The sequence below is a fragment of the Podarcis vaucheri genome (assembly GCF_965113315.1).
Source record: "Podarcis vaucheri genome assembly, chromosome: 6".
In the NCBI taxonomy this organism is placed as follows: Eukaryota; Metazoa; Chordata; class Lepidosauria; order Squamata; family Lacertidae; genus Podarcis; species Podarcis vaucheri.
Window position 1 is genome coordinate 67,112,341 of NC_138764.1, and position 144,179 is coordinate 67,256,519.

At 43.4% G+C, this 144,179-nt stretch overlaps 2 protein-coding genes and 1 long non-coding RNA gene across 3 annotated transcripts; 2 read left to right on the forward strand and 1 right to left on the reverse strand.

Annotated features, from left to right (window-relative positions):
- Nucleotides 1–714: 714 nt before the first annotated feature.
- On the forward strand, nucleotides 715–8,487 carry LOC309533807. Its single transcript, XR_014220479.1, has 3 exons — nucleotides 715–800; nucleotides 1,396–1,515; nucleotides 8,045–8,487. It is a non-coding gene; the product is annotated as an uncharacterized lncRNA (long non-coding RNA).
- Nucleotides 8,488–9,872: 1,385 nt separating this feature from the next.
- On the forward strand, nucleotides 9,873–91,079 carry MAPKAPK2 (MAPK activated protein kinase 2). The gene is made up of 10 exons (XM_082228377.1): nucleotides 9,873–10,450; nucleotides 76,357–76,496; nucleotides 78,846–78,910; nucleotides 79,500–79,579; nucleotides 83,406–83,532; nucleotides 84,789–84,864; nucleotides 86,719–86,843; nucleotides 88,000–88,085; nucleotides 88,531–88,611; nucleotides 89,125–91,079. Exons 1-10 carry the CDS (start codon nucleotides 10,169–10,171, stop codon nucleotides 89,266–89,268), a joined length of 1,206 nt encoding a protein of 401 aa, XP_082084503.1. The 5' UTR covers nucleotides 9,873–10,168; the 3' UTR covers nucleotides 89,269–91,079.
- Nucleotides 91,080–112,385: 21,306 nt separating this feature from the next.
- On the reverse strand, nucleotides 112,386–121,868 carry IL10 (interleukin 10). Its single transcript, XM_082228507.1, has 5 exons — nucleotides 119,321–121,868; nucleotides 118,204–118,266; nucleotides 116,559–116,708; nucleotides 114,861–114,926; nucleotides 112,386–113,567 (listed from the first exon to the last, which is right to left on the reverse strand). Exons 1-5 carry the CDS (start codon nucleotides 119,477–119,479, stop codon nucleotides 113,475–113,477), a joined length of 531 nt encoding a protein of 176 aa, XP_082084633.1. The 5' UTR covers nucleotides 119,480–121,868; the 3' UTR covers nucleotides 112,386–113,474.
- Between the last annotated feature and the right edge of the window lie 22,311 nt (nucleotides 121,869–144,179).

The window sequence follows — 144,179 nt, forward strand, 5'->3', positions numbered from 1 at the left end:
ACAGCACAATAGCAAAGCCTATGCCACTGTTAGCCTGAATAATAATAATAATACTTTATTATTTATATGCGGCCCATCCAACTGGGTGGCCACTCTGGGAGGCTTCCAGCAATAAATATCTCTTCCCTACCTGCAAGTAAGAATCGCTGCCACTGTGTTTTGGAATGGAAGCAGACTTGGACCATGGCATGGGTGGTGGCAAATTAAAATTGCCTCCTGAAGCGACTATTTGACCTGGAAGGGAAGATGCTATTTTTACCTGTTGTGGCTTTCCTGATACTGGTGTGACTTGGTGTGTGTGCGTGATTGATTTTAATTTTAAAAATTGTGCATGTTATCACATTTCTCAAAGCAACCCAAATGGTTCCTCTATATTCCATTTCCAGTTGAGAATATGAAGTTATCAACTAAATTGCCAATAATCTATGCATACGTAACAAGGGTTAAACCTCCATACCACACTCTTGCTTTGGATCAGTGGCTCTCACGGATGATATATTTCCATTGTTAAATATATATGAGGGTGATCACGTGTCTAAATGTACACATAGTGAAAGCCTGAATCTGTACTCAGAGAATAAAAGTCAAGCCACGTTCTCATGACCTTTGGGTGGATCCAGTGAGGAGGCCCATTTGAAGGGGAAAACACTGCCCAAACCTATACAGACCCCTCCCTAACCTCATCTCTTTCAGCTTCAGGGATAGCTGCAGGTTGAAGACAAGGATGCCGCTGAATCAGACTGTCTATTGCAGCATTTTTGCCACTGTAGTCTGCTAGAAACCTCTAGGATGCTTGCAAGGTGGGTATGAAGCATTATTCTGCCTGTGGCAAGGCAGTAAAAGATGCTACTCTCGCCACTCCCCCCACTTCTAGCTAAGGTGTGCAATACTCAAGGCTAGTCAAATTATTTTGGCACCTGAAGCAAATAATTCCACCTCTCCCCCATCCATGGCAGTAATAATGCAGTCATAATAAATTAAATAATAGTTTGATGCCTGTTCACAACATCCACAATCAGCTGCCTGGCTCTGTCTAACAGTAGGGCTGGTTCTATATGAAGCTGATAGTCCATTTATGTCCAGGAGCTGGTATTCAAAGTTATATGGTCCCTAGATTCCATTCAGCTATCATGGTGAACAGCCTTTGATAGGCCTATCCTCTGTGGATTTTTCTAATTCTAAGCTAGGTTTTGGGGTCTCTGGGCATGAGAGGAAAAGCACCACCATTGGCCCACCCTATGCCTTCAGTTGCTTCAAAGAAAGGGAACCAGAACTACTCATCTCCACAGCTGATCTGCATTATAAAAATCCCCCCACTGTTGAATGTGATTTTGAAGCCTTGATTTCACCAGTCATATCTTTGCAGCATAGAAAGTGAAATAAAATATATTGCAGGAGCTGCTGTGCTGAGAGTTTGTTTCTGCAAAAATCGGAAATGGGATTTCTGTGCTATTCACAAGGGAAAAGGAATGTGAAGAGAGGTGGAGGAAACTACAGCTTGCGAAACATTTCAAGGTTGTACTTGGTTTCTCTGTCCTCCACCAGTCGCGGACTGTGGGCCGGGGGGGAGGGGTGGCATTATTAATCCGGGAAGATTGTCCTTTCAGGGCTCTACCATCGCCATCGATCCCCGGCATTGAATGTGTTGGCCTAGTGTGGGGCTCCGAGGAGAGCTTGGCTGTCTGGCTGGTGTACCGGCCACCTAGCGCACCAGCAGCCACCCTGTCAGGCCTGCTGGAGGCGGTGGCCGGCTGGGCCTTGGAGTTCCCTAACCTATTGGTATTGGGGGACTTCAACATCCATGCCGATGCCACTCCCTCCTCACAGGCTCTGGACCTGGTGTCTTCCATGGCGACACTAGGGCTCTCCCAGTTTGTTTCGGGCCCCACACATCAAGCAGGCCACACGCTGGATTTGATCTTTGGCGTCGGTATAGATGTGATCATGTCTCCTCCGACGAAGGTGCCATGGTCTGATCACTACGCTCTGAAAGCCAGGATTGACTTTCCACCCCCACCCTGCTTAGGTGGCGAGCCAATTTGGGCTCGCCCGCAGAGGCTGATGGACCCCGAGAGATTCCGCCAAGCCTTGCGGGACCTTGCTCCCCCTGGCGACTCATTGACTGAGCTTGTTGAGGGCTGGAATGCCCAGCTCCAGGCAGCCATCGATGAGATCGCACCTAAGCGCCCTCTGCGACCCCGCAGAAACCGGGCTCCCTGGTTTACCGAGGAGCTTCGGAAAATGAAGCGGGACCTCAGACGGCTAGAGCGAGTATGGCGGGGTGCCCGTGACGGAGCCTCAAGAACATCTTATAGGGCTTTTATGAAAACCTACGAGATGGCGGTGAAGGCTGCTAAGAAGTCATACTTCTCGGCCTCCATTGCATCCGCTAGCTCTCGCCCAGCGCAATTATTTAGCATAATCAGGTCTTTAACGTCCCTTGAGGGACAGCCAAATTTAAATAACAAATTGACACACGGCTGTGAGGCATTTGCGAGCTTTTTTGCGGAGAAGGTCTTGTTGCTCCGCCATGACCTCCCTGCCAATTTGGATACAATAAAGGAACTGGAGGCCCCTCGACTGTCCTCGGGTCCAGTATTGGACCACTTCGACCAGATATCCCCAGCCGATGTGGACAGACTCCTCCGAGCTGGAAAGCCCACCACTTGTCCTCTCGACCCGTGCCCGTCTTGGCTGATTAGAGCGTGTCCAGACGAGGTGCGGGCCCTCCTGGGGAATATCATCAATTTGTCCCTTGGCACGGGGACATTCCCAGGGGAACTGAAGGAGGCAGTGGTGCGCCCGCTCTTAAAGAAAACATCATTAGATCCTTTAGATCTATCCAATTACCGCCCGGTTTCGAATCTTCCGTTCCTGGGTAAGGTGATTGAGAGAGCGGTTGCTGAACAGCTTGGTGGGTTTCTGGATGAAACATTGGCTCTGGATCCATTCCAGTCTGGCTTCCGCGCTGGTCATGGGACCGAGACGGCTCTGGTCGCCCTAACAGATGACCTTCGTAGACAGCTGGATCGAGGCGGGTCAGGGCTGCTGATTCTTTTAGATCTATCAGCAGCTTTCGACATGGTCGATCACGAACTTTTGGACCACCGCCTTACCGACGTGGGGATCCAGGGCACAGTCCTTCAATGGCTGCGCTCGTTTCTCTCTGGTCGGGGACAGAGGGTGGCGCTTGGGGGGGAATTGTCATCGCGCCACTCCTTGGTGTGTGGAGTACCTCAGGGCGCGATACTCTCCCCGATGCTTTTCAACATCTTTATGCGCCCCCTCGCCCAGCTTGTTCGGAGTTTTGGGCTGGGTTGTCATCAGTATGCCGATGACACCCAACTCTATCTGTTGATGGATGGCCATCCTGACTCGGCCCCAGACACACTGACCAGATGTTTGGAAGCTGTGGCTGGATGGTTACGTGGGAGCCGGTTGAAGCTAAATCCTTCGAAGACAGAGGTCCTGTGGCTGGGACGGGGCGATATGGGATTGGGGGGGGCAACTCCCATCTTTTGCGGGGGCGCAATTAGTGCCAGCACCGTCCGTTAAGAGTTTGGGTGTAATCTTCGACACCTCCCTTTCCATGGAGGCGCAGATTGCAGCTATAACAAAGGCGGCATTTTTCCATCTCCGCCAAGCTAAGCAGTTGGCTCCTTACCTCTCTCGCCCTGACCTAGCCACTGTGATCCACGCGACGGTCACCTCCAGACTGGATTATTGTAACTCGCTCTACGTGGGGCTGCCCTTGAGACTGACCCAGAAACTCCAGCGGGTGCAGAATGCTGCAGCGAGACTCCTTACGAGGTCTTCGCTGCGAGATCACATTCACCCGGTGCTATACCAGCTGCACTGGCTCCCGGTGGAGTACAGGATCAGGTTTAAGGTGCTGGTTTTAACCTTTAAAGCCCTATATGGCCTAGGACCCTCGTACCTACGGGACCGCCTCTCCTGGTATGCCCCACAGAGAAACCTACGGTCTTCAAATAAAAACATCTTGAAGGTCCCAGGCCACAGAGAAGTTAGGCTGGCCTCAACTAGAGCCAGGGCTTTTTCGGCTGTGGCTCCGATCTGGTGGAACACTCTGTCACAAGAGACCAGGGCCCTGCGGGACTTGACATCCTTCCGCAGGGCCTGCAAGACAGAGCTGTTCCACCAGGCCTTTGGCCAGGGCACAGCCTGACTCCCTCCCTCGGCAATCTTCGCAGAGCTCTGGCCCAATGGTTGCTAGTGGCTTGAATTAATTAATTTTTATAATGAATGATTTTAGAATGTTGTTTATGTTGTACCTTTGTACTGTTTTATTGTTGTTAGCCGCCCTGAGCCCGGCTTCGGCTGGGGAGGGCGGGATATAAATAAAATTTATTATTATTATTATTATTATTATTTATATAATGTCAATGCCTCTTAGCCAATAGCAGTATTGAATAGTAATAGTAGTAATAGTAATTTATTATTTATACCCCGCCCATCTGGCTGGGTTTCCCCAGCCACTCTGGGCGGCTTCCAACTGAATATTAAAAACAGTACAGCTTCAAACATTAAAAACTTCCCTAAAGAGGGCTGCCTTCAGATGCCTTTTAAAAGTAAAATAGTTGTTTATTGCTTTGACATCTGCTGGGAGGGCGTTCCACAGGGCAGGCGCCACTACCAAGAAGGCCCTCTGCCTGGTTCCCTGTAACCTTACTTCTCGCAATGAGGGAACCGCCAGAAGGCCCTCGGTGCTGGATCTCAGCGTCCGGGCTGAATGATGGGGGTGGAGACGCTCCTTCAGGTATACTGGACCGAGGCCATTTAGGGCTTTAAAGGTCAGCACCAACACTTTGAATTGTGCTCGGAAACGTACTGGGAGCCAATGCAGATCTCTCAGAACCGGTGTTATGTGGTCCCGGAATGTATGTTCTCCTCCATACTCTGCATTAGTTGGACAAATACTTATTCATTAGTTGGACAAATGAATGAAACCATTATCATGTATCATGTATCAACAGTGCAAATACATTTCCAATCTGCCTTTTGGGGTCTTTCTTGACAGCATGCCAAAAACCAGCGTTACATAAGATGGCTTCATTATAAAAAAAAAAAAGAGGTGTATTTAAATTAAAATATTACAGAACATAGTGTGCGAAAATATGTAACTTGGCACCTAATTGTTATTTATTTTAAAAAGAAGTTGCTAAAAACTAAAAGCATGGTCCAGATACAAATATATCCCTCCTCACGTGGTGGAATGAAGAGTCCATAGACGAGAGGACTCTCAATGGCTACTAGCCATGAGGGCTTTGCTCTACCTCCATGGTTGGAAGCTAGATGGGCCATGGACCTGATCATGCCTGAGAATAGGAAGCTAGGGTCAAAGGGGGTGGGCTTTGGGTGCAGCGAGAAACCTTGAAAGGAAAAGGATTTCTAGTACAGTGGTACCTCAGGTTAAGAACTTAATTCGTTCTGGAGGTCTGTTCTTAACCTGAAACTGTTCTTAACCTGAAGCACCACTTTAGCTAATGGGGCCTCCTGCTGCCGCCAGAGCACGATTTCTGTTCTTCTCCTGAAGCAAATTTCTTAGCCTGAGGTAATATTTCTGGGTTAGTGGAGTCTGTATTTATTTCTGCTCCATCCCATTGTCCCTCATCCCAAAATACACACTCACACAGCTCTTCTCTGCTATTGATCTATGTGCCTGACCTCCAGTAAGAAGGAGAAGGAAAAAAAATTCCTATGCTGGCCAATCCTTCCTCCCTAGAATTCTCCTTCCATCCTCAGTCACATTCCTGACATCCTGGACTCTACATTCTTCCGGGCTTCCACAGTTGTTGTTTTCAAAATGATGACATATGGGAAAGCCCTCAAAGCTTTCCTAACCTATCACAGTTTGGGAATTACTGCTAGAAAGGCTTCTGTGAAGCCTGGAGCAAAAGCATGGGGTTTGGAAAGCAACACTAACATGATAAACCAGCCTCTTGTGTTCTCTTCCTTAGTTTCAGAAGTATTCTCATAGCTTGGTAAAATGCAGCAGGTTCTAAAAGCAGATTTTTCCAACTGCACACATTCCCCATCAGATTTAAAAAAAATAAATAAAAGCTGAACGAGCACAAAGTGTGATTTGATCCTTGCTTATACCCTGTATCAGTGGTGGTGTTTCTCCATAGGAGTCAGTAATTCTTATCTACTATACAGTGGGAATCCATGTATGAACCTGCCTTAGTTCAGTAACGAATGCATGCCAAACCAGGAGTTCTTTAAGGGTGTTTACAAGAATGCAATGACCTGCTGAAAGAGGAAGGCAAAAAAGAGGAGGCTCTGATGAGAAAGAGGAATATGGTTTGGGAAGTTTAAGTATGGGGAAATGACCGGGTACATGCTGTCACTTAACTGCTTAATATGCTTAATAAATACTAGCATCTCTAATACCTGCCCCCAAATATTTCCAACAGCTTCTTATTAGCTTTCCAACTACCCCACTTTTTGTGCCCAACTGCACACTAACAAAAGCCTTAACAACATGAGTTTTGCTAGATCTGACCTTCGGTCCATCTCATCCAGAAACAGTGGCCAACTAGACGCCCATGAGAAGCCCACAAGCAGAACAGGAGGGTGATAGTTCTTCCCCTGCTTTCCTATGCTGCCTCTGATTCTGGAGAGAGTAGCCATTATGACTAGTAGCCACCCTGTATGAATCTGTCTAATCCCATCTTTTTAGTGATTGCAAAAAGCCAAAGATCCACTGTTGATGTGCAGGATGCATACTATATTCTGTACAACAGTGATTTCCATGTACAAATTTTGCCTTCAAAATCTTTGAAATGCCCCTTAGTATCACAGATTCATAGGATTATAGAGTTGGAAGGTACCCCAAGGATCATATTATTATTGGCTTCATTGGCTTGTCAAAAAATAAATAAAAGCTTCAAAATATTACTAGGCCATCTCTCCAGCAGATACTCTTTCAAGTTTGAACTTGGTCACATCAACTTGATTTGTGCAGCCACACAGCTCAGTGTAGGGCCAGCCCAGTTTGACTTAGTCCATGTTTATGGTGCTTAAACTTTAGGTCTTTTTGGACACAGAATCCTGAAGGAACCAACACTAAATTTCTGTAGGCACCATGTAGACTCTTACATAGTGATGAGGCCAGATGTCCACGTGATATGGCTTAGGAGGACACATTTTGCCCACTCGGCTCTCAATATACATACTAGCCATATTCCAAAGGATATTTGGAGACCTGCAGATGTAGGGTGCTATTATTATTATTATTATTATTATTATTATTATTATTATTATTATTATTTTCCCTGCTTCTAGCTCTCCATGCAGAATAAGAAAGCATCTTCCACCCTGGTGGTGTGCTCTTTTGCATGCCTGTTGGCAGCCATGTAAGCTGAAAAGTATCGTTCATGATGGCCAGGGTCATCCCAACCTCCCTATGAAGAACACAAGAAATGCGTGCTGTTTTATTTCACCCTTCATTCTAACTTACGTCAGAAACGAAATTGGCCTTTCAGAAATGCCAAAGGCTGGCCTGACATAGCCTTTAATATTTGCCTTCTGTTTGCTTTGTGGGAACAGAAGGGAAGCATCTACTCATTGTTGGCATTTTCTGCACCAAATATCTGCGTTTTCTTAATCAACGCACTTCAAGTTTGGAACATTTCCATAATTTGTATTGACTCAGCTGTCTCTGTCCATTCTGCTTCTTTTATGCTTGCAAACTGAGCACATTCACGTAGCCTGGGTGAACAGAAGCCAAATCCCAAAGGGATCTTTTTAAAGCCTTGACATATAGACCAATGTTATAAAGTATTGCACAACCCACAGCTGCTTATAGGATTGTGTGACTATATTATGGTACAGTAGCAAGCTATGGCACAGTTGCATTGGTATCCTGTTTTACAGAAAAAGGATTTATGTTGCTAGTGGATGCAGTAACTATCAGCAAATGTTAAAGGCACCGAAAAGATATTCTAATTGGCTCGTTTCAACCCAGGGATTTCACACAACTGTATACTGAATATTTTGTTCTTTCCTGACTTTTCTCATGCAGATCCACAAACATTCATTTCAGTTCTCAAGAGGATGATTTTCCTTACTTCAAAAATATTTAAAGAATCTCTACATCTCTCAACTATTGTTTCTGGCCCAGGAGATCTCAGTCATAAAACCACTTTCCACACTTCCTTTCTGATCTGTGACTCCTGGTAGCCTATGTGTTAGGGAAGGGCCAGAGCTCAGTGGTAGAGGATCAGCATTACATGCAGGCGTTCCCAGGTTTATTCCCTGGAATCTCTGCATGCAGCTGGGAGAGACCCCTGCCTGAGACCCTCTGCCAGTCAGAGATGGATGGATCAATGCTCTGACTCGGTATAAGGCAGTTTCTCAAGTGCCTATGTTCCTGTCTGCACTGGGGCAAATGTGTATCTGAAGCTTCAATACCTTTCCTGTGTAATATTGTAATTCTCATAGGACACAGGACTTTTTATCCTTTAGTCACCATGGTTTACATTTTTAATGTGTTGTTGTAAGCCACCCAGAGAACACTGTTGTGGAAAGTCATACATGATATTATAAATAAAGTCTCTGTAAGTACCTTTAAAAAAATTATTTAGCCCAAAGCTATGTCTTCTGAGATGTCACAGCTTCTTCACACACTGTACGTTCATTTCCATTAATAAGAAAGGGTAAGTCTCACCGTGCCTTTGCTATGATACCAGAGAGTTGAGCCATCAAACACCTGCTTGGAATTGATGTTGCTTGATGGCCAGGGAGAGATCAGCTGCAATAACTACATACTTGAATTTGTACTCTTTCTGGGGGACTCTACTGAAAAATCTCTTCATAAATTCTTGGGTCTCCCAAGCTTTTTAACCATGTAGGAGTACTATACAAATACCTAAGAGGCTCACTTAGTGGAGATTCAACGGAGCTTTCAGCAGCCACAGAATGGATATAGAGTGGTACCTCGGGTTAAGTACTTAATTCGTTCCAGAGGTCCGCACTTAACCTGAAACTGTTCTTAACCTGAAGCACCACTTTAGCTAATGGGGCCTCCTGCTGCGGTCGCACCACCAGAGCACGATTTCTGTTCTCATCCTGAAGCAAAGTTCTTAACCTGAAGCACTATTTCTGGGTTAGCGGAGTCTTTAACCTGAAGCATATGTAACCTGAGGTACCACTGTATTGAAGAGCATAATATGTACCTTTTAAAGTGGCAATGTGCATACTTTCTAATGCCTTTGCATTTAGTAGAGTGGAGGTGCATAAGGGTTTTGCTTTTTTTAACTGAACTGAAACTGACACCAGCAGTTCTTGAAACATTTCCTGAAAATAAAGGAATTATTTACTGAAACTATATAAATGCCAGGTGTTGCTTACTGTTGGGTGCCTTCAGTACGGGAGACTGCCTCTGCCCAGCGTGAATCCACACACCTTGGTCACCATGCGAGGCCCTCGTTTAACTGGGGACCCGCCAAGTGTTTAAAACGCTGGTAAGCAAACTTCCCGGCCACACAGAGCTCTTCTTCAGGCCTGGTGTTCACAGGAAAGGAACACCTGCTCTGCCAGGCTCACTTTCCACCCAGCAAAGCCTGCAAACCAGGGACGACTCAGGGAGAGAGAGGAGTCGCCTTCCAGCAGTTCATCCCGAAGTGTGGCAACTTTCCCTCAGCCTTCAGGCGCCTCGCCTCTCCTTCACTACCTCACACACAAACTCCAGGCCCCGCCTCCCTGGACAGGCCCCGCCCCGGCTCCTCCCACCCTCGTGGCGCAGCCAGTCAACGCGAGGCTGTGACATCAGCGCAGGGAAGCCGACCGGGGAAAGGAGCGAGGTGGATACATTGTAGCGATTCCTTTTCCTGTCTCGGCGCTCGAGAGACGTTCCGCGAGCAGCCGGGCGCTGGGGCCAAGCTGGGGCGGGAGGGGAGCCGCGAGAGAAGGGCGGGCGGCCGCTTCTTCCGGCCGGGAGCTCCGGCGGGCGCGGGTCGCAACAAAGGAGGGATCGCGCCTTTCGCCAGCGCCCAGGAGGATCGGGAAGACCCCTGAATTTCCGACGCGGCTGCCGCGCGCAAAACTTCATACTGTTGGGGGAGAGGGAGGAGGACCAGAAGGAGGGGTGAGACGAGGCGGCCCGGGAGGGAAGCGCTGTGGTGGCCTCGGCTCCCCCGACGGCACGATGCTGTCCAACACCCAGAACCAGAACCCCCAAATACTTTTCCCCAACCCGCCGCCGCCGCCCCCGCCGCCGATCCAGCCGCCCCAACAGCAGCAGCAGCAGCAGCAACAACTGGCCCAGCAACAACAATTCCCCCAGTTCCACATCAAGTCCGTCCTCCCGATCAAGAAAAACGCCATCACGGATGATTACAAGGTCACCACGCAAGTCCTAGGGCTGGGGATTAATGGGAAAGTTTTGGAAATCTTCAACAAGAAAACTGGAGACAAATTCGCTCTGAAGGTAAGGCGGGTTGCCGGCGGTGGGAGCGGAGCGAATCGGGTCGAGGTCCCGGGAGGCCGATTCCGATCCTTTTCTTGATTTAAAAGTTTTCCCTGCCCTCTGTTAGAAGTTTTAAATTCCTGTGGGGCTGTCATTCCCCGTGAAAGCAACCGCCGAAATGAATAGTGGACTTGTTTCCGAGTAAACACCATTAGGATCGGGCTCTTGTAGACCCTGCCTGTGGCAGATCGATCCGTAGCGGCGTAGAACAATAAAACTTGCTCCATTTTGATGCGTGACGTGTGTCTATCGGGGGCGGCTGATCGGGGGTGGAGGTGGGGGTGGCGGGTATTGTGTCTAGTTTAAACCCGCAGGCTGGCGAAGTTGCAATGGAGGCGCCGTGCTTTACGGCCTAGGCAGGAGTTCCGCACTTACTCACCAGTGGAAACTTCTGACCCCCCTTTTTTTAAGGGATGGGGGGCAGCTGATGATGTAATCACGTGGCGGGGTTTGTTTAGTTTACTCTTACTTCTTACTCCTCCTTACCAATGCCGCCTTTTTCAATAGGATTCCGCGTTTGAACGAACTGCGAGGAGTTGCCGGGGGTGGGGGATCCCCAGCGGCTCAAGAGCGCGGGGGGGGGGCTGTAATCTTAGCCCCACTTACCTGGGTGTAAACCCCACTGAACCCATGCTTCTGAGTAGGCACGGGAAAGCTTATGCTGTCCAGCCTTGGAGCCAACTCCTAGGGTCCGACTTCGGCCCCTCCCAATAAAATATTTGAAGGGGCTGCCCCCCCCCCAGTTGATGGGTATTGCCATTCAAATACTGTGCGTGCACCGTGTCATGTGATCGATTATTCGGGGCGGGGCTTCCCTGGGACCCCGGTTATTTTATTCAAGTTGGCAACCCTGTGCCCAGTGTTGTCAATATAGGCTTGGCACTTGACCCTTCTCTCTCTATCTCTGCCCCCCACCCCGCCCTCTGCAGGGGGTTGCAATGTGTTTTGTGACCGGTCCTAGGACTGGGAGAAGGACTTAGCTCGTGTCTCCGGGGCGGGGGGGGTGGGGGTGGCGACAAACAAGAGAATCGAAAGCCATGCGTGGACAGCTGCTGCATCTCACGTGGGGCCGCCGCAGACCGCAGCCCCCGGTGTAGAAGTGGTAAACGAGTGGGGTGGGGGGGACGGCTCCGTAACGACTCGGAGGTGGACCCGCCACCCGCACTCACGAGCCATTAATTTTGGGTCCCGTGGGGGGTTCCCTTCTCTCCCACCCCCTCCCCCGCTTTTATTTAAAGTCCCGCTTCTGTAAAAGCCTCCCAAAGTGGTTCGGGAGGAGGCAGTTCCTGGTCTTTAGGGAAACGGTTAGTTTCGCCATCGCCGGTCCCTCCCCCTCTTTCCCCGCAGGTCTGAGTAGGAGGAGGAGGGACGAGGCGAAATGGACCCTCCGCCGATCTCTGCTCGGCAGGGAAAGGAAGGCGACCGCGTCGGGGAGGAGGGGCTTCCGTGGGGAGTCTTCTCCTCAGGCTGGTCGTCTAGTCACGACAAGGCTTTTTAAAAAGAAAAAGAAAAAAAACGCGCCGCCCACCATGAGCAGCGAACCTCTTGGTGAGGAAAATGGAGATTCGCCAGTGGTCCTCTTAACATGTATGTTGACAGCTCACGTGTTTCCTCAGCTTTGACAAGGGAAAGAGAGCACAGGGCGGCTGGACTTCCTTGGCTGCCCCCTGAGTGTGTGTGTGTGTGGGGGGGTCCTTTTCTGGTAAATGGAAGTCATTTTCAGGCACTAAGGCCGCAATCCTAACCCCACTCACCAGGGAGCAAGCCCTACTTTAGTTCAGTGGGGTTTACTTCCGAGTAAACGTAGTTGGGCTTCTGCTGTAAACCGCCCCCCCCCTAACAGACACACACCACTTTGAGCCTCTCCTGAGTTACTTCTAAGGACATGTCAATTTGTGTAGGAGTAAAACACAGAAGATTAAAAAAACCCCAGTGTACATGTGCGAGACCATATGCGCTACAATTGAAGTGCCCTTTGTATTTCCTATAAAGTGAATGTAAAAAATCTAGCTTTGTTAAAATGTGCGCCCTGTGTAAAAAAAGCATAGCTGTCAACTTTTCCCTTTTTTAAAAGGGAAAGTCCATTATTCCGAATAGGATTCCTCGCAAGAATAGTTGACAGCTATGAAAAAAGGGGTGAACCCCCGCTTCTTTCTGTCCTGCATTCTCAACATTCAGATTTCCACAAATATAGCAGGTGAGAGGCTAAAAGATATTTACAGTGTTATATGTAAAAATCCTTTTGTATTATATTAGTCACAGAGAGCAGCATCATTTGTGAAAGCGTGCTACGGTTGTAGGCGTTCCTAATACAGTTTATGTTCGAACTTTTTATTGGGAATATCTCATTTTGAGTTTAAATGTGAGTTCATTTTACAGGTGGGAACTTAGGCTGTGTGTGTGTGAGCGACTTGTCTACCTAGATAGGAGAAGCATGACTACCTAGATACTGGACCTGAGACTCCCTGTTCCACATCCACCCATTCATCTATGACATCAAGCTGGCAGTGGCTGTTCCGGGAGGTCCACGTGGTATAGAGTGTTGGACTTGGGAGACCTACATTTAAATCCCTGCTCAGCCATGAAGTTGACTGGCTGGCCTTGAGGATGTCTGTCTCAGCCTAACCTTAATACCAATTAATAATAAAGAATACTGGATGGTAACAGCCAAAATAGCTTTGCAACTAAGACTACAGAAGTTATTAGCCCACAATTATCCAGGAGAGTGTGGTTTTTTTACCAGCTTGAGCTAAGAGACAAACATTTTAGATAGTGGCTGAATACTGTGTCATTGTGTCTCTGGTTTTTGTGCACTGAAGCCTGGAAGAATGAGGTGAGAATGAGCAATAGAATCCTGAAGTGGTCAAATGACCTTGGGCAGCAACATCTTAAGTGATAAAAAGATGCAGCAGAAAGCTAAGACATCGGGGAAGTGAGCTGGAATATATATTGTTTCTCTGATAGCCCCCCCCCCCCCGCAAAACTTATAAAGGTTGTATTTTGCCTGCAATGAGATTCAACAGGTAGATCCCTCAAAACCTCCATTTCCCCCCTGTGCTTAAAACCGTACAACCTCAGGGTTCTACTGCTTCATTCTGTTGCATATAAAGATCAGCCCCCACTGGAATGCCAAGGGAGACTGCTGTTTTTCCATCCATGAAATGGAAATAATGGAAACCTATCTTGCAGGTGTGTTGTAAGGGCATAAGAAAGGAATGTGAAGCGCTGCGGTGATTAGTATTCCTCATCTTCTTGACCTTCCTCCTGACATTGGTTTGAATACAGTGGTACCTCAGGATGTGAATGGGATCCGTTCCGGAGCCCCGTTCGCATCCTGAACAGAACGTAATGCGCACGTGCGCAGGTCGCGTTTCACCGCTCCCGCACATGCGCGTGACATCATTTTGACCATCTGCGCATGCGCGAGCGGTGTAACCCGGAAGTAACACGCTCTGTTACTTCCGGGTAGCCGTGGAGTGCAGTGCAACCCGAAAATACTTATCCTGAAGCGTATTTATCCCGAGGTATGACTGTAATTTACATTCTGTGTGACTGGCTGACCTCCTCCAATGGAAACTTTTTAGAAGTAAAACTCTCCACATGGGTCTGAATGATCTCATAATACTTTGCATACAGTCAATGTTTGTTTTGTTCTTTGTTTCGAAACGTACCTTCTCATCACTAGTATTTGTGTAATATTTCTGCGTCAGCTGTCACTGCCTTCTCACTTCAGAAATATTTGGGTGCATGAGGACAGTATGCCATTACAGCACTACTGTCAAAAGGTGCTGGCTTGTGTGGCTGTTGCATATAACTAGGGTGTGACTTTATAAATCTCCTTTATGATGAACACAAATCTAATCTAAACCAACCATGAACAAAAGGCTTAACAAGACTCAAACCCACAGCCTTGTGAGATAAAGTTTAAAGAATGGAGTGAGCGATTCCATAAGATTCTGCCAGTAAGAAAATGGCACCTTCATTGATATTCCTTCATGTGATTCATCATATAATAATAGTTATCTAAAAGTTAACCTGTAGAATGCTTAATTACCCTGACCATTCTCATTTCTAGCGACCCCTTGGGCTTAATTCAATAAGGCTGATTCAATAATTATGTTAGACAGCATTGTGGTGTATTGTTCATTGTGACATAGGTGGTACATATGTGTTTGGAGCAGGAACCCTTTTCTAAATGCCTTTGGAAGTGGTGAACGTGAGATGGATACTGCTGCCTCTTCCAGAAATTTGGAGCAGCCTGTGTCTTAGACATAAATTTGCTCCCACACATTAGCTGTTCAGAAATGCTATACATTATCTTGTTAATTGTAAAGATGGAAAAACAAGAAGTCTCCTTCTGTTGCAATTAAATCTTATTTCCCCTTTTTTTGAAACATCCGTTTTACAAGCAACTGGAAAGAAAAACCCCGGCAATTCTCATGCAAAGCAAATGTCTCTGTGTAGCCATAAATGCTGAGCTTAAAAAGAGCCTGTGGAAAATGCTCTTTTACCTAATCAGCTGAATGGCAGATTCCTGCATTTTGCCGGGGAACATGCCCATTTATCACTATTATTATGTCTGAGACACACTAATTCTACCCCCCCCCCATCTAAGCTGTAAATGAATAGGCTCAGCTTCTATTTTGACAGAACACTCTTAATCAATTCAGCAGTTGCCACAACCACTCTAAATTGTAAGTTTCTAACGCTCCCCTGTGTGAAGCAAGAGGAACGAGGGTTGGGGCGGAAGAGAAGGCGTACACTCCAGTATCTCCATGACCACTCTGCGTTGAAAACATGGGTTGAGATAAGGCATGCAGGTCTCTAAGCGCCATTTATCTTGCCGACAGCAAAGCACAATGCCACAGTCATGCGCTGTATCTCACTTTGACTTTTTTAATAAACTGGAACCAATTAAAGTGACATTTATAGGCTGGGAGTAATACGTTAGTGGTGAATAATACGTCACACAATATTAAACTTTGTTCTTAGAACCTAGGTCTTTTGTTATTTATCAGTATGAGACCTGTACAGATGGAATGTATGTGGCCAAATGTGATATTGCCAGTGTTGACCAGTGGTTAGAGAACTAGACCAGAGACTTGGGATGTGTGTGTGTCTCTGTGTGAATCTATCTCCAGTATTGGCCTTCTGCAGATCAGTTCGCCTCATGTCTGTTACCTTCTTTTCTTCCCATTGGACAGAAATAAATAATGGCATCTATCTTTGAGGGTTCAAAGAGATTTACTTGTGTTGTTTTGGCAATCCAGTTTACATAGGAAGCTGCCTTATACTAAGTCAGACCAGTGGTACATCGATATTGACTACATCAACTAGCAGTGACTTTTCAGGGTTTCAGGCAGGGGTCTCTCCTAGTCCAACCTGGAGATACCAAGGTTGAACCTGGGATCTTATTCAGGCATATATTGTGCCACTGAGTTAGATGGGCTTTTCCTAACTGGTGAGGTCATGGCAGGGATGAGATTATATTGGGGGGCTTGGGTAGACACATGTCACTCATACTAGCCAGAGTGATCTACTGTTGGTAGGACTGATTAGGGTTAAAACAAACACACTTGTACCTAGCACAATGAAGCCCTGATCTAAGCTGGGGCAAATGTTTTGTAAAATCTTGGCTTTCACTGTTTGTAGACATGACGTTCTGTTTCCACTTCTCTCTGGGGGGGGGGGACTCTTACTCTCTCCTCCCTCTCCTTGTGAATGAGCTTAAACCATTTATCAAATGCGTCAATTTCAGTGCAAAGTACAGGTCTGTGACCCTTTCCAGTTTCATTTAAACTGTTGAATTAGTTGTTTGAGAGTTTGAGCAGGTAGCGCTACCTGGTTGTTTACTGATGCCTGGAGTTTTCTTCCAAACTCATCATTTGCTAAACAGGGGCTGAAATGTGGCTTATATATACATTAGAAATATATTGCTTTTGTTTGCTTGTTATCCATATCTGTATATAAACTAAAGGCGACTATTTAGCAACGTCAACACAAAAAAACCAACAACTGAACAAACCAGATATCTGGAAAGAATTGCAACAGAGCTTGTCTTCCTTCCGGTAAGGTTACAAAGGATTGGACTGAGTTGTTGCCAGGAGCTAAAGCTGAAACTTTCCCTGCAATTCTGCCCATTTGACTCTTCCCATTGGTGTTTCTTGTTTCCAGCGGTCATGGGGCATTAATGCAAACTTGGCTCAAAGGGGAAGACAATTGTAAACCTCATAAATATTAGAGTACTGCTTTTAGTTATGCTTGGTCCTGTTGGGAATTCCCTTGAAAGGGCCTGTTGCTAAATCTGCCCTCATTTTAGGTGCTCTTACATTATGATTTGATGATTACTTATCTCCATGATATGAACAGGGGGAAATGGTTTCATTTATTTAAGAACATGGGTTACTACAGACATATCATCATATAACATTAAAACCCAATCAAGCAATTCAAAGCAAATTGAAGGGTGTACATCAAACAATAGAGGTTGTTTCACAAAAACCACACAAATCTTAACAGTCAAAGGTGCATCTTTAGCACATGATAGAAACTACATAATGAGGCTGCTTGACATGCCACCTCCTCTGGGAACTCCATGTTTTGGAAATTGTATTAAGTCCATGTATGTTTAAGCTGAATAAATCTAAGTTTCCCAGCAAAGTGTTTCAAGTAGCCATGGTATATAGGACAACCTTGTCTATGAAATATATTTAGAGCACAAAACAGTGCAGGTCTACTTAGAAGTAAGGTCTATGGAGTTAAGTTGGGCTTACTCCCAAGTAAGTGTGAAGAGGATTTCAGCAGCCATTCATTAAAGAACTAAAACTCAGCAGTATGATAAAATCTTGCAGGTGACTTCCTTTAAAAGATGTTGGCTGGTCACTGATTTCTGCTATACAAAATGAAATTGGAAAAGCAGTCAGTAGTAATTAAACCCTGGCAGGTTGAAAACAGCAAGTTGTCTTTGTATCCATTCAGACCTGGAAACCTTTTCCTCTAGAAAGCAATTTTGTAAAGTGGAAGGAAACTTTCCATTGACAGTGGCAAGTAGCTCAGGAGAAGCACTTTGGCAAAATTTGTACTATACTGTCCTCGTCAAATGGCAGCTTGAAGGTCAATGTTTGTGGCCAGTTATTTGCAGAAATGATTGCTTCCCCCTCAAGCTGCTGAAACATCTTGACAGACAGGAATAAAGTGTACAAACGATGGGAAATCTGGAGTATGTAAATCATTCCTGACTTTACCTGGATCTGTTTATTGCTAATGAGGTCCAGGCATTATGTGACACAGATTGCAGAACTGGGAAAACAACACCTCAGACTGAATATTCAAAGCTGATGGTGTTGATAGTTTTATATGAGATCCAGGGACATGGTATGACTGGCTTCCTTAATTCAACTTTTTATTTAAAAATAGACCAGGTGGCCTTCATCTTGGTATTGGTTGTTGGCATCGCATTCTCCCATACCCTTTTGGAGAGGCGAGCCATTGCTGTAGCTGCCAGTACGCTTGTCCAGCTCAGTGTGGATGGAGAGATTGCTAGTTCTGATGGAGCCCAGGTAGACAGAATCGTCTACAACCTCAAGTGTGTGGTCACCAGTATTGATGTGTTGAGTTTGGGCAATGTTCTGACCCTTTATCTGCCTCAGCTGCAACAAAACATGTCTCTCCCATATTGGCTTCTACAGCCACAGCATGCTGTGTAACTCTCCAAAGGTTTGGCTTTATTTGTGGCAGCACCTACACTTGGAGCCCCCTGCCTATTGACATCAAGCAGGTGCTCTCACTGTACTCTTTTGAACATCTGCTTACAAACATTCTGGTCTAGACAAGTATACCCAGATGCTTAGAAAATGAGGTACTTTTAATCTGTTTAGTACTGTATTTTAACTTTTGTATGCTTTAAAATGTGGTTGTAATTTTTTCTTGTTCTATCTTTTTGTAAACCGCTTTGAGGTTTTCAGTTGTTGGTTTTTTTACAATCAAGCAATGTATACATTTTATTAAATAAATAAATATCCTTTTTTAAAAAAAAAATTGAAACAACTGATGAACTGTTGTCATCAAAAAGCCTTCAAGAGATGTCTGAAAGTTGGCAGCGAAGATCTCTGCTGGCAAAATACTCCACAGAATGGGACCAGTGACACTAAATGTCTGACTTCTTCTTGAAGCCAGAGTCAGGTTTCTGAAACATGAGGAACAACTAACAGCCCTGTTCTGGATGTTCTCAGTAACTGAGTTAGAATATAAGGGCTCAGAGGGTCCTTAGGGCATCCTGTAGCCAAGTTCAGGGCCTTGATTCTTAACACAACCTGGTGGCATAGGGGCAGCCATTGCAGATGTTTTAGCAGAGGTTTTTCATGCTGTCAGCCATCTCTCTTGATCAGCAATCTACCTGCTCCATTCTGTACCAGCTGGAGTGTACTAGTCAAAGGCCACCCCACCTAGAGCATATGCAGCAATCCAATCATGAGGTTACTAACTGCATGGACCGCAGTTGTCATCCAGATATGGCTTGTAAAAAGCACTCATAGCCATAGGAGTTACTTAGAATCATAGAATCGTAGAGTTGAAAGGGAACTCAAGGGTCATCTAGTCCAACCCTCGCATTGTAGGAATCTCAGCTAAACTTGGGTCTCTAATGACAATATATATCCATTCGTACCCCAAAGCTGTGTACCTGCTTTTTCAGAGGGAGTGCAGTCCTATACAGAACAAGCATCATATGTGTTCCTTTGAATGTGGAAAAACAAAACCTGGCCATTATAAGTGTGCAGATTTTTACCCTCCCCCCCCCCCCATTTTGACAGCCTGAGAATAATTCCATTGTTCACAGTGATGGGTGTATGCGTGTTTATTACTCCTTAACTTAAGAGATTCTCATTTAGTCCAGCTGAAAAGATTTTTCACTGGTGTGGTTAACACAGTTGCTATTGATCAGCCTATTTAATGCACATCATAATGGCAGCCAGCCCAATCTATTTCAAAGCTAAGGTACTCTGATTTATGCTGGCTTGCTTCAAAGGGGATTCAATCTGTTTAAATCTGAGGGCATCTTCACAAAGGAAGCAAGGACTCTGTTTTTGGTCTGGAATAGGTCACAAATGTTTTCTAATGTGAGGCAAGCCATTTTGAATTCAAATGGACGTAACAATCAGTGCAGGTTTCTTATTTGATTTTGTCATGGGGGAAATGCAAAAAACTGCTTTAGATGTCATCTGCAAAAATGATGTCACTATTTTGGCTATGCTGGGATTTGGATTGAACTGCTTCTGATTTATTTTATTGGCAAGTTTACATTTGAACAGGACCAAAATTCAAAGCATTGTTTAAATATCACAAATTTATTTAAGGCTCATTTACTCCCACCTCTCCTCACTCATGCAAATACCCCTCTCTCCACATTTTGTTGTAACTATGGTTGAGTGTTCAGAGATTTGGAACTTCACATCGGAACTCAGTTTAGGCAGTCCAATAGGATGGGCTGCTCCTGTCTTCTCCTTAAGTAAAAAGAACTAGAGTTCATTATTCAGATTTCCCTCCCTTCCACCCACCCCCCCACTGCCCAATATTCCTGAGTTACTACTTTGGAGCCAGTTTGGTCATTTATTTAGGAAATTATCTGGATGTCTGCTTCGTATGCAGCTTGAGAACATGGAATAGGTTCAACTTCTCATCCCTTCATCATCTATATTTATTCTCTGTATGCCCCTCTCCCAATCATGTGCTTGGATAAAAGAAGCATTGTGAAATATGATCTGGTCGTTCCGTTGCAACCACAATTAGTTTTCAGGACTTGGGTCCTTTTTTTAGCTGTTATATGTGGAATGCTAACATGAAGGGGCCACCTCTGGTTGTTGTTTATATCTTCTCTGGGAAGAATATCCAAGCATGAGCTTTCTAGTATAAGTGCTTTCAGGCAGGGAGAACTACCAGATTTAGGGCTCAAGTTAATCATTAATTAGGGTGTGTGATTAGATCTCATGAAGACTTCTTCCTAATATATTGAAGCTTCTGCTCTTGGCTGGGATCAGAGATTGCAAGTGGGACAGGCTATGGGCTTTGACTTGTGTTGTTTTGATCTTCAGCCAGAATGACTTGGGTCAAAAGCAATCTTGGTCGGGACAGGAAATGTTGCTGCTACTTTCTTTTCTCTCTTTTGCTGCTACTTTCTTTTCTCTACTTTCTTTTCCCTCAAATGCTAGCTGTTGTGCTTGATACCTGGACAAATGGTCTGACAACTTCCTATGACTTTAGCTAAAAACTTAATGTAGTCCTTGGGGTGTACACCTATGTTCAAACTACCGTCAGGAAAAAAAGTGTGTTATTCTCTCTCTTGCAGTAACTCCAGCTGAAGTGTTAAACTCTACCCACCTAAGTGTTTGCCTGGATTTATGCATATTTCACTATAGTGACACTGTCAGTTCTTCAGATAACTCTTTCTGTTGCCTGTTGGTTATGTATACAGCCTTTGTCTTAAATGCTTTCTGTGGCTACATGGACTCTTCATGTTATCTTCAGTCACAATTTTTCCTGAGAAGTCTAAAGTGGGTCCTTATGCAACAGTTAAAACATCGAAGCAAAATGTTACCAAGGAGACTTTTTTTGCTGACTTTATTTTCCCCCACCCACTCCAAAGGACACATTTTTTTAATTGGCACAGTGTTTGTTTCTGTCTGTACTGGTTTGGAATAAAAATTCCCTGCATTTTAAGCATCTAAAGCAGGCACCCCCAAACTCGGCCCCCCAGATGTTTTGGGACTACAACTTCCATCATCCCTAGCTAACAGGACCAGTGGTCAGGGTTGATGGGAATTGTAGTCTCAAAACATCTGGAGGGCCGAGTTGGGGGCCTGATCTAAGGTCTCTCTATTGGAAAAAATGATATAAATGCAGGTCTCATGAGTTCTAAAAGAGGCTTCTAGGCTGAGTCAAGTCCTAGATTGAGTGTCCCTGTTGTTTCATCTGTGTTCATGCATAATTTCCCTGTTTATTGTGTATTAATACAGGGCTTCTGTGTAGTGTTTTCCACCTGTGGACCTCAAAGTGCTTCACAGAGAGCAGCAAGCTTTCTAGAACATGTGCTGTTGACATTCATTCTTGTAGCACTTTGCTTCATGTAATGAGCCTTCTTCACTCAAGTGCATAGTGAGGCCTTGCCACCCTATGCATCTTTAGTCAGAACCAAGTCCCATCGATTCAATGGAATTACTCCCAGATAAATTCACATAGAATTCTTAGCTACACACTCAGCCCTTCATAACGCAGTGGCTTTCTAGAGTTCTACTGTGGCTCAGCTATATAAATTAAGTAGGCAAATAAATATGGGGAAGTAAGCACTGTAGTTGGGGACACAGATATGGTGCATAGGCTGTAATCCAGGCTTCCTCAGCCTCGGCCCTCCAGATGTTTTTGGCTTACAACTCCCATGATCCCTAGCTAGCAGGACCAGTGGTCAGGGATGATGGGAATTGTAGTCTCAAAACATCTGGAGGGCCGAGGCTGAGGAAGCCTGCTATAATCATTCAAGAATGATGTGGGAAATGCATCAGAATGATAATGTTTGTTTGTGTGTATTTGCCAGGGAGATCCAGTTGACTGTGGTCCTAGTGACACAAGGTAACAGTGCAGGGAGTCTGAGAGAGTGAAACTGTGGATAGCAGGTAGGGAAGGGTTTAGCAAAGGCTGCAACACAGGTGAGTTGTAGGGGGTCAAGAAAGACTTTGTGGAAGAAGTCGATACTGAGGGGAGACTTCAAAGGCAGAGAGAGGAACAGGTTTATTCATTTATAAAAATTATTTATTTACTGCCATTTATATACTGCAGTCCCAGAGTGTTGCACAACAATGAAATGTAACATAAAACAGAACAAAAGCATCATGAAATGACTGGCCAGTCAAAAAAAAGCTTCAAACAGCTGCCTAGGCCTGTTTGCATAAAAAGCAGGATTAAAGAGGCACCTGAGAGTCAAAAGTGAGGATGCGCTGATCCTAGGCTGGAAGAGTGTTTCACAGCATGGGACCAGCAACACTAAATGCCTGGCTTCTGCTTTTAGGCCAATTGAGCTTCTGTATTTTTTTGGAGGGGGGCATTTTTGCTGCTGCTGCTGGTAGATAATCAGTCTGTTGTTTGAATTAGACACTGATTATAGCTCTAGTGGAAAAACAGCCAATACGGAAGAGGGAAAAAGAACTGTAGAGTTGGTTGACTTTTTACTTCTATATTTGACAGTTTGGACTCCAGCAGTATTTCCTGCTAAATGTCTTCAGCTGTGGTTCCAAAAATAGCCCATAGCAAGGTCTCCTTTCCTTGGCATCACAGAGACCCTCTTTATTTATCTCTTTGTTTACAGGCTGCAGTGACGACTTGCTATGATTCCAGCCACTTAGTATTCTAGCCAAGGAATCTTGGAATTTGTGTCTACTTATTTCTTTAAAAAAATGTACTAAGGAAAGCCTTCGTAAACACTGCCTTTAAGAATGTGGTAAATCTGTGAGTAGGCGATTACCCTAGAGTAGCATTAGCATGCAAACAGAAATGTCGCATTGTGGTTTGAGATTGCTGGCAAGCAGCTATGAACCTGTTTTAGAGCAATGTGTAAGGTTGACCAGGATTTTATATTTCATTCATTTTATTTGCCATGCATAAAATGGCTACTTTGGACTAGTGTAGCAAAAAAGAGACTGGGGTTTGTATCCTAAGTAGTGGAAATTAACCATCCTGTTAGCGCAAGGATTTGCACTTGTGCAATAGGGCTTACTGCCCCCCATCCTTTCCCCATGAGCCCATTAAATCTGTCCTGGGTTTTCCCCAAACCCTTCAGAGCAGAGTTGAGAAAGTGCAGGAGGAAGAAAGGTGGGAAGTCCTGTTGCATGAGGTCACCTTCAGACTTCCAAGAATAACTGTCCTGAGCCTGACGTGTATCTTGTTCTAGTGAAGGACGGTCTGAAAGGGTAATATCAACAAGGAACTGTAATTTGAATCTGTTTTAGTTTAACTTTTGTATGTTTTAAAGTAGGTTTGTGAATTTTTCTTGATTTTACTGTTTTATCTTTCGTAAACGGCTTTGATTTTTATTTTTTTTAAAGCAACAGCAACCAAGCAATAATCTTAGATAGGAGTTTTTCATAAGACCTATTCGGACACTGTCAAAATGTGTAAGCCATCATGGAAGGGTGAAGCAATGGGGACCATCATCCTAGCTTTTCCTCCGCCTCATATCTTTTTTGTTGTTGTCTTATATGAGTTGGAATGTGACTGTTGCACTGGGTAGCCCTTTGTCTCCATTGAGATTCCACCTGGAGATCTTGATTTTCCAAGGTATGTAGTTACTTAACTGTATCAGAATCTGGTTATGCATTTCAGTATACTTATTTCCCTGTAAACAAATGCATAGACATGCCCACTAATGCCCTGGAGCAGTTGAACTCAATGTTCTGATGTCGACTCTCCTCACTTAACAGCTAGGTGTGTTATGTAACGTAATTCATTTTCTTTCGTATGCCAGAGATTTGAAACAATTACCTTACAGGCAAATAGTTTTAAAATATGGAAGGCGCAACAGGCAGATGCTGTTCCTAATTTGTAATTCGTTTATGGTAGAATGAAGCGTGAACAGTGCCCTACATAGTATTCACACATAGTAGTAACCCCGAGGCCTGTGTTTTAGGCCCCATCTGCACTATACAATTAAAGCAGTTATCAAACCACTTTAAACAGTGATGACCCCCCCCCAAAAAAAAAGAATCCTGGGAACTGTGGTTTGTAAAGGGTGCTGAGAGTTGTTAGAAAATCCCTATTCCCCCTCAGAACTACAATCCCAAATGGTTTCGCAATCATTTTCTCTTCCCAAGGAACTCTGGAGATTGCAGCCATGTGAGGGGAATAGCAGCCTATAGTGCAGATGGAGCCATAATTGCCAATCACAGCACAGTTGCTATGGCACCCCACATGCCCTCAACTTAGACCATGTTCCAGAAAGACATCAGCAGGCAGGGGGCAGGGACTCTTAACATGCCTTGTAGTGTTGTCCTTTGCTCCCATTAAACCATGTTTACACACCCCATATATTTAAAGCATTCTTACACTGCTTCAATAGTCATGGCTTCCCACGGAGCATCCTGGGGACCGGTAGTTGTTAAGGTTGCTGGCAGTTGTATCTTTTTGCAGTGTTTCCTAACAATTCCCAGCACCCTTAACAATCTACAATTCCCAGGATTCTTTGGGGGAAGCCATTAGTGTTGCCATGGTTTAAGAATGCTTTAAATGTGCCCTGTGATAATATTGTATCTAGTTCTCTAGCAATAAATCATGTGAAACAGTCATACTTGCTGGGAAGACGGAATTATTGCACCAACACTTGCTGATCTGATTGCTGAGAAACCACTGTTCACAGACAACAGGAAAACTTCCTGGGTGGCATCATTTGGGTTGGGTAAAGTCATGATGTCATGGTAAAAGGTGGGTGTTTGGAAAGCCCTAATATAACTACACTTATCACTGCACCTCTCAGAGACCCCACCATTAGGACCACCAAAATATGTGAGACTGAATGCCCGAGAGCCGCTGTAATTGAGTTTTGCTAGGAATTTACAAAACATAACAATGTTGATAATGACTATCAGGCATAGAAAATAGAAAGAACTGAAGGAAGGGGTGGAGTGCCACTTTATATGTTTTGTGTACGCACAAATAGAAATGAATGAGTTGATGGCAGTTGCACAGTGTATGGCTGATCTGTAAATAGAATGGACCAAGCTGGGTGCTTCGTTAAACAATTATTTCCTTTTCTATGTTTATGACTCTAAAGACTAAAAGCATGCTCAGGCTGTGAGTCTCTTTCCAGCTACTTTCTAAAAGAGTTTTGTCCTAAGACTTGGAGAACCTCAAAGCTATGCATCTGTCACCTCCCATGCACCCATGGGGGTCTTTCCTGGCACCCAAAGGGTCCCCTCCTCCTGCTGCAATTTTGCTTAACGAAGCTGTTGTGCGGGGTGCTTACATTTGTTCTCCTGTTTGCAAATGTGCTCAAGGGCCTGAAAAGGCTGACAACCCATACCTAAATTCTCAACAGACTGTGCCTGTTCAATTTCTTTAAGCAGGCTACAGTTGAAATGAGTTTAGTAACAATAGGGACATTTTAAAAGATCCTCCTTATGAATTCAGAAGCATCCACAATATTCAGAGAATTACTTCTAAATGTGATTTCAGGGAAATGCAGTGATAAAACTCTGCTAAGGAAGTCTAACAATATATATCTATTCAGTTCCATTTTAAAAATAGGGTCTATCAATAGATTGACTGCCTGGATTCAAGATTCTGACAGAGCCCTCATCTCAAACTGGGATACAGCGATATTGCTTTAGAAACCCAGCAAGAAGCCTTTGCATAGTCTAGCAAAATCAATCTCTCTTTCTTTCTGTTTTCTTTTTTTCCTCTCTTTAAATGTTGGTCATTAAACAAGTAGTTCAGCAGTCCCGTTAATCTTAACAAAATGAAATACTTTGGAGCAACACTGAAAATTAAGATTTTCGTTATTGGGATGGTCTTAAAGTGAGCTGCAGAGGCATTCGCCAGCACAGACGTTCCGGTTCTCAGTGTCTCTTCTGTATTGCCTTACCTGTTAGAGGTTTTCATTGGTGCTTGTGCATGCCAGTGATGTCAGTGGGTGGCTGATACTTAAAGGCAATCTGTCTGGGCCAAGCATGATTTCCTCCACTGATTTGGGGGCAGAATCAGTAGCTGAATGGGACCAGTAACTGAATGGTAATGTTGTATCTGTGGAATTGCTCCAGCAAGTTTCACCCATGTCTACTTTTTGGTGCTAGATAGATATATAATCCTGGTTGTTGTTCTTCCTGCCCTTCACCCTAAGCTCCCAGGGACCTTAAAATACAGTGTTTAAAACAGTTTAGGATAGGATAGGAGACACATTTCATTATGGCTTGCCAAAAGACATACATTCAAATAGCTGGAGAGAAGACCTGTTCTTCACTTAACACCTGTTTATGTTTTAGTTGCTTGCCTTACAAGAATCAGTGGCAGGATCCTGCTTGTTCAAACAATGAGCTGAACTTGTTCTTATCCTTTGTTCCTCCTCCACTGTATTTCCTCCTTCAGATTTTGCTTCACGTACTTGGTCTTTGCCGCAGTTGCTGGCATCCATCAGATTTTCATTTTCCTTAGAAAGAAGATTTGCCGGAAATAATCAGATTGGGATGCCTCTTTTAAATCCTCGGGACAATGCAGCCAGCTTTCTTTTTTCGGATGAGTAAGGCAAATGCCAAAGTCTGTCTGTCTGCGTGAGCCAGCAAAGCTTGCCAGCATCAGCAGCTGTGTAATTATCCAAATGACATCATCATCATAGTGAAATTGTGACTCAGCAGCTTTTAGCTGATGGGCTTGCCTGCCTTCATCGTGCTCAAGGAATCCAGAATATTGGACTGGCTCTGTGTTGTGGATGAGAGCCATTAGGGAGTAGCCTATACACAGTGCCTATGTTGCAGCAGCAGTAGCACACAGTTGGATTTCCTTCAGGAGGGCGTGCTTTGTGGTTGAGAGTGGCGTTTCCATTACCGACAGCAGTACTTTGATCTTCCAGAGCCATGGAATCTGACACTGGGACAGCCTAGATTCTATTCTTGGGTCTGCCAATATACTATCAGATGACCTGTATGCCACCCCATCCCCCTCACATGAAGTGAGTAAAATGAGAGTGACTGCTGGATGATCTGAGCCGGCTGTCTTATTGCTAATTGGTTTAGTAAGGGTTCATTTTGAAGGTCAGGGTGTTGCTATACAGGACACTGGGTTGTATTCGTTGTGGCTTTCTGAGGCAGAACTGAGCAGTATAGTACATGCTACTTGCTGCTTGTACATTCAGCAAAGTTCTTCCACTCTAGCAGTCAAAAAGTTTCACTGCTTCTCTTGCCGATTTCAGCACTGAAATATGGTGACCAGCCTCTGAATATGAGCAGAGTGTCCACTATTGACGTTCCATACAGATCAGATGATTCTCGGTGGCATTAGTGGAATGAATGCAGAAACTTTCTTTTTCATTTCTTTCCTTTTTTTGTGTGTCATCATACTATTCAGACAAATCTGTTCCATAAAAGCCCTTTCTTCTTGTATCAGTTCTAGGCTACTGTTGCCTGGTGTTGGTTTGTGGTGTTTGTTCTACTTCCCTTACTCCTCAGCAGCTAAGGGTAGTGAAAACAAACAGAAAACAATTTACATGTAAATTGTAACGCATACCAAAATATATTAAATCTTCCAAAAGTGCAAGACGTCCAAACCCTCATATAATGTTAAAATAAGTCATTAGTTTTAGCATTAACAAAGGTGGCGAAATGAAATGGTGGTTCTAGTCTCGGAGTGCTTTCTGTGAGAGGTGGTAGATTTTCATGCACACTTATCAGTTCTATGTGCTTTTATCTTGAGAGAGCCCTCCTAGTATTATCTGGCAGGAGGAAGGCATGTGTTCTGTTTCTATTTTGTGTCACACAGCTGTGAAATCCTGCTGTATCCCATGCTTGACAAAGGATGCCCTTGAGAGAGTCTGTCAGATGACAACAGGTTGCAAGTCTGTCAGGTCATATTAGGATCTCATTTCGATCAGCAAGCTGAACACCTGTAGCTTGCTCTTAAAAAATACCATCTTCTATTACCTGGATTTGAAAGGAAGGAGACAAAAACCCAGATAAAGCTGCAGTAAATTTTAGATTTTTGGTGTTACAGAATGTTACCAGCTAATATCTCTTAATAAATCAAATGTGGATTGAATTGGTGGTTCATACAGTATTAGAACTGAAACATAACTAGCCTTTAAATTTGTATGCTTTTGCAAGCACAACACAAATGATAGAGACCCACGTACCCAACTAATTAAAAATGCATAGCCCCCCTAATATCACCATATGTTTATTTATGAATGTCTTCCCATGAAACATATTGAAGTGAGTCAATACGAGCAGAGGAGCATTATGACACAGTATGTACTAAGTATACAGATTTTGCAACTCTCTTAATCCATTCATTATCGGAATTACCTGTAGCAAAGTATATTTGTTTCAGTAATCCTAATGCTGCTTAGAGTCCACCACTTGTTTTGGTGTAAACTTAACAAATCCTACAAATGGAAATAAGGAATCAGGAGTTGGAGCTGGCGATTACTTGTCTGTCTTATTTTGGGAGATTGACTGTAGTAATTTCTGATGTACAGGTAGCTCAAATATATTAGATCTTCCCATAAATTGTAAGGCTCTGCTTAGCTTCATGCGACTACTGTCCAGGATTCATGAGTCACAATTTTCTGGCTGCCCTCTCCATATACAGAAGTACAGGTGTCTTATAATCTCCAATATATTAATCTTCATGGCTCTTTTCATACAGCTTGCTAGATCATCATCATCACCATCATTTTATTTGTATGCCGCCTTTCCACAGTTAAAAACAATGCTCAAGGCGGCTTACAACATGACAAGATTTACATAATTACAAAAGTCATAAACAATAAATAAACCACATCAAAAAATACACAACCAAATGGAAAATAATTTCCAAATGAATCAAAAACTAAAACTAAGAATAAAGCATTGATATCGCAGTTTAAAATAACAGCAATTTAAATAAATAAAAATACAGAGCCCTCTCTACCCATCAGCAGCAGCAGCAGTCCTTTATGGAGTCCGTCAGGCCCCGCCCTAGGCCAGGTGGTGAGTGACAGGACTGGGGCATTCAGCAGGGGAGTCCTCCTGGGTAGCTTGGCTCCCTACCAGTAAGGGGGGATAGAAACACACTATCGAGCTTGTAAGCGGCAACAGTTGTGCAGCTGGAGTAAGAATGCATTCATATCTGGTTTTTCACACACCTGCTGGTTATGTGAAGGCCTTATGAAGCAAAGTTGCAGTACCTGCACAGCAGATTACCATCACCACTCTGGGATGAGCTTTAAAAAGGTAATTTGTATCTTGCTTCCTCGCCCACAGTGCCAGATCTAGTACTGCAAATGCTGTGCAGAAAGTGCTAGGCTTTGAAGTCACTTGTTGCAGATCTAAGTCAGCACTGAGTAATGCTTTTAAGGTTTGCATACCCTTTTGAAAAGGTCTTTGCTTCTTCTAAATCCCTGAAGTGTTTGACTGGGAATAAAGCTTCGCATCAAAACACGTAAGAGCTGAAGCAAGGAGGGTGAGAATGCCCTTTTAAAATCTCTGCTTAGCACGTTGCCAGCATGCAGACAAACTTTGGCAAGCCCAGGTGACATTCCATTACAATCTGTTAGGTGAGGGTTAGTCCTCACAGCTGTTCCAGCTGCCATATTTGGCTCTTTGATTGTAGAAAAGTCCTTGGGCAGAGCAGTGCTATGCCTCAGGTACACTAGGGTGGGAGAAGAAATACCACTGAGTGACCTATACATGCTCAACCAGGGAGGCAAGGGGATTCAGAAACTCTGGAAAAATGGCTGGCATATCCATTGACACCCTGGAAACCTCAACAGTCAGGGACAAGTGCTGACAGTGATGCCCACATGCTGCTCTTATTGGTGGTGGTGGGAAGCCAATTAAATCATAACAATCAAGACTTTTTTGTGCAGTGATAATGTTCTTAAAGGGACACGGGTGGCGCTGTGGGTTAAACCACAGAGCCTAGGAATTGCCGATCAGAAGGTCGGCGGTTCGAATAACCGCGACGAGGCGAGCTCCCGTTGCTCGATCCCTGCTCCTGCCAACCTAGCAGTTCGAAAGCATGTGAAAGTGCAAGTAGATAAATAGGTACCACTCTGGTGGGAAGGTAAACGGTGTTTCCGTGTGCTGCTCTGGTTCGCCAGAAGCGGCTTAGTCATGCTGGGCGCATGACCCGGAAGCTGTACGCCGGCTCCCTTGGCCAATAAAGCGAGATGAACGTCGCAACTCCAGAGTCGGTCACGACTGGACCTAATGGTCAGGGGTCCCTTTACCCTTAATGTTCTTAAGTATCTTCAGCATGCCAATGGAATTCATACCCAATAAGTGGTAATCAGTGTTCTTCCACGAGTAACAATGAGGGAGGAAGATAAGAAATCCAGGCCCAGGGTTCCGCATGATCAGACCCCTCCCCAGGTCCTTTGGCCAATTATGGTGAAAGAAGCCAATTAGGGAGCTTTCTACAAATAGGATTTCCCAGCAGGAGGAAAATGAATTATCACTTCCAGGTCAGCGTGGCCTCAAACTCCCATAGCAACAAGGTTGATTGGCATTTGTATGAGGGAATTCCAGGAGAACAGGTTTCTAGTCTCCTAGGGGATGCACATACACAAACATCTTCCTGGAAAGGTCTGGTCAAGGAAAGAAATGCAACAGCCCTGGATGGTTTTTGGCAGTGAGCAGCACATGAAGGTAGTGCAGCACACACACACACACACACACACACACACACACACACACTGCTTTGCAAACTTTAGATTGGAATTTGAGCTGTAATAAAAATGGATGCTGGCCAGACTTTAGAAACCAGGGCTAATAAGGAGGCAGCATGTGACGAATGCATTCCTCTCACTACAGTGGCAATTGAATTAAGCTAGAGCACATAAATTGGAATCCAGCATGAGCAGAATAAGAGCAATGCTCTGCACTTACAATGTGACATTTGCAGGAGTGGTTTATGCTCCCAGCATCTACCCAAGACATGTTGTTTTCCTAGATCTACAGTGCATTGCCAGAGAGGTGTATCCTAGGGACTCTTGCTGGGTGGTATAAGATACTAGGCCACAATTCCTGGCTTACACACAGCAAACATTAGTGAAGCAGTGCCAGGTTTTGTTTTTCCATGGTATTGTCTGTGATATCTCAGGGGATCCTGATATACCCTTTCTAGATGCCATGTTGTGTGGGCTTCCTTCGCCCATTATGTACTGAGGGTTAGCTAGTCTCTAGGGGGGACTAGCCCCTACTAGTCACACTGGCCTTGTGCGTACTGTGATAAATGTTACCTAGCCTCCTGAAAAGGGTAGACTAAGCCCAGAAGCTCATAGAAGATGGATTGTTTGAAAGTTGGCTGGGTCCAACATTCCTCAGGCCCTAAGCTCTTTTCATAATACTTCTTGTATAACTGGGATTGGAGAAGCTTAAATTCTTACAGTGCAAGACCTGGGATTTCTCTCTGTCAGATGGGGAGGCATTTAGGTTGTGCCCTCAGGCTGTGAGAATCTGTGTTGCTGTTTGTAACCTCCTGGGACAACTCTGTCTAGTTAAATGCTAGTGCAAATGCAAATAATTAATTGGGTGTCATAAGGCCATCTGTCAGTTTTAAAAAAATATTTTTAAAGGTTACTTATTGGTATTTCTGAGACTTGGTCTCTAGTGGTTAGATGTTGTTGTTAGCAATCTGGTCTGCTGGGTGGCAGAGGCTGACATGGAGTTTTGGGGCATATCATTAAAACTAAAAGATTTCATGTGTACCCACAAAGACATGCAGTTAACCTTTGCCAGCAGCAAAGAAAATAGGCTTATGCTGGCACGAACCAATTAGTCACATGCATTTGAACACATTCCTTTTAAAGAATTGACACATAAAGTACTTCCTTAAGAAGTTCAGTTGACTACCTGTCATAGTAGTTCACTGACCAGGTGCAGGAACACATTAGAGTGCAGCTGGAAAGGTTTGGGAAGAGAACACTGCTCAGTAGTAGATCATGCATTAGGGCCCCAGGTTCAATCCCTGGCCTGTCAAATTAAACACACACACACACACACACACACACACACACTAGGCAACAGCTAATGAGAAACACCTTTGCCCAAGACCCTGAAGAGCCAAGACCAGTCAGAGTAGAGAAGAATCAGCTGAATGGACAAATAGCTTCAACTGATATAACATTGCTTCCTGGCTTCTAGTGTTTCTACAAAGAATGAATTAAATAACATAATGTAAGGCTGCCGTGAGCCCAGAGCACCTGGTCACACTTAGGATAAGGCTGCCCACTGCATCTCTGAAGGAGTTGCTGCTTTGGCACTGCCATCTTTACAATTGGCCTCCATATTCTATCAAATCTTTTCATTGGGTGTACCTCTCAGGAAATGCCCATCTGTAACTTCTTGTGCCAGGGAAGCGGAACCTGTTGCCCGCTGGATGTTGCTGGATCACAACTCTGATCGTGGGCCATGCTGACTGGGGACTGAGAGTAGGTGAAGTCCAACACCTGGAGGACCATAGACCCCCCCCCAGGTGATACTAGTGGTACTAACTCAGGCTTCCTCAACTTTGGCCCTCCAGATGTTTTGAGACTACAATTCCCATCATCCCTGACCACTGGTCCTTCTAGCTAGGGATCATGGGAGTTGTAGGCCAAAAACATCTGGAGGGCCAAGGTTGAGGAAGCCTATACTAACTGAACTCATTTTCCCTTATTCTTCTCCCTCCACTTACTCTCACTGTGGACTGCTTCTCTCATATAAAGTAAAACACACACACTGATTTCAGCTGAGAAACCATCTTTGGTTCAGAAACCTGCCTATTAAAATCTGCACCTGAACTTGTATTTGGAAGGCAGCATATTATTTTTTGTCTCAGAAGCATAAAACAAACTATTCAGGAATAGACGTTACAATCGGGAGGGGAAAATAATATTCCAGGAATATTTGGCAATGTATTAAAAACACATTGTGTTTAGATTCCTGCAGACTTCCACACAGAATTCAAGGTGCTCTGGGGGTTTTTAAACCCAGAATATTCATGTGGAATCTCAAGAGATTTTATATAACTGATGATAATGAAGTCCTGTGGGTTGCATAAAATTAAACACTGCTATTGAATACAGTGGTCCTCAGGTTAAGTACTTAATTCATTCTGGAGGTCCGTTCTTAACCTGAAGCACCACTTTAGCTAATGGGGCCTTCTGTTGTCGCCGCTCCGCCAGAGCACAATTTCTGTTCTCATCCTGAAGCAAAGTTCTTAACCTGAGATAATATTTCTGGGTTAGCGGAGTCTGTAACCTGAAGTTTATGTAACCTGAAGCGTATGTAACCCGAGGTACCACTGTACAAGCTATCAGGGTCAGGGAAATGTATCATAGCTTGTATAGCTAATAACACTCCAAGGCTGGGTCACATAAACTTGTCCATGTAGTACAGCTGCATGGTGTGCCATCAGTAAGAACTGCTATAAAAATGGTCTCCATATGATCTTAGCTGTTTGAGTGGAATGTTTGGAGTCATGCTGATACAGTGGTACCTCTAGTTACGAGCACCTCTGGATACGAATGCTTTGGGCTATGCATGCGGCAAACCTGAAAGTAACAGAAAGGTTTCCGCCTGGATGCAAATGTTTCAGGGTAAGAACGGAACAAATTAAATTCATATCCAGAGGTACCACTGTAATGCCTTTCGATTTAACGAATATTCAAAGTTTGAGAATTACAAATGTCAACCTGCCACACACCTTGGGTGATCTGGTGATTTCTTAAAGTCCTTTATGTTTCTTTTGGTTGGGTTCACAGGGGGATAAATAGTGCATTGACTCAAAATTTAAAAGGAACCTGTTGGCCAATGTTCAAGGGCAACACTAGTTTCAAAGTCCTTTGCTTCTCTTCACCTTCTTTGGATCCTCTCCCTACTTCCCTGCCTTTTGTCACTTCCGTTCCAAGTTCCTGAAACTTCCTACTGAGTTTGGAAAGAGCATAATGGTGACTATCTGAGCTGCTTGATCTGACAGAGAGAGAGTAGTGAAAGTGGAGTGATTTATTATTATTATTTACTCCTGGTGGTGCTGGAAGGTTGGGAGGAGAGGTGTGTGCAGCCATCATAGCACTGTACTGCACTTTCCAGCCCAGTGGAAGGGTAAAGGTGATACAACTGCCCTCTCCACCCTGATCTGGTTACTACACAAACCCAAAATGCTGGGAGAGCTCTCTGAAGAATACCTCACCTCCTCCATTTAGGTTCAACTGCAGGGACAGGGCAGGGCTGCATGCTCCATTCTCTGCTGACCAGAAGGACACTTCAAGGCCAACTTTCCCTTTCAGCATGATGGCGGCTGTCCATGCTATAAGTAGTTGACCTGCAGCCAGCATCTCCCTGGGATCATCACATGGTGGAGGTATTGGGCAGGTTCTCCCCTGCCAAATGTATGGCACATGTTCTTTAGTGAATTTGTGTGTGTTCCTTGCACACACACAGCTTGCATGTGCGGAGGACACTTCCTGTGATGCTGCGGAAGATTTATTATATTTATATTATGCTTTGTTAGATCAGTACACAAAATGTAGAGCCAACCACCGGAAAATATCACCATGGGAACGGAGGGAACAGCTTATTACAAGTGATTACTGTATAAATATTATGCAGCTGAGTTACAGAGCCTTATGGCTGCCTGAGAACAAAACAAAACTGTCCTGATTTTAGCCTTGCCAGTTGTTTGTATTTTTACTTTTAAAATTTATATCCCTCTAGACTAACCAGGCATAGACTCGCAAAGCCCCTAAGAAATATAAAAACTCAGACCTGGATCCATTAGTTAAAATTAGGTCCCACTGAAATACATGAAAGTAAGTTCAACCAGCTTACTTCAGATCAAATTCACAGAGTATAAAAATCTGTCTTAAGAACAATACAGAAAACACAGCAGAAACAAAAGTACCGTATTTTTTGCTCTATAAGACTCACTTTTTCCCTCCTAAAAAGTAAGGGGAAATGTGTGTGCGTCTTATGGAGCGAATGCAGGCTGCGCAGCTATCCCAGAAGCCAGAACAGCAAGAGGGATTGCTGCTTTCACTGTGCAGCGATCCCTCTTGCTGTTCTGGCTTCTGAGATTCAGAATATGTTTTTTCTTGTTTTCCTCCTCCAAAAACTAGGTGCGTCTTGTGGTCTGGTGCGTCTTATAGAGCGAAAAATACGGTAGTTTGTGTAATCCGTAGAACCCAAAAGTTGACTGGGTCAGATCTTGCTGAGCTCATGATGGCTTTGCATAGCAATAAGCATTGGAAGGTGTCCTAGCTGTAAGGCTTCATTTCCATAGGCGATAGGAGTGAACCAGAAACTTTCTTCGAATTTAGGAAATCTGGCTATGAGGAATTAATAGCTTTCTTACCAGTATTCTCCAGTTAATCTTTGTACTGTACTTTACAGTGATCCACCCTTCACTTAAACCATGAACAAGATATTGTGTGTGTGTGTGTGTGTGTGTGTAGTAAAGCACTGCAGTACACAATTTTTATGGGGCTAGTCCCAAATGGATGAAGAGCACAACACAACTTGTCCTGATTTCTGAATGGGAGAATGGTGTTTACTAGGGTTTGGCATCAACTTTGTGTACTACCAGAGTTACAAAGCAGCTTGTGTTGATTCAGATGAGGCTTTCTTGAGTCAGATTGCACAGCTAACAAGGCTTCTCAAGTTGGATCAAAGTTTTGGCATTTTACAAGTGATCAATTTAAAGCCAAGCTAACTAGAGAGCTGTGCTAAATTTGAGTGGGGAGGCAATGGAAGCTTGGGTAAATCTTTCATTTTGACAGGCAGGTCTAGGCTTTTAATCATAGGGAATTATTCTCCCAGATCACAATTATTCTCCCAATCACAGTGATTTGGGAGAGAGATTAAAAGCTGTGGGCCGGATTCAACTAGCAGAAGTAAGTGCACCAAGTTCCATTAGTGCAACAGGATGCCCCCCACTGATTTTATCGTTCTATAATTTGGTAGGCTTAATCTATTTGGGAAGGAGGGGGCTGTTATGCCTGCAAATTTTATCTGCTTCTGTGAAGAAAAACAATGGGAGAGGTGCCATAGCTGATTTTGGATTCCCCATCATAAAACTTCATTTAAAAAAAAAATCTAATTCAGTCCCAAAATACTAAGTCAAATGGAAAGTCATGCAATGACTCTGAAACAGATCAGGCTGCTTTCCAAAGCTACAGAAACAAATTGAATCCTGTGGCTGGTGCACACCCCTAGTGTTTACAACCAGTGCCTATCTCCACTGATATATCACTGGTGGTAATCTTATTACGCTGTATAATATAGAGTTAGAACTTCCAGATTTATATCCTGTAACTTTTTATGCATGCTGTGAACAAAAATATGACTCTCTTATCAGAGGTTTTTGCACATTTATATCTCCGAAACGTGAGACCAAGGTGAGACCTTGCATTCATATCAGAGCTGCCACTCTTCAAGCAAGAAATCTTCAACAGAAATACAAATGAAAGGGGATTCATTTGCTGCAGACCTGTGGTTCAGCATTTCCAATTTTAGAAGAAAAGCTCAATGTGCTTAAAAAATGGTTGTGTTAAATCTTCAGCCAAACTAGCTGGAATTATTAATATGATTTGCTCCAAGGTATACCCACACATTACACATTTGTGGGATAAGTGACAGCTACCTCTATCTCCCAAAGTGTTGTAGATGTATAGCTTTGTTATTCAGTTTAGAGAGGGAAAACTGATACAGCTAACTTCCTGACTCATGTATCCTTTCGCTGTATACCTGACTGGTTGCAGATATGACTAACATAGCAGCACTGAGGGGAAGGTGTGGTGATGATGAGCATCTCATTAGTCATGCAAGTATTGCATGTAATGTTGAGCCTGTCCTTCTTTGGGGAAGGTCTGGGTTACAAATAATATCTCCATAATATTTGGATCGGTGCCAGGGGAATTATTGCAAAGCACCCAGTTAGATTCTTTTGCTTTTCTTGCTTTCCTGTTGAAAAGTTACCTTTCAAAAGCAGGCCCTGAGGCAGGGAAAGTTTGCATCAAAGCAAAATATTCTTATAAGAAGAGTGATATAGGCTTGGGTGCTTGCTTCTACTTTTTAGTGAAGAGACATGGATTGCCCCTGCTTTGAACATCTTTTGTGTACATGACTTTTCATGTGTACATTTTCGGCTTAGTTTGTCTGAAAGGCAATGGTGACAAAAGGCTGCATTGGAATCTTTCAATGACTTTTCATCCCCTTTATGCAGAAAGAGGGAGAAAGAAGCCATATTTGTATTTCACTATGAAACCCTTGATGCCTGCGCTTGTCACTTTAAAATAGTTTCTTATAAGGCTGAATTCTGTTCACAGAGATGTTGATCCTTCTTCTTAGTCTAGGTGCTGGCCTTCCTCTCCTATCCCCACTGCCACAGTTCTGATCATGTCCTGGGAGGCTAGAGTAAGATGTGAACAAGTGTCAGCCAGTGTCTAACTTTCCCTTCCAGAGCAAAATGCTTGGGTGTGTGGTTGATGACCAACTGAAAGCTCTCTTAGATTAAACTGTTTTCTGTTTCAGTTGGGTTTCAGGACTTGTTTTGGCATAGAAACTGCCTTAAGAGTTGCTCTGTGGGAGGACCTCTACCAAGAAAGAGTGACAGTGGCTTTTGATACAATTAGCCATGGTTATTTTCTGGAGAGACCATCCAAACGGGGTGGGGGTGGGGCTACTCTCCAGTGGCTCAGACCTGGATCACAATTTCCCGAAGGTGGTACTTTGGGTCTTGGCTTGGCTCCTTGGCATTAATGCTCTTGGGTCTCACAGGGTTTTATTTTACTCCCCATGTCCTTTAATTTTTACATGAAACCACTGAATGAGGTCACCTGAGGATTTTGAGTGAGGTGTCGTCAATTTGAGGATGACATCTCATTCTGTTTCTTTATATCTAATGTAGATGAGGTAGCAGGAGAATTCAGTCTGTGAGCCATCAGTGGACTGGATGAGGGCCAATAAACTGAAGTTCAGTTCAGACAAGATACGTGGGTAGTTTGTCTGTTTGGGTAAGTGATTTTCAACCTCTTGCAGAAGGGACTGCCCTCCTGCTAAAGGATCAGGTTTATAGTCTGGGAGTGCTCACTGAACCATCTTTGTCACTGGAGATACGAGTAGCCTCTATTTCCCTTTTACCAGCTTAGACTGATATGCCAGCTCTGACCCAACCTGGACAGATATATAGCCTTGCTTTATTTGTCCATTCCCTGGTAACCTCCCACTGCTGTGTTTTACATGAGGCTGCCTTTGAAAATAGTCTGGAAAATAGTCCAGAATATTGCTGTGAGACTGTTAACTGGGCTGGTTGATTTGGTATTATTTTGGTTCCAGGTAAACTACCCTTTTATTTCCCCAAGCATTAATTCTTTTGTCTTTGCTTTAAACAGATTTTACTCTCTGGGACTGTTTTTATTCTGTATTTTCACTAATCCCCATGCAGTCCAAGCACCCCGTTCCATTGTGGTATTCTCCCACAAATAAAATGGCAAAGTGACTGCTTATGTAGTTGGATTGCACTTGAGCTTGTGAATTGGTTAAAGAGAGAGTGAATAGAGATGCACATGGCCAGGCATAGGTTGTGTGAATCTATATCTATCAAGCAAAAACATGGCTGGCAAATGTGTTGTCCACACAGCCCATGTGCTGGTGGTTGAACTAAACAGGTGTTGGAGAGATCAGCTGCCAGTTGTACCATATGGCTCATTTAAATTAGGCTGTACTCAGCTTGGCTGAGGCCACATGGAGAGGATTGGCATTCACTATCACAAAGTTTAGGTAGTTTAAAATGCTATAGAAGTCTCTGGTTTTGAGAACATTCTTTCTTGGATTCTTAGGTGTTCACTATGTGTTGGGTGCAGGGGGTAGAGCATAAATTGTCCAACATAGTTACAAATCACCAGGAGTCTGCTATCCTTTTTGTGCTATTCGGAAGGAACTAGTCTGTGATTCATAAAACATGTACAAAATCATGAGATCTGAGTTGCGTCAGCTGCTCCAGTCAGCAGTGGCCATGGGTGAGTGATTCCCACTTCTCTGTGCTTCTCTGTCCCCAGCTGTAAAAGTAGCAGGTGGGGTGGGGGGTGGGCAGAAGAAAAACACAGTGCCTTCCTGTAATGTACGTAAAAGAGATTGTTCAGTTGAGAAAGTTGCCATGGGAGCAACAAGTGTGGCATGCTGGCTTGAGGAAAGATGTAGCCTTTGCTCCAGTTAGTTTGCAGTCTGCATGAATTGTGAAGTTGGACAATTGTGTTAAGTCATCTTGAAATACTCCTTTGCTCAGTTGTCCCTTTTGCTTGAACATTAAAGTCAGGTTCTTTGGTACTGAATGCCTTGTCACTTTGGGAAAGAAATTTGCATTGCAGGTCTGAGTTTAGGCCCACTTGCATATGGGCAGGTATCTCAAAGCCTAAAAAGCATGGCACTGTTAAGACCAGTGATGTAGCAAACCTTATGTACTAAACTGACTTGAAACTGGAAGTTTATCAGAAATTTGAAGTTTGAACTTGAAGTTTATCAGAAATTTACTTGAAAGCAAGTGTGATTTATAGGAACAGAACTTTCGCTCAAGGATGCATAGGGTCACAGCATGGAATGATTGACTTAATTTGGCTTGGTATTCAAACAGGACCTTTCAGATTAACATGCAGAAGTCTTTGACTTTAAATGCATGATAGCTGATGCTTATAAATTGTGGGATGAGACACTCTGCAATTTGGGTATCATCCAGTCATTCTCATGCCTTGTCACATAAAATCCAAAAACATCCCTTCAGCCCCACAGCGAATTCAACCCTGAAATAAGTATACAAATGCATGGCAGTTGGTGTTTTTGAACGTATTCCCCAGTTTTGCTGTTTTAACTAAATAAGGTCTTCTTCCTCTGCCTAATACAGCTGTTAAGGCATGTCAGTGAAATACTAGTTGCAGTTGAGGGTCTTAGTGTAAAGCGGCAGACAAATTTTCTTCAAAGCAGTATGTGAGGAAGAATCCCCAAACACTTCTATCTCCCTAGCAGCCTGGGGGTTACTAATAAAACGGCTGGAATTTCCAGTAATTAACAGGTTTGGACATCATGTTGCTGAGGTTTGCTGCAGCTAGTAATGGCTGTTACCTGATAGCTTTGCACAGACTTCTTGTTAATGCTAAAGGGATAAAAAAAAAACACTCAAGTAAAGCACTTTAGAGCAACAATAATATAATCTTGTAACACCAAGTACCTTTTATCTCACAGGTGAAGTTGCAGTATATACTCATGAATTATCCATACAAAGCTATCATTTCATGTATACATTATTAAAGTGTTCAGCGTATTAAAATACAATACATGCTCAGTACATAAACCATTCGCCTACCTGTTTGCATGCCTAGCCTGTTATAATATTGTATTACATTCCTGCTGAGAAGACTGATTTTTATAACTTGAAGTATCATTGCAGTGAAAGAGAATGTGCCCCAGTTAGGTATGGCCTTGCTCTGTGAATCTGCATCATTCTGTGTCTCTGAAGAATATCCCACGTGTGTGAGAGAGATCTTTACCTTTACATAAGCCGTCTCACTGTAAGAATAGGAGTCGTGCTGCCTCTTAGGAGCCCACCTCACTATGTTTCAATACCTATGTCAGGCATTCCTTGTGCAAAGAGCTAATGTGAGTAGAAAGGAGCTGCAGGGCCGCATCCCTGCCCTTGCCCCCGGCCATACCTTCTGTGTCGTCATCCCCCCGACCCCATTACTGATCTCCATGCATTAGTGTGGATGTCTAAGTCTGGCAAGCTTACTTGTGCAGACTTCCTTGGATCCGAGAACCCCAATTGTGCAAGGTTCCAGGACCCAGGAAAGCCTTCTCACATAGAGATGCACATGTATAGGGTCCCCTGTCTCAGTCATCCATTCCAAATCTATGGGGAGCTGTGCATTACATCTGTGCTTATGCACATGTGGCTGGTGGGGGGGGGAGCAGAGGCATGGTCCCGCAGTCCCTTTTTCTCTGCATCGCCCTTTCACATGAGTAATGTGTGAGCTGTTGTGCATGTTTTGAACCTATTTCCTTAATGGAAGAAGGTAAACCCGTAGTGTTTGCTATTATTGTTACTACCTTCCTCCTCACCATCACGGCCATTGCTTCCATTGAAGACTAAATTATTTTGCCAGGTCAGTGCTACATTTTCCACTTCTCCTTAGCACCATCCCACACCATTCCAGATAATGAAGAAACCACTTGTACTTGTGAGAAGGTGGAGGTGGTACTGGTGATAGTGGTGGCAGTCGTATTTCCAAATCATGCCATTTCCATATTGTTTCTATATTATGACACTAACCAAGACTGATCCGGGATGGAGCTGTGCAAACACAGCACCTGCTACCAAAGCATAAGAGTACAGGCCTTTGTCTAGGCTGTAAGAACCCATATGTTACATATATTTAAAGCCAAGAAATGTTTATGCTTTTGCATCTCATTTTGCACTCTCCAGACATGCTGTGTATTTCTGACTTGTGCAGGTACCAAAGTGACTTCTTTTTAAGCAGCTTAAGGCTATTGTGACAAGGCAGACGATCTCGTACAATTCTTTATTGTGCCAGGCTAAAAATTGGTTTTGCACATTATCTGAAGAGACAAGGGAAATTGCAACAGGATAATTCCAAGAACAGCAGGAAACAACGCCTACTTGTAGACACATGGGGAGGGCTACTTTTAATCCAGTCTGTGGAGTTACTTAATGTTTTCAAATTATTTAAAAGTGCATATGTATTAGCCATATGCCTGGGTTCATTTTGGCTTGGTTTAATAACCACTATTTTTTTATTCTTCCCTTCTCCACTCCGGCATATGGTGAAATTGGTCTCTCCATTTGCACCAGGCACTTGGAAGAATGAGAAACCGTAAGAGGGAACTTGTGCTGCTTCTTGTTTCCAAGGACCAGTACAAAGACAGTGAGAAGACCCCAGTCCTGTGCACAAACCAGATGACTCTGAGAGCAATGGAGCTGGTCTCTTACAGCTGTTAACTTTAGAACAAGTGGGGGGGGGGGACTTGTGGCCTTCTAGATGTTGTTGGACTCCAGCTCCCCAATGGTCAGGGATTGTGGGAGTTATAGTCCATCAACATCTGGAAGGCCAGAGGTTTCCCACTCCTCAGTTTACAGCACTAGGCAGAGGGAGTATCAGGGCAGCTAGAGCTGTGCTGTTTGCTACTGCTTGTTCCCTCTTGTCTTGTGATGAGGGATCCACCAGGGTGCCTTCCCCAGGGCTCTGTTATGATGTTGTCCTTGTTCTTGTGTCCAGTGCAAACATCCTATTTATGCTCTCTATCCTATGTGGGAAAAGTGGGAGTAGAAGAGGGATCTTTGTACATCCATGGCATCAGAGGTTGCCTGGAATGGAGTTAGGGACAATGTAACAAGCTGTGTTTTAGACCCCTGCAAAGTGATGCTTATTGTGCTCCTTACTTAAATTTAGGCTAGTCGGTGACATGTAAATCCATATCCTCCAAAGAAAGCATGTTCAGCTCTCAGACACAAACTTTTTCAATTAGTTGGACTGCTTCAGGCAAATAAGGAGAAGAATAAACAGCGATGAGCCTCAAAGGATTGTAGACTTGGCATGGGATAAATTAGAGGAAATTTTGCTTGAGACAAGTTCCTAGTATAGGGGAAACCCATAGTTTCTACTGATCCCCCCCCCTCACTCTGACAGTTTAAGGATTGTTTTGATAGTTGTGCAGATTAAAAGGGGACTAGCACCTAAATTGGAAATAAAAGACTCTCATTCTTAATCCTATTGTAGAATTCTGTTGTAAAATTCAACAAAGTTCTAGCATCAGAATCTAGACTAGATTGTAGGTTATTTCTGTAATGTGAACAATCTTTTATTTGGATGCAGCACAGACCACTTTGACTCTACGTGTTGCAACTTTCTCTTTGCTTTTCACTTCACTTTCCCCAGCTCTGTATAACTAGGCAGAATGGTCTTCTGACAGTTCCTTTGGTTGCCTTCCCTCAAAAAATGATATTGTAGAACCTGGGAGAAGGGCAACCAAAATTATCAAGGTGCTGGAGCAACAGCTGTATATGGAAAGGTTACAACCTTTGGGTTTTTTTAGGGGAAAAAGTGACCAAGGGGAAACATTATAGAGCTTTATAATATTATGTGTGGTATAGAGAAAGTTTTTCTCTTTCATAATACAGTAGTACCTCGGGTTAAGAACTTAAATCGTTTTGGAGGTCTGTTCTTAACCTGAAACTGTTCTTAACTTGAAACACCACTTTAGCTAATGGGGCCTCCTGCTGCTGCTACGCCACCGCTGAATGATTTCTGTTCTCATCCTGAAGCAAAGTTCTTAACCCAAGGTAATATTTCTGGGTTAGCGGAGTCTGTAACCTGAAGCGTATGTAACCCGAGGTACCACTTTACTAGAATCCAATGAAACAGAATGCTGGAAGTTTCAGGAAGTGCTTCTTCACACAGTGCATACTTAAACTATGGAATTTGCTCCCAGGAGATGTGGTGAGGAGGACCACCAACTTGGATGGTATTAAAGGAGGATTAGACAAATTCATGGAGCATAAGGCTATCAATGGCTGCTAGCTATGATGACTATGTCCTGCCTCCAGTGACAGCAGCTGAATACCAGCTGTCTGGAATCACACAGTGTGGGAAGGGTGCTGTTCCACTTGGGTCCTGCTAGTGGAATCCCTACAAGCATCTGGTTGGCCACTGTGAGAACAGGATGCTGCCTTTGGCCTGGCCTAGCAAAGCTCTTCTTTTGTTCTGATTTTACACTTCTTTGTGGTCTCCCATGTCTTTGTGCTTGGTCTGACTTCTGTATCCCTGTGCTCTTCCTTTGCTGACAAACTTTCCTTTAACTGTCAGATCCTGACATGCACTGGATGGTCAGCTGTGTCCACTTCTACAGAGTTAAGTGACTTCTTCCTCCTCCCCACCCCCCCCAAAAAAAATCTGAGCCAAAGTAGCACAAGGTTCCTTGGTTATCCTGACCTGTTTAAAAGCTGCCACATTTGATCCTTTGTTCAAATGTAGTGCTTGGAATGTCATACTTGCCACACAATTCACAAGATCTGCTTTGCAGTGCCTTTGTAGTGTCATTGTCTGCTTCTTGAAGCTATTATGATAGCTGAGGAAGTCATTGGGTTCCCAAAGAATTGTGATATTGGGATTGGAAGGAACACCTCACTGCTGTGCCTGCGGCTGTGTGTGCTCTTATCATATCACCTTAGTAACTTGGGTTTATTATATCCTCATTTCATCCTCCAAAAACAGACAGATCGGCAAACAGATCCTGTAAGCTAGGCTGCTGCTCTTCTTTTCTACAGATAGAAGAGAGAAGTTGGGTGAGCTGTAATTTGAAGTTAGCTGATGCTTCTTGCTTTCCTCAAGCCCCTTGAAGATCTGGATTTAAAAACCAGCGGGAAGCAACGGTACCCAAAGCTGTCAGCCAGGAATGACGAGCTGAGGCCCCTCCAGGTGTTGTTGGACTCCTGCTTCCACCAGCCACAGCTCTCATAGCCAATGATCAGTGACAACACCTAGAGGACCACAGGCTGGCCCCCCTGCTGTTAGCCATGGTAGCTAAATTGAGCTTCTCATCTTTCAAGGGCACATGCCTCTGAATACCATATGCTTGGGGGCAAATGACAAGAGATGGCTTTTTGTGACTGGTTTACAACTGCTGGAAACAGTGCTGAAATTACTGGGCCTTTGGTTTGATATAGCTGGGCTTTTGTTTATAGTCAGGATATTTTATCTGTCTGATATTGCACACTAGCACAGCTAGAGGTTATCTGGAGTGCATACCTTTAATACTTTGAATGACTGTCATGTACATAATTGGCAGATGGAGAATTGGAAGATCTTCTTTTTCTTCTTATCTTCCTTTTCTATTATATGTAATCTTTGTTTTCTCCCTGTTAATTTTATCTATATTTATGCTTTGCTTTTTGAAGTCTCCTATTAATGAAGATACACGCAGGAGGGTGATGAATGGAAGCTGAAGCGTCCTGAGTGAGAGGCAGGGTAGAGAGGGTCTTCCAGGGTGGGAGGCTGAGGGAAGAGAGAGAAGCTCCCCTGCAGGTCACTTTTCTCTGCATGGAATAAAGATTAAGATAAAATTGTGATAGAGGGCCTGGTGTTTATTCTCTCTCCCTTCTTTTCTTCTATTTTTCTTTCTTCTCTCCTTTTTCCTATTCTTGCTTCTTACCTATTTATCTTCTTTAGATTAGTTTGCCTTTTATTTTATGTTGAAAATTCTTAATAAAGCTTGATTTTAAAAGAAAACAGCACTTTATGAAGGAGTAAACTGGCAAAGGAGGCTCAGGTGCCTTCCCCATTGTTCACATTTGGCCTTGACATTGCTTCTTCAGTGTGTGTTGGTACAAGTGTTCCATTTTTCAGGTGAATATGCCTTTCTAAAATATATGCTCCTGCTCCTCTCCATTTTTGATTGCCACTCACTAAGTTACCAGCTGACACAACAGCAATTCAATTATTCTGCCTTTGATTGAGACAGTTCCTCTTCCTTTCCTTTGATGGCCCCAATTTGCTCTGATCTATTTGTTTTCCCCTGCCTACTGCGTCCTGTACTATTTCTCTGAAATTTTGTTGACTCATAGCCACCTTGTTTTTGTGTGCTCAATGCCTTCCTACGTAAAATCCACTTATATTGTGGCTGCCTGCTTCTTCCAGGGAAGAGTGATGAACCCTTTGTCCTCTTCCACATTTTGCCTTTTTATAGCAATCTGTGGCTTAGTTACAACTTACAATACTTTGAGTTTATCTGTGTGTACATCTTAAAGATCCTTCAAACTGCCCCACCACTGCTTCTAAAGCAATATTATACTGTTGCCTACCGTGAATATCTTCCATTATCAGCAAGATATGTTCCCACTGACTGGTCCCAGTCAACTTTCTGGCAGCTGTATTTTGAAGGAATGGAAATGCATAAACAGTTTTCAAAGGAAGCCCCATGTAGAACACATTACAGTAGCCAATCTTAGGTGTGAGCATGGATGGCTGTGGGCAAATAATATCTGTCCATGAAAGAGCACAGCTGGTGCACCAGCCAAAGCTGATGAAAAGTACTCCTTGCTATACAAGCTAACTAAGCTTCCAGTAAAAAACTGGATAGAGGGTTTCTCCCAGATTATGAACATGACCCTTTTGTCCAGAACAGGTTCAGCACCATCTCTCCCACTAGGCAAATCACTTACTCATAGAACCTCAGTCTTTCCAGGACTGAGTTCCAGTTTATTTGTTTGTTTGTTTGTTTGTGAAAGTTTTTCTATACCACCATATCCTAAAATGTCAGGGCAGTTTACAATGTGAAAACACAAAATACCATTTAAAATACAAATAAAAAGATAGATAATCACTAAGGTGACCGGCCAACAAAAGTAAAAAACAAGCAACTGCAAAGGTTTGTCAGCAGACAAAGGTCTTCAAGAGATGCCCGAAAGTCCATAAACAAGGATGGTTTCATGGTTCATCAAACATCCACTTGCTGATTTCAGATACTGGTTCAGCATTTCCACTGCCTCACCTGAATACAATTAAAATGAGGAACAGAAATGCCATCAGCACCTGAGTGGCACCTCTCTCCAAATCCCTAAGTGACCTCACATAACTGTTAAAAAGCAGTAGTCCTCCAGCCCCACCTTCTGGAATTAGCCCTCGCTGTGCCTCCACCTTCCAATCCAAAGAAGCTATCCAGAAAGGAGTAATAGACAAGGGTATTGAAAGTCACTGAGAAGTCCCAGGGAATCTAGAAAGACTCATTCTCTATCCTATAGGGCAGCCAAGGCAGTCTCTGTACCAAAACCAGGCCTCAAACTGCATGGAGATAGGTCTGGATATTGTCCATTTCATCCAAAAGCAGCTGGAATTGCGCAAGCACCACCTGCTTAAGTAACTTGCCCAAGAAGGCAGGGTGTATCTCTGTTGCATTCACGTGACTGGGGAGGAGCAGGAGCTGAGCTGGAGGAAAGTTACTGAATGGAGTCTTGAGTGCAAGTTGTCTCTTTAAGCCAAAGAATCATGGCAGCACAAGCTTTCCTTCCAATGCAAAAATCAGGGACACCAATCTGAATTAGGACTATAGGTGGAAAGGTTAAAGCCCCCTTCCCTAACCACCAGGGGCCCTAATTCAGATCATCCTTCCCATAGCTGATAGTTGAACTTATTAAAGAACCATTCGTGCAGCTGCTAATTGCATCACTGATGTCATGTTTAGTTAGGGATGGAGGAGAATTACATTTGGTCTTCATTTTTCACTGAATAGACCATGTCCACTGCCTGATACATGGATTGGAATATAGTTATCCTTCAGATTGTTGCACTTCTAAGATCAAAAAAATTATCTAAATGCATGACAAATAGGATAATGGATAAATTGCATTTATAAATGTTTTTAAAGGGATACATTTGATGAAATACATATTTAAATACTATTTAAACACATTTTTTAAAAAAGAATGTTCATAAGGATTTATTTCTTTTTAAATCAGATTTTTGCAAGGGGACAGAACAAAATGGACACAGAATGAAAAGAGACTGATCTGACCATCCCTATGTATGTTTTTTTCCTAAGTGGAGGTGGTGGAGGTGAGAGTTTATCGGGGGCAAGTGGCTGCAGCATTACTGCCATAGAAACACCTACATTCTTCTTTCTCTCACAGGCACACGTGCAAATAAGCATGCAGCAGTTCTAATGCTCCATGGTACTGGACGTCAGAGAGATGCTAAAGAGGAAGCTTTTCCTCCTTACTTAAATTTAGGCAAAAGCTAGTCAGTTCGGATTATAACCTGGCTTTAAATCACGTGACTTATAGAAGTAACCCTTCTCCCAGCCCAGAATGAGTAAAGAGGCATGTGGGGTTTAATGTGCTGCATTGAACTAGGCTTTGTTTAGCCTTTTGAGAAGATGTAACTAGGAGGATTCTCTAAACTGGAATGATTCCCAACAAATCCATTTCTGAATGAACAAATGAAAACTAATCCTCTCCTTCTACCCTACCTAATGTGAAATGGCAACGATATAATCCACACACTTGTCTCTACGGAAAATTGGAAATTTTATGCATTGTAATATGTTACTTTTGTGTGTGTTGTGGTGCTGGGAAATCTATAAACAAACCTATAAATATCTATATAAATAAACCTATGTCTGTAAATATAAACCTGTCTATAAAAACATCATGTAATCTGGTAGAGCCCTTGTCAGAAACTTGAGAATCTCTCTTTAACTTTGCTTTCAAAAGTGCAAGTTCTTGATTATTATCCCTTCTATCAGCTGGATAAGGATAGTTTAACATTTGTCATCTGTGCTCTGGAAACCTCTAGATTAGATCACTGCAATGCATTATACATGGGGCTACCTCTGAAGATGGTTTGGAAACTTCAGGTGCAGAATTTGGCAGCCAGGTTTCTCACCAGGGCTTTAAGCATATAATGCCAATTCTGGCCCAATTACACTGGCTGTCAATTAGTTTCCGGGCCCAATTCAAAGTGCTGGTTTTGACCCATAAAGCCTTAAACAGCAATATGAGAGTGACCCTTTTCTGCAGTGGCTCCCTACATGTGCAGTGCTCTCCCCAGGAAGGCTTGCCTGGTACCTTCTTTATAAATCTTTTGGTGCCAGGCATGAACATTCCTCTTCTCTCAGGCCTTTGGCTAATTAAACAATCCATGGCCTTTTAAACTGTGTGTGTATGTGTGAGGGGAGATTATTGTTTTTGTTTGTTATTATGGTATGTATTTTTGAGTTTTTGTATTGCAAGCCACCCTGTGATCTTTGGATGAAGGGCAGCATAGACATTTAATAAATAAGAACAACAATAATTGTGCCCAAACAGCTTGAAAACATTTTTGGCAATCCTGTTTGAAGACTCAGACATGAAAATGTAATTGGTGGTGATGGGTGAACTTGCTTTGGCTCAATTCAGAAGAGGCTTTTGATACTTAGGAGTTCTTAGTAGGAAGTGCTTAAGGGTGGTGAGAATTGTCTGTTTTGGAGAGTTCCCTTCCCTGCACTGATGGAGCTGTGTACATGCATTTTATTTTGTTGTCCCCTGCTTGTTTGCACCAATTCACAGAGAAATACAATACTGCATAAATGGAGGTTGTCAGTAGCACTTCCATTTTACAAAGATAGGAGGAGTTCTTCTGGCTCAGATCAAAGGCCTGGCTAGTCCTGTATCTTGTTCCCCACAGTGGCCAACAAGATGCCTCTGGGAAGTCCACGGCCGGGACATGTGTGCTATAGCCCTCTCCTGCTGTAGTTCCTCAGTAACTAGTATTCAGAGGCAAGGAAATAGTACAGAGCCATGGATCATGGAAATAGTACAGAGCCATCACGATTTGCAGCCAGTGACAGCTTTATCATCTGTAAATTAATACAATCCCCTTTTATGTCTGTCTATGTTGGAGGCCATTGCAACATATTGTAGAAGCATGTTCCGTAGTCTAACTATGCACTGGATGAACAAATGCTTTCTTTTATTTGCCCTGAATCTCTCACCATTCAGCTCCACTGGACTACCCTGAGTTGTGGTAGTACAAGAGAGGGAGCAAAACTTTCTCCACCGAATTCTGGGTGTGGTCTTACTACAGATTTGTCTAGTGGCATCATGATGGGGGCAGTTTTGCTTCCGATCTCCAACACAGAATTTGCCTTTTCACAGCTGCAGTGTTTTCACTGAGCTATCCACTATGACCCCAAGATCTCATTCCTGGTCAGTCACTGCCAGCTTAGAGCCCCATCTCTGTATAGGTGATGCTAGGATATTATTTTATTTTTACCCTTAGCCTACCTCGCTCTACACTTACCGGCACTGAATAACATTCTTAATACCCCTTCATCCAGGTCAGAGAGATAGTTTTGGAGCTCTGTTTTTGCCACCCTTTTGAGTCAAACATTTTGACCTTGTCATTTTAACACTACAGCTTTCAGCCCTACCCACCTACTTCCTTTTCCTTCGGGTGAAAGTAGATGTCATAGTCTTCCTTCAATGATTGTGTCCTCTTTTCTCGCCTCCCACAAAATGTTCTTGCTAACCTTTTTGGAATTATGACGTGCTAGTTTGTTTGCTTTTACTTTTAAGATTTTGGTTCAAGGGGGGAGAAACCAATACAGGATGATCTTTGTATATTTTAAAAATATGACTAATGAGTTTTGTACTGAAGCACAGCTTGGACGGAAGCAGCGCCTTGTTTACACAAGCTGTTTTCAATGCAGGGATGCTGGGTTCCCCCACCCACGCACCCACCCAAATGAAGGGGGGCAAGCAAGGGGCCCCTGGCAGGTGGCTCCTATTTAAGCACAACTCACTTTCTGCCTTTGTGCTTCTGGAGGGGGCTTTTGTTCCCAGCTGAAAAGCCTGAATAGCTGCCACAGCTGTCATTCTGGAAGAGTGACCATTTGCACTTGTTTGAATAAATACACAGCAGATGCCCTACTTGGCTGAGGGCCTCCAAATTCCCTGCGTTCCATGTGCACCTTAGGGAGTGTATGCTTCACTGTGTGGATGCAGGAGTGCCAGAGCTTAATATTGTGCCCTTATCGATACTGTGTATGCATCTCTGCCCCTTTACGAAGCCTATAATATACTTCAGCTACCGTGTACCTCTCAGAGGTAGATGTGCTGATTCTGGGCACATCTACATGAAGTTGAAAACAAGTGAACATTAAAGAATTTGTTTTAAGCTGACTTACCATATGCTACACCATGGATATTGCTGTGGTCCTAAACCAAGGGTAGATGCGGGTGGCGCTGTGGGTTAAACCACAGAGCCTAGGACTTGCTGATCAGAAGGTCAGCAGTTTGAATCCCTGCGATGGGGTGAGCTCCCGTTGCTCGGTCCCTGCTCCTGACAACCTAGCAGTTCGAAAGCACGTCAAAGTGCAAGTAGATAAGTAGGTACCACTCCGGCGAGAAGGTAAACGGCATTTCCATGCGCTGCTCTGGTTCGCCAGAAACAGCTTAGTCATGCTGGTCACATGACCTGGAAGCTGTACGCCGGCTCCCTCAGCCAATAAAGCGAGATGAGTGCCGCAACCCCAGAGTCATCTGCGACTGGACCTAATGGTCAGGGGTCCCTTTACCTTTAAACTAAGGGTAGCCAACATGATGCCCTCCAGAAGTTGCCGGATTACAATTCCGACCCCCCCTGAGCATTGGCCATGCTGAATGGGGCTGATTGGATTCGGAGTCCAACAACATCTGGAGGTCAATACATTGGCCACCTCGCTCTACACAGTTCAGATGTGCATGGTTAAGGCTTCTCCCCAAACTGAGATTAATTAGGTGCTGTACTTCTTAATTCTAAGGGAAACATAGGTTGCCATTCCATACAAACTGGCAATGGCCCTCCAAACCCAGATCTCAAGCGATGTTTTTAAGCTGGTTTGCAATCCTGATTTGAAGAGCAAGTGTAAAACCATATAATGCAGATTTCAATGTAACTGCAAATTATTCATTGCTGCAAGCCAAAAATGAACTGTTTGGAGGGAGGGGGGAATTAGCATGTTCATTGCCCTCTGCTTGTTCATGGGGAGTTTGCAGGCAAATTGACCTATTGAAAAAAGGCAGAACTGACCTAGGATGCAGTGTTGGACCTCGGTTCTTATCTCATGCAGCATTCCAGCTTGCTAGGTGGTCCTGGTCTCTACCTAACCTGGACACAGAGTTGCAGATGATTGCAAATATAAGAGAGAAAACTACCCTGAACACACTGAAGGAAAGGTGGAACACAAATGCAAAACTTAAATAGACCTTTGGAGGCTTGTATAAGGAAAGGAAATTGGAAATTATCACTGATGAGACAGACAGACATATTTTAAGGAAAAACTGTAGCTAAAATGTATTTCATTGGCAATTATGTAATCACAGATACCTAAAGTAAAGAAAAACATACCCATGGAACTGTTACTGTGCCCCTCAAATAACCAGTGAATACTATGTTCCAAGACATGGGTATGAATATCTAGGTTGCACTCCTTGACATTGTTAGCTGACCTTGAAAGAAAACTGCGGCTGCGGTGGATGTGAGTGCTTCTATGCTCTGCACAAAATAGACAAGAAACCCAAAGCTATGGAAGAAAGATAAATGAGAAATGACTTATACAAGACAGATAAGCAGCAGAGCTGATAATGGAACCATGATTCCCTGACTATGAATCTATCAGCCTAGAAATTTCCCAACAGCATTTACTTTCAGTAAACATTGGCCGGTGAGTGGTGGGCTGTACTGAAATCTTGCTATGTATGCATTTGACAATATTCACCACAATAGCCACACTGGTCTGGCAATCAGCATGTTGCTGCTAATAATAATACTTTATAAATAAATTAAGCTTCTCCTAAATGCTCCACAGATATCCGAAAGTAGTGGAATCCTACATAACACACAATGGTGCTACTGAACCTGGCACACCGTGGGTTGTTTGTGGTTGAGATAAGGTTTCACCCAGAGAGCCTACAGGCCCAAATCACTATGATACACACTTTCCCGCTGTCCAGTACTATATCAGTTCAGCAAATAACAGTGTGGAAAGCAGACAGCAAATGTGGGAGAGGGGTCCCACTTAAAATTCAACCAAAAAGCAACAAGAGTCAGACTTCACTTTTCTGAGCATTATGGGAGAGGTGTTCAGATCCATCAATCCTTCTTTGACCCAAGTTGGAAGGCTGAGTTCTGCTTCCAGCTGACAGTCTTGTAGTGAAACATTAGGTCTCTTTCCCTGAACGTGATCTGCAAGCTACTGGTTTATGGGCCAATGATTTAAAATCTCTCTCTTGTGTGACATAAATAGGAGGATTAGCTGGAGCAGGTGAAAACATTTACGTGTGGTAGAACCCACGTGCCTTTACCAAAGAGCTGTGTGTGTGAGAGAGAGAGAGAGAGAGAGATGGGGGATGTTGTGAGTTGATACATGGTAGGATGGGGCTTGTACAGACTCTGCTGTGAGCTCTGAAAATATTAGTTGGGTGTTGGCAAAACTACTTTTGCAGTACAGTGGTATCTCTGGTTACGAACCTAATTCGTTCCGGAGGTCTGTTCTTAACCTGAAACCGTTCTTAACCTGAGGTACCACATTAGCTAATGGGGCCTCCCACTGCCAACGCGCCACTGGCGTGCCATTTCTGTTCTCATCCTGAGGTAAAGTTCTTAACCTGAGGTGCTACTAACCCGAGGTACCACTGTACTTACTGCCTGCCCATCTGTGCTGCTGAATATTTCTGCTGCTTTTTACCTATGCCCACATCAGCCTGTCATCTTCTGAACATACAATCTTTTACAAGGAAATTCCCATAGATGCTTTTTGTGCTGCTAAGCCCTTCCTGATAGATCTCTCCCCCCCCCCCCGATCTTATCAAGCCTGATGGTGACATCAGCTTAATTTATCATATACTTGTGTTGAAGTTGTTTTGTGGTCTTGAAAAAGACGTTGAAGTCTGATTTTTGTTTGTGTCGCTCAAGATGATATCTTATCTATCTTGCAGATGTGAAAGCCCTTCATCTGCCTGTTATTGGATGAACCAAGAAGTCCAGTCTTAACATTATCAAACTATTGCCCAAGTGTTGCCATATGAGGCTGCTTCCTCTTAAAGCCCCGTACTTCCAGGCTACCCTTAGCTACCCTTCACCTCTTTGTGAAATGCCACCACCATTTATGGTAACATGTTAGTAGAGGGTGGGATTAAACTTGGTGAAGTGTTGCAAACTCACAGTTTGGTTGTGTTGAGACCAAGGTTAGGTCAGCAACTGTGGCGGCATAGGTTTTTATGAAAAACAAAAAACAACCCTGCTTCCCTCCCCAATCCAATCTTACACAGAGATTCTGGAGAATCCTTTAACTGCAGACTTTTGCAAGCTGGTTCACATATACCCAGCAATTGTTTTTACTGAATGCAGCTCAGTCTTTATGATGGTGACCATTGCAGAGTGTCCATGGTGGACACACCTTTCTCTTTCTTTCTTTCTTTCTCTCTCTCTCTCTCTCTCTCTCTCTCTCTCTCTTTCTCTCTCTCTCCTGGGTAGCCACAATGGGCTGCAGCTCCTTGTTGCATTTCTGTCCACTGCATGTTTACAAAACCTGCATCTTCCAATCAGAGGTTTGCTGTAGTGAACACCCAAACATCTGTGAACACATGAGGAAAATCTGGTGCAGGTTGGATTCTTCCAATTTCTTGGAGAGGTTCCTTTGGGTGCTCTTCCAGAGGCTAGCATCATATATGTCCCTGGAGCCATCCATTAATGACATGGAGCTTTCCAGGTGATGATATGACATTACAGATGGGGATATATCAAGGCACCATACTTAAGCAGCCTCCCATGCAGCTAGTCTACGTGCTACCTTAAGAGTGTATATTGCATTTACTCATAAAAATACCTAGCACTTAAACAGGGCACTCAAGTATTCTCAGTCATTTCCAGCATTAAAGTGAAGCTGCTTTCGAGATGCATACTCTCAGACTATGACAGCGTTTCCAGTAATCTGAGGGCCACTTACCACATGAAAGTCAAATTGTACATAGTGATTCCCCGATTCTATAATATGAGCAAATAAAAACATGCACCATCCTTCAGAAGTGAACAGTGTACATGATTCCCCCCCCACAAATACCAATTTCTGTCTAGGATCACATTTTGAATGAGAAATGGTCTGAGTGCTAAGTTCTTCTTCCTGAGATGTGAGGTGTTCTTTCCATCAGCAACGGTTAAATCATAACCTTTTTTTAATGGGAGAAAAGCAAACAATAGCACAAAGCCCTGTAAACAGCTGTTGCACTAACGTACGACACCTGATGAAGTCACAGCAACCAGAGAAACAGGAAGCCAGAATGTGCTCAAGCTGCCTGTGCAGATGTTCCACTTGGACAAGGGCAAAGTGGTGGCCTTGGCCATCACATGTCGGAAGATAGGAAGACTACTTGCTGCTCCACCTTGCTCAGTATTGTCTACACTGACCGGCAGCTGTTCTCCAAGGTTTCAGGCAGGGGTCTTTCCTGACTGTTCTTGGAGATACCAGGAACTGAACCTGTGACCTTCTGCATGCAAAGCAGTTGCTTTACCACTGAGCTATGACCCTTCCCCAAATGGAAAATGCTGAACCTTGAACAGCTGCTTCCTTGTATTTTAGTGCAAACCATCTATCTTCATATTTGTCATTTTTCTTCCCTGTCCTGTCTCTCTACCCTTAGCTCGGGAGGTTATTTATGACACTCAGTGCTTTTCTTTACATTCCACTCTGACGCTGGATCATTTGTGTATGTACACACCTAGAGTGCCTCCTTTCTAGCCAAATGTGAGATGTTATGAGAGCTGGTATAGTGTAGCAAGAAAGAGTGGCCCAGTTTCTACATCACAGTAAACTGTAGTTTAAAATAAATTACTGGACCCCTCCTCCCAATCCCAACACAGGGATTGAAATGCTGACTGACATGACTGGTTTGTTGTATGGTTTTGGTGAAATAATGTTTTTGAAGCACTACGAAAATTCCAAACATATAGGTCTCACTCACCAAACACAAAGCATTCCCTGGAAATTGTTAGTTAGGCGAGTGTTCACATAACGAGTCCACGATTTCCAGTGAATTCTATGGGAAATTTTCTAATGCATTCCTGAGCATGGAATTTTGACACACACACACACACACCACAAACAAAACAAAAACCCTTGGGGAAACCCAGGAAAACTGCTTTCTGATTTGTCCCAATTGTCCCCTTCCCCCCATTCTTCAACCAACCAGCAAAAGGCAAACATGGAAGTAAAAAAATGCTCTCTGTATAGATATCTGAATCTGCTGTGTGTATAGCATGGTATGCATACTAATTCCTCACGTTTGGATTAATGAATTTAGTGAATGTTGATAGAGAAGGACCTGCATGTATAAGATACAACATATCTTATGGAACATGTTGATCATTAGTGGGCTAGGCTGTTAGCATTTTACCATCATCTAGTGAGAAAAAGTATGTTGTGTAGTCTTTAAAAGTGGGGGGTGGGGGAGGTGAAGATGTGAAGTTGTGTATTGAGGTTATGTAGTCCAGCATATTAAGTATTATGCTGTGTTTTGATATTTGATGATGTAAACTGCCTTGGGAGAGTTCACTCTTAAATATGGCCTATTAACCTCAAGCAGGCAAACCAACATTCTTATGTTATTAGATCATATATGATCATATATGATATATACGGATCCCCATAGTATAGATAGAAAGATGCCATGAGCCTTGAGAGCTCAGAAGGAACCAGAAGTAATGCAGCCACGTTACATGGCCCAGACACTTTATTTGTTCAGCATCTTATTTTCAGCTTCATTTATTGCTATTGGAGCTTATTCTGTTAGCATCCAAAACAAGAAGGGCGCTCATGCTTTAGAGACACAAGACTGAGGGTGAGAAAAGATTTGTCCAAAGTGACAAAGAGTAACTGTCACTTTCCTATACTTTTCTGTACAGTGGTACCTCGGGTCACAAACGCTTCGGGTTACAAACACTTCGGGTTACAAACTCTGCTAATCCAGAAGTAGTACCTCATGTTGAGAACTTTACCCCAGGATGAAAACGGAAATTGCACACTGGCGGCACGGAGGCAGCAGGAGGCCCCATTAGCAAAAGCGCGCCTCAAGTTGAGAAGGGTTTCGGGTTAGGAACGGACCTCCAGAATGAATTAAGTTTGTAACCCGAAGTACCACTGTACAGTGGTACCTTGGGTTAAGAACTTAATTCGTTCCGGAGGTCCGTTCTTAACCTGAAACCATTCTTAACCTGAGGTACCACTTTAGCTAATGGGGCCTCCCGCTGCCGCGCAATTTCTGTTCTCATCCTGAAGCAAAGTTCTTAACCCAAGGTACTATTTCTGGGTTAGTGGAGTCTGTAACCTGAAGCGTATGTAACCTGAAGCGTCTGTAACCCGAGGTACCACTGTACTTCAGAAAGAGCCTGTGAAGCCAGTAAGCGTCATAGCTTTTGGCATAGGCAGAAATGTTCTTATCTTTTATGTCTCCCATGAAACTTAAGAGGAATTAGCAGAGTGACTGGCCCTGTTCAGGTGTGCTGTCCAAACAGGGACTGTAGGCATAAGTTGGGCAAAAGGGCCACATACACTGTGCATGACCCCAGCACACAGCGGCCCCTCTGCTCTCCACCCCTGACCTCCGGTAGAGTGGGAAGTTTTGTGAAGGCTTGGGAAGGAGTGGTTTGGAGCAGGAAACATGGTGAATCAGTTGAAGGCTGCCTGCCTCTGCGCATTTGTTGTCAAGGATGTGGTCTGAGGTTTTTCTGTAGGAAGCCTCCTGAAAAATCCCCATTTGACTTTTGCTGATTTGTGACCTGATGTGTTCAAAGTGCACTGAGGTTGTGGATAGGAGTAGCAGAGCATGGCTGACCTGTGGCAGAGGCATTAGGAGAGCATCTAAGAATAGGAACAAGAATGGCAGGAAACTTGCTAGCAAGATTGCTATCCTTTTTGGAGTTCAGTTACATCCGGAGGCCTTTGAGATAATGAGTGTGCTAGTGCTGTGATAGAATCCAGAAGTGTTGATGAAAACAGATTGTGTGACAGAGAGACTGGACACAAGATGCCTCAGTTTCTGTAATACCTAAGGAATGAAGAGCCAGTTCTGCGTGCCATTTCCTTAGGCAATGCAACACTTTTACAAATAGGCAGCTGAAATATGAGAGGGAGGGGAAAGGGACATAAGCCTGGTGCAGATTTAAGCTAGTTTAATAGTTATTTCTTCTCCTCAAGGAACTCTGAGAGATGTAGCTGTTAGTGGGGAGTTTGGCTCTATCAGCACTTTCACAAACTACTATTTCCAGGATTTTTTAAAAGGGAAACCATAGCAGTTAACTCATTATAAAACCAGTATACATTTGTAGTGTAGTACAGTGGTACCTCGCAAGACGAATGCCTCGCAAGACAAAAAACTCGCTAGACGAAAGGGTTTTTTGTTTTTTGAGCTGCTTCGCAAGACGATTTTCCCTATGGGCTTGCTTCGCAAGACAGAAACGTCTTGCAAGTTTGTTTCCTTTTTCTTAACACCGTTAATACAGTTGCGACTTGACTTCGAGGAGCAACTCATAGAACGCGGTGTGGTAGCCTTTTTTGAGGTTTTTAAAGACTTTGGTGATTTTTGAAGCTTTTCCAAAACTTTCCCGACACCGTGCTTCGCAAGACGAAAAAAATCGCAAGACAACAAAACTCGTGGAATGAATTAATTTCGTCTTGCGAGGCACCACTGTAATATTCAAAGTGACTCTCCAAATGTCCATCTAGCAAGTCTTGGCCACTTTGTGGTTACAAAATGGCCTTATAATTAGACCACACTCTCTTCTGGTTCTGGCTTGTTCATAACAGTTCACCTTTTACTTTTTTTTACAAAATGCTATTGTGTTTGTCATTAGGGAGAAAGCTAATTTTCTGTGCTTCACAGCCAATTAGTCTCAAAATGGGAGCTGTTTCTTTCACTTCCAAGGGTTTCCAGCTGGGCTAACATCCACTACCACAATAAAAACATTGACTGAAAGACAATGGCATTAATGTGCCTCAGAATTTAAGATCCTGGTGTTTTTATTGTTTAGTGTCTAATTTTTATTGAGTTTCAATATAAGCAAAACACACACACACCTACAATGAAAACTTGTTTGTTTGTTTTTTGTTTGTTTGTTTGTTTTAAATACACATTACAGTTTCCCAGATCCTGATGTTAGTACTCAGTTTGAGTTATGGGCCGAGGACATTCTCCCCAAGAACAGCAAACATTGTCACAAGGTTACTATTGATGATTTACCGTAATTTTCGCTCCATAACACGCAGTTTTTTGCTCCTAGAAAGTAAGGGAAAATGCCTGTGCGTGTTACAGAGCGAATGCACTCGACCGGAGCCATGGCTGCCGTCAGTCAAGCAAAGCGGAGCCGCTTGCAGGGCTTTGCACGGCTCTAGCTTTGCTTGCTTTACAGCCAGGAGGAGGGGGAGGAGCTGAGGAGGAGGGAGGGAAGGAGAGCCATGCCAGCAAAGCGGGCAGCAGCCGCTTACACGCGAGGAGGGACAGACGGGAGCCATAGCAAGCCGGGAGAAGGCAGGCAGTTCAAAGCCAGCAGGCGCTTTTAAAGTAGCCGGTAACAGCTGCTGCAGCCTCAGCTAGCAAAGGTCCTAGCGCTCTCTAAATGGAGCAATGAGGCTGCAGAGGGACAGGAGGGCTTGGATCAGGAAGGATAAAGTTTAAGCAACCAGCAGCAAAAAAACCCCCAAACCAACCTGGAGCTCTGAGCCACGAGCGCAGTGAAAACCAGGAAGTAAAAGAAAAGGCTATCCCCCCCGCTTCTCAGCTGTTTTCAGGCAGGATAGATTTGAGCATTGTCTGGGTCCTAGTGCCCCTACTGCTTTTTTGTGCTCCATTCTATTGCTGCTGGTGGCTGCTTATCACTCAAACTGAACCTGATACCAGTAGCCACCTGCACAAACAAAGTAGAAGGCTGCAAGGAGGAGAGCTTTTACACAGCTAATGGCAAATCCCCTGCAATCCAAGTCCTCCTCACTTGCTCAAATCTATTCTGCCTCAAAACAAGGAGCAGAAGAAAAAGGCTGCAAACTGTTAAATGGAAAAAAACCCCAGGCACAGGGCAAATACCTTAAGTATACCTTTAAAGCAACAGTGCTCTTTCCCTCCCTGCTCAGCTCGCAGAAAAGCTACTTCTCCACCCACCCCACGCGTGCTTCTTATCCCTTGAGTGCTTTTCCTTCCCTCCCCACTTAAAACATGGTTACAAAGCACGGATCCACATGGATCCTCAGGATTTTTGCACTGGGTCACCCCAAACTCACCATCAGATCACATGTCTGTGGCCACAGCATGAACCACAAAAATCATACATCTACTGTGTTTCATTTAGAATATTTTTTTCTTGTTTTCCTCCTCTAAAAACTACGTGCATGTTATGGTCAGGTGCGTGTTATAGAGCGAAAAATACGGTATATCTGGTCCCCTCATTTTTGGGCTGGATTGTTCCTCATTCCCCTGGCGAAGCAGGAAATTGGAGGAGAAGTATAAGTATTAGTTTTATCTCGATTGCAGACTTTTAAGAACTAGTTGTGGGAACTTGTTGTTTTCTTCAAAGGGAGGGGCTGAGGTTGTAGCCCTGCTGCATGTACATGCTCTAAACATGCTCTCCGGACATGTTTGGAGGAGGTGTTGATGTTTGAGCATCCTTCCATAAAGACGTCTTGCTCCACCTGTGGAAGTAATGGTGGCCTATGTCTTTCAGTATCATTAGTAACTCACTGTGCTAATTCAAAAGAACCTCTGTGCTAATTCTGTGAAACCTCTTGAAAGCAGAAGTATGTTCTTATTTTATCCTCTTTATGGAGGAAGGTAATTAGATTATTTCCTGCCTTTTGATTTTTCTAGCTGGGAAATGTTGATTTTTTTTGCCTGCCCTGGGTAGTTCCTTTGTTCTCTCTCCACCCCCTTTTGAAAATAACTAGTGGTATTAATTAAGCTTTTGACATGTAGGCCCACACAAATGCCGTACTGATGAAAGGAAATGCAGTGCTTTAAATCACTAGGGAAAATAAATATGGCTATGAAGAGACATTCCACACTACATATATTTATTGTACATAAGTAGATGTATATATGATGTATGTGAGAGCTGTACCATAAAGAAGGTTGATCGCCGAAGAATTGATGCTTTTGAATTATGGTGCTGGAGGAGACTCTTGAGAGTCCCATGGACTGCAAGAGGATCAAACCTATCCATTCTTAAGGAAATCAGCCCTGAGTGCTCACTGGAAGGACAGATCCTGAAGCTGAGGCTCCAATACTTTGGCCACCTCATGAGAAGAGAAGACTCCCTGGAAAAGGCCCTGATGTTGGGAACGATTGAGGGCACATTGAGAAGGGGATGGCAGAGGACGAGATGATTGGATAGTGCTCTCGAAGCTACCAGCATGAGTTGGACCAAACTGTGGAAGGCAGTGGAAGACAGGAGTGCCTGGCGTGCTCTGGTCCAATGGGGTCACAAAGAGTCGGACACGACTAAACAACAACAACAGATGTATGAAAGTACTGACAATGCCTCTTACTTGGAAGAAGTGAGGGTTGTGTGGGGCACGTATGTACAGAAAGAAACCTCTAAAATTGTGTGGCTGGAATATAGTCTACTGAACAATGGTTAAGAACCATGGATGTTGCTGTTCCCAATTGTTACCTCTGGCCCTGTCAACCATTGCTATGTGGCCCCTGGAAAGTTTGCCAGGAGAGAATGTGGCCCTTGAGTTGATAAAAGTTCCTCAGCTCTTACTCATAGGGTGTTTTCTAACCTGCATATGTAACATTCAGGGAAGCTTAAAGCAATTAAAACCACAATATCCTAATATAACATACAACAGATAAGCACAAGCTTTAGATAAAATGATCATGTGCCCAGCAGGAAAAGCTTCCCAGAATACATAAAGGCTTTACTAGAGTAGCTGGTGAAGGATGATTTGAGAGGTGGCCATGAGGCAATAATATTTAAGCCAGATTGTTGCACACCTGCCTGACAGTACTATATTTGATCTGTGGCTGTCAGGCATGCCACTGTGACAGTGTGAATGGCTGTTGGCCATATCCTCGACCACCCAGTCCACTTGTCTACATAACTTACCTACATGACTATATGCCCAACCAGAAAGATTGGGAGAGAGGACAGAACCTGTGAAAAGAAACTGGCCCTTGGGTGACTTGTGTAAGGTTGTCCACCTGTTGGCTGGGGTTGATGGGAATTTTGGCCAAAATGTCTGCCAGGCATCAAGCTGGCATAGTCTGAGTAAGAGTATTAAGTTGGGGCCTTGAAATCTAAATAAAAAGGAGGGCAGGAATGATTTCTTCAGATTTTCAGATTCTTTCATGACCACCGAACTACATTTTGTCCTGTAGTTTAAGCTCTTAAGTGATTTCATAGAGTGGCTTTTATGCATAGTGACCTGTAGCGTATTTAATTAATGGCCGGCAATACTGAATTGAAGGCCCTAATGCTGGCAGCTCCTGAGGGAGAGATTAGCAGTGGTTAGTCTACCTGATGCAGCATTTTGAAAATAGGTTCCCTGAAGTCTTTTTCTGTGAGCCTAACTGCTTATTAATTGCCTATGACAGCATTGTCAAAACCATCTCTCTGCTGAATCTGACTGTAGTAGAACTGTTTGTAGTGTAAGTCCATTGTGTTTCCTTAACAGTATTTTCTCTGCAGACTTTAAGACAAGCCAGCATCTCTTCTCCCCCAACAAGTGAGCTATCTGTTGTTTCTGGATTTAATTGGGCAAATGCCTGTTTTCCGTCTTTCCCTTCAGAAGAGAAGTATGAAACATGCCATACCAGTCACCTGAGAGTTAAGGACCAAAATTTGGGCTGCCCTGCTCACTGCTGCTGTGCTTTGCATATTTTTAATGGAGAAAAATAGACCCGTGGCCAATCTATAAATTTTACCCTTAGGTCTGCAGTGCCTCCCCCACTACACCCCCCTGCTGCTGCTGCAGAGAGTCATGGCAGCAGGGGGTAAACAAAGGTTCAGCCTGAACATAAAGGAGGAGTCAGCACCCCACCCCCTGACAATGGCACAGTGTGGGAGAAAGAGAAGAAAGATGCACTGCAGGCTTGCAAGCACACACTTGGTGACTCCTTACATTCCTGGTATCTGGAATGTAAGGAGGCACCAAGGACTCAGCTACACAGCTGCGGAAAAAACCAAGCACGTTTTAAATGGGTTGTAAAGTGCAGTCTACAAATGTGACACTAGATGGCGAAAGTGAGCTATGCAAAATTCTATGTACTTTCCAAACCTTTTTTTTTAAAAATATATAAGAAAGCATTTTCAAAGCGTTTTTTATATGTGTGTAGATTCTACCCAAATGTGTGCTGCGGCCCCAGCACATCTCTCCCCTCTCTCTCATGGAGGTTGCTGTTTTGCCATCCCCCTACCTGCCACTGGGGGAATGTACTCCCTCTCACCCTCCTTGATCTAGGTCTGGAATAGAACCTGGTAGAAAATGTCACAGAGCTTTTTTGCTCTTAAGAAGCAACATTCTTTTTTAATGGAACTGTCTTACCCTTGAAATAAAACAACGGAAAACATGCGTGAGCGTTTGAATAAAAGACATCTAGCAAGTTCCCTTTCTGAAAGGGACACTTTGGGAAAACTTGTTCAGTTCCCATCTTGTTCCATTTTAGAATTTAAGCCTGACAAAGCTTCAGAAAACAGTGAAGAGCTGGCAATCCTGTTTGGTTGCAGCCAGTTGGTTCAAGTGTTATACTGTTTAAGTGTTAATTGCCTCCAACCCAAGTCACTGTATAGAAGTGCTGCTGGCTGATTATTCTGTTCAGCCCCTGACAATATAAAGTATTCTCCTCATGTTTTAGCAGTACAAGGAACCTAGGCTTAATAGAGTTATCCAGTGATAGCATGCTGAAAAGAGCTTCACCAGGTTTGGGAGACTGGAGTGCTTGGCTGCTCTACTACAGTGGTACCTTGGGTTAAGAACTTAATTCGTTCTGGAGGACTGTTCTTAACCTGAGGTACCACTTTAGCTAATGGGGTCTCATGCCGCCGCCACGCGATTTCTGTTCTCATCCTGAAGCAAAGTTCTTAACCCGAGGTACTATTTCTAGGTTAGCGGAGTCTGTAACCTGAAGCATCTGTAACCCGAGATACCACTGTATTTGGTTTGGGGAAAATGCTATGAATATGGTTGAAAAACTTCCCCTTTGAGTAAACTTTGTCCTTTATAATAAGGGCTAGGGCTTCCACTCCCTCTTTACCCCCCTCAAATGACTGTTATGACTTTGGCTTGTACACTATTAATATCCAGGGAACTATTCTGACACTGGGCTTCCACTTCAAAGGTCATACTTTTCAGGTGGGGATCTCCATGTTTCGCAGGCTGTTACAGGACCATGAAATGACTTCCTCCAGCTGCTCAGTGGCATAGCGTGGGTCAGCACCCGGGGCAAGGCAAGTAATTTGCGCCCCTGCCAGGTAGGGGCAGAGAGCTGCGAGTGCGAGCGCCCCCCCCAGATGTTGCGGCCAGTGCGGCCGGCCCCCCCCTGCACCCCCCACGCTACGCCACTGCAGCCGCTTAGGACTTTATTGTTTCCTTTTCTGTTTATAGTGATAGTGTTTAGAAGTACTTTGAGGCAACACCATGTTTATCTTATTTACAGGGGCTGCATGAGGGCAAATGTGCTTCATTAAGGTTCTTTAATATAACATATGACACAAAGGTCCTAGAATTGCAGAGTTAGATAAAATGGGACCACCCATACCCCCCCCCCGTTAACCGCCTTCACCATACAGTGGTACCTCGGGTTAAGAACTTAATTCGTTCTGGAGGTTGGTTCTTAACTTGAAACTGTTCTTAACCTGAAGCACAACTTTAGCTAATGGGGCCTCCTGCTGCCGCTGCACCGCCGCTGTACAATTTCTGTTCTCATTCTGAAGCAAAGTTCTTAATCCGAGGTACTATTTCTGGGTTAGCGGAGTCTGTAACCTGAAGTGTCTGTAACCTGAGGTACCACTGTAGATGTATTTCATCGAACAAAATCATTTTCGGTTCTGCTCATCCAGGTTCCCACTCCACAGATGCTGTGCAATGACAGCATTATAGAAGCCTTTGACTCCCAATGAAACAGGTAGTTACTTACTGTAGTGCTGCTATTTTTCCCCAGTGAGTGAAGTCAGTGTTGCTGAGGAGGCCAGAAGGTTTGAACAAGAGTCTTTGGTGCAGCTGCCATAGGGCTTTCCTGTGATTTTCTGTCTTAAGAAATTAAGTCCATGGTAGCACTGAGAAGCTACAATCTGCTTCTCTGTTGCTCTCATGCCGGACAGTTGTTGTGACCACTGGTGGGAAAACAAATATAATGTCAGGTTTATAAAGATTAACCGCCAGTCCTATATGCATGTTCCCATCTCTCAAACAATGGCCCAATTCACACATAATACTAAACCATAAAGGTAAGATAAAGGTACCTCTGCCCGTCCGGGCCAGTTGTGACCAACTCTAGGGTTGTGCGCTCATCTCACTCAAGAGGCCGGCAGCCGGTGCCGTCCAAAGACTCTTCCGGGTCACGTGGCCAGCGTGATGAAGCTGCATCTGGCGAGCCAGCACCAGTGCCGCACACAGAAATGCCGTTTACCTTCCCGCTATAAAGCGGTACCTATTTATCTACTTGCACTTAGGGGTGCTTTCGAACTGCTAGGTGGGCAGGAGCTGGGACCGAACGACGGTAGCTCACTCCGCCACGGGGATTCGAACCGCCGACCTTATGATCAGCAAGTCCTAGGCACTGAGGTTTTACCCACAGCACCACCCGCATCCCCACATACTAAACCATGGTTTAGCATAAATGAGCAAATATGCAGGCTCCCAGAGAGAAGATCTTGGTAGGCTTGCTGCTCCTCCTGTGAGATTTTATTTAGTGTAACATCTGCACTCAGATTTGCAGTTCGTCTCCCTCAGACAAACCACAAGCAATAAGCTACAGCATGGGTAGACAAACTAAGGCCCGGGGGCTGGATCCGGGTCAGTCGCCTTCTAAATCTGGCCTGTAGACGGTCCGGGAATCAGTGTGTTTTTACATGAGTAGAATGTGTCCTTTTATTTAAAATGCATCTCTGGGTTATTTGTGGGGCATAGGAATTCGTTCATTTTCCCCCCTTCAAAATATAGTCCGTCCCCCCACAAGGTCTGAGGGACAGTAGACTGGCCCCCTGCTGAAAAAGTTTGCTGACCCCTGAGCTACAGCTTATGTCTTGGAGCAAGGTAAACTGCAAGGCTGGCTGTGGCCGTAGGACTAAGATAAACAATACTGGCTTTAGTTTACAGCAGCAACAGGAAAGAAGAACCAGAGCTGCTGCTATCTTCTTTCCAGGAGCCTGCACATTGTTTGGCTTAGTGTTACATGTGGACCAGGTCAGCGAAGGAGGATGGGTATGAGCACACTAGCTCTGCCTCCCCCCCCCCCTTTTGAGTTGGAGGGATAAATTCTGGAATGGAGCATCACACTACTGTATCTGAATGGAGGATTATTAAAGGCTATTTGAGCATGCATTCACTGCTTGTCTTGATAACCTTTTGATCCATAGGAACTCTTTCTTTCATTCTCCCTTTTAAATTTGTAGCAGAGACCTCTCTGCCTTGCTTGCCCATGAAGTATCCTGAAGTCTCAGTGTCTGTCAGTGTGCATCTCTAGCCCCGTGTGTGGTGCCAATGCTTTGCCTCAACCGACACTCTCCTTCCTTCCTCTCTTGACCCTCTGCAGATTCTACGCCTGGTGGCTGGCTCTATCTCATGCATACTCGGCTGGCCATGTGCTGCATTCTTTCCACAAGCTGTCATAGACTTGTTGGTCTGGCATTGCTGGTTGCGGTTTGGATTCCAGGGAAGCCTCTTTATCTGCCTTCAGGCAGGGATTTTAAACAAAACCTTTGGGGTTTTAACAGTAGCACCAAAAAAGCAGCAGTGTCCTTTGGTCAAGAAGAGAATGCAGTTGCCCTGTTTTCATTCTCCCTGCCCCCTCAGCCATCTTCCCTTATGAACTTAACATTGTGAATGTTTATACAGTAACTTGTACAAGCCTCATGTGCCAGGACTGAGGAGGGGGGGTGAAAAATCTATTTTCATGTACACATTTTTTTAAAAAAAGAAGCAGCAGCTTTTTTTCTTTTCTTTTTGGGAAAATGCTGGCTGAAGCATTAAAATGGTTTTTAGGGTTTGCTTCCGGTCGTTCTTTGGTCAATGTTGGGGGACCTGCATTTTTGAGGGGGATATTATTTGGGAGTCTTTGATGGGAAATAATGGTATGGAAAGTGTGGTAGTAGTGGCTTTGTGGGACTTCTCAAGGCACCAGCATACGTGATCCCAAAGAAATCTCATAGGAACTAATGAACATAGAACGACAACTCACAAAATCCGCCAAAATTGTGGTTAGAAGAAATCCAGAAATGGAGGAGAGGCTATCCCAGTATATATATCTGTATTGGATTTGAAATTGTTTTTAATTTGATTTCTTTTCCATTTTAAAAGAACATAGTTATAATTGTTTGAAATAAGGAATTCTGTAGTTGTTTTTATTGATGATTTTATTGTGAAATTGCTTTGAGATGGTTTGCGGGAAATTATGCATAAATAACTAAAAGTGTGAACTGGAGCAATCCATGGCACAGTTGCAGGCTTGGAAGTGACATCTAAACTAGGCCCAAATCTCCCTAAGCCAAGGAAAAGCTTACTGTAACAGTTGCTTGCTGTCTGTTGGGCAGCAAACTTTTTTCATATCCATTCCCTTTATCCTGGTGGTCCCTTGGCTAAATCCACTTCCCCCTCAAGAGCATAGTCTCATCGGGAACTCCAGTGGCAGACTTTGGGCTTTAATATTTCAGTAGTGCCCTGTGCAACGCCAAAATTCAGCTTGCCCCCTGCCTCTCGCCTTCCATTGTCCATCATTGTTGCAGCGCTCCCTGCAGCGCTCTCTCAGCTCAGCACACCGGTCACGCTCCCCAAAATCCGCCTCTGTCTGGAACCCAGCTGTCCTAAAGGAAAAGAGGACTATATGGAGTCCCCTGTCTGGGGAATGGGAGTGGAGACCTGGCTTATTTTCGTCAAAATAGCCCTTGAGTAAAACCAATGTAAAGTCTTTACATTTAATTGTGTGGTGGCTATTGCCATGTGATGAGTTGCTTTTTTATGTTGGTGTGGACTATTTTGGGCATCATCTGGCAACCTTCTATATAGTTGGAACAGCTTACCATGTGGTAACAGAGGAACATTTCAAAGTTACCTTGGCTTTGTCAGCTGTCACACATGAAATGATGCTATTGGCAGGCATATTGGACCATGATACTACTTGTGTCATAAACTATGACTGCTGTTATGAACTGATTCCTATATAAGATGTGAGCAACTTGGTTACCATGATTGACAGATGTGATTTATGTGCTATTTACATACTGCTACCTTATGCATGTTTGTATGTGCAGTAGAGCATGGTGGATTTCCCCCTTCAAAGCCATAAACAAATGCTTAGAGATCTGAAGATAAGGCAACATTTCCTTATATGTGCATCCCTCTCTGTCTCTTTCAAGTGCTCCATAAACAATGTAGGGTGAGTAATCTTCTATTTCTGTTGCTGCAACTTTGGTCTAATTTTCATCCAGGTAGTAAACCTGTGTCTGGACTCTACCACTTCAGACTTTAGTTGAAAAAAAATCACATAATCTAATGCTTCTCCAAACTATTCACTCCCCCCCTACAAAGAGAGTCAAAGATCCCTATTGAAAACTAGCTTAAGCCACAACTCTTCTTCTTTGACATGTTAGTTTTCTGTATGGAGGGGTATGGAGAAGCATCCAGCCCCGTGAGCCGCCCCCCATACAGTCTGAAGTGGTACAGCCCAGCAACAGGTTTGCTACCTCAGTGATAAGTCGGCATTTGTTGCCAGGTGAACAACATCCCTTTCTGGCTAAAACCAAGGCATGAACAGAAAATCTCTTTCGACAGTATGCAAGTCCTAGTCTCAGAGATGATGCAGTTCCTTAAGAATGGCTCACACCAAGGGAAATAAGCAAATATTTTATACTATTTTATATCACACTCTCAGAGATTTCTTAAAATTATGTGGCATGTAATTCTTGCTAAATGAAATAAAAATTGTCCACATGTGTTGTGGTATTGGGGGTGGGGTAGCAGTATTTTCATTGCATCTAATAACATAAACCAGAGAGCAGAGATGACATGCAACAAGCATTTTTTTAAAAAAATTACCCTTTCATCTGCATGTGTTTCTGCTCCATGCTGCTATAGCACTGTGCTGACATATCTAATATTTTAGCTAATATTCTGGCTGTTTTTGCTTTTGAAGTACAGGCTTTATTATTCTGCAACTTGAGAATCTAAGACAAGCACTACCCCACTGCAATTCTGGCTAGGGTATCAAAATACATGCTTAATGAAATCCTGGAATTTAATTAAATCCACCTTTTACAGATTTGTAGAGATGCTGGCTGGTAGCACTCCTGTTTTGGGCTCACAAAGTAACAGTAGGGGAATTCATTATGCATCAGTATTTCAAACAAACAAACAAACAAACAAACAAACAAACAAACCCTACAATCTGAGAATACTGGATAATACTGAAATCTCATATATAGCCACTTGTTCATCTAGCCTTGTTTAGAGTCTTCCAACTGGCAACAACTTTTCACAGTCTTTCCGATTTAACCTGAGACATTTATGTATTGAAAGTGTGTGGTATATCCCTGCTCTATTACTGTAGCTCTCTCCATTTTAACACTGTATTCCATGCAGAAGTGAAAACCCTGGTTGCTAGCTGGTAATTTTTGACAATACCACATGTGAAATGTTGATATTAGGTCAAGCATTTTAATTAAAAACGTATGTATGAAAGGGACTCTTTAAGCGGGGAGGGGTTTCCTGTCTTATGACAGGCTGTGTAAAACTGTCCCTCTGAAGTGTTTGATTAAGAAAACTAAAAAGCAAAATACACTTGAGAGTCTGGGTGCAATTGCAAAGCATTTGACATCTAGTCTGGGCTCCTTTGGACAAACGTCAACAGCCTCAGATGTAGACACCTTGATGCTCTGTACTGTATTTGCAAACATGCAGGGTATAATTAACACTGCCTTGTTTATGCTCCCCAAGGGTAATAAACTGTTAGCTACACACAAATGATGTAAGGAGGAGGGGTTGCTGGGCTGAGAAACAATTCCTTTGAAAAAGAAAGAAAGTGGTGTGGTTTAAAGCAATGGGCTCCTCCTGCTGGAGAAGTTGGGAAATGTATTCTGCTGCAGCCTAATAAACCGACAAATAAGTATTCTGTGGCAGAATATGAAATGGTTCTAGGGTTGGGGTGAGCAATGAGGTGGCCAAGTTTTCTGTCAACACCAGATTGTTTCAAGTGGTGAAAAAAAGGAGCTCCAAAATGGTCTTTTCAAATAAAATAGATTAGATGATGAATAGATTATAAAATGAATTTATAAAATAGACTGGGTGAATACATAATGGCAGTTTCAGTTCAGTGTAAAATGGCTCAGGACTGTCATGCTTCAAGAACTGCCTCCCCATATGAAACAACCCAGACCCTGCAATCATCCTCAGAGCCCCTTCTTCATCTGCCTCCTCCACAAGAGGTCCAGAAGGTGACAACACAAGAATGGGCCTTTTCTGAAGTGGCTCCCCACTTGTGGAATGAACTGCCCAGAAAGACTCACTTGGCAATTTCATTACATATATTTAGGTGCCAGGCAAAAATGTTTCTCTTTAACTGGGGGCACTGTTATACGGTGGTTCCGCTCCTTTCTCCTGGGCCATGTCCAGAAAGTGGGGGGGGGGAATGAGTGTTCAGACCCCTGGGCCCTCACTTGTGGGGTGCCTCGGGGTTCCGTCCTCTCCCCCATGCTTTTTAATATCTATATGAAGCCTCTGGGAGAGAGCATCAGGGGGTTTGGACTGGGTGTTCATCAGTATGCAGATGACACCCAGCTCTACCTCTCGTTTAAATCAGAACAAGTGAAGGCGGTGAAGGTCCTGTGTAAGTGTCTGGAGGCGGTTGGAGGATGGATGGTGGATAACAGATTGAGGTTGAATCCTGACAAGACAGAAATACTGTTTTTGGGGGACAGGAGGCGGGCAGGTGTGGAGGATTCCCTGGTCCTGAATGGGGTAACTGTGCCCTTGAAGGACCAGGTGCACAGCCTGGGAGTCATTTTGGACTCACAGCTGTCCATGGAGGCACAGGTCAAATCTGTGTCCAGGGCAGCTGTTTACCAGCTCCATCTGGTACGTTGGCTGAGACCCTATCTGCCTGCGGACTGTCTCGCCAGAGTGGTGCATGCTCTGGTTATCTCCCGCTTGGACTACTGCAATGCACTCTACGTGGGGCTACCTTTGAAGGTGACCCGGAAACTACAACTAATCCAGAATGCGGCAGCTAGACTGGTGACTGGGAGCGGCCACCGAGACACCAGTCTTGAAAGACCTACATTGGCTCCCAATACGTTTCCAAGCACAATTCAAAGTGTTGGTGCTGACCTTTAAAGCCCTAAACGGCCTCGGTCCAGTATATCTGAAGGAGCGTCTCCACCTCCATCATTCAGCCTGGACACTGAGATCCAGCGCCGAGGGCCTTCTGGCAGTTCCCTCACTGCGAGAAGTGAGGCTACAGGGAACCAGACAGAGGGCCTTCTCGGTAGTGGCGCCCGCCCTGTGGAATGCCCTCCCATCATATGTCAAAGAGATAAACAACTACCTGACATTCAGAAGACATCTTAAGGCAGCCCTGTTCAGGGAACTTTTTAATATGTAACGCTGTACTGTTTTTAACACTTGATTGGGAGCTGCCCAGAGTGGCTGGGGAAACTCAGCCAGATGGGCGGGGTATAAATAATAAATTATTATTATTATTATTATTATTATTATTATTATTATTATTATTATCATTATTTAACGAGGTGTTGGGCTAATTAAACATTTTATGTCCTTTTAAACGTGTTTGTAGGAATGGGGTTATTGGTTAGTTTTTGTTTTTACTCCTCTTTTTGTTATGCATTTTTATGTTGTGTACAGTGGTACCTCGGGTTAAGAACTTAATTCATTCTGGAGGTCCGCACTTAACCTGAAACTGTTCTTAACCTGAAGCACCACTTTAGCTAATGGGGCCTCCTGCTGCTGCCACGCCGCCAGAGCACAATTTCTGTTCTCATCCTGAAGCAAAGTTCTTAACCTGAGGTACTATTTCTGGGTTAGTGGAGTCTGTAACCTGAAGCGTATGTAACCTGAAGCATATGTAACCTGAGATACCACTGTACTGTTGTGTGTTCTTCAGGCGAATTTACAAATTTAATTATTAAGGTCCCATCTGAATTATACATTTAAAGAAGCATCAGAGGGATCACCAAACAACTCTCAATACCCTTTACAAACTACAGTTTGTAACTACAGGATACTTTGGAGAAAAGCCTTGAATGCTTAAAGTGGCTTAGTCATGCTGGCCACACGACCTGGAAACTGTACGCCAGGTCCCTCGGCCAATAAACCGAGATGAGCACACAACCCCACAGTTGGCCATGACCAGACCTAATGGTCAGGGGTCTCTTTACCTTTACCCTTTATAATGTAACTTAAATAGAAAACTATATTTAAAAAGATTTTTCCTCCAAAAGCATTTTATTTTAAAAATCCGATTCAAATTTTAAAAATCCGATTCGTTGTTTTTTTTATAAAAAAAATCCATTGATTTTTATCCACCCTGAATCATCATCATCATCATCATCACTAATATCGTCTGAGCTGGCAGGGGCTGACCAAGAATGGAGGTGGTGCTACCCTTTCAATAGTGATGCTGCTTCCACTTCTTAGGGCCGGGCAGTGGCGCAGTCAGGGATGTGTCAGAGCGCTGGATTGGCTCTGCCAGTGTATAACCTCCATCTCCGCTGCTGCCCTATCCTGCTTCCTCACAGTAAGAGGCAGCAACAATGACTGTTAGGAAGGCAGCAGCACAGCACCAAACTGTTGGCTTGAGAGAGAGTGACTGGTCCAAGGTCACTGTAACCTCCTGACCATGTGGTGGATTCAACTGGTCCTCCCTGGACTTACTGGGCTGAGGGGAGGTCTGGCTTACGTTGCAATTCTAGGAGTGAAACTTTTAGAATAATCTCAGCCACTAGGTGGCACCATAGGTCACATAATCATGTTTTTCAAAAGAGGTAGTTTTCAATGCATTGCTCTTTCGTTGCTGCTGTTCATAGATACAGATCAGGGGGCAGCAACCTAAGGCCCATGGGCCGGAAGCAGCCCGCGGAGGTCGTTTGACCAGCCCACAAGCCACAGCTGAGCTGCCTTTTGCGCACGGCGCTAAACTGATGCAACGTGGCGTGGGGACTCACTTCTGCGGCACTGGAAATTGCGTTTGCACATGCACAGACGCCAAAAAACGCATCTGTGCAGACACAGACACCGAAAATGGCCCATGGAGGGATCTCCACAGGACCGATTAATTATTTTAATTACTTAAAAGAGTTTTTGATTGCTAAATGTTTCGCTAAATGCATATATAATTGCTATTTGCTGGACTAAGTTAAGCATATTAATTTCTAGTATTGTATCCAAGCTGGAATTTGCATATCTGACCCATCTGCTGCTGCTTCTTTGGCGATCACTTCCATGATCATGTCTTCCATGAACAGGGTCTTAACAGTGAGTCTGTAAGTCTCTGTGAAGGCTAATTCTGGATCCACATGTCTTTCCACAGTGCGGACATAGGTTTCCAGGTGGGAGTTGATAATGGTGAGGGTTTGCCAAATGTGCCTTCCTTGTAGCTCATTTCTCCTTTCCGCCCTGAATTTGTGCTTCTTCAAAACCCATGACACCTTTGGTAAAGGCTCTTCTCCAATTGGTGCACTCGTAGGCCAGTGTTTCCCAGTTTTCTGTGCTTATACTGCATTTTTAAAGATTTGCCTTGAGAGCATCTTTAAACCTATTTTTGTCTACCAGCATTACGCTTTCCATTTTTAAGTTCTGAATAGAGTAGTTGCTTTGGAAAATGATAATCAGGCATCCAAACAACATGAACAGTCCAACAAAGTTTATGATTAAGAATCATTGATTTGACACTGGTGATCTTTGCTTCTTCCAGTAGACTGGCATTAGTTCGCCTGTCTTCCCAAGTGATGTGTAAAATTTTTGAGAGACATTGTTGGTGGAATCTTTTGAGGAGTTTGAGATGGCATTCATAAGTGGTCCATGTTTCACAAGCATGCAATAAGGTTGGTAGTACAATAGCTTTGTAAACAAGCATTTTGGTTTCCCTGTGAATGTCCCAGTCCTTAAACACCCTGTGCTTCACTTGGGAGAAAGCTGCACTCGCAGAGCTCAGGCAGTGCTCAATTTTGGTATCAATGTTGGCCCTGTGGAAAGATAACTGCCCAGGTAGGAGAAGTGATCAACACTTCCCAGCGTTACACCATTAAGTTGAATTTGGCGCAGAGGGGTTGTTTTGTGCTTGTTGGTGCAGCACTTGGTTTTTTGGATATTGATTGATAGGCCAAGCTTTCCGTAAGCTTCTGCAAAGATATTTAGGATGGTTTGGAGGTCATCCTCTGAGTGTTCACACAGTACGTTGTCATCAGCATATTGAAGCTCTATGACGGAAGTTACGGTAACCTTACACTTTGTTTCAGGCTACTCAGGTTAAAGAGCTTTCCATCTGCTCAATGTATGATATCTACCCCAATGGGAAGTTTCCCTTCAACAGTGTGTAGGACCATGGTGATAAAAATACAGTGGTACCTTGGTTCTCTGGGGGACGTGGGTGGCGCTGTGGGTAAAACCTCAGTGCCTAGGACTTGCCAATCGTATGGTCGGCGGTTCGAATCCCCGCGGCGGGGTGAGCTCCCGTCGTTCGGTCCCAGCTCCTGCCCACCTAGCAGTTCGAAAGCACCCCTAAGTGCAAGTAGATAAATAGGTACCGCTTTATAGCGGGAAGGTAAACGGCGTTTCCGTGTGCGGTGCTGGTGCTGGCTCGCCAGAGCAGCTTCGTCACGCTGGCCACGTGACCCGGAAGTGTCTTTAGACAGCGCTGGCTCCCGGCCTCTTAAGCGAGATGAGCACGCAACCCCAGAGTCTGTCACAACTGGCCCGTACGTGCAGGGGTACCTTTACCTTTACCTTTACCTTTACCTTGGTTCTCGAACTTAATCTGTTCCAGGACTGAGTATGACTCCCAAAACTGTTTGAAAATAGGCCATTTGGCTGCAGGAGCTTCTTGCACTCAAGCAGAAGCAGTGTCGGACGTTTGGCTTCTGAGAAACGTCCGCAAACCGGAACACTTATTTCTGGGTTTGCGGCATTCAGGAGCCAATTTGTTCGGGAGCCGGCCGTTCAAGTACCAAGGTACCACTGTAATAGACTTGGGGTGATAATATATCCCTGTTTAATGCATGAACCCACTGTGAATGGTTATCCGTGATTGTTGCCATCATATTATTGTGGAGGAGCCAAAGGATGTTCACAAATTTATTTGAGCAGCCAATTTTCGGAAGGACAGTCCACAGGGCAGTACGATTTACAGTGTTGAGGGTCTTAGGTCAATAAACAACCATATATAGGGGTTGATTTTGCTCCCTGCATTTTTCTTGATGCTGTCGCACAGTGAAAATCACATCCACTTTCCCCTTAGAAGGTCAAAAACCATTTTGGGATACATCCACAATTGGTTGCTCCAGCCAAGTGGTGTGAGTTGCAGTTACAATATTCACCACAAGGTGGCAGTGCATACCTTGATATTTTATTTGTTTTGCTGGTTCAGAAGATTCGTAAGGGATTCGAATGCAACTTCTTCTGAACATTACATCAGACTTCATGGTTTTTTGTCTGGTTCAAGCCCCTGCTTGTGAAGTTCTCAAGGTGGCCGTGTCCATCTTTCATCCCATTTTGTGGTGGGTTTCTTGGGCAAAAATAAGAAAGTATACAGTAGCATCCTAAAGTTCTTGGAAGAAATTGGGGGGTGGGGAATCTTAATGTGATAAAATGTCCAGTGAATTATTGGATTGGGTCCTTTTAATGCACTTCATATTTGTCACTTAAGCTAGGAGTGGCTGACATGGTGGAATGGTGCTATGCCATTCTACAGAAATCAGTGTCTCTGCCACTTACCAGGATGGTATAGGGACAAGGTAACAGTGCAGTCAGGACTTTGTGGGCACACCAAGAAAACCCCAAGGTGCAGCTCCCATCTTGCACTTACTGCCTCAGCAACTCCCGACTTGACTATGGGGAGGTCACTTAGTTTCCAATCTGTAAAATGGGACTTAGGATCTGCCTAGCTGTTGTGAACATGACAGATGCAAAGATTTGTTAAGCAAACTACTTGAAAAAAGGAGAGAGAGAGAGAGAGAGAGAGAGAGAGAGAGAGAGAGAGAGAGAGATTGTGTTCTTTTGGGGGATTGTGTGAAATCTGAGTCCCACCGTCTTATTCATGATGCAAACTTAATCCTACTGTACACTGGGGAAATGATTGCTGGCAAGATGTTAATTGTTAGGCAAAGATGATATGGTCAAGCATGCTAAGCTCACACTTCCTTTTTCTCTTTCCCTTTCCAGATGCTGCAAGACTGTCCGAAAGCTCGCAGGGAGGTGGAGCTGCACTGGAGGGCATCTCAGTGTTCTCATATCGTGAAGATTATAGATGTCTATGAAAATCTTTACCAGGGTCGAAAATGTCTCCTGATAGTCATGGAATGGTGAGTGTTGTGGTTTGATGGGACAAAGCGAGTTGTGCAGTTGGCCATGCTTAACCACTGCTCACAGCTAGAGAGCACCACACACAGCTTTGTAGTCAGAAGTGCTGTTTTATCACTACATTCCCTAAATGTGGATATGACCCACCTTTATGGGTAGTCCCACAACCCATATATATATCATTCATTTTCACTGGAAATGGCATTTACATACGCATTTCAACTCATTAACATATGCAACTATTACAGTGCCGAGATAATTTATTCCCAACCATAAGTTTGCTAAAGATAGGGCATCTTCCTTGCAAAGAGTTAACTGATACAGATTTTAAGTGTTTCTACTTGGGTAAATTGGTACTGAAACTGGCAGAGTTGTGGGTGGGTGGGCAGGGTGTGAATCAGGGAGAGATTATAGAAGTTGTGGGGTGTTTTGTTTTGTTTTTAACTCATTTCCTGCTTTCTAAACTTTTCTCTTGGGTAAAGTGCTTCAGATGACTTTTTTGGGGTTGTTGCTGTAATTTACTTTTAAAAAAGAAATTCACGATTGCTACCCTTGCTTAAATCCAGGGGTGGGGTGGGTGCTTTAATTTTATTTATTTGCTTAACATCTGTACACCATGCTTTTTGGAGAGAAATGCCCAGAGTGGCTTAAAAAAATTGGGGGGGGGGCACATTCAAAACAAGAAAAACAATAGTAAGGAAGTACAACACAGTAAGAAAGAAATAGCGAGATAGAAACTAGGGCAAATCATCAGGTCTTTACTGAGTGTCTAAATACTAGCTGTGGATTTCTTTCGTGAAACACTTTTAGATGTACGGCAACACAGAAGAACGTCCCTGGATGTTTTGTGGGAAACAGCTTTAGAGGATAGGATATGGCGGCACGGTGGAAAAGATGCAAACACCTTATCTAATGCAGATTTAAGTAAGCAGGCAGGCTTCTATGGAAGGAAGCAGTTTTTCCAGATTCCTTGGACCTAGGCTCTTTAAGGCTTTATAAATCAAAACGAGCAATTTAATTTGGAAACACAACAGGAGCAAATAAATATATTGAAAGATGAATGCAATGTATTGATTTCTGGCTGTTGACATTAGCAGACTTGCCGCTGCATTCTGAACCAACTTGAACGTTCTGAGTGGTCTTCAAAGGAATTGCAGTGTGCAGTGCACTGCGGTAATCCAATCCTGACATGCTTAGATCATGGCAAGGTCATTCCTATCCAAGAAGGGAAGAGACTGAACACTAGGAATCATGTCCTGCTGCTGAACTTTTAAAAGCAGGGACGGGGGAAGTGCCTGAATGTGAGCTGAGGGAGCCTCCACCAGGGGGAGCTCTGCTAGGAGAAAAGTGCTCCACCTGATGGCCATCCCCCTACACTGACTCCCACCTTACACTGTGTGACAAAGCCCTACTGATTGTTTGGAGAAGATTATTGAGTTACGAGGGGCTGCAGGATGGGGTGATACAGGTTGTGTGAACTGCTTGGTGCTTCTGTAACCATTGGCTGCGATAGGCAATTGTACAGGGCAAGTCAAAGTCCTAGGTAGCATCAGAAGCAGACAGACAGAAGAAAGCTCTTCAGTGTTTTATGTGACAAAACATCTTGAACAGTGGAAAACTTCTAAGCAAAGTTTGAAGCTACATTAGATGCTAATAGACCTATTACTTTATTAGGATTTTGCTCTTTTGTGCAGCCCATTCTGCCCCCACACCTTTTTCTTCCAATAGATAGATAGATAGATTTGTTCCAAAGCGATTCTCATCAAGATAGTTCAAGTCAAATTGTAAGCCAGTTTAATATGTTTCTTTCTTTTAATCTCCACGCCTTACATCTTTAAAGGAGCTTCAGTCTTTTAGAGCTTGCCTTGTTCTTCTTTCCATTCAGAGACATTTGAGCAGATATATCACTCTATGCTTATTAACTGCACTGTGGCCGTTGCAAGCTTCTTGGGATGGGTGCTGACTACATGGGTTCACTGCCACATTTCTGTTGAAACAATCTATGCCCTAAATAACTTGATTGATGTCTTTCCCTGGTGCCCACAAACCCTCTGATCCCCAGGTCCCTTGGTCATGATTGTGGTGATGGTAGTTACCTTTTTCTCCTTGGAAAACTACATAGAGCTGAAGGAGGAAGAGTGACACTCTTTCTTACTCTCTTTTTCAACCCTATATGTGCTTTTCAAGGCTCAGATTAATTCCAGATGGATCTGATCTGAGTTTCACCCAGAGGCCTTGGGAAAGTGGTGTGTGTGTGCATGGAAATGTACTCATAGCCTGGTGGTGTTTTTGCTTAGGCAGTAATTCTTGTTGCTTCCATTTTTGTAACTGCACTTGTTTATGACTTTCAGCTTGGATGGTGGGGAACTCTTCAGTCGAATTCAAGACAGAGGAGACCAGGCGTTCACAGAAAGAGGTATGAAGGGATACAATAGATTTCTTAAAGCTTAACAAGCGTTGACAATTTAAGTCTTAAGACTTCAGGCACAACTGTTTACTTTTTAAGGCAGAGAAGGGGGACCACTGGCCCTCTGTATGTCAAAGGACAAACAAACTGGAACCTGCAAGTAAAGGACTGAGGTGGATTTCCGATTCTGGACTAGCGTTCAGTTTGCCAGTTTGGATGTCATGACCAAGTATGACTAGAAATGACATGGAAAGGAAACCATGAGCTCATACTTTTGTTTCTGATCACCTGAATTAAGTCTGTGGTCAGGAACGTGGTGCCACGTTCTCTTGCCAACAGCACCCAGTGATGTGGAGGAAAGGTGAGGAAACATCAAGGTGGGTGGGGGTAAGTTATGTAGATGTTATGGTGGAGAAGAGGAGGACCACACCATGGGGCAGCATCAGCTTCATGTTCTTTGTCACATTTGTTTCTGCTCTGTAACCTGACCAGTAATGTTCTTTGTTCCCTCTAACTCCTTGTAATCTGGATATTAGGTGGCAGTTGCCTCTTTGGCTGCAGAGTAAAATGACCCGCTTTGTTTTCTTATCTTCCCCAGAGGCTTCTGAAATAATGAAGAGCATCGGAGAAGCCATTCAGTATTTACACTCAATCAACATTGCACACCGGGATGTTAAGGTACTCTTCCTCTTTTTAATATATTTTTTATTGGTTTTTACACATGTTTCCCAAGCATAACACCCCATTTTAAACAACATAGCAAACCTTTGGCTATCACAGCCTAGGACTTCCATCAACCTCGACTGATGGTTTTCTGACTTCCTGGATGTGGTCCACACAAAACTACTAACTATTTCCAAAGACTCTGACCAAATGAAGGTGTCCCTCAGGTCCAGACACAATGCTGTTCATATCACTTGGCCTTGTGTGGTGGTGGTTTTCAATGCATAACCAGCATGGCAAAAGGCGTCCTGATTAGGACCATGGTAAGGAGGAGGATTTAACTATTTGCCCCTGCCATGGTTCTTATTCAAATTGCTCTAGCCTCCCAGCTCCTGAAATTCGATGTTATGCCAGTGTGAGCTTTCTTCTGGTTGCAAATTGAAGGCACTGGGACTAGCGCCATGGCAGGAGCAAAGAGTTAATTCCCCCTTTCCTCACATGCCTTGAGCCCAGTCTGGCTCCCCCCAATACAATGGCTATTTATTAGGGGGGAACTCTGGAAAGCCAAATGCCATGTCTAATTTGTTATGTCAAATAATTTCATGTCCAGTTTGACCCTAAAAATCTGGGGTCATGAATGTGTAGTGCTTTGTTGGGAGCAAGATTGAATTATTTCATTGCAACCAATGTGCAATTCATGTGGTACCAACAGTAAAATGCCAGCAGCAGATGGCTTCTGGAATAGTACTAAATTTGATTTAGGAGGTCTAAAACGTAATTGAACCGAACAGTGGCACAAAGCAAATACTACCTACCTCTGATATCAGTAGTGTCTGCCAGCAAAGGAGGAAATATTCCTTTATTTTTATGATTTGAAAGCATCCTGAGAAGATGTAGATTCAAACCCACCCACCCTTCCACCTGTGTTGGTCTCTGAAAGAGGAACCCCATCATCCTCTCACTGACCAGCACTGGCGGCCATTGGTAGAGAGTGCTGTAGAACTCTCTTATCCCCTTGCCCTACTCAACTGTTCTGGTCAAGAGAGACCTGCCCTGCTGCATCTCAACCCAGCATGAACTGTGAAAGTTAATGGAACCTGTTTGAATGCCTACATAATCCCCTTTCATGCTAACTCACGGAGGGCAGAATGGGATGCCTCCTGGCCCCGCCTCCAGTGTCTGTACGTTGAGTGAACAGGTGCCCTGTGCAGTTGTTCACATATACAGAAATTAATGCTTAAGGTAAAGGACCCCTGGACGGTTACGTCCAGTCAAAGGTGACTATGGGGTTGCGGCGCTAATCTCGCTTTCAGACCGAGGGAGCCGGCGTTTGTTTGCAGACAGCTTTCCGGGTCATGTGGCCAGCATGACTAAATCGCTTCTGGTGCAACGGGACACTGCGACAGAAACCAGATTGCACAGAAACACTGTTTACCTTTCCACCGCAGTGGTACCTATTTATCTACTTGCACTGGTGTGCTTTCGAACTGCTAGGTTGGCAGGAGCTGGGACAGAGCAATGGGAGCTCACCCCGTCGCGGGGATTTGAACTGCCGACCTTCTGATCGGCAAGCCCAAGAGGCTCAGTGGTTTAGACCACAGCGCCACCCTTGCTTTATGAGTGGATGGTGAGGGCACATGTTTGTCTGTGCTAGTTTAAATAGGCAGCCCTTGCTCACTTGTCATGTTAACAGAGAGGAGGGCAAAGCATATTTAAATCAGAGCAACCCCAGTTTAATTCCTGAACAGATTGTGGGTAAAATTAATAGCTCCAGCTTAATTGCACTAGGTTCATGTAGGCAGGTGCTCTGGAAGAATCTTCTCTGGATGTGGTTTTCAGCTAAGCAGGGGCATGTGAACAAAGTCTAGAATGCAACCACACTGAGGAATAGCAATTGTGCACCTCAGCATGGTAAGGAAAAGCTAATGAATTCCTGCAAGAATGCTAATTTGGTTAGGTGGTTCCTTTTGTCTAGAACCCCACCCCCCACCCCCGGGTATTTGGACTAAGAATCCTTGTTAACAGAAGGGGCTCCCAAGCATGTTTTTTAAAATAAAAGGTAGATTCTTTGTTAGATTTAGGATGAGGCTTGAAAAATCCAATTGCTGTAATTATAACCCACTGCCCCTGAGGCAATAGGATGGGCTTGAAAATGTTTCCCTTTCCCTGCCTGTTACATAATTCTACCTCACCTGCCAGCACATTCTTTCTCTCCTAAGTGACGAAATTTCAAGTCCTCAAAGGCTATGGAACCGTATTTTTAGTCTTGTTCTTTTTGGCTCTTCTCTTTTATGGAGATGCAGGAACAGACACATGTTATTTAGATAAAGAATATCAAGAAGGGGGTATTCATGTGGACAACTCGAGCCTTGGTTTCACTGCACCACTGCTGAAAACAGAGCTCTAGATACATATTGGCTCTCTCCAATGCACACACATGCCTGCTGTGGATCTTGATCTATATTATTAACATTCAAGGTGCAAAGTATATGTTGATCATTTTATGCTTTCTGAAACAAAATATATACTTGCATACACTGATAGAAGTTGAGATGTGGGTGGGTATACACTCTCAAGTCTGAAGGGTAGTTTTAGGTTCCCTCCCCCATATATCTTCTCAATCTAAGCCGTTCACATTCTGGTTTACTCTTGCTACTACTACTACACACACATACACAGAGAGAGAGAGAGAGAGAGAGAGAGAGAGAGAGAGAGAGATTTGCAATACTCAAATTCAAATTCAAATACACACACACACTCCATTAACATGCCACTTGCATAGACCCAAAGATTTTTACATACCGACCATGTTCCCACCTAAGGCAAAACCATAGTTTAGCAGTCTGTGGCTGAGCCTGAATGAGCCACAGGGAAGCAGCTTTAGGACTTCAACAGGTATGTGTAGCGGTTTTTCAATGAGGCTCATCCATTTAACACGAAAACATGATTAGGTGTCAAAATCAAAAACTCTCTGTAATGCTGCCTACTCCCTTCGTGGCTGAACTCCTGCCCACCAAAAGTTCACAACCTTAAGCTTTGTGCTAATAAATATTACATAACATTTCATTCGCTGAACAAATGGGCTAGGGAACGTTGCATTTCAATAAACTGGTCAAGAGCCTTGCGGCCAACACTTATAAAGAGTTCAGAGACTATGTTTACTTCAGGTATTTATTTAATTTTGGAGGGTAAATTGGCTATACCACCATTTCCCCTGTAAATATGTGTTTAATCCTCTGTCCCTCTATAAATTCCTCTAATGTCCTAGTGTCTGCTGTAAAAGACTCTCTGAAGCTTTGACCTTGCAAATATAAAACGCATCATGTCTTGAGGACTGCAAATAAACTCAGTAGCATAAGCATTATAGGGAATTGTCAATATAATCTGGATCATATACCTAATGTACACAGATGTGTAATGGCATCTGCATAATTGCAGCTATTGAGAGGGCCTTTTCAGTTGGGGATGCTTATCTGTCACTATCATGCCTTTCTAGCACCAGGCAAAGATGGCTTTCATTCCCCCAGGTCTTAAAAAATATTCATTTTGATTGTTTTCACTTGCCCCTGTTAATGCTGTTGTGTTTTAGTCTGTTCCTGGTTTTTATTAATTGTTTATTCATAGGTGTGCTTCACTTTTCTATTAAATGTCTTTGAAATGACTGTCAGGCTTCCTTGGGAGTAATTTTTACTGCAGATGCATGAAGAAATGGTATAAATCAATAAGCAAAGGTTAATGGACTCCTGATCATTAGTTCTTACCATGTGCCCAGCCTAGGGTCTGCAAGGTGGTGCAAAATATAGTTTTCTCTTAAGCTGGTTTTGCTTATTATGTCTTGCAGCCAGAAAACCTCCTATACACCTCAAAAAGGCCCAACGCTGTATTAAAACTCACCGACTTTGGATTTGCTAAAGAAACCACCACACATAACTCCCTAGCTACACCATGCTACACACCATACTATGTGGGTAAGTAAACCATTGGAGAGCATCACCCGCTTCCGAGACATAAGAATTGCAACCTCCAACACCTCTCTTTTTCATAGAAATAGTGATGGTGAGCTTCAGGGCACATGTACACTGCTGTTGCGTTTTGTAATAAGAGCAGGGATGGGTTTTCAAGATTTTTAAGCTACATCATTTAAACTAAATGGCATATCTCTCAAGCTTAAAACCTCAGCACTGGTCTGCAGCTGATTGGGCAAACAGGTGAGCATGCTTCAAAAGCTGGTCTCTGCGCTTCCAATAGATTGCTTGTGCTGCCTACTTAGTATTCTGGAAAGAAAAGGGATTGGCACAGGGTGAAACCTTTAAGAAAAGCAGCCAACACAGGTGTCACTATCATGTGGCGACCAGATTGAGGTTGTGCAGGTGATCCCCCTCATTCTATAACATTCTATTTCTGGCCTGGGAAAAAGTTGGGAAATTATTATTATTATTATTATTATTATTATTATTATTATTATTAGTTTGGGGATTTAGTTCTGGTCCATTTTTAAATGGAAGAGAGAAAACAATGCATCATTCCGTTTCAAAGGCTAAGACCTCTGGTCACTTTTAAACACCGTATTGGCCTGAATATAAGTCTCACTTTCCCCCCAAATTCCGACCTTGAAAAGTTAAAGTGCGGCTTATATTCGCGACCTTACAGTATGCAGCCAGGAGTGTGAGGCAAACAGCAGCAGGAGCGTGGCAAAGTGGTGCCCGCCCCGCATGTAGTCCCCCGTCCTCTCCCCCAAGGCCAGGAAGGGAGAGAGCGAGGAAGGGGAAAGACCGCCAGAAACGCAGCGCCCCCCCCCCCAGTATGCAGCCAGGAGCAGCGAGGAAGGGAGCCGCTTATATTCGGGTATTTTTTCTTTTTCCCTCCTCCCTCCAATTTTAAATGTGCAGCTTATATTTGGGCCAATACAGTACTTTTCTGGGACCCTTTAATGTCCTTCGCTGGCAGTTTTATAAATGTTCTATGGCAAACAGCCTTGGTGTCAGAGGTTTTCCCATGAACTGAGAACTAATATCAAGTGCCAGGTAAACTGTATCCAAACAGCATATTATTTTGCAAGTGTACTCCAGGCATAGTTCCAAGGGTAATAAGCTCCACAGAGAGGGGGACAGCCTGTCCTCTTGAAGTGTAAATGTCTGAAAATTGTACTGATAGCATGTGACAAAGTTGTACTGATAGCATGTGTGACAAAGTTGACTTTGCATTTTGTTTTCATCTCCCTTAGCTCCAGAAGTACTAGGCCCAGAGAAATATGATAAGTCCTGCGATATGTGGTCCCTTGGTGTCATCATGTATATTTTGTAAGTCTAACTGCACGGCACAGTTAGTTGCTTTGTATATTCTCCTCTGTGTGTTCTTGCTCCTGGCAGGATTCCATAAAGTTTCAAAGTTAGGGATATTCTTGAGCCAGTTAAGTGGGAAGGGCTGTGCTTCTGGCATGTTCTGTTTATTGAGTCATTGAGGAAGATCCTTTGTTGATATCAAGGAAAAAAGCACAGATTATGCTGGCTGATTCAACACACTTTAGGAACAAGCCCTGGGCGGTAGAAATAAAATTGGGTGCATTGATTGTGGGGAAGATGAAATTGGGAATGTTTTCCAAGGCCGCTGCCAGAGGAAAAAGATACCCTGCCTCCCTTGACTGCAAGGCGAGCGGCAAAGCAGTGGAGGCAGAGGAAGAAGAAATCCAGTTCTCATGCCTGCAGAAAGTAGGAGAGAGGCAGGCAGAAGCTGCAGTTCCATTCCACCCATTTTCTTCTGTCTGCATCTCTCTCTGTCTGCCTCCCTCCTCCCTTCTGCCTTAGTCTTTCCTGCAACTGTGCTAGGAAGGCTGTTGCTGCTGGAGCCAAGCTTTTGCAACTGAATTCATGCAAGAAACATGCACATGTGATATGATTATGCTGTACTTGGAGCGCTGCTTGTTTTATATGCTGAGTCATTGCTAAAATGTTTTTCCCAGTTGATGAGCTACTAATGCACTGAGACAATGGCTCATAGGATTTAGGCCAGGCATATCCAGAGTCCGTTTCGGTGGCCTAATCTGGTCTGTCGGTCGATTTAATCTGGCCCCCGTGGCGGCAGCATATGTCCTGGAGTAAAAATCCTAATAAAGCTCAGCAATTTCAATCCTAAAAAAAAAACCTCAACAACTTTGGGCGGCCTTCACGCATGTTCACTTCATCAAATCTGACCCTCTTTGAAAAAAGTTTGGGCACCCCTGATTTAGGCAGGTGGTTTCCAGCATGCCACACCTCAAAGTGGTTTTAACATTTAAAGTACCTTGGAACCTGTTTTTCCTAATGTCCTTTTAGTTAGATTGCTGCTTGGAGCGCATTTGTGCTGAAGAGAAGGGCAGGAAACATGCTAAACAAATGTGTACAAGACAACATGTTTCCTTATCCCACTGATGCTAGTGCTTTCTTGCTGCTCCCTGTATAGCACAGCTGTGCCCTTAACCTGTCTCCCCAGGGCCCTTCATCACCCAGGTTCACAAAAGTTCACAATTCAGCTTTCCATGTTTGCCATGGGGAGTGCTCCATTGCTTTCTGTCAACAAGTGTAACAAGAGGGACCTCAGCCTTTCTCTCCAATATGAGCTGTGGGTCAGGGCTAGTTTCCCAGTGTTGCACTGTGCCTGGAAGTATAGTGGAACTACAGAGATGATTCCCCAGGTCCAATAAGCATAAAGATCAGAGATAAGTCTCTGTTTGCTCTTTGATAGTAAACAGCGGGAGCAGGGTGCTCTCTCTAACGTTAGGACTGTGGTCTCACAGCACTAACATCCTGAAGAAGATCAGGAAAATGCTGCCAGCCCTTTGACAACTTCCTGTTCAGAGAGTGAGCACAGAGTTATCTCTCATCTTAGCACTGTATTGTTTAGATTGGAGATAACAGATGCCAAGTGACTGACAGATAGGCGTGGTTTGCCAAAAATGGCCTCACAGGCCTAAGGCAGAGAGAGGCCTAGTAAACCTAACTTAGAGCCTTAGGCTAGAGGTTCTCCACTGCTGTAGTGGACTCTCTTACCTGACAGCCTTTTATAGTACAAACAATAAAAATGATACCTTTTTGGGGGGGAAGCACATTAGATCAGTTAGGCATTCAAAATGGACTTCTCTTCTACATGTCATTTCTCTATTTTTCTCTTTTGCCCAGGTTGTGTGGGTACCCCCCTTTCTATTCCAACCATGGTCTGGCCATTTCTCCGGGCATGAAGAAACGGATCCGGATGGGTCAGTACGAATTTCCCAACCCAGAGTGGTCAGAAGTATCTGAGGAAGGTAAATGTTTGTGAACAGAAGCTGCTATTCTCCTCTGAAAGGGAAAATGGGATTTCAGAACCTGGAAAAATGTGATTCTCTGGTCTAGGGTTGGCTAAGCTGTGGCCTTCCAGATGTTGTTGGAATACAACCCCCAACATTACCCACCCCTGCACTAACCTCATTCATTCCTTGGCTCTCTTGCCTTTCATGAGTGGCCTTTTTACTCACGACTAAGCTATGGCTCAAGAGGAGGTCTTGCTCTGGTTCAGAGCAATTCTTCTGGGCCACCATAGCTGGAGTGTTTTGCTGCCAGGGAAGAAAAAGTGCCTGCTGCCCCCATATTATGGCTTCTGTTAAGTTGTGGGTGAACATATCAGACAACACAGCGATTCTTCAAACAGCTCTTGTTTATTCAAAGGCCAGAACAGAACTGAACTGAAGGGTTCAGTCAGCCTGCTTATATAGAGCTCCAGTACAACGTAACTGTAACAATTTTCTAAAACTATCCAATCACTGAATGTCCCTTTCGATCCCTTATTTGCATAACTATCTAGAGTATCCCCCTGCTGGCCCAGGGTGAGAACTTCAGTACGTAACAGCTTCTGCTTTTCCTTTGCCCTGCCTTTCTCTTCTTCCTTTTCCTTCCTTCCCCTACGGGATTCTGCTCCTGTGTTTGGAGGCTTTGGCAAGGTGAGGGTTCCCCCTGGACCTCCACACCCTAACAGCCCATGGCCAGATTGACTCTCCCCACTGCCTTTGTTATCTTGTGCATGCATGATATAAAAAGGTTGCAACATGGAGAGTGAGAAAATGAATAAAAATAAACACTGCACCCCCCCAAAAAAAGGCCAGGCCCCACAATGTCATGCATGACAATTCTTTCAAGTACATTACTCATCATATGTACTAAAATTAATTAGTATTAAGAGTCCTCAGAGTACTTTTCATGTGTTATCTCCACAAGCAACGTATTTGCTCAGGAGAAGTCTCTTCAGGTTTTTATATGAGTCAAAGCATGTTCTCCTTAAAATAGACCCATCCCTTTGTGTACATTGTCTCTCCTTTTGCTGTGCAAGCTTCAGAATTTCTGCAACATCTGAAGAGAGCTTTGGAATGAGGTGGTGAGACACAGTGTGTGTTGTTGTTAATGCTGTTTCCTTTTCTCCACCTTCAGTTAAGCAGCTGATCCGGAATTTGCTGAAGACGGATCCAACCCAGCGAATGACTATAATGGAGTTCATGAATCACCCTTGGATCATGGTAAGAATCCACCTGTCATTTCTCAGGAAGAAAAACTGGCGCAGAAGCCTAGGCTGAGAAACATGAGTGCAGGGAGTCTGAGGTAGCTTTATAGATAGAGGGGAAACATTTTTCAGCTCAGTCGCCAGTTCTATTGTGAGAAAACTCCTGCAGCTGCATGCCAGTAAGGGGGCAGGGGAGAGAGAAGAGAGGCAAAAGTGGATGGGGCCAGAGGGGAAAGTGGGCAGAGCACTGGGTGGAGGCTGTATTCCAGCCATGCAGAAGTCAGAGGCTTCTACAGTACACACACCGCTACATCCGATCAGGCAAGGGGCATGATCACCACCCAGCCAGTCAAAGAAGGACAGAAGAAGTCTTGGCAAGTCCCAAGGACTGGAAAGAGAGTTTCCCAGGCCGGAGGCTCCCCAACCCCTAGACTAAAGCTCCATTCGTCTTCCCTCTGCAGCAATCAATGCAAGTGCCACAAACCCCGCTGCACACTAGCAGAGTTTTGAAAGAAGAGAAAGATCTTTGGGAGGACGTTAAGGTAAGTTGTCTGCAAGTTTCATCTCACACACTGCTAAGCAGCATGGATGAAGGTTACGCAACTCCAGGTGTAAGTGATTGTGAGCCTGTCCATCAGTGCTGCAAGCCACTCCTAGCCTGTACAGTGGAACCTCGGTTTTTGAGCATTTCGGAAGCCAAACGATTCAGAACCCGAATGCCAAAAACCCGGAAGCTTTCGCTGCATGTTTTTCCTTTTTTTCCCAATGGATTTTGCCAACTGCCCATTGATCCTTGGTTTTCAAACATTTCGGAAGTTGGACGGTCTTCTGCACTGGATTACATTTGAAAACTGAAGTTCCACTGTAGTAGGTAATGCCAGATATTCAGGCTTAAAGGCCCTCCTCACTCTACCACAGTCTGAACTTGGAAGTAGTCTTTTGTGCTCACTGTTAAGTTACAAATAGGATCTTTCCTCTGGATGACAGTAATGCCTGAAGCTAGAATAATTTGGCTAGCCAGATGTTAATTTGTTTCCTCTACCTCACATTTGTAGGAGGAGATGACAAGTGCCTTGGCCACCATGAGAGTGGATTATGAACAAATCAAGATTAAGAAAATCGAAGATTCATCCAACCCGTTGCTTATGAAGAGGCGGAAGAAAGCAAACCCCGCTGAACCTACAGCACTCCCCCACTGAGGATTCAGTAGAGCCAAACCTGGTGGTTGTGAAAGCAATAACTATATCTATATATTTTTAAAAACAAATTGGAGATAAAGACTGTCATATCAAACACATGGAATTCAGATCTTTATACCAGACTAGTTATTTTTTTTTAGCTGCCTCTCATGGTTCTGACCTTTCTGAGGTCCAGCAGGAGACAGCTGCTCTATGTACAAAACATACTTTTATGTTATTTCCCAGCCCCTGGTCCTGTAGGGAAATATTTCTGGTAATCAGATTTTGTTTGTTTGTTTAGTAACATCCCCCCTTGGTTTTTTCCTCCTTCAGAGACACTGAAATTCCTGTGATCACCATTTAAAGGTTAATAATATAAATAAAATATATATAATCTATATTTTTAAAACTACTGTAGAGCTGAAATCAAGATAGGAGTCCTGTGCTGAGTACAGCGGTTGTTGTTTTAGAGTTAAAGGCTTTCAGTTTGTGTCGACAACAACAACAAAAGGCCAGGGCTGTTGAAGAATTCCACCTGAAAACGAAGGCACTGATGATACTGTGGTCTTCATTTAACATCAAGAACTGTTCCTTGGCTGATGGACCTTAAATTCAGTTTGGGAAGTTATTGTCCCAAGTACAATAGGGCTCCTTAAACTGAAAGCCTTCTGCCTCTAACTGTGCAATCACAGGATTGACTTCCTCTCACTTGTGTGTTTGTGGATCGTATGTAATAATGTGATAGGATGGATATTGTAAGTATAGGCAGGAAGGCCCACCCCCTTCTGTATTCTACCTTGAATTTTTGAGGGGTAGTGTGTGGGGAGGGTCCATGAAGCACCCAGAATTCAGTTATGATCTCAGGGTTATTTGGGTGGGTGGGAGGGATGGAAAGTAGGTGTTTGTTGAGTGGAGAAGTTCATGATTGATCTGTTTCAATAACTGATGCAGCCTTCCTGGAGCACTACATCAGAATATGTCCTGTTGCCCAGTTTCCACCACCATCTTGTGCAGTGTTAAAACTTAAGACCTTGATGCAGTTCTAAAGATCTCATGCTGCAAGGTGGCAGGCTCATATCCTCCACCCCAGCTGTTTTGTTGTGGCTCTTGTTCTGTGTTGCTGTTCACAACCATCCTGATCTTTTACTTTACCAGGAAACTGCAACTATTTGGAGCACATAGCAAAAGGCTCAAATCTGAGACTTGCATCTCATTGGGACAGAACCTGCCACATGCCCACTCTGATATGTGAAGAAAAAACAGAAACAGTACCATAAAAATGAGTCTTTTTTAGATGGATTCCTTAGCATCTTTGGGTGTTGAATAGCCAGATGGCACAAATGTTAATATGGGAATATGATGATGGGAATTCTGCCTAGAAAACCAAAAAGTCTCAGCTCAAGTTTGAAGGAGGGAATTGACATGTGCTGCAGACTTGGGCACATTTGTCTAAAGTCAAGCTCTCTTGAGTCTTACTCTACCTGTACGTTAGGGAAGAAAAGCAGGAAAGTATTCCTTCACATAAACTTTTGCCTCATTATGCTGGTGGTCAATCCCTTTTTCTGCCTCTTTCTGTATATCTTTAGTCCATGAATGAATATCTTTTGCCACGTTTGTTTCACTGGCATACTAGTGTTTTAAAAACACACACTTTTCCTTTTTTTTTTAAAGAAAGGTTTAGCTTTTAGGTGGAATTTTAGACACTGTATGAAATTTTAATTTGTAAAAAAAAAAGTTTTAATTTTTGTTGTTGGTGGTGTCTCATTGCTGGAAAAAAAACTATTTGCTCTGCTTTTTTCCCATTTTGGATTAAAGACGCCCAATACATCAGAGCTTGTGTTTGTGTGATCCATGGTGGGGGGTGGGGGAAGCCAGAGCAGGCTTTGGCTCAGAAAGGGCTGGCTATATCTGTAGCACAGAAGTGTGATCAAAGAGTTTTCTAGCAGTTATGATTTTAATACAGATCAGCTTTTCACATACAATGAGTTGTGGATTGTGCTAAAGACGGCTTGCAAGCAGGGAGTTTCAGACATATACCAGCAGTGGCTACTTGGAGAATATTGGCATGGAAGAGCCACATGAAAAGAATCGGGCCTCGTATATATGACACTTCAATAATGTCTATTTCAGATATCTACTGCAATATTCAGTTGGGGAGAGTATACGATGCTGCCAATGAGAATCTCCTGAGATGGCATTGAGAGAGCAAGGCCTCTGATATTGATCTTAATTCCCAGGCAGACCTAGTGGTGGAACAATGTGCCACTAACTTCAGTCTGCCCCTCCATTGTAGGCTCAGGCTGTATATATGTGTAAATAAACTGTATATTGGGACGGGGGGGCACTGTGGGTTAAATCACAGAGCCTAGGACTTGCTGATCAGAAGGTCAGCGGTTTGAATCCCTGCGACGGGGTGAGCTCCTGTTGCTCGGTCCCAGCTTCTGCCAACCTAGCAGTTCAAAAGCACTTCAAAGTGCAAGTAGATAAATACTCCAGCGGGAAGGTAAACGGCGTTTCTGTGTCCTGCTCTGGTTCACCAGAAGTGGCTTAGTCATGCTGGCCACATGACCCGGAAGCTGTACGCCGGCTCCCTCAGCCAATAAAGCAAGATGAGTGCCCGCAACCCCAGAGTCCGTTACAACTGGACCTAATGGTCAAGGGGTCCTTTTACCTTTACCTAAACTGTATTGTAGAGTCTCTGCTGTGCCTCATTTCCAAAAGGAAATACATACCCCAGTGTAAGCACCCGGAACCTCTGGAATCTCACACTAGAGATTGGACTGGTGTCAGAAGTGGGACACTCCCACCCCCCCCAAAAAAAAATTATAGAAACTATTTTGTTAAGGGTGCTGGGATTTGTAGCTTTGTGAGGGGGAACTACAGTTCCCAGGATTCTTTGGGGGAAGTTCTGTATTTTAAATGTATGGTTTGGATCTGCTTTGTATTGACAGGAAGCCTCTACTAGACAGAGCCAGTTGTCTAGCTCTGGTGCATCCATTGCCCTTAAACTGGCTTTAAGTTAGCATTCTGGGTTTCGAAGAGAGTGCTTCCTGGATTTTGTGACACTGCTTCAGTAAGGCCGATGTCACGTGCAGCTTTTAAAATCTGGCCAAGAGATTTTAACATGCGAGCACACAAATAGAAGGGCAAAGGTACCAGACAAATTTAGGCTTTCTCCAGCGCATGCATTGTAATTTGGCCTTTGCAACACTTATCGGTATACACACAAAATGTTGTGAAAGCTCGTGTATGGCTGCCATTGGAAAAGACTGTGGCTTGCCAGTATCTTTTACTGAGCAAACAGCACTGAAATCAGCATTTGTCATTGAGGGCGAATTGTAGAGTTGGAAGCCATGAGTTGAGCAGAGGAATGAAACAGCTCAACTACCTCAACGTGACACAGAAGGAAACCAGAGAAACCTCTTTCTTGCTGTTGAAAACTCAGCATTATAGTTAATTGTATAGGCAGATTTGTACCTTCCAGCAGCTCTGTTGCTTTGCTTTTTTAATATATATATATATATATATATATATATATATATATATATATATGCTTTCGTAGATTTTCACGGGTACAGGAATGCAGGTTTTGGTGTCTTCGGGTGTCTTCCCGTGTAAGAGTCGGGGTGTCTGTGCGACGTTTCGACGAGGTCTCACTCGTCATCTTCAGGCTGGTGCTTTCGGCTTCTTGTTACTGGAACAGAGCAGAATCTGGTGTTTGAGTTCCTATAAATACTGTTGAGGGGTGTGGTGTATAGCCTCCAACGTTCTGGGCAGAGAGGAAGTTCCTAGATTAGTGTGCCTTTTCTTCTTTTGTTCCTTAATTACTTGAGGGATATCTTGAGTGATTTCATGAGTGATATTCTGAATACCAAATGCCCCAAACTCTACGGTCTCCCCAAGATACACAAAGAAGGAACACCACTCAGACCAATAGTCAGCTCCATAGGCTCACCTCTACAAAATCTCGCTAAATTTCTCGCTAAGCAACTTCAGCCCTATGCAGAATCCATCGCTTCACACGTTACTAACTCCTTCCAGTTCATAGAAACAATAAAGAAGCAATACCTACATCCCGATGACCTACTTGTGAGCTTCGATGTTGTATCTCTCTTCACTCAAGTGCCCATTAATGAAGCCTTGACAGCCATTCAAAACAAATACAACCCCCCCAAATACATCCTGGACCTGACCAACCACTGCCTAACCAACACGTACTTCATCCACAATGGACAAAGATACAAACAGATAGAAGGAGCACCTATGGGATCACCCCTCTCACCGGTCATCGCAAATTTGTACATGGAACACTTTGAAACCAATGCTTTAGACAAGTCAGAACATAAACCCAAACTTTGGCTCAGATATGTTGACGACACCTTTGTAATTTGGCCACACGGGAAAGAAAAACTAGATAGCTTCCTCACACATCTCAACAGCCTACACCCCAAAATACAATTCACTATGGAAATAGAAGACAACAACCAACTCCCCTTTCTTGACGTCCTAATCTACAAAAAACCTGATGGCTCCCTAGGACACACTATCTACCGGAAAAAAACACACACCAACCGCTACTTACATGCACAATCACACCACCACCCTGCACAAATAAACTCCGTAGCCAAGACTCTCATCTCCAGAACCAAACGCCTGGCTGACAAAGACCACTTGACAACTGAGTTACAGAATCTCTCAAATGTGTTAATCGCCAATGGATACCAGAAAAACAGGGTTACGAAGCTAATCCAAAAAGAAACACCCCCCAAAAACCAAGACACAGAAGAAAACAATGGCATGGCCCTCCTTCCTTATATCAAGGGCACTACAGACAAAATCAGCAAAATCCTCCATAAACACAATATCAAAACAGCCTTCTGCACCAACCAAAAAATAGCCAATATCCTCAGAAACCCAAAAGACAAAATCCAGCTGGAAAACCAAGGGGTCTATGAAATACCCTGCAAAGTCTGCCCAGCCACGTACATTGGACAAACAAACAGACGAATAAATGCACGTATCGCAGAACACAAGAATGCCGTCAAAAAAGAAGAAAAAACTTCCTCTCTTTTCCAACACATGAAAGAAACAGGACACGAAATTAATTTTGCAGATTCCAAATTGCTCTTTAACATGGAACATCACCACAAGAGAATAATCATGGAAGCCATCGAGATAGAGAAACACCCTCACAACATGAACAAGCGTGACGACACGTCCCGCCTGCCAGACATCTGGAAATTAGCCCTCCCCACAAAAACCGACACCAGAACCAGAGGCACACAGAACGCCGTCACCAATCAACCACACCAGACCCAAACCCAGACCCTCTCCACAGACATATTACAGACTCCATCCAGTAGCCAAACTATAGTGGCACCTCCGGATGCTGCACCCCCCTGCAATCCCTACACAGATCTGGCTGGCACAAGGCACAAAACCACAGCTCGCCCCTATACACGAAGCCAAGCCAGAGCACAACTAAATGCAGCACAGCCATCTTCTCAGAAAAACTCTTCACAAGCTCAAGAGGTCAAGACACGAAAGCTTTAGCAACTAATCTACACTTAATGACCCACCCAGTGGTATTCAGAATATCACTCATGAAATCACTCAAGATATCCCTCAAGTAATTAAGGAACAAAAGAAGAAAAGGCACACTAATCTAGGAACTTCCTCTCTGCCCAGAACGTTGGAGGCTATACACCACACCCCTCAACAGTATTTATAGGAACTCAAACACCAGATTCTGCTCTGTTCCAGTAACAAGAAGCCGAAAGCACCAGCCTGAAGATGACGAGTGAGACCTCGTCGAAACGTCGCACAGACACCCCGACTCTTACACGGGAAGACACCCGAAGACACCAAAACCTGCATATATATATATATATATATATATATATATATATATATATATATATGCAGGTTTTGGTGTCTTCGGGTGTCTTCCCGTGTAAGAGTCGGGGTGTATATATATATATATTTGGAGATGCTGAAGTATATTGCATCAATATAAATTTATTTAATGGCACTTGATGCACCATATATCAGCCTATTTTTTTGTTGCTTGGACCTTCATTCCCTTAGAGGCCAATTTATACATTCTTTTTGAGCTGGTAAACTCCACTTATTTTTTTCAACACTTTCATTGCCTTTTCTCAGTACAGTGATACCTTGGGTTACATGCGCTTCAGGTTACAGCCTCCGTTAACCCAGAAATAGTACCTCGGGTTAAGAACTTTGCTTCAGGATGAGAACAGAAATCGTGCTCCAGCAGCAGCAGCGGGAGGCCCCATTAGCTAAAGTGGTGCTTCAGGTTAAGAACAGTTTCAGGTTAAGAACGGACCTCTGGAACAAATTAAGTATTTAACCCAAGGTACCACTGTATATATATTATTACAGAGGTATTTTAGCAACACAACAGATTATAACAAGAGCATAAGAATGAAGCAAACAAAACAAAAAATCACACTTTTGCTCATTTCCACCAGAGTAGCCACAACTGTTAAGGCCTTACTGCATTTCAACTCATGCAAAGAAGACTGCATGCAGTTCATCCAAGAATTCGAGTTACAGTCATTTATTTAGCTAGCTATACCACGCCTGAGTTGTGGGTAATCTTGTAGAAATCTGTTTCTAAGTGAATTCTATTGAAGAGTGCCAAGTTGGCATAAAAAGAGTTGTGTTTCTTGGCCTCCTTGACTAAGTCAGTCAGTGGCTGTACCCGCTCCCCGCATAATAGCTTTCATGTTGAAAGCGGCTTGTAAGAAAACAGGTACCAAATCAGAAAATAGTCAAATGTTTCTATGGGCACATTTTTGCCATAGCAAGGGTCCCAGGGGGAGGAGAGGAGGAAACCCCACTGTGCTACTGGAAGTCATAGTGCTAGATCCCGCTAGTGCAACTATCTAGTTGAATTTGGTCTCATGAGTTAGAATGGTGGCATCCTTGGGGTTGCAACTCTGTGGATGGAAGTAGCAACACACCCTTTTTCTCACACTTTGCTCCTAGTTGAGAGTAAAACAAATATGAAATGGCACTCATTTCTGTGAAGGCATCACAGTTCAAAGGAACTGTTTTGTCAATGAGTGGGAGGTGGTGAGAATTTGAATGTAGAAGTGAACTTGTTCAGGAGGTTCAGAGTCCAGCTGAATGAGATTCAAAGTTCTCAAGCAAATGGTCCTAGCCATTCTGCTTTGCCAGTGCATTCTGTGGGGAATGTGTAGATGAAGCAGACCCTTTCCCCCAAACCACAGGCCAACTTTGGCAAGCGGTTGAAACCACCCACCTATCAATCACCTAATATCATCATGACATCAGATGAGGGAGAGGTGGGTGGCCCTAGCCACCTGTCAAACTCTGCCTGTCTGGAGGGGGCAGATAAAGAGCTAGCCCATCTGGCCAAAAAGGTTCTGCACCCCAGGTTTAAGGTAAGCTATCTAATTGGTTGCTTGTCAGAATTAAGAATTTTGAATTGCAAGCAGGGATCTTATTAAAGTATGGCAAAACATCGACACCAGCTTTAACACTGCCTCGGTATGAAAAGGGCTGGAGCTGCAAAAGTGTATGCAGGCTGGGATGGAAAATAAGCAGCCTCACTGGATGGATTTGCAGTCCACTGGCACGTGGGGCATTTTGCATCCAAGCCCCTGTCTGCATGCAATTTGCGCAGAACTGACCTCAGAACAGGAAATGGTATAAAACTGTGTTTATAAACAGTGTTTACAAATGCTTGTTAGATGTTACAGTGTGTTAATTACCTTTGTTAAGTTATTGGGTTCATGTTGACCTTTAATTCACTTTATAAGAAGGTGCTGGTTTAGAATTTCTACTGAAAAACGGAGGTAATTTCAAAACAACATGTTCCAAGATAAATTGAAGGTGTGATGCCATTTTGCTGCATCATAAGTATAACTGGAAGTCACGGCTAGCTGTGAGATAAATATATCATTTTATGACTGTGTTTGGAACAAGTTGAGCAAAGATGATGCTTTATTTTCACCTAATGACAACGATTACGGACACAACCACCTTCTGTAGGTGGGGAGGAAGGAATATTTATTAGAACACTGATAATGAGTTTTATCAGATGGTACATATGTCTATAAATAACTATGTTCAGGGCTGGTTTGTTTTACATCATCACCATTTTCCTCCCTAAAAAGACAGATACTTTAGAGGCAACTTAACGTAGTGTTATGATTATTAGGATTGCCGACTGAGGTCTTTCTCTGAATGCCGCCACTTGCTGAAGTGAGTTATACTTGCAGAAAGATGCCTTTTCTGTGGTAGCACTCTGGTTTTGAAATCCCCACCCTAGAGGAGATGAATTGGCATTCCAATGATTTCAGTGCCAGTTTAAGACATGTTTGCCCAGCCATTTTAAAGGGTTTTTAGCTACTGCCTTTTAGTCTTTACTATTTTATGATGTCTTATGGTTTATTGTATTATCAGATTACAGTGGTACCCCGGGTTACAGATGCTTCAGGTTACAGACGATTCAGGTTACAGACTCCGCTAACACAGAAATAGTACCTTGGGTTAAGAACTTTGCTTCAGGATGAGGACAGAAATCGTGTGGTGGCAGCGGGAGGCCCCATGAGCTAAAGTGGTACCTCAGGTTAAGAACAGTTTCAGGTTAAGAACAGACCTCCAGAACGAATTAAGTTCTTAACCTGAGGTACCACTGTACTTGGATTGGTGGGTAGTTTAGACGTTTTTAAACAAAGTGATAATAAGTAAAGTTCAGATAGTACAGCAAAGTTTAGATAGTATAGCACAACAAATAGTAAATCATTCTGGAACTAAAACGCATAGGACCAAATGACACATAAGTATGTTTGCTAAACACACACTCACTGTTTGGCTATAAAAATAGACTGTGGATCTATATATATTTTTTAATCACAACATAATCCTAATCATAGGACGCGGGTAGCACTGTGGGTAAAACCTCTGTGCCTAGGACTTGCTGATCGTAAGGTCGGCGGTTCAGGAGCGACGGGGTGAGCTCCTGTCACTCAGTCCCTGCTCCTGCCAACCTAGCACTTTGAAAGCACGTCAAAGTGCAAGTAGATAAATAGGTACCACTCCGGTGGGAAGGTAAACGGTGTTTCCGTGTGCTGCTCTGGTTCGCCAGAAGCGGCTTAGTCATGCTGGCCACATGACCCAGAAGCTGTGCGCCGGCTCCCTTGGCCAATAAAGTGAGATGAGCACTGCAACCCCAGAGTCGGTCACGACTGGACCTAATGGTCAGGGGTCCCTTTACCTTTACCTTTAATCCTAACCATGCATACTCAGAAGCAGACATTAATTCAATGGACCTTACTCTTGTGTAAGTGGGGGTTAGGATCACAGCCTAAATGGATGGGAGACAGGAGTAAAATACTCCCCCCTACTGCTTGCTTCGCTGTGCTGCACACTTTAATTCCCCACTCCCAGTCTATCTCCAGTGGCAAAAGTGAGTCTCATGGGAATAAAGTCCTCAAAGTGGGGAGGAGAGAGTGGGTGGCAGGTTTACTCCCATTCCCTGTGTTCTATTTAGTAATGAAAATATACCCAAACCAGCAAGCACATGTTTAGCAGACATCAACACTTCTGGTTTTTCAACAACGCCGTTTGGATACATACAAAAAGTAAATGGAGGCTACTCCTCTACTAGAGTATTAGTGCAACCCAACACCTCTTTTCTCTACCCTTTCGCCTTCCTTCCTACATTCCTGGCGCCTTCATTACACATCGGTGACAGGAGAAAACTCTTCAACCAGGCATTGGGCTGATTAACATTTTAAGGGCTTTAAAATGTGTCTGTGGGAGGGGAAGTTATTGGTTTGCTTGGCTTTTGTTTTATCAAGTATTTTGTATTTTCATTTTGTATTTTTATGTTGTAACCTGCCCCTGTGATCTTCAGATGAAGGGCAGCATACAAATTTAATAAATAATAATAATTCCATCACTGGATTTCCAGTTCTTAACAAACCTACTTATTTGATAATGCACAATGAGTTCTTCATTCGTGCCATAACTATTGTTTTAAAAATTATAAGCTGTCTTTCCAGCGCTCAAGGTAGCATACAGAGACCACTGCTTCGCCCTGAGCAGGAAAAAAATCTCACTGATGCCACTTCAGAATAATTGATTGAAACCATGGGGAAGAGCCATAGCTCAGTGGTACCACATCTGCTTTGCATCCTGAAGGTCAATTCCTGGCATCTTCAGGTAAGGCCCAGAGACCCCTGCCTGAAACCCTAGAGAACTATTGCCAGTCAGTTCCGACATTGCTGAGCTAGATGGACCAATGACTGGGCTCAGAATAATGTAGCTTCCTATGTTCCTATGCTTCCTATCCATAACCTGCTTTTCCCCATCCATGTACTAACCAGGCCTGATCCTGCTTAGCTTCTGAGATCAGACAAGATCTGGCGTGTTCAGGGTAGTATGGCCATAGACTCATAACCTGCTTTTTAGGCAAAAAGACCTCAACGTGGTGTACAAAAACTAACATAGTAGTAAGATGGCCATCGCCCTCAGGCTTATAATCAGAAGGATGTGAAAAAACATGTCATCCATAATCAGCATATTTTTATTTGGCTTAAATTCTCTCCCAGTTAAAAATATTCCCCATGATAGGCAGAAGTGGTAGCCAGCTAGTTTGATGAGAGAAGTCTGTGGTCTTCTCTGATGCTGTTTGTTTATGGTGTTATATAACTAACACCGTCATATAGACTCACTCAGGCCAACTCATATTTTAAATTCCAAACCACAATAGCATGTGATATTGGGAAGTAAAATCAAATGCTTCCCCATCATACATGTATAGTGGCGGCAGTTTTCCCCACCCTAAAATAACCAGAGGCCTTATGGAAGAATTTACTGTATTTTTCCGTGTATAAGATGTATAAGACGCCCCCTATTTTGGGGGACTCCAAATTAAGAAAACACCACTCGGCACTACCCATGTATAAGACGAGCCCCAATTTTAAACCTATTTTTTTTGCTTTTAAAAAACCTAGCCTTATACATGGAAAAATACAGTACAGTGGTGCCTCGCAAGACGAAATTAATTCGTTCCGCGAGTTTTTTTTGTCTTGCGAAGCACGGTGTCAGGAAAGTTTTGGAAAAGCTTCAAAAATCACCAAAGTCTTTAAAAACCTCAAAAAAAGCTACCACACTGCGTTCTATGAGTTGCTCCTCGAAGTCAAGTCGCAACTGTATTAACAGTGTTAAGAAAAAGGAAACAAACTTGCAAGACGTTTCCGTCTTGCGAAGCAAGCCCATAGGGAAAATCGTCTTGTGAAGCAGCTCAAAAAACAAAACCCCTTTCGTCTAGCGAGTTTTTTGTCTTGCGAGGCATTCGTCTTGCGAGGTACCACTGTACATCAATAAATGTTTATTAGATTAACAATTTGAGTTTTCAACAGAATCCTCTAAATTCTCAGTACTTGCACCAGTTTCTTATTTGCATATGGCTGATGCAATTCCAGGTAAAATTGTTGCAAACACGTTTTGACTATAAGCAGTACCTTTGCTTGTTGCTGTGATGGCAGATGGTTGTCAAATTTTGTCTGATGCTATCTAATGTAAATCACGTTGCATAGTTTTTGAGAAAGATGACCAAGTGATTTAATACATAGCACCAGTGCTATTTTTCCAGAAAAGGAGGTGCCAGAACTCATCATGAACACCTCCCTTGTTCTCTTATATAATGGCAATGGGGCTCACTAATTACTACAGATTTTCTAATTTTGAAGTGTTTGCCAAAGCTATTTGGATGTTAATCTAGATTAGTTACGGGTGGTGAGCATTTTAGGAGTGACCAGCTGACACGTGATCGCCAATGCGCAGGTCCTTTTGGACCCAGAAGAGGGTGTAACACGGGCATAAGGGGGAGGGGCATAAGGGGGTGGGACATGCTTATGCATGTTCTGCTAATGTTCGCGGGGGCCAGGAACGGAACCCCTACATGAAATGGTCACCACCTGTGTATGGAAATATGCCGTTTAAACACAATGGGCCTAGCCTAAAAATTGCTCTGCTAGCCAGTGTGAACACGATGGCACTCGCTTACTGCTTTATCTAACAACATCAGTACAACACTGTTCCAGGAACATTCACCAGCACCAATATGCCAAGACAAATAATGAGTTACTAATCGGAAGTTGGCAGAAAGAGACAGTTAAAAGATATGCGACTAAAAGCTTGCATACGTTACAATACTGCACCTTAGCTCTCGTTCCTTGGTCTGCTCTAAATTCTGAATGCATGGCAAAATGATTGTTGTAACAGCTTCACTCTGTGCTCTGATTTCCATCTAGCACATGATGAGTTATATGGGGGAAAGTCCCCAGGGCCCAGATTAAACTGCTGTTTAATTAATAGAGCTTCTCTCTTCTCTCCCTGCTGCTTCCCCCCACCCCCACCCCCCAAATTCACTCTGGATGGTTGGGGAAATGCAGGACAGGAGAGGGGTGATTGTTCTACCAGGTAAACAGAAATGGCCACAGATGGAAAATTGTATTTTAGTGACGCTTAATTCTACCCCAGGAATATAGGTGTGGGGTGAAATAGTCAGGTGGACAAGTGAATTGTGGAGCATTATTTATTTATTTATTAGATTATTTACAAGCTTCCAACTCATAGAAAGGTATAATGATGAGGTACAATGACATCATTAAAACTTCATAATATTATAAAGTAATAAAATACAGAGGAAACTGTCAACACAATATTTTAACAAATTCAAAAAATCTGATAAATCTTCCAGTTTTGCCACTAAAAGTTTGGATGGGATATTTCAGATTCAAGATATGGTACATTTTTTTATAATTGTGAATTCCACCCCGTCCGTCCCAAAATGGAGTCAACGTAACTTTACTGGAAACTGTTGATAGTTTTGAATATTACATATTTGATGTCCGCTAAAACATACAAGTGTGGCAAGCTTCTAAATATAATTTAATGTCAACAAACATTGCATGCTGCTTGTCCATGTTAGCTGCCCATGTCAGCTTGTACAAGTATGAAACACTGTCAAATATCAAATGCTGAAAGGAAATATCGATCGGATATGAATATGCAAGTTAAGGATACCATAAGCAAATGTTTGGTGAATATCTAGCAAACCTTTGAGCAGTTGAAGACACTGTGGAGAATAATTGGAAAACCCATGTTTTACAACTGATTCAGAGCAAATAGCAATCCACTGGAAGCCCAATTGTCGTTTGTTCCGCTCAGTGGTGAAAGGCAGGTTTTCCTGGGGGAAACATGGACCTGTGCCTCGAAGCATGGCACAAAAGGAAGTGTGGATGAGCCCTGTGACCAAGGGAGAAGTAAGATCTTTTGGGGTGTTAATTCTGTGAGCCCCTCCATATTATGCTTGGGTTGTATATATGTGTAAATAAAGCCATGTATCCTAAAGACACCACAGCCTCTGCTGACTCTGATGCCATATGAACTGAACCCTGAGTTTCTCACTGATTATCTCTTTTGACATGCTTCTGGGAGTTTGTGACAGTGGCTCCACTGACACTATTTTTGGCCACATCCACACCATTTAACATTTAAAGCTTCACTCCACCACTTTAATAGTCATGGCTTTCCCCAAAGAATCCCGACAACTGTAGTTTGGTAAAGGTACTGAGAGCTCTTATTCCTGTCACGGTGCTACAAATACCAGAGTGGTTTAACCATATCTTCATCTTCCTGCGGAGCTCTGGGAATTGCAGCTCTGTGAAGAAGAAGAAGAGTTTGGATTTGATATCTGACTTTATCACTACCCGAAGGAGTCTCAAAGCGGCTAACATTCTCCTTTCCCTTCCTGCCCCACAACAAACACTCTGTGAGGTGAGTGGGGCTGAGAGAAAGAAGTGTGACTAGCCCAAGGTCACCCAGCAGCTGCATGTGGAGGAGCGGAGATGCAAACCTGGTTCACCAGATTACGAGACTACCGCTCTTAACCACTACACCACACTGGCTCTCCAGTGAGAGAAGCAGAGGTCTCCTGACAACACTCTTAACAAACTACAGTCCCCAGGATCTGTGGAAGGGATCCATGCCTGTTAAAATTGTATCATAGTGTTTTACATGTGCGGATGTGTACCCCGTTTGAGAGTTGCTGCTGTAAAATGGTTTCTCAGCCATTGGCTTCCTACTTACTGTACACTGGTAACATGGGAAAGTGCTTATCACCTAAGTGGAAGAGGTAACTGTGGGAGGCCCACTGCATCCTTTTGTTAACCAAGGCTTAGAGACAATTTCCCAATTGTGAGAAAGCTGATACCTATCAGTAAAGTTTCTTTTTATCGCTGACTGAAAAAGTTACTATATCTGTTAACAAAAAACCTCAGAGATCCCCCACTGGTTACTATATTGCTGGCATTCCCACTCAGACATCCTTTGGTCGGGGGACACTCACCCAAACTGTGTTCTAACTTTAATTCACACGTGAATAGCTGAGTAACTCACATGACCCTTTGGTAAACCAATTTGTGTCGAGACATTTCTTTTAAAATTATTTAACTGAAGCCAACTTTGTTTCTGAGAAGCTGCCTATATATGTGTGTAGCCCTGACCTCATGAACCACACAGTAGCCAGCACAATTTATCTGACTCATGGAACCAAACGAAAGCCCTCAAAATGCTCCACTACCCTACTTTACAATACTGACAACTCAACAACTACTTCTTTAGTTCACTAAATAACTAATAAGGAGATAACGGTCGAGGACTTATATGAAAGCAAGGGTTAGGGGGGATGATCCTGGTTATGAGAAAATGACTATTAAGGCATGAGGGGGAAACCACAACATAATTTGTGTAGAAACCAAAAATACTTTTCTGATCATTGCACCTCAGTGTCAGGATAATTACATGCTGGTCATACTAGTTAGTCTGGACAGATTCCCTCATTGACTGTTGTCATGCTCCTTCACCCTATCTAATGACGCAACAATGTGTTCCCTGCCCAAAGATGAAGGCGGAGCAGAGAAGCTTCTGGCTGAAAAAATTGTGCTTTAATTTGCTTTGGTTGGTTTAAGAGTGAAAACAGCACATTTCACCTATAGTATTTGCAAGATTACAAATCATGCATGGGGACTGCATTAGATGGAACAAACTTTACTTAGTGGTGTGCTGCTACCAAGCTTAGCTTCCTTCCCTGCAGTTGTCACCCAGAACAGATTTCCCCCATACAACCACTTCCCTTATATAAGACGTACTGTCTTCCCACAAGCAGAATGAAACAACCATCCCTCTACTTCTGGGCCCCCAGTGGCCTGTATACAATAAAGAAAAAAAGGCATAGTGGCTGATAAAGGCAACAGGAAAACTGCTAGCAAAATGTCAGCGGCCTTCCCTTACCTGCTGTGCCTCCAATAATTTTAGAGAAAGTAGATGCGTACCAGCAACCATGACTTCTTCCTACTGGCCTTCCTTCCTGAAGTGAGAGCCTTAAGCAGCTGGGATCACAACACAACACCCCCCCTCATTTGTAGCCTGATAGCTACAGGCCACATTAATCCCTAACCAGACCCTCACAGGTAGATGAGAAAGAACTCACTCCTCACCTTAAGGGAAACTTAGGAAATTTCTCTCCAGGATTTCCCCTGAGTACACCACCCAGCCATGCATATTCCTACTTCGCTCTGATACAACATCACAATAGTTGTTCATTAAGAGAGGCATTTTTCAAAGGTGTGTGAATTCCCATCTGCTTGTACCTCTGTCTTTTCACCAACCTCTCTGGTGACAAATGCAGAATGCTTTTCTCACTGAGAGGAGCGTGACATGTACGATGAAATGTGCAGTAAAAGCAGTATTCCTGCAGGTGAAATATGGACAGTAATGGCTACAGACAGTAAGGATGGCTGTCGGGTAATAACGGCTGACCCTAAGAAATGGGGACAGCAGAACTGAATGATACAGATCAAGAGCTCTGGGAGCCTGCTGGTGACCAACTTGCTGCTGTTGTGTCTGCATTAATGCATAGCCTCTTGCCCCCAAGACTGCCCACATCCCAACCATATAACCAGCAGACACTGTGCACAAAGATGCCTAAGGACAGTAATATACTCCTGAGCATTAAGGATAGAGCTGCAATATTTCATGGAGAGAAAAAGCTTCTGTATCAAAGGTCCAGAGGTGTGGTTTTCTTTATCATTACAAAACTGAGAAAGTACACCAAAGACAACTGCCCAGTTTGGGCCAAGCAAATCTCCGTTGGCTTTTACTCTTCTTTTACTCTGCACAGAATATATTAACTGTCACTCTGTTGCTATGATGACAAAAAAAAAATGTTCATGATCGTTGACCATGTCGTAGAAATGTGTATTTCAGAACCATACCCACCCTTATATATGGCAAGAGCTAGAATCAATCTAGATGGAGGCTGTTGAGGATGAGAACAATCCCAAATTGAGAAAAACTATATTACTGTGCTACAAGTGGGATAGTGTGAAAATGGCCTGAGCCCGTGCTGCTCCTCTTCATGAAACAAAAAGAATCGTAGCATGTCATCCACTGGTAGCAATGCAATCTTCTTTTTCCTAAGAGAGGCTTTCTGCAGGAAATGAGCAATTATTGCTTTTCCTGCTTTCACTGCGATTTCACGTTTTGAGAAGCTGCACCTGCAGACTTCCATTCTGTCACCCCACTAATAAAGTGTGCAAAGGTGGTGAATTTCAACATCTGTTTCATTCTTTGGATAGTATTACTGTTACTGGATTCTTCAATCATTCCGAGAATTTAAAGTTTGTAACCTGAGTAATTTTAACTTTAATAAGCAATTGATTTTAGTTGGGACAGTGACTTGAAGGCTGGGCAGGGGTAAGAAAGAGTATATTAATGTGCAGAGGGAAGTCATGGACTGAGGCCCCTTCCTCTATCAACCTTTGTTACAACAGTACATGTGTCAAGCCCATATGAAAGACAATGGCATAATTTGACCTATTTTATGCAAACCTCAGACTTTCTGCAAAGGTCTGTGATGTCTGGAACATAGATCAAAGATAGTCTGTGGTCACCTGCTTGCACAGATTCTTCTGAACATCATAAAAAGACATAACAAATTACAATAATTAAATTCAAGACTGTCTGGTTGCTACATTAATCCACTCCCTTCACATTCTGCACAGTTTATTTGCTATGGAAAGCAAAATGTTGCCACCTGTCTAAATCAGGTGTCTCAATTTATTACGTACAGGCAGACAGCTATGGCCTCATTGCTTTGTGAGTGTGTGTTTGTGTATGCAAGAAAGAGAGAGAGAGAGCAAGAAATACAGAGAGGAGCATGCACAGGCATCTCCTTGGACGCTTCCAGGCTTGTGTTTTATCACATGTGTATTCTGCACCATCTGCTTGACACAACAGTGCATTAGAGGTAGACTTATTCTGCTTCAGATTAGTCTGCAGTGCTTTCCCCTCGTTACCACACTATCACTGCTGAGAGGGGCTATCGTGCAACAAAAGCCAAACCAAAGTCAGAACATTTGTGGTAGAAAAGGTCACAGGATTTCAAAAGTTACTTACTGGATATGCACTGATTGGAAATGAAGCAGCATAGAATAATAGAATACAGTGGTACCTTGGGTTACATATGCTTCAGGTTACATACGCTTCAGGTTACAGACTCTGCTAACCCAGAAATAGTACCTTGGGTTAAGAACTTTGCTTCAGGATGAGAACAGAAATCATGCTCCGGCGGCGCGGCAGCAGCAGGAGGCCCCATTAGCTAAAGTGGTGCTTCAGGTTAAGAACAGACCTCCGGAATGAATTAAGTACTTAACCTGAGATACCACTGTAATAGAATTGTAGAGTTGGAAGGGACCACAGTGGTCATCTAGTCCAACCCCTTTCAATGAAGGAATCACAACTAAAGCACCCATGACAGTTGACTATTCAGCTTCTGCTTGAAAACCTCCAATGAAGGAGAGTCTACGCCATTTTAAAAATATTTAAAATGTGATTGTGTATGGCTGTCCCGATAGCAACAAGAACACTTATAATCATGAATGCACAAAAAAAGAGAATGCCTGGAAGTGCCCTCTCCTGTATGGTGGAGGTGGCTAATCTTTGACCTCCAGATGTTGCCAGACTACAAGTCCCATCCATCCTGATTAATGGCCATGCTGGCTAGAGTTCTTGGGTGTTAGGATCCAATAATATCTAGAGGGCCACAGGTTAGTCACGTCTGCTGTAGAGGGATAGGAAGCACCATTCACACTAGGGAAAGCGTGCCCACAAGAGCACACTATGTCTTCTGCTGCTGTGGTTTCAGAGATGGAGCATGTTCACCCAGAGGAGGAGTAGGCCAACTAATCCTAGCTCCCATTCATGACTTGTGGATTGATTAGAAGGCTGAGGAGAAGGTCTGAGAGCAGCAGCCAACCTTGCAATGTTTTTCCATGGTGTGGCAGTTCTCCAACTTCCCCCATTCTTTGCTCTTTTGGCCTGAAAGCAGAGTGGGGCAGGACAGGACTATCTCTCCTCTTTTTAGAACATTGCACAAATGGAAGAGCTACTGAAATCAGGACAGCACCTTCCCCCTTTTCTCCCCAAACAAGTGAACGTGACTTTCCTTTAATCTTTCATATTCATTTGAAGAAGTTGCCACCTACCCAACAACATTCTTATGCTCCATCTCCGTCTTTTGGTCCCCAGATATTTCCAGGATTTGTCAACAAGGATGTGACAAAGAGATGATTAACACGTGTGTTCCTTGATGTAGCAGGAAGAAAATATCCAGTACAGGGGATGATACTGTCCCTAATTGCATTTCTGTGGTTAAGTGAGTGAGACAAAGGACACCTCCAGATGAACTGTTTATTGAGCATTTATCCTGCTTGCACAGAGATTAGAGTATGTCTGGTATTTAATGAGCATTCATTCTGGTTTGTTTGAGGGGTGGTCATACCACAATGAACTTTCATCCTGAATTCATCTTGATTTGCGTGTGTGGTGGTTATATCAGAAGCTCTACGTGGAGCAGGGCTTTTCAGTGTGGCTTTCCCTGTTCCTTGGAACACTGTTCCTGTTCACAATGCCCACTATCTGGCCTTTCTGGAAACAACTGGAAACATTTCAATTTCAATAAGCATTTCCAGCTGGATGAAAAGGTCTCTGCTTTGGGAATTCATTTTGCATTGCTGTTTTGTACTGTTTTTAAAAACATTTTAATTGTTTTTATTATGTTTGTAAATTGCCTTGCTGTGCAAAGGCTGAAGTCTTCTTATTAATAACCATAGACTTTTCAGTGCATTTCCTTACCTCTTTCCCAACCATAAAAAGTTGTTTTAGAGAATGGGTTTGTTGTAACAGAGCATTTTAATCCACTTTAATTGAACAAACCTAAATTTCTGGTATGCTCTTGAACACCACCAACCCCCAACAAACTACTGTTACAAACGTTCGGCTCCACCACCACTCTTTGCCGAGTGGTGAAAAATTCCCAGGAGGTTCCAGACACTCATCCAGGGTCTGCACTCCTTTGGAGAATTGAAGATGTAGCAGAGACTGTTGTAGCTTTAAAAAATATTATTTATTCACAAATTTACCCCTTCAGTCTGCATGGAGGGAGTAGAGATCTTACAGCATTGTCATCTCAAGAAGGGCTTGTCCCCCCAGAAGTGCAAGGCATCTCTCCCAGCCAGCCTTCAGCCAACCTGCCCAAGATGGATCTCCATCTTTGTTCTCCCTTCTTCTTCCAAGTACAACTTGCGAAATACACTCTTTCCCTCTCACCTCAAGCATATATACCATCAGCATAGCATCTCTGTCTGCCCAGGCCCAAGATTCCTCTTCGATGGCCCACCAACAACTTTTGTCATCAACAGCCCACTGGTTCTTGTGCTGGTCACTCACCCACATGATGCCTGTTAGTCACCAGTTGTCTTTATTCACAGTTTGTGTTATCTATTAATGTTTTTTTCTATTTCGAGTAATACTGACACTACTATACTTTTATCCTTCTCACCAGGATGCCCTTCCAGAAAGAGCTAACCTAAACTCTGACAAAGTAATAGTGATTCACATTGGATATCACCCTAGCTCACGGGTTATTCACAGCCTCCAGAATTATGCAAGTTTGGATTTTGTCTATGTGTAGTTTTTGTCTTAGATAGATCCCCTCTTCTGGGCCCCATATTGCGGTCTCTGCCTGTGTCTCCTTTCTGTATTAAAGGCACAGGAAGTACATCACATTACCACCAGCTATGCTATCTGTCTCAAGGACTTGGAGATTATCTGTAGGGTTTTTATTCTTCTCCTCATCCTGTTGTTGTGGTTTTTCCAAATGTGTGTGTCTATGGGATATTTTCTGAACCTATTTCCAGTTTTTGATCACATAATCATCTCTGGAAAATAAATGCAATGTTCTTGTTATGCTCCCTTCCATCTTCCCAACTAGTGAGGAGCTCCAGGGTTAGCATTACTCAAATTTGAGTTCCTTTTTGGAGGAGAGATCACAGGGGACTGCCCATCCTGGGTAATTAGCCAGCAATTTCCCTAGCAAAAGGAAACCTGCAGCCAGGATTGGTGGGCCATAAACCCATAGACAATCCCTTTCCATAAGCCAGACGTGAACTCCTCCATAAAGTGCAGGAACAATGGATACATTTTGTCCTGTAAAAGCAGGACTCATTTTGCAGACAGATCATTACAAACAAAGTAGAATTTCATTCCCCATTTCATACATAATAATGTAGGGTTGCCATATTCCAAGAAAAAATCCAGACACAAAAATGTAGGGTTGCCATATTCCAAGAAAAAATCAAGACACAAAAAGTTGTCATTTTGCCAATTCCCCCCGGATGCTGCTAATGCATTTTTAAAAATTAGGAAATTCCACTCACCTTAACACTAACTGAAAGGCTGATTAGAGTACTGATAATGAAAATATGCTCATGCTGTCAGTGTTATAACTAAATCTGAAGGACAGTTTAGGCAGCAGAGAAACCAAATACAGTGGTACCTCTCCATTCCGGAGGTCCGTTCTTAACCTGAAACTGTTCTTAACCTGAAGCACCACTTTAGCTAATGGGGCCTCCTGCTGCTGCCGTGCCACCACCATGCAATTTCTGTTCTCATCCTGAAGCAAAGTTCTTAACCCGAGGTACTATTTCTGGGTTAGCAGAGTCTGTATCCTGAAGCATATGTAACCTGAAGTGTATGTAACCCGAGGTACCACTGTAACTAAATTTAAATTATGTGAAAATGCGATGATAAAAAACAACATGCAACAGAAAACCTTATGTGAGCAAGTTTCAGATTTAAGCAAATGATAAGGCAAGGCAAGGAAGTTAAAACTTAGTACTCTGTTTCTAGTTTGATGTAGGTGCTGTGAGTCACATGTATAACTGTTAGCAATGCATTTTAAAATGTTTCCTTTGTGCACTATTTCTGTATGCTGATAAAGAGGTGCCAGAAATATTGTTTTTTAAACTTGGTTCAGAATAATAGCCAAAACAGACACACAACAGGCGCTATCAGTAATAATGTAAGTTACCTATACCTCACCTTTATACTTCCTTTCTTCTGGGTTATTTTTGATGCTGTTGTTCTTCATGCATAAGAACAGAATATAACTTTCCCTGCATTGTAGTTTATTTTCAAACTTGGGGAAGTTTGGGTGGAGAGCTTTATTTTAAAGATAAACCCACCACTATTTACATGGAGATTCCCTTGTGATTCAGACTTCTCTTCTTGCTAATACTGTTTGCATATGTTGCCTGTGTTTTTGGTGCTTCCCATACTTTTAAGGTTGCCACGGGTTATTAGTGTGTGTCTTTTCATTCTGCAAACCATCTCTTCAGTTGTCTGCATTGCACAGCTTTCCTGGCTACCTGTTTCCTGAAAACCCCATTGTGGCATTTGTACAGAGCCCCCGGTCGTTTCACGGACTATTGACCTGTACACCACTATTTTATTCTTCCACTGCCACCAATTTTGTGGAAAAAACCACATCTGACTGAGTTGCCACAGCCACTCTGGGTGGCTCCCAACAAAAAAAATAGTAAAAATACAACACAACAGCAAACACTAAAATCTCTGAACAGGGCTGTCTTCAGATGTCTTTTTAAAATTACATAGCTGTTTAGCTGTTTGACACCTGCTGGGAGCGTGTGCAGCAGGGTTTGCACGGCTACTGAAAAGGCCCTCTGCCTGGTTCCCTGTAACCTCACCTCTCGCAGTGAGGGAACCGCCAGAAGGCCCTTGGCGTTGGACCTCAGTGTCCGGGCTTAATGATAGGGGTGGAGGCACTCCTTCAGATATACAGGGCTGAAGCCGTTTAGGGCTTTAAAGGTCAGACCACCTTTCTCTGTGGACCACCAGAACCGAACTCTCGCATAAGTGGCAGTTGCAACACTGCAGGAAGCCATGGTGATGTTAGCAACATTACAGCTGGAAAAACCTGAGGACCCTCAAGGTGCTGAGTGGGATGGAGTAGCCAGCAAGGAGGAGACGGCTTAGCTAACATAGCAATGCAAAAAGAAGGGGAAGAAGCCAGAGAGCCCAGTTGAGTGAATCACATCCCAGCAAACCCCAGCAGAAGGAACAATGACTCAGAAGATGAGATTGGAAAATCAACCTTTTCATATTCTTATTCCAAGTTTCATTCTTCCTAACCTTTCCATATAACAGCAAGTTAAGAATGAATAAGTGTCAGGAGCTGAGATTTTTTGTTTTTTGTTTTACTTTATTTTTATTGTTCATCATGGGGTGCCTAATGACATCAGAGTGTGTTGGACGTAAACAAGAGCTTTCACATTTCCTTATAAGCTTACATAACTAAAAGCAAACATGCTTAATCATCTGCTTTGAGGTTAAAAATCATTCTGATGCAGAAGAAAAACATTCAGTTCCTGTTTAAAAAAAACAAATGCAAAATCAATGGCAGTAACAGTCTCACATTTGTCAAGGCAACTGTAACCCAGATCCACAGAAATGCACGAGCATATTGTGATTTGATGCATTGCTAGCACAGGCAATAAAATGTACCGGAAGTCACGTCGCAAAGACAGGTATTATTTTTGCACGAGCAAACAACAATGATATTAAATTTTAAAATATTTCAGTGCATGTTTTCTTTGTTTGACCTATTTATTTATTTCCAAACTTCCGCACCCTATCCTTCCTTTTTTTAAAAAAAATATATATCACATTCTAAAGGGCATTGCCATCAAAATACTGTGAAAAGTCCAATAAAAACAATGAATTATTAAAAACAAAACAAAGGCAGCATTAAAAGCAATTCAGCAGGGGGGAAAATATATCAGCGATGAAAAAATCTGAGATAATAATTTTAAAAAATCACCCAATCTCTGGAAGTATAAAAAAACCAGTATAGGCAATGAATTAGCCTCCCTGAACTGAGAACTCTGTAACTTGGGAGCCCTCAACCAAGAAAACTTTCTTTACAGTTGCTACCCATCTTGCCTCAAATGTTCGGGCACCTTGAAGAGACACTCCAAATTTAGGTCCCAGTGCATGGGCAAATAGGGGCTGCCAACCTGTACCCTTCCGAATGCTTCCAAATCCCAGTCTCTGACTACTGTGCATGCTGTAGGTCTAAAACATCTGGAAAGCTACAGGTTAGCTATCCTTGCATTAAAGGTAAGCACCAACACTTTGAATTGTGCTTGGATGTGGACCAAGAGCTGGTGAGGGTATTTAAGCCCTGGTGGGATGTGTTCCCAATGACGGGTTTCAGCTAGCAGCCTGGTGGCTGTACTTTCAAACTATCAGTTGTTAACATCTGACCTGAAATGGAAACTGACATGCTCAGATGTACTTAATATCATACAGCAGACAGTCCCCTTCCTGAAATTAGCAACCTGTTTGAAGTCTTTGGATCATGGTGCTCACATTTAAATCCAAAATGCTGACTCAAACATAATAAAGATTTTGAATCTACTTCTCACAATTTCTCACTTCCTAAAAAGCATTTCCTTGAATGCTACAATTTGGAGCATTCCTAAGCTAAGAGAAAACTAAAAGGACAAAAACACGCTGTGTAAAAAGGAGAAGGAGAAGCAAAAACAGGTCAATAAATTACGTTATAGCTTTTCCTTTATAAAAATGTATAACACTGACAAAAGCTGAGGTATCTGTGTTAATAAATAAGTTTAAGTTAAAAATATATAGTATTGTGTAATACTGATTTCTTGTAACACCTTTGCAAAATATATTCCAGTTACAGTTACAGAAGTTAGTTGTCCTGAGTGGAAAAAACAGTTTCATTTTTTCATCTTCATTGCCAGGTATTCTTCAATGTAGTTAATGAAAATGTCAAACTCTCCCATTGCTTTATAGATGCCTTTGCCTTGCAGCTGGAAAGGAAGCGGAGGGATAATTAATTACAAACTGAAGGAATAATAGTTATTGCAAGATAAATATGCATGCATATTCCCATCATCTTTATTCTACTCTGGAGATTTGGCATGCGACAGAATTTTGAACGCTGTTGACCAGGATTGAAGTGATGCTTTCCAAGAAGGAGAGGCAAGCATGGGGAACAGGACTGGGAAGGCGATGGGCTGACAGAGCAAGACTGCCAGCCCCTCCCTGCGACAACACAGCTCTGCACCACTGTGTGAAGCCTAGCCTTCAATTCCCTGTCTTTATTCCATTCTGGCTTGAAGAAGGGAACAAAGGAGAATAATCATTTTTAAAAGAGGGTCTCCAGTGAAACAAAAGACTAAGTAAACATGCCACTTGGACAAATGGAGTAATAGATGAAAAATCACTGTTATTTAAAGGTTTCTGAGTGCATCATTTGGGACAATGAACACAAATTGCTAGTGTAAGAAGAATCTATCTCAATCAAGCAACCTACACAATTCCTCTTTACAGACATTACTGGATCAGTGCAGGATATACCAGTAGGTCACAGAAGGAAGCTGCTTTGAAACTACAACTTGGACTTCAGGACACTTTTTAACAGCATTCTTAACGTAATAGGAAGCAAGTCCTCATTTGTAACAGTACACAGCATAGGCATCACTTGGACATTACTTGGATGATACAGAAAATGAAAGAAAGTTGTTTGAAACTGAATGCTCACACCAGACAGTAGAATACAGCATTTTCAGCTTCGCTGATTGAGTGTTAAAATAAAACATTAAGTACCACCTACAACTGGTTTATGTGTGTGTTTATTGTAGCCAGTGGTAGCCTGCCCAAAGGTGTACATTGCATGCCCAGAAGAACACCTAAAAGCCTGGGTGCAAGTACAAAGTTGCATTCCCTGCGCCATGAAGTGAGCTTGCTCCCTCTCCTTAACTTCCACTTGACAGTGCTAGTCTTCTCAGGTTTTAAATGTTTTTAAACAGGCAAGCCACAGAGTTATTTGGAAAGATCCAATCTACAGTGTATGTATTAATCCAGAAGAGTGGCAAGAGGATGCATGACTCTCACACACTGATTGTTTTGGTTACAGATAGGTAGCCGTGTTGGTCTGCCATAGTCAAAATAAAAAAATTCCTTCCAATAGCACCTTAAAGACCAACTAAGTTAGTTCTTGGTATGAGCTTTCGTGTGCATATTTTGATTGTTTTGGCTCTTTGATGTACTGTGCAAAGCCTCTAAACAAGGGTGTTTAGCCATGGGATATAGGAACCTACCTTTTCATAGGTTTCTTTGATGTTCCTTATTGTTTTGCTCTCCTTTTCACAGATGAAGAACCTATGCTGAAAAGAGGAAGCAGAAGAATGGTGAATTCAGTGGCTTTCTTCTGGTTATCCTTGAAAATCCTAAGAGCTCTACTGCGCATTGGCCTGATTCAGCAAGGAAGAGCCACCCATGCAATCAGCTGCTGTCTATGCAAGGGATACAGATGTGTTCCACTGGTGATGCTCATCCAGGCAACACGGAACAAGCTGGATACATCTTTGGCCTGGTGGGGATGTGCACCACAATCCAAAGCCAAGCACCACGGAACGCAAAATCAGAGACGGAAGAGGGTAACTTCTGCTTTGTTTCAGTGCAAATGCCTTTCCCTACAGCTCTATACTTGGCAAAGGTCCAGCCCAACTCTGATGAGTAAGTTCATGAATACCCCTTAGTCCTAGAAAAGAGCTTTGAGAGGAGAGTTTCCTCTTGCAACTCTGCTAAGCACAGAGGGTTTCCTTGTGGCCTTGCATGCTTGTTTTCTGAGTCATACTGTGACCAGATGACACAGTGAGGACACCACAGCAAAGTAATGTTAGGATGTGGCACTGAATAGCTCTGTCATCTGTAGTTGTGCCTTTGTAAAAGCAGCAGCTATTAGGTAAGAATTTTACGTAAGGTTTATGAAAGAAGACATCAGCACTTAACTTATATATTTATCCATAGGCTGTATGATAAAATGGTCAGTTTGTGTAGTCCCATACATAATAATCCTCTCTCTCTGTGCTTTATTAATCTGTTTATGAGGTCACCATTATAGAGAAGGTAACCTCATTCCTGAAGGAACTACAACACTGTGCTTAATGAATACAGCTATGTCAAAGACCACGTGCATCCTACAGTTGTGTGCAGAAATTGTTACTGGGTGCAGAATTGAGTACAGAAAGAATCTTGAATTTAATTTAGCTTCTAGACCTGAAGGTTGTGAAGATCTGTTTGAAATGGTGTAAGTCATGCATAGTGAAACTTTAAATCTAGAGGACAGGCTGTGCTGGATTTCTAGTATCTGCCGTGCCGTGAATGACTTTTTGCATTTGCTTAAATAGCAGTAACAAAATTAATTTGGCAAAATAAGCAAAGTTATGCACATTGTATGCTTACGATGCATAATTTATACATATTATGGATTATGCTTTTCTTGGGACAAAATTGTGATTACTTGGGAGGAGACATTTTTATCTTTTTTGTAGCCCAGAATATACATAACACTGACTCTGACACCTGAAGAAATGGTGAAGGCACCTTGGCAATGCCTACATTTTTGAAATCTCTAATACAGGGGTTGGGTTCCCAAACTTGAGTCTCCCACCTTCCCTAGCTAGCAGGACCAGTGCTCAGGGATTATGGGAACTGTAATCAAAAAAACAACGGGAGACCCATGTTCTGGCTTATATTTTCTGTCCCCACAACACTTTTTACAAATAGAAGTGGAAACTATTCTCTTATCTTTCAAAATAATATATTGCACTTTAGAATGTAGTCACATTTTGTAGAGCACTAATTTTGCATAATGAACATGCTGTTTGTTTCTAGGGTCTAAGCACCATTGGATGCCATATTTCACTCCTTTTGAACAGCTCCACAGAGGCAGGAAACTGCAGTTTGATTGGGAGCATGGCAGGTGGCCTAGGAAAGGAAACGGGCCGACTTACACAGCGCTTGATTGTCTGTCTCAGATCCAGCAGCCTCTCTCCAAGAAAGTCTACAGTTCGCTGAATGGCGCTGCCAGTGGTCACGTTGGGCAAAACAACTTCCAGATAAAACTGTATCATTTCTGCCACTGACTGACAGCCCAAGTACCCCTAAAGGAAGAGGAGACAATAATAATGGTAAGAGCACATGAATAAGGCATTTCAGAAATAAGATGGCTCATTATGACTTTTGTTCCATGGATTACGATGTACACATATGACAATTCTGTCGCTGTAAACAATGTTTTCTTACTTCAGAGTTTCCTTGTGCTACTTGATAAGCCAAGATAAACTCTCCCCAAACACGCACATGACATACTTGGAAACTGATGCAAAAAATAATAAAATAATAATACAAATAAAAATTGTGACTCCATAGGCTGCCAACTTATTTATTTCAGTAAATTTTCTATAACGTCTTTCCATTGCTCCATCATAGTGCATGGCAATAAATTTTTTTTTGATACATGTAAATTAACTATAACATCATTAAAACTCCTATTATCCCTAAAAATAAAACAACACAGAGAAAGCCTCAGTTAGCTCCTGATTGCTTGATTACTCCCAGTTGACAAGAGACCTGAACTCCCCTGCTCTTTAAGATCAAAAGAAGAAGTGCTGCTATAAGTGAGAGAATAACTCCCCTGAGTTATGCTGGACTCTACCTAGTAGATATTTCTTGCTTCTATTGTCTATTCATTAGATCACACTATGCATTCACTGAACAAAGCCCCATGCAACCTCAACACTTTTGAAAGGGAATGTCTTCTTGGGATATTTTGTTCAGAACTGTTTTTTTCAGGCAAAGGTACACTTAATACTGCTTTTCTTAGTCAGGCTTCTAACAACCTAAATATTATACAGTAATACAAAGAGCCCGAAATTAACAGGTCCGTGGCAAAGTACTGTTACATTGCAACAAGAATAAGATGAGCAATGATGTCTACAAAGGAGCTCAAACTGTAAACATCGAAGGAACGATAATAAACAGTAGCGACTTCTGAATTGAATTTTAAAAACTTAAAACTCAAAACCTGATCATAAATATAAGCACCAATTCTGAGAATTGGCCATATTTTTACTGCTACTTGTAGCACAATACTACGTACTCTTAATGTCATATTTTATAAATTGCTTTCTGGTCACTGACCGTATTAAAGATATTTGATTTATACAGTAATGCTGACTATTATAGGGTTGGCACTGTTGCAATTTCCCCTACAAGTTCCTCACAAGTAAGTACTGTATGTGGAAATGGAAAGTGGGAGTTAAGGGAGATGAGGTGCAATCAAGTATTTTAACAGTACAGACTTAGAATACAAATGCATATAATAACATGCATTTCAAAACAGCATCTTCTAGCTCTCCACACATACACTGGCAGATTCACGTTATTGTGAATTGTTGTTGTTGTTGTTGTTATTTCTATACAACCCTTCATCCGAAGATTACAGGATGGTTTACTATATAAGAAAGACCTCCTTGCCTGGCATGATGTCTAAAATATTGGTCTCATAGTTTATTTCTGCCAAGGAACATCTTTCCATGACCCCATAGATCAGCACGGACTTATTTCCAAATAGCATGAAGACAATTAAAATCTCACCTTGAAATCTTCCAGTAGATCCTCTTTTAACAACATGATCTCTAGCTCATCATCTCTGGCTTGCTGTAAGAGTATGCAATGAAGAAGACTCAGATAAGTGTGACCCCACTTATCAGCAAAGAGTTTAGAGCATCTAGTATCGCCCAGTTTCATTTACATGCGAGCATTCAGATTTGATGCAACTTCTTATCTGAGGGTCTTCCCTCTCTACTGCATCCACTCGTAGATAATAGCTATGACAAATATTGTTACAGCAAGCTTTTAATTGCACAGGATATATATACATGATAGTATATGCCTAACCTTTGTATATGCCTAAACTTTTGTGAATGATTAAACTCAGATTTCAAATGTATGGCTATCTAAAAGCTCAGAAATACACCAGTAAAAGCAATATACACTTAAATGTAATCGCCAGCCTTCTCTCATGCATGCCTAAAAAAATGGGGCAATGGATATAGAGTTTCAGCTATTCATACACTCCATCTGTTGTTGTTGTCCTTCACACATGCATATCAACTTTCTCCAAATATCTGGACATTCATGGTAACATAGAATAACATAAATGTTACTCAGATCCCCTCAGAAACATTTTGGTTCCTAACAAGCTTTCTTCCCTTCCCAAAATCAGAAAACGAGTTAACCTTAAAAGTTTTTCTTGTCAGTTTCAATCACAACTGTTCGCATAATTTCATTAGACAGCATTTGAAATGAAAGGCACAATCCATCAAAAAATTCACTGAATCCCATTCATTTTGTTGGGGCTTGCACAGGAGAACTTCTTGGTGGTTTGTGTCCCAAGCAATGCATCTCTTGTACTTATCAGCAAGTATTTATTTTATTAAATGTCTATCTCAACTTTCTTCCCAAAAGTGCCCAGGATGGCAAACAGAAAAATAATAAAACAATACAACAATATTTTTTTAAGCTGCTTAAAACACGTCAACTGAAAACATTTTTTTAAAAAAATCAAAACATGGAAAAACAAATAGCACAGTAAGCTATGTTAAGTGTTTTCAATTGCTATACAAAAAGAAGCAAAGCCTTTTCCCTCCACTCTTCCTAAACTCTGGATCCAATAGAAGCTGCTAGAGGAAGAAAGGATCGTCATACTCACAAAATAATCTCTAATCTCATGAAACGTGACCCGCAACTCTCGGAGCTTGTGAGGCAGGATGTCTGCAAAACGCTTACAGCTGCTTTCGGAGAGATGGCCCTGTGCATTCTCGAGGTTGAGCACCAGGGACAGAAGAGTAAAGGCTCTGAGAGAGTTCATGCCTTCGCAGATTTCCTTTGTGGTTCAGCTCAATTTGCAAGAAGCAAAAAGCCAGATCTGAATGCCCATCACCTTGATTGGCTCCTAATTTATACCATCCAGCTTCCTTCCTCATTTCGCAGGATATGGTACTCAAATTAACCAAAAGGTCAACCTCTTCCCATAAAAAGTTTTTTAAAAAAGAAAAAGAATTGTCAAGACCCCTTCCTTCTATCTTTTTACATAATTTCCTTCTTGTAAATTTAAATGTAGGAAAGGAGAAAGGAAAGATTGTGCTGTGTTAATTACAGTATGATGGAAACATAAAAAGGTGCTTTTCTCATTTATCATGGTATTTTGTTCCTTTAGTTCCTAAATTTTAGGTAAATGTCCTTATTGTAAGGGAGAAAATGACCTTTCACTATTTAAATCTCTGAAAACCCAATTAAATTGTTGTTTTTCCTGTTAAACTGCCACAACTGGTAGGCAAATCAATTTCAGATTTTTAAAACACATCTCTGAAAAGCGTAAAGGTTTTCCCCAACTATGTAAAATCCCCATATATATCTCAATGCAAATAAGGATTAACCAAACAAAAATAACACAAGAGATTAATTGTAAAACAATATATCCTGTTCGTTTCATGTTTGCTAAGGAGATGCAGCTAAAATCCCCATGGGTTTAATAGATCACCTATTTCAACTGCAAATATTATTCCTGACACTTTTAAATTTTTGCACTTTTCTAAACATATATATGTATGTTTTTCTGTATTGTTGAGCGCTGCATAGTTCTGCTCTGGGCTGTTTTCACCATGACCAGACTATCTCTGTTCAACACTGAGAAACCTACGAGGTTCCACTGGTCTCTGGGGGTGGACCATCTGAATTGGTGCCCCACTGCTACAAGGTAAGACTGCCACCAAAAGTCCAAACTTCACCTGGAAGTGGTCTCACCACAACAACATGGTAAGGCACTCCACTCTATCCAGACCACCCATCTCTCTACTGGGAGCAAGGGCTAGATCAAGGGTACACCTGCTCTGTGCATTGGCCAGATAACCATATGGTATGAAACAGTCCCATGGCTGCCATGGAGGCCATGAAATCTTGGGCTGGACTCGAGGCATTCGCAGCACACATGCTGAAGTCACCCAGGACAAGAGACCTGGGTGGGTTCTTCCAAAACCACACTGGAGGCAGTCTGGAGACCAGCTCAGTAAGGGAGGCTGTTGAGCTGAAAGGTACACCAAGAGTATTCCCAGCCTGCCTCCATGACTGACATGGAATGCAGACGAGTAGTGGGAGGTACCAGCTGGGGAACCCCCAAGAGAAGAAGGCGCAGACCAAGGAATTGGTGATGGGATGACAGTGAGTGGTCAGAGGGAGAAGAGAGAGCAGACCAGGAGGAGGAGGTGCTGAAAGCTGAAGAGGTAACAGGGTTTAGTGAGCAGGAAGAGGCTGTGGCAGAGTCAGAATTAGAGTGGAAGGTGAGGAGGAGGGAGGCCAAGAGGTAGATTGGTGGTGGCTGCTGAAGAAGCCAGTGAGTGCCCCCCCCCTCTTGCTGTGACCAGATCCCCTCCTCCCTGGACAAAGAAAGAAAAGTCGAAGGAGCCTTAGATTGCTTGGGAAGGACCTGAAGACGAAGGAGTCTTAGAGAACAGAGGGAAGGAGGGGACCTTCTGTCCTTGCTCCTGCCTCATTGGGGCAAAACCTGCTGGGAAAAGTTGTTGTGCTCACCAGAACTTCACAGACACTCTTTGAGTTATTGCTAACCTGCTCCCGACTCCTGTCTTGACAATGACCCCACACCAGATGCAGTGCAGCTCCTATGCAGAGAGGTTTCCTAGTGAAGGACAGTTAACTTCTATGAACCTTGGCAAATGTCTCCCACTCCCCAACCCTCTGGTCAGAACATAAGCTGCCCAGGTGGGCACAGCCATGTCAGGTTAGGGACACCCCCCACCCATCTCAATTATACAGATTAGATCAGCCTGTTTATTCACAATAAGATAATGGATCAGCACAGACTTATAATGAACCAGCCTAGCATTCAGTAACAACAGCAGTCCATTGGGCACAGCTTCCAATGATACCACAGGTGGGAAAGTGGTTAGTGCAAGCAACACAACGCATGTATCTATAAGTCTCCATCTGACCCATCCCCCTCCAGCCATGTCCTCTTCTCCCCCCCCCAAAAAAAACCCCTGGCATGCTTGATTATCTGGGAGTCCTCCTTAGTCTGTCTCCCTCCCAGCCACATCTTTTGAGCACCCTCCCCTCAGAATGCACACTCTGTTCCAGGCCCTCGCAAACTCACAGTGCAGGCAGTACAATCCTACGTATGTTTGCTTAGAAGCTGCTCCAGTGTAGTTCAGTAGAAGCTGCAATCCTAAATGTACTGACAATTATAATATTATAATCACAGGACTTTGGGAGAACAGCACTGTTCTGCTGTCAATATGTACTTTGGACGGCTAGGAGAAACTCCTACTGGCATCCTTTCAAATGTTATGTTTGGAACAAATGCCACAGGCGAGTACAAAGTGCTCCTGAAGTGAATGGGAGATTGTAATTGTGCTTTGCAGACAGTTTTTGCATAAGTATGTCAACATCTGTCAATAGATTTGAGATGCGATAGCTAGGTGGCAGTAATATCTAGAGGCAGATGCACCTAGCGTAGTAGATGCTGGCGACAACCAAGAAGGGATGACCACCACCTTGCTGTCATGCTTGTGAGCTTCCAGAGGTCACTGGCTGGTCACTGCTGAGTTTTATTTAGTAAGGCAATTCTTCCATTCTTCCATGATATGTCTGTGTTCTAACCTTTTCTGCAGTGGGTGGGGAAGGAAATTTACATTTGTAGAATGTAATTTACATTTGTAGAATCTGATTTTTTTAAAAAAAAAATATTGGTGGTTGATTCCAGTAATATTTCAGCATGGATTTGATTTGATTTGCTTATTGCACGTGTTCTCTCTTTCCCAGATTCTTTTTCTTGATGTCAGCACATACAGCATTATACTTGGGGTAACTGGATTGCCTCTCAGAATGTGTCATTAAAACTGCTTCTCTATCATATTCCATCTGAAAGTGGTCTTTTTAAAGTCTCTTGAGGGAATTGTGTATTTTATATACTTGCAGTGGTGGACTATTGTGTAATGAAGAAACAAAAGGGGTGGAAAATTACATGGGTAGGGGAAAAAGGATTCGGTCTGCACACTCATATAAACCAGGAAAGCGGACCATAGTGGCAAGAGGAGCGCTGTTAAGACTGCTGCCTTCGCCTCACTTCGCAAGTTCTAATATTTTTACTTACAATTCAAGATGCTAATTGATATAGTCAATAAAACTCTGAAACAGCCATGGGCCATAAATACTGTAGCTTCAATGTGAAATTTCTGTCACTTAAACCTATTGATTTCACTGGTCTTAAGCATGCCTAAACTCTGCTGCATGACGGACAAGCCCTTTAGTCTTGGAGTATGATATTATATAAATGCATGACTGGTCTATAGGAAAACTTTCTCACATATTTTGCTTTATTAATGGCAGTTATAATGGCATTAGTAATAATTCAGACTGGATTTCAAGATTTGATATTTTAAGACTTAAAATATGTGCTGTTAATCAGCAAATATGGAATTTTGATTGCTATAACGACTGTGTTTCTTTTTCATATACAACTGCACTAGCATTTTCTATTTTTTTGTCCCAACGTTTTAAAATAAGATAGTTATAAACAATACCTAAATTCTATTCATATTCTTAAAAGTATGATTGGCCATGATCCATTCCCAGGGCTTTGATAAACTATGGGCCAGAACAGTGATGACAAACCTTTTAGAGACCGAGTGCCCAAACTGCAACCCAAAACCCACTTATTTATCGCAAAGTGCCAACATGGCAATTTAACCTGTATATATTCATTTTTCTCTGTGTTTCACGTTTCTTCTTTATGACTGCTGTTGTAATAAATAATCCTTCATTAAATTATCTTTTCATTGATATATAATTTTATGGTATAACTCAGTGCTTTTTTTCTTAAAAAAATGTTTAGGGGTACTCTCATTTTGACTCAAGAAAATCTCCACTGGGGAAAAATAAATACAGTTCAAATTGGGAAAAATAAATACAATTAATTTCTTATCCTGTTAAATTCACAAAATGTTTAAGGGTATGCATCCTCCTGTGTCCCCACAGAAAAAAAGCACTGGTATTACTCCAAAACAAAGTGGTGTTATGAGCCATCAAACCTCTGAAATATATTTTCCCCAGGAGGTTCCACAATTCTGGACACTAGTGTACACTGGAGGGCTGTACTAAGAGCCACCCTCTCCCAATTTTTAATATGAGATAATAATGATAGTCTGCATGTGCACATACAAATATAAATAAATAAATAAACCCAACAAGATGGGCAGGGTATAAATAATAATAATATTTATTATTATTATTAGCCATTTCTTTGGCTGCTGTTTGATCGTAGCCTCCATGGAATGAATTTCTCTGTTGGCTTCCGCGGGAAAGCCCAGTGAACATGTAAACCCAGCAGCCCCTTCTTAGGTTGCCTTCTTTATATGCTTACTAACCTGGGAGTTAAGCCCTGCTGAACTCAAGACAGCTTTCTCCCGAGTAGGAAAATCAGACTGGCTTGAGGCCCTGGTGCATCAAAAGTCAATGCCTGCTCAGCCCCTCGATGCTCGCCAAGCTTTGGACAGTACGTGCGAGCCCGCCACTCCTCCTCCACCCCCAGCATGGAAGCTACGGCTCTGCTGGGGTGACGGCACGCATGCTCACGGAGAGGTTCGCCACCACTGAGCCAGAGGCTGCAGGGGGGAGTAAGTCAGTACTTCATAAATCAAAAAATGTGCACTAATCTTTCCATATTGGTGGAAGGACCATAGGTAGAACATCTGTTTTGCATGCAGAAGATTCCACGTTCTACATCGAGTTTAAAAGACCATGTAACATGTGATGGAAGACTTCTGCCACTCAGAGTGGACAACGCTGGGCTAAATGGGGGTGGGGAGAAAGCAGTTTTCTATATTTGCTGGGAGTCTTGCCCAATATGAAGACAAAAGTGAATTGAATTTTTCACATTATCTCTGAATGGATATAAACAGTAATTTGGATAAATATTGTGCAGTGTTTTTATCCTGGCTACTGTCCCACACTTCTTTCTTTCCATCGTTATTTTTGATCTAACGGAATGTGTTGAATTATACCTATCCTCTTTTATGGGTTATGCATATCAAAGTAGGTGTGGCCAAGATGTGATACTGGACTCAGTGAGAATGGCAGATCTCAAGGTTATTTACCAAGTCTTTCCCAACAGCTATTCTACACAGTTTGGAAACTGTTTGGAAATTCATAGACTGCAAAATTTCTAACAGCTGGCATTAAAGGCCACTATGGTGATCTCTGAATCTCAAATTGTATAATTTTTTATCTGGCAATTTTATGTGTTCAGTTGCATTTTTATGTTTGATGTACTCTGGAAATATATTGCAATAGCTGAAGGCTGGTGCAAATAATTGTTTTCCTTTGTACACACTGCCTTGTGTGACAGTTTTCTGGTCTGTGACATGGTTGGCTTGCTTAAATGTTTTGGAAGGCACCACTGTGGTCAATCACCAGTGCTTACATAAAATAAATACTGTTGAAAGACTGGTGGTGATTGGAATACTCCAAAAGCTGCCTCTTATTTGAATGATTTATTAAAAAATATTTCTTATTTGTAAATTTAACAAGTAAAGTAGAAGAAGAGAAAGGGGGAAAGAAAGAAAGAAAGAAAGAAAGAAAGAAAGAAAGAAAGAAAGAAAGAAAGAAAGAAAGAAAGAAAGACAATCTACAGTTAATACTACTAATAGCAGTAAACAACAAACAATTCACATTGCAGATACAGGGACCATAAGTTCATGAATCTTAAATGAATCATATAAATTAATATAAGCCTGCCAGATACCAAAATAGGTATCCACGCAGAATTGACATATATGTGAAAGTTCACTTTTGTTGTCCAGACTTTAATCCCCTTTGGAATATAGTTTTAAAATACATGAACACCTGCAAATATCAAGGGTTTTACCAGTATAAAATTGATGTGTCAACAATGTGAGACTAAAAAGAATATATTACTGCATGTGCCCTAGTCATGTGTCTCAACAAGGCATTTCCAGCATTACATCTCCAGCACCTAGCTGTTTGAGACAGTGCCTTCCTCTAAACATCTGTAGGTCATTGTATACATTTGTAGGTCATTGAAGCTTCTCAGAAGCAGAAAGGTTTATGATAACCTTAAGCATTCTGCTCAGTTCTGGATGTAGATGTCAGAACAAATGGGACCAAAAGGTGAGAACTGAACACACAAACAATTTCCTCCAACACAGCATGTTTGCATTTCCAGTGTAATGCAATCTATGCATTTGTTTATCTCCTGCTTTGTGGTTGGATTAAAAAACATATTATTAGCGACAATTTCTAGCTCTAGTTTTCATGAAAGAGAAAGCATTAATCAAACTGGCCTCGTGTGAGATTGCCGCAGTTTCATGTTAGTTTCGTATTCACAGAATGCTGATATGACGCGCAACCTTTTTCTCCTGCATCATGGTTTTCTAAAACACCCAGTTCTTTTGTGTCATTCAGCATCTTTGGTCTGGTGGAATAATCCTCTCATAATACTACGTTCATTTAGGAAGCAACTAAACAAGATATGGATTTGACAACCATATATGTAGACATGTCAGATTGGGGCTGTGGGGCTGCAAACCTTTCTCCACAGTTCCCACCACCCTCAGTCTAACTCTCCTGTATCCCCCCCCCAAAGTTGATGTGCATTGCCATTCCAATGGTGTGCATGAGCCATGTAATGCGATCAATTATTGGGGCGGGGCTGACCTGCCCCCCCCCATATTTTATTCAAGTTGGCACTCCTGCATTGTACTCTTTGTATCCTAAAGCATTTTTTAATACACCCACATCCCTTTGTATGCTCTTTAGGAATAAGATGTGTTGGTATCATGCGTAGGAAGCATCTTACTATTTTCTGCAGATCATGACATTGCAGTTTCAGTTTTAATTCCTAAGCTTTGCTTATTGGCATACTTGGAATTCAAACTGACAACTGCTGTGTACTTGGTGAAAGAGAAATCCAGAAGGATAATGTTAGGTAATATATCTTCTTTCTCTCTTTTAATTTCCCCCCAAAAAAAACATTTTCAGAATGAAAAATAATACCATCTCTATGTCATTATTTTCTACTGTGAGCACAGGAAATACCCGGTGATATATTTATTTTATTTTAAACTTTATACACCACCCTTCATCATAAGACCTCGGGGTGGTTTGCAGAATAAAAGCGTACAATAAGCATGATGCTGCATTCAGGAAAAGCTCATGCAAAGGAAATATGTGCCTGGCATCACATTACATCTATACTTAGAACTCTGTTCTGGTTAATATCCATCTGTCTTGGGAGACAATGGAGCCTTTGAGGGTGACATCAAACTGTTGGAAGGTTACAGCACCTGCTGTGGCTGTAGAGGCTGATACGGGAGAGACATGTTTTGTTGCAGCTGGGGTAGATGAACTATGTAATAATTGAATTAAAATCAAGGTGGCTGGATGCAATGCAACAGTTTTTAAAATGGCTGGTTTGGGGTCATTCCTTTCCCATCTGTTATGTACTGAGTTGAATAGGATTCAAACTGCAGCAGTCTGATTGGTCCTAGAACAATAGGATCCAAATTGCAGCAGTCTGATTAGTCCTAGAACAATAGGATTCAGAATGCAGCAGTCTGATTGGTCCTAGAACAATGCAGCAGTATGATTGGTTGGCAGGAACCACCCAATCCTGCTCCAGATAGAAGTGAATCCACAACCTGATTGGCTTACAGTAGAATTCCGGAATTAGCCAATCATGTGCAGCCCATTGTGTAAATAGTGTATATAAAGCAGATACTGTGAGGGGACTTTCATTTCATTCCTCCTCACCACTATGAGCTGAATAAAGAGCATGAAATCACTTTGCGACTCCGAGTATATTTCACTGGCGACGAAGGTGGGATCCCGCTGAGCTGACTGCCACACACAGCACCGCAGCACCGCCACCTGCCGCACCGCTGCCTCGCACCGTGTATCCAGGCTTCAGCTCCGGGACACAAGGAACTCAGAATGGCAACCGACAGCAGCTTCTCACCGTTCAACCCAGCATCTGGAGACTGGGAAGCGTACGCCTCCCGTTTCACCTTCCTCCTAGAAGCCAAAGGGGTCACCGACGAAGAAGACGCCAAGAAGAGGGCGATATTCTTCAGCGTCTGCGGAGAGGAGACGTTTGAAATCGCCCGGGCTCTCCTTGCGCCTGAAGACGTCGCTACTGTTCCATACAAAACAATAATGGAACAGCTGAAGGGGCACTTTTCGCCGCAGCCCTCAGTGGTGGCTCGTCGAAATGCCTTCTACGCAAAGCGACAAGCCCCTGGGGAAACCATAACTGGGTTTGTGACCTCTCTCCGCCAAGCCGCCCGGTTCTGCAACTTCTCAGAGCTGGAGAACATGCTTCGTGACCGCCTCGTCGGTGGCCTGAAGGATGAGAAGCTGCAACGACGCCTCTACGCTAAGAAGGACCTAACGTTCCAGGTCGCTCTGGAGGAGGCCCTGGCAACGGAAGCTGCCGAGAGGTCGACGCAAGAGGCACGGCCGAGCCTTCCATCCCAACCGAGGGTCCACCATGAAGACCTCACCGACGACTCAGGATCCGACAGGGAGGAGGTGCACCGAGTACAGCAGCGCAATCAAGCAGCGCACAGACCACAGCTGCCTCGACGAGAAGGAGGAAACTGTGCAAGCTGCGGGGAGAGTCACGAGAGGAGGACCTGCCGTTTCCGCAACGCAGAGTGCAGGCAGTGCAGAAAATCGGGACACATCGCCCGGGTGTGTCGGGCTCGGCCCACCCAACACCAGGCATCAGATGACCAACCCAAGAGCCCCAGGTCCCGGGGCCCAACGCACCAAGGCAACTCGACGGAGCTCACAGACTGCCAGGTATACCAGTTGCCCCACCCCAACGTAGAGAAAATTTATGTAGAGGTACAGATAGAGGGGGCCCCATGCCGCATGGAGCTTGACACGGGTTCAACTCTATCCATAATCTCGGCAAAGACCTTAAGGAAACTGTGTCCTACTGGGGGTCCCAAACTCAGGCCGGCCCCATTCACCCTCCGGGACTTCCAGAAACGTAAGGTCCCCACAATGGGGGTGGGGAGCTTCAGGGTGCAATACCGAGGGCGGACGCGGCAACTAGACTTGCTTGTGGTCAAGGGCCCCTACATTAGCTTACTGGGATTGGCATGGTTTGGACCACTGGGGCTAGCTGTCACCGGGGTGAACCACACTAGCTTACAAGTGGACGTGGACGCCATATGCAAGGAATTTCCAGGGGTTTTCGACGGGAAATTGGGACAGTATACGGGCCCCCCCATTGCGCTACAGCTTGACCCCGCAGTACGACCGGTCAGGCTCAAGGCCCGCCGGGTCCCGTTCGCCTTGAAACCCCGTATAGATGAGGAATTGGACCGACTCGTGGAGCAAGGAGTGCTGGAGCCGGTGCCTAATGCCCCCTGGGAAACTCCAATCGTCACACCCGTCAAGCCTAATGGTTCGGTCCGCATCTGCGCAGACTACAAATGTACCATAAACAAGGCCCTCACGGCCCACGCATACCCAGTGCCAGTGGTCAGCCATGTCCTTGCCACCCTGGCTGGGTCGAAAATTTTTGGCAAGCTGGACTTGGCCCAAGCATATCAACAGCTGCCAGTAGATGAGGCCACAGCAGAGGCACAGACGATTGTGACACACAGAGGAGCGTTCAGGGTAAAGCGGCTGCAATTCGGGGTCAGCGTGGCACCAGGCATATTCCAGAATTTAATGGACTCTCTCCTCAAAGGGATTCCTGGTGTCACCCCCTTCTTCGATGATGTGTTGATTGCCGGGCCCACACCAGAGGAGTTTGAGGACCGCCTCCGCACCGTTCTGCACCGTTTCCAGACGGCGGGTCTCAAGGTGAAGCGGGAAAAATGTCTACTAGGAGTGCCTCAGGTGGACTTTCTGGGATTTATGGTGGACGCAGAAGGGGTCCACCCGACTGGGGACAAGGTACGGGCCATTTGTGATGCTCCAGCGCCCAAGAGCAAGACTGAACTTCAGGCCTTCTTGGGACTATTGAACTTTTACCATTCCTTCCTTCCCCACAAGGCGGCGGTAGCGGAGCCCCTACACAGACTCCTGGACAAGCGGGCCCCTTGGGTGTGGGGCCAGCGCCAGGAGGCCGCATTCCAGGCAGTCAAGGACTTGCTTGTCTCAAACTCTGTCTTGGCACACTTCGACGAGAGGCTGCCGGTGGTGCTAGCATGCGACGCCTCACCCTATGGCATTGGCGCTGTCCTGGGGCACCAACTCTCGGATGGAAGAGAGGTACCGGTGGCGTACTTTTCCCAGACACTCAACGCAACCGAGCAGAACTACTCGCAAATTGACAAGGAGGGTCTGGCAATCGTGAAGGGAGTAAAAAAATTCCATGATTTCTTGTACGGGCGGCCCTTCACCGTGGTGACTGACCACAAGCCGTTGCTTGGCTTGTTTGCCCCCGAAAAGCAGACCCCCCAAGTGCTGTCTCCTCGGGTCCTCAGGTGGTCAATTTTCCTTGCCAGCTACCAGTATGCACTGATTCACCGACCTGGGAAGGCGATGGGCCATGCGGACGCCCTCAGCAGGCTACCACTACCGGAAACAGGCCCTGACCCAGCACCTGCACAAGAGGTTATGAGCCTGGAGCTGCTTCCCGACCGCCCCATTCAGGCACAAGAAGTTGCACACCATTCCAAGAAAGATAGGGTCATCTCCCGGGTCCTGGACTGGGTGTGGAGGGGATGGCCCAGCGGCAGCCCCGGGCCAGAATTCGCCGGCTACACAACCCGCAAACATGAACTGTCGGCGCACAAGGGGTGCCTGTTATGGGGAAGCAGAGTCGTTGTTCCCCAGCCCCTCCGCAAAAGGGTCCTCACAGCCCTACACGAGACACATCCAGGGGTAGTAAGAATGAAGGCCCTTGCCAGGAGTTATGTGTGGTGGCCGGGGATCGATGGAGAGATAGAGGCCTGGGTCAAACACTGCCAGGCCTGCCAAGAATCCCGCCCAGATCCCCCAAGGGCCCCAGTCCAGTCCTGGGAGTCCGCCCGAGCACCATGGTCACGCCTGCATGTGGATTTCGCTGGCCCCTTTCAGGGGAAAACATTCTTCATAGTGGTGGACTCCTACACCAAATGGCTGGAAGTCGCACTGGTACCGTCCACTTCCACGTCCGCAGCCATCCGGGTACTACGCAGGCTGTTTGCAACCCACGGGCTCCCTGACACTCTTGTCTCAGACAACGGGACTGCATTTACGTCAGGAGAATTCCAAACCTTCACAGCACAGAACGCCATCCGCCACATCCGTTCGGCACCGTTCCACCCTGCCACCAATGGCCAAGCAGAACGCATGGTGCGGACCACCAAGGACACCCTTCGCCGCATGACGCAAGGGGACTGGGAGTACCGCCTTGCCACATTCCTTCTAGCACAGCACAGCACCCCCAGCTCAACAACCGGCCGGAGCCCCGCTGAACTACTAATGGGTCGGCGCCTTGCAATCAGATTGGACCGCCTTCACCCAGATAGAGCTCAGGATGAGGTAGTGGTGGGGGAAGGCAGGAACCCCCGGACCTTCGAGGCCCAGGACCCAGTGTACGCAAAGAATTTTGGGGCAGGCCCAGCATGGGTACCCGCCACAGTCACCAGGGTCACTGGCCCAGTGTCGTACGAGGTGCTAACGGATGGGGGGCAATGCTGGCGCCGCCACTGCGACCAGATACGGCGACGATTCCCGGGAGAAACCCAGGAGGAGAACATGTCAGAGGAGTCCCAAGGGAACAGCGGGGCAGTGAGGCCCATAGAGCAGGAGGGGCCAGCAGGAGAGGCAGAATCAGTAAATACAGAGAGGACCCGTGAGGCCGAAAGGACACCAGAACCAGAACCACGACTGAGCGAGCCGGTTGCACCAGACCAAACAACCCCATCACAGCCAGCATCCTTGGAACACGAGCCAGAACCGGGAGCCCGGACCAGGGAACACCCTAGGCCGCAACGCACACGTAGGCCGCCGGCATACCTTGAGGACTATGAATGCGACCTCCCGGGCAGGACTGGAACTTAGAGGGGAGGGGTGTTATGTACTGAGTTGAATAGGATTCAAACTGCAGCAGTCTGATTGGTCCTAGAACAATAGGATCCAAATTGCAGCAGTCTGATTAGTCCTAGAACAATAGGATTCAGAATGCAGCAGTCTGATTGGTCCTAGAACAATGCAGCAGTATGATTGGTTGGCAGGAACCACCCAATCCTGCTCCAGATAGAAGTGAATCCACAACCTGATTGGCTTACAGTAGAATTCCGGAATTAGCCAATCATGTGCAGCCCATTGTGTAAATAGTGTATATAAAGCAGATACTGTGAGGGGACTTTCATTTCATTCCTCCTCACCACTATGAGCTGAATAAAGAGCATGAAATCACTTTGCGACTCCGAGTATATTTCACCATCATCTGCCAAAAAAGCCCTAATAATCAGTCAAGGTGTCCTGGTTCCTGCCCAACACATGCAAGCAGAGACTCTTATTTATAAGTAAGAGATCTTTACTCAGGCAAGTAATGGTACAGGCTCAGCAGCAGACAGTGCTCAGGAGGCACAATTCAGCAGGACAAGAAGTTCAGAACTGGACACAAGAGACAAAGATGTGCCCCCAAAAGCTCCTCTCCCGCCAGCTTTTAAAGACAAAGTGTGGTGTGATCACCTGTGAGACTCTCATGCATTGTGAGAATGTAAAGCTTTCAAGCGCACTCTGTTAGGGCAGGTGGGTCTGCTCCTATCTGTGAAGGAAGCATCTGGTTCCAGGAGACAAGGCTGCACCCTCCTATTCAGACTCCATTTCAGTCTCTGCCACCTTCATGCTCCCCCATTGGCTGATCAACCCCATATCTGCTCCTTCTCTAAGGCTGTCTGCTCCACAGGAAGGTCAGAGAGGAGAGGCAGCCTCCCCGCTCCCCCTTCCAAAGTGTCTCCCCCCCTCCTCCAACCCAGGTTCTACCATTCAGCCTCCTTCTGTTTCTTTCTTCTCCTGTGTCAAAGCCTGCCAGTCCAAATCCAAGCCTGACAGTAAAGTGGATCTCATGACGCAAGGAAGCCTAACTGCTTGCAAAGGACACTGAGGGCATATACACAAATCATAACCAAAAGATTGAGTTTGTTAGTGACCTAAAAGAGTGTGGGTGGGTAGGTGCTAAATGGAAAGTGAAGAGTGGTGTGCAAATTATCTCATAGGAAAGCTTTCTCACCATTACCGAATGTTAAGGAACCCAGAGGAAGAAGCAGTTTATTGAGTGGAGAGGAGCCACTGCACAAACTTCCCGGCAGGTGTTGTCACTGTTGCTTACCAGAAAGAAGAGGGGAAGGATGAGATGGTGGGGAAGTCAGCATGATGCAAACAACAACAGAGCCAATCTGAGGCACCTGCTCATGTGTTTGCACCATGCTGTCCTCCTCACCCCCTTGTTCTTTCCCTTTTTTCTCCTGGTAAGCAACAACAACCCACCTGCCAGGAGGCTAACATAGCAGCTCTTCCCCACCCTGTGAGCCACTTCTGCCCAGGAGTCACCAGAACTACTGATCAAACAAATCTGCAGTTGATTTACTTCACCCAATATAGCCAGGTCTGCCAGGCAGTTGCTCTCCAATATCTCCGGCAAAGGTATTTCCCAATCCTGTTGCCTGATGAAGGTGAAGGGATGTTGTGGGGCTCTCAGTACAGTGGTATCTTGGTTCTCAAACTTAATCCATTCTGGGAGTGTGTAGGCTTATGGTCTGATTGGAGCAACAAAGCTGCATTCAATTTGATTCAGTTTGGTACAGAGGACTGTGTTAACTGGCTGCCACAGCACAGAAATAGGCAAACTGGACTTGCAGGATGAATATCTCCCAAGGTGAGAGATTGAGAGATGACAGGAAGGCTCCCAGGTGAGAGCTGGGAAGGTCTGTCATTTTCTGTGATCAAACACAGGACACTCTCTATGCAAAACATGAGCCTCATGTGCTATGAATGATGCAAACTGCCACTCTAATCCTAGCTTCATTTTTCACATCCCAAAAAGCATTGTAACTACGACATACAAAATGACTTAGTTTCACCATCCTCTTGGAGTGCCTTGGAAGGTTGCACTCTGCTTTCATGTGAAGCTTCTAGTGGAAAGTTCTCAGGCGGCTCCACAGAGTGAACATAAGTTTGGTCTTGCAACAAAGGGTGTGAATCTGTATGTGAGGAGGCGGTGGGTGTGACTTCAGAGGGCCTGAACACCAGCATGGTCCCTGATACAAATCAGTTTTTATGCAGATCAACATCCTTTCAATACAATATCTTCACATTACTTTAAGACAGGGTTCACCAACCCTTTGGAACATGTGGACATATTAGCAAATGAGGGAAAGTGTTGAACACACACACATAATGCAACTAAGCACACACCACAATGTATTAAAAACTTGCTCCAATAGAATGTTTCTTTTGAGCCTAATTTCAGCATGGGAAGCAACTCAGAAACTCAGACCAAAGCACAGAGGGACTGAGAAACAAGTCCTTAAAAAATAGAAAGAAGCACAGATCCAATGTGAAACTTGGAACATCAGGACCCCTATTACATATATTAACAGAGACTATGTTGCTTTAGAAGCAGCTTTGATTGTGTGCACCCAATATGGAATAATATGGAATAATGGACTCCATCTTATCTTTTGGAACAGCTAAGAAAAACATTGGATAGAGTAAAAAAATTGTCCCCCGTGGCAGTAGATAAGAAGATCAAACGAAAGGAACATCTTACCAGTTAGAATCTTTAATAATCACAGTGAAAGAACAAAGAACACGTCTCCTAGAAATGGCGGTGCTCTCAATTAAGGGTCACTCCCCCCCACCATCCCTATTAATCTACATCACTCTTACATCTTGTAAACTGAGTTTGTACCTTCTGCGCTTTCTGTTCTAACACTTTCTGAGCTCTCTGTGTCTTTGGAGGGGGGGATTTGAATGCTGTCCAGAGACTGAATCTGTTAACTCTCTCTTCTAGCGTTTCTTTTCCTAGCTGTTCCCCATCCAGATTTCCCAGCTTCTGCCTTCTGAGCTCTGCCCCTCTGCAAACCACTGTTCCAAATCTATGCTGCCCTCCTGCTCCTGGAAAGATTTAGGATCAGGATCAGGGGGAGGGGGTAGCTCCCACCCTTCTTCCTCAGTGCAGCCCTCCTCAGCATGGTCCCTGATACAAACATATCGCACAAAGATTAGGAGTAAATATGAATACGCTAATCATCAAAAGGTCTATTACTGCTGGGAGAATTTTATATATTAACTTTATACTCTTTTATAAGATTTTGTGCTGTGCACCACTTAAGAAACTTAAGAAACAAAATATTTTGCTATTTTAGGGTTTTGTGTGTGAGTTTTTTGTTTTTTGTTTTAAGACAATGGAAAATAAAAGTACACATACAAAACAACATGTACTTTTATTTATTTTCATTTTCTTGAAAATAGAAAAAATCTGATTGGTTTCAATGAGACATACTTCCATATACATACATGCTTAGGAATGCAAAATGAGGCAGCATTCCTGTATAGAATTAATCTATTAGGGATTTCAGCAGACTGAGCTTGCACAGGATTCATCCCATGGGCAAGATCTAACACCACAGCAATGAACACTATAGGACTTCACCTTCTTTCCCTCTTTCCTGTACCCACCTCTGCTACAAAGGATCCCACAACCCCCCAGAGCAGATTTTGAAGGAAATGGGATAGGGAAAGAGAGGCAGGATATGCCCAATTTTAAGACCTGGGACTCAACTCAATTGGTAAAGAAAACACATTTTATATGTGCTGCATATGCATTATAACATTCTGACACCAGATGATGCTGTGGAGTTCCGTTTTTGCCAACCTGATTTCCCATACAAAGTTTACAATGTGTTTAACTGAAATGCTTCTTTGATGTGTCTAGATCCAGCCCGGGATGTCAGTTGTGCAATGTAGGACTCTGCAATTGGATATCACCCCATGGCTATAAAGTGTGTTTAAAAGTCAGGCAACAATGTAAACTTGAAACCAGAAGCTCTAAAGAATCTTGGCACATGTTTGATGCCTGCAATCTCACTTTTGAAAACTCAAAAGTAGGGGTGGGGGAAACTACCCTATTGAAAACCAAGGAATGATTTGTGCCTAAATTCACAATTTCTTTGAAAATCCACAAGTAAAGTTGGGAATTGGTGATTGTACTAAAATTAAACTGGTGGTTCCTATATTTGCAGGGTGAACAGGAGACAGACTATTGTGTAAAGAGACTGGGAAATTTTACAAGGCCTGTCATGCTCCTTGAAATAACTCGTCATCAGTGTTCTTTGTTTTATATAACTGCTTTAAGCAATCCCCTAGAATTCCACAGTAACATATCAACGTGCCTCTTTCTCTCATGCCTTTTCATTCTTTGCTGTCTACTAAGACATCTATATCTAGAAATTTGGTATATCAAATTCCATGTCTTGAAAGGTGACACAAGAATTCCCTATTATTCATCTTCTTAAAGTCAAGCAATCTATTTAAAATGAGTTGGCCTCTCTAACGATGACTAATATTTTCCAATAGCAGTACCCTTTGCATTTAGACACCATCAGTGGGTTTTTTCTCTCTTAGCAAATACAAAAATTGTTTTTCCTGGGAACTGGATTTTGTATATGTATGTCAAGCAAATAAATATGACTCATATTGATGTTTGTATGTACATTCCAAGTGACTCTAGAAAGGCAAGCTGTGGTGTCTCCCTTTTCATAATCATGACCTATGAGCAATTTGGCCACCACGCTCTTTCTTTCCTGTGTCCATCTGCAGTCTTGAAGATCAGTGTTCAGTATGCAAAAGCTTTCCCAGGTTCAAACCATAAAAATATGTAGAAAGACTTTCTCAGTGAATGCTCTCTAATGACTCTGCAACTCAATGGCTCCACTCCTGCTTGAACTAGGTACACCCGCTAGTGGCCCTAAATGGAGATGCCCATTTCTGCCCACATCTAAATCCAGCAGGTTTAATGAGGTTCAGATGAGCAGAATGATGCAAATACACCCGTGTCCATATCGACCGGATACATCGATCTCTCTTGCTCAACGGGGATGTTGATTTTCCTGTATCATCATGTTCACCAGATTCAGAGCAATAGGGTGCTAGAAGGTCCTGTTTATTTGGGCAAAGTAAGGATTTATTGTAGTGTTAGCTATAGTTACTCTCTCTCTCTCTCTCTCTCTCTCTCTCTCTCTCTCTCTCTCTGTGTGTGTGTGTGTGAGAGAGAGAGAGAGAGAGAGAGAGTACACACATAGCCCACACATCTGCCCAAGACCAATACTACTTACAGGACATTCTTACACCAACTGGCTGCCACATTCAGTTTAATAAGCAGCAAAGGAATGTTTAGGAAATTTTTAATGTTTGATGTTTTATTGTGATTTCTGTCGGAAAGCCACCCAGAGTGGCTGGGGAAACCTAGCCAGATGGGTGGGGTATAGATAAATTATTATTATTATTATTATTATTATTATTATTATTATTACATGGATCTGAATAGTGGAGCCACTGCATACATGCACGTTCCTTGTCTGCATCAGAGCTATCTGAGATGCAGGGCAGTGGAGTGGGCTGTCTGTTGGGTGTCTTAAAGCTGTGCCTCCACCTGTGCTCAGTATGTATATCTCTAAATAAACTCAAATATCCAGGTAATGTATTTGAAATAAATTCCCCATAATATTGTGTTATTTAGCTAAGAGAAACTGTAAGCTGGAAGAAACATAGTCAAAATTCATTGGTTTTGCATACAGTAATATTTATATTTATAGAAACGGCTTGAACACAAGTGGAGGAAAGATCCAAATGAATGCAACCGAACACTGGCAAAGGCTCATTATCGAGCCTACCTAGTGGCAGTGAAGGCAGCAAAGAAGGCATACTTTGCTGCCTCCATTGCATCCTCATTATGTCATCCAGCAGAGCTTTGCTGGGTTGTACAGGGCCTTTTGCAGGTTGGCCCAAAGGAGGTGACAGAACCAACAGTAGCTCTCTGTGACTTGTTTGCAAAGCATTTTGAGGACAAAATCGCTCACATCCCACAAAACCTTGACTCTGCTGTTATAGCAGATGAATCTCATGGGGTGTCCAGAGCACAGTCTAGTCCTGTTGTGTTGGATGAGTTTCAGTTGGTAAGGCTTGAGGATGTGGACAAGGTGATTGGATCAGTCAGGGCGACCACCTGCACTCTAGGCCCTTACCACTCTTGGCTGTTAAAAACCAACAGGGAGGGAACAGCTGGCTGGGCCGGGGAGGTGATCAATGCCTCTTTACGAGAGGGAGTGGTCTCTGCCTGTTTGAAGGAAGCAGTGGGGGTTTTTTGGGGGGGCAGGGAGTTATTGGGTTGTTGTTTTTTATTTTGATTATATATTTTGTGGCTTTATATTTTGATTTTATTCTGTGAACCACCCAGAGCTCTCTGGGTATAGGGCAATATATTAATAGTAGTAGTACTACTAGTAGTAGTATATCAGCAATACTTTTCTAACAAGGGGCTTTCCTCATTCTTGGTTTGTAAAAAGTTCATGGTAGCATTCAACAGTGTCACTGGGGTTCTCCCTCTCTTATTTCCTGGTGAAAAATTCCGTAAAGACAAAATGGGATTTTAAAGTGTTACTCAGACAGTAAAACAAAAGAAAAGGGATAGTCACATACTTATATTTTCGAATAGCACATTTGAATGAGTAGTTTTGATTTGCCAAAGACTGTTTAGTTAAAAAGCAAACAAACCTGACCCGCTGATTCCCAGAAAGAAGCATGCAAAGAAAGACCTAAGAATAAAGTTATGCAGAAAACTGTTTTGATGTTTTAGATAGCTATCTTTTATGTTCACATTTAGAACTCATGTAACAATGATGGTTCAGGGTCTCAAATGTAAACCAGGAAGTCCCCTCTTGAAACGTCCCTTCTGGCACAAAATGTCACTAGGGTTTCAGTGCTAGACTTCCTGTACATACCTGGAGGCAAGCGCTAAGTAGATATGCCTAGGATTACACTGTCTATAGCCCTAGGTGAGCCCTTCATTCTCAGCTCCACCCCACCCCTGGCCATGTTAAGATAATAGTACAGATCAACATTGTTGGGTTGATCTAAAGATTACAGAGGTGAAGTGCTGCGAATATTCTAAGGCTGCATGCTTTTGTGTACTTACTTGGGAGTAAGGTGCATTCAGCTTAATAAAACTTACTTCCAGGTATGCACAGGATTGCAAAATGCTATATAAATGTTAAATGTTTTTATTTGTAAGGAGAAATTCAGCAGCCTGTACTGCAGGGAACCCAATTATAATTTGCATGTGGCTTTTCTAGCACACTTACTTTTGCAGAATTAATACTGATTTCCGCGCTGATAGAGATGCTGGCCTCATTCACATGACACAGTAAGCCAAACTATGAACAAACCTTGGCTACAGCTTTTGGTTTGAGAGGAGAAAGCTTAACCACAAGGCAAGGTTTCGATGTTATGCTAAGCCAAACCTTGGCTAAGCTCAGGTGTGGAAGAGCAAAGCAGCTACAAGCTGCTCTCTGGGAGCCCACACATTTGCATGGTCCCAGTAAGCCCAAGTTTGGCCTCCTGTGCCATGAAAACCAGGTATCTGTGATGTTAACACTTGTGTAACAAGCAACAGTTTGACAGGTGCAGGTGTCCATGAAGAGCATAGGAAGCTGCCTCATGTGAAATCAGGCCATTGGTCCGGATCAGTATCTCCTACCCTAACTTTGGCTTTTTGAAATATGGCACCCCTACCCCCCAGTGGGCAGAGTATCACAAAATAGTGCACGATCATGTCATTGTACTTCATTAAAAGCACGAAGTGTGAGGATCAGTGTAGACCAAGTGTGAAATTGGCATATCTGGTTGTATGCTTCTTCTTTGTTATAAGAGCAAAATAACAGAGAACAGAGAGATTTGAAGGGTAAGACTATGAACACTCTTCCATTTACTCTGCATTCAGTGCGTTCCCATTGCTGTTCTGGGAAACAGTGTACACATGACATTAGTCACAATTCACAGCTGTCCCATGTTTGTCCTGTCATATCTTACAAAATACCACATTTTGACGCACTCCCTGCCTCCCACAACCAGCTTTTATTCAAATTGAGAAAAAGAACAACCTAGTGCTGTTTCAACCCAGTAAATGTGTATACAGGGATGCGGGTGGTGCTGTGGTCTAAACCACTGAGCCTCTTGGGCTTGCCGATTGGAAGGTTGGCGGTTCAAATCCCTGTGATGGGGTGAGCTCCCATTGCTCTGTGCCAGCTCCTGCCAACCTAGCAGTATGAAAGCACACCAGTGCAAATAGATAAATAGGTACCACTGTGGCAGGAAGGTAAACGGCGTTTCCGTGTGCTCTGGTTTCCGTCACGGTGTTCCGTTGCACCAGAAGCCATTTAGTCATGCTGGCCACATGACCTGGAAAGCTGTCTGTGGACAAAAGCCGGCTCCCTTGGCCTGAAACCGAGATGAGCGCCGCAACCCCATAGTCACCTTTGAATGGACTCAACCGTCCAGGGGTCCTTTACCTTACCTTTACCTTTTATACAGTCTAAGCCAAAGGACACAACTTGCTTTGCCCACATCATGGCGGGGCGCGTTGATTTAAATTTATGCTGTGTCCACAGCTATTAGTCACAGTCCCATCAGATGAAGTCAGTACACCCACTGGTCAGGGAAGCTGGGAGTTGCAGTCCAACCAAATTTGATTAGGTTGTTCTCTGCAGAAGAGAGTGGGGGACACACATCCCGTCATCTTTATTCCCTGCTCTTCCCACCATCTCAGGCCAAACAAGAGACCTTTAAAAAAATACCTTACCCAGCCTTAGACTCTGAACAAGGACTAGGAAATCAATATGCTAGGGGCTCATTTGAGAGGCTTGTGAGGGATGCAGAGGGTGGGGGAGAGGACAGTGACTACAAGGTGTGTGGCTGTTCCTATAGCCAGATCCCATGCATTTTCTTGGTGGTGTGGCCATGTGGCCTACATTATGGAGGGCGGTCCTCTGTTTGTAGACATCCTCTCTTTAAGGGTTATCCAGTTCCTGTCTGGTGCAAAGCTAAAGAACCATAAAAAGGGAGAAATTGCCCACCAACAGGTAGCAGTGCCTGGTCAGCAGACTGAGCAAGCACACAAGGCACCTGATGTCTTCTCCACTATGGTGAGATGTACTAGGTGCCATTGAACTCAGTTTTACTCACCTATTGAACTTATTGTATTTTAATATTTTGTTGGAAGCCACGCAGAATGGCTGGGGAAACCCAGCCAGATGGGTGGGGTATAAATTATTATTATTATTATTTCATTTATTTATTTAAACAACCCATACAAATAAAGAGCCATTAATCTCAATGGGTCTACTCTGAGTAAAACTTAGTTGAATGCCACTCACTGTCTTGTTCACATTCACAGTACTTTTGGAGTTTGGGTGGGGAGTATATGATTGAGCAATCCTTGTTTGCATAATGCTTTCATGAACAGAAGTTCATGCATTTACTTCAAAAGGTTGATCAGAATCTATGGCTTAGAGAACATTAGGTCACAAGCAGCCGTTAGCATCAATTTGACCTCAAGAACATAACTGATGCATGCACTGTTATATGATCTTTGAGCTCCAGTGGGATTATTTCTTTTTTGATATTCTTTTTTATTAGTTTTCAATTACAATCCAATAAGAGCCTCATTGTAACAATACCAATATATAATACAATTGCTAATAACAATCATTCAAATACCAAATTATATAATTCTAGAATTGATGGTTTGATGATTTTCTTTATTTCTGCATTCCAAAATCTTATTAATTTCAATTATATTCCAGTCATAATAATAACTCCTTATACAGCAATTGCAATTTTAATAACTTCTATTTGTGTTGGCACATTAAATGATTTATAAAACTACAAGTGAAGCACTCAAACTTTATCCAGTGGGTTTATTTCTTAAACCCACAGATTTATACCTACAGTTGTCCACCCCCCCATGCCCTGCACAACTTTGTCGCAACAGAAAAATTAAGATCTGCTTTGCTTTAACTAGTTCCTGCCTCCATCCTTTCTTCTCTGACCAATAATAGACTTAGAGAGGACACTGATACGGAGTTGGGTTGCAAAAGCCAACCCCAAATTTTTCACATAAGCAAACATATGTTCCTATAATATATACAAGCAGACCAGGACAGTCTAGGCAGTTTCTGTGCTTCCCCAATTGTCTCCACCTCAAAAAAATATTTTTTTGTTTGCACTTCTACAGACTTTGGTGACCTCACAGATCTGCTGATACCTACTCTTTGAGTGCGTACATGGTGTTGTTTTAGCTACATAAGCAACAGTGCTCCAAGAATCCCTGTATTGTATAAATATAAGTTCGTAGGGAGGTAAAAAGAAATTATATAAGAAATATGTAACTGTGCGGTATAAAGTAATGGATAGATAAAGTACAGTGAGATTAATTGGAAGTCAGTTTTCAATTTCTTCTCTATAAGTTTTATAATTGTGTTCAGTATCAGGAGTATATATTATGATAATTATATTAATCTTCTTGTATCTTATAGTGTGGTGGTTTGTTTGATTTTTCTGTTATTTGTTTGTTTGATTGTATGTTTGTTTACTTGTGTGTGCGTCTGTTTTCTCATAAATGTATTTATTTTAAATTAATAAAGATATATTTTTTTAAAAAAGAGAGAATGACTTCAAAAAGTGTTAGATTCATGAAGAATGGGGTGGTGTACACACTCCTGTTTAATCTGCATCCAGTGTGCTCCCACTGCTGGTTTGGGAAGCTGTGCACACATGACATTAGCCCCAATCCATATCCGCCCTGTTGTTTCCTATGAAATACTTCACCTTGATGTGCTTTACCCCAAATCAGCTTTGATCCAAATTGACAAAAAGAACCTAGCAGCATAGGAGAGACAGTGTGCTGTGTTGGTTAGAGCATCGGACAAGGACCTGGGAGACTAGGGTTGAAATCTCCACTTAGTCATGAAGGGTGACCGTGGGCAATTCATAGTCTCTCAGCTTAATTTACCTGACAGGGTTGTTTGTGGGATTAAATGACAGGGAAGAACCATGCACACCACCAAAAGTTGGAAATAAATGCTATAAATAAATACCGTATTTTTTGCTCTATAAGACTCACTTTTTCCCTCCTTAAAAGTAAGGGGAAATGTGTGTGCGTCTTATGGAGCGAATGCAGGCTGCGCAGCTATACCAGAACAGCAAAAGGGATCGCTGCTTTCACTGTGCAACGATCCCTCTTGCTGTTCTGGCTTCTGAGATTCAGAATATTTTTTTTCTTGTTTTCTTCCTCCAAAAACTAGGTGCGTCTTGTGGTCTGGTGTGTCTTATAGAGCGAAAAATACGGTAAATAAAGCTGGTGATGTGTGCACAGCCTCAGTCTATGGTAGCTAAATGGAACCTAGCTTTTCATAGGAAGTATACTTTGAAATCCAGATCTTGCCGGGATAAACAGGACTGGGATATTGCCTTCATGCCTTACTTGGAGATTTCCCCAAAACATCTGACTGGAACACAGTGAATACACCAGTCCCTCAGGCCTGGTTCCTATTGAGTAATCTTCTTCTGCACCTGTGGCTTGAGATGGCTGACAGATGTTGTAATTCTGAGAGTGCTTGTAACAACATGTGACCTTCCCATAATACTAAATGCACTGTGTTGCTATTTCATGCAAATGTGAGTTACAAGGGGGCTCCCTTTTGTTTGATGTGAGGGGATTTTATGGGGTTGCCCAAAGTGCGCTTACCTTTTTTATTTGCTTTCACACACATGACATGGTATAAGAAGAGGTGTGTTATTTATACCTGCCCAAGGCCCTGCCTAATGAACTGAGTCATAAGGCAGGCAAGCCAAAAGCATGTTTGTTTTGGGCCAGCTCAAACCTTAAGTACAAGGATTTGCAGGTGGTATGAGAGGCTGCGATGGTATAACATGAGAGGCTATGATTAATGGTCTTCACTGGCAAGTATCTAACAGGATTCTTATCACTAGTTTTATGTAATACAACATTACAAATCAATGCCGCGCATTTGAAGAGTTTGCCAAAACAAAGTAGTTGTCTCCAGTGTGGTACATAACATTTTTATTATGACTATTGAGCATCTATGAGTACACTCCACGATTCCAGATGAAGCTTTTCTTAAGGCTGCTCAGAGTGCTAAACATTCGTTTAAACCTCTCCCACCAAAACCAATAGGCATTTAAAATACTTAACCAACTGAAGGGAAGGAGAGCTCGTCTCTCTTTTCAGTTGACATTGCTGACGCATGGGGTGGGAGGTCATGGACTCAACTACATTAGTAAAGAAACGACGTGTGCTATATTTGAATGTGCTATAAACATGCAACACTAGATGGTGCCAGAGAGCAGGAAATTTTTATACGTGTTTTTCCATAGGGGTTGTGTGTGTGTGTGTGTGTGTGTGTGTGTGTGTTAAAACAATCTAATTTCTGACTTATTTATAGCAT

Bases quoted from the DNA above. Each gene is read 5' to 3' on its own strand.
- MAPKAPK2 (XM_082228377.1), top strand. From the start codon at position 10,169: ATGCTGTCCAACACCCAGAACCAGAACCCCCAAATACTTTTCCCCAAC. The intron at 78,911-79,499 runs GTATGAAGGGAT...TATCTTCCCCAG, and splicing joins CCAGGCGTTCACAGAAAGAG to AGGCTTCTGAAATAATGAAG. The intron at 86,844-87,999 runs GTAAATGTTTGT...CTCCACCTTCAG, and splicing joins GTCAGAAGTATCTGAGGAAG to TTAAGCAGCTGATCCGGAAT.
- IL10 (XM_082228507.1), bottom strand. From the start codon at position 119,479: ATGAACTCTCTCAGAGCCTTTACTCTTCTGTCCCTGGTGCTCAACCTC. The intron at 116,709-118,203 runs GTGAGATTTTAA...CTCTTCCTTTAG, and splicing joins ATCTACTGGAAGATTTCAAG to GGGTACTTGGGCTGTCAGTC. The intron at 114,927-116,558 runs GTAAGTCGGCCC...TCCTCTTTTCAG, and splicing joins GACAGACAATCAAGCGCTGT to CATAGGTTCTTCATCTGTGA.